We start from the raw sequence: 123,948 nt of genomic DNA on the forward strand, positions 1-123,948 counted from the left end.
TTTACGTGTGCCACAGAATATTACTTTAACTGTGTAAAGACATGTTACATTTGTTTAACAACATAAGAATGTGAGTTTAATTATGTAAAAATGTGTTGCAGCTCATTGACCTTGGCTTCCTAAGGCACCCAGTTAGCATAATAAAAAACTAAACAGACAGTAACTAGGAGAAGAGGAATAGGTGGGGCTATCAGGGAGTTGTAATAAATAGGAGGAAAAATCTAGCCTTGAGAAGGAGAAGAGAGAAGAAAATTAGGAACTCACCCAGGGCCAGCCCCAAGCTGTTGCCAGTCTGCCAGACATAGAGATGGAAAGAAAAAAAAAAAGTAAAAAGAACCGGGGTAAAACATAGACAAAAGAAACAGTTTAAGTTAAAAGAGCTAGGTGGAAATGAACCTAAGCTAGGATGAATATTCAAAACTAATAATAATAGTTCTGTGTCTTGATTTGGGAGCTGGTCAGTGGTCCTAAAAGAGAAAATCCTGGTACACTGGAGTAACAACTTGGATGAGGCCCAGTGTGGGAAAGTATGCTTAAGCAGATTCAGGCTGTGCTGCCACTGCCCAGCTGCTGTGACACATGACCTCACATACCCTCTGGCCTCACATACCATCTGACCTCAGAGTTTCAAGGATAGGATACCAATGGGAGACTCGAAAGGCAGCTTCCTTGAGTTCCTGACCAAGGAGATTCAAAGCATTTTATACTTTTTTGTAAGACAGCTCCTGGCAAGACTCAACACAGTGATAGGAGACCTATACTCTGACTGAGATATGGCAAATGTCAGAATGGTCAGTTATGACCTGGATTCTGTTCTCTCATCAGTCAAGTCAAGCATCTCCAAGATCAATTGTTCATGAGGTGGAAGGGCTGAGGATATATGCAAGTTACCTTAGCCCAAGCCCTTCTGTTACCTATGTCTGCTAGATCTGTGCCTTCATCTTGACTCTCTCCTGTGTCTGCTAAGCATCCCTTGTGACCTTATGGAGTTGGAGGAAGCAGACCAAACTTGACTCATGAATGACTTAGTTTGGTATTTGGGTACATGGTGGGATGGTGGCTGCTTGCAAGTCAGTTGGGTACTCTTCCTACTTGGCAGAACTTTCAGTGGTGCACTAATGTGAATGCTCTACCTTGTGTGGGAAGAGGAACAGCTCTAGTTTAAGTGTGTCTGGACTTGTAGACATTAGTAAACACATTTCCTATTAAATGTCTAAAAAGTTCAAAGTAATGGAAGTGTGCAGTAGAGAAATAGAAGTTGACATTTGGTAACACACATTTTGAGGGAATCAGTGGACAAGAGGGTTGAATGACCAGGTTGATCATTCAGGTTGAATGACCGGTACCAACCTTATCTATAATGACAAAGAGTCTGCAGTGTTGAAACCCCGGTACATGAAAGTTCCAGGAATGCAAAATCATTTGGCAGTATTTTCAGGGAAACAGCTAAGAATACAAAGCCATGATGGAGGAAGGTCATCTGTCTATATGTTACTTTCATTGGTTAATCAAGAAACTGCCTTGGCCCTTTGATAGGACAGAAAATTAGGTAGGCAGAGTAGACCGAACAGAATGCTGGGAAGAAGGGAAGTGAGGCAGACGCCATAGCTCTCCTCTCCGAGATGGATGCAGGTTAAGATCCTTTCTGGTAAGCCACCACTTCGTGGTGCTACACACATTAATAGAAATGGGTTAATCAAGATGTGAGAGTTAGCCAATAAGAGGCTACAGATAACGGGCCAGGCAGTGATTAAATGAATACAGTTTCCATGTAATTATTTCAGGTAAAGCTAGCCAGGAGCCGGGACACAGACCTCTGTTCCTTTAACAGAGTGGCGCCCAACGTGGGGCTAAATCCATTTGAAAACCTGAGAGGGCTTAAAAAAAAAGGAAAAGAGAGTTTAACACAGCTTTTTGCTGTTTGCTAGGATGAACTGTAGAGAAATTTTCCTGACTCAGCAGCCTCAGCAGGAAAAAACCTGTACCATTTTAAAACGCAGCTTCCTGGGTCCTGCCGCTGGTGCAAACTCCAGCTATGGAGCATTTCTGGGCCCGGATGTTTGTGTGCCCACTTGGGGTCGGGAGCAAAGTAGCTGAGACCATGCCCGTGACTTGGCTCTTACAACCTGAGCAAACAGTGGGATCAGGTCTACTAGAATGTTGCGGTTTTGAAATACCAGTTTCTGGGCTGTGCAGCCATCGCTATCTCTGTCTAGCTCCTAAGGGAGACAGAGCTTTTGAATGGAATATTTGGAGTAAAGTGCTACGATTTGTTTGATGGCAACTGGACTTGCTGTGTACCTAGAAGGGGGTCATTGCGTGCTGCAGCTCAGAGGCACAAGCACCTCTGCCATGCTAGAAGTGCAATGTGCAAGGCTCAGAGGCATGAGTAGCTCCGCCATGTTGGGCTGGGTGGGGCAAGCAGGCAGTATCTGTTTTTGATCTAGCAATGTCACAGCTTAGATTATTAAGTGCTTAGTGATTTAAAATGCAAAACAAAAATACTCCTGGATAGTAAAGAATTACAGATTCACAAGAGGAAAAATTCAGACATAAAAGACCTCTAAATGGGTCACAGTGTTAGATGAATGTATGTAGGCTTGGGAGAGAGAAGAAAAAGAATATAGAGAATTAAATTAATGTCTTAAAAAAGGGTAAAGTCTTTAAAGAGACAGAGTACAGATAGTTATAAATTAAAAGAAATAAATAAAAATAAGCCTTGTAAAAATGGAAAATTTACAGAGAGTCTGGATTACATACATTGTGTTTTCTTTAAAATTTTTGATTGTAAAGGAGCTAAATACAGAAAGACATTTCATTGTGTGGGCTGCTAAGTTGATCCAACACATATGTTCTAAAGGTATCTTGACTTCAGGATTTGGGTCTAAGAATATGATGCTTTGGAAAGGAGGTCATTCTTTTGTTTTCACAGAGGATGAGACCCTGTGGATTGCTTCTATCCCAATATGGTATGATAGACCACGCCCTCCTGAAAGGTTGCTGTGAACACCTTCAGAAAATTACTTCACTCGCCTGCCGACTGAGATGAATCTAGCACACTGGTTATACCATGAAAGACCTGAATAACAGCGCCCCCATTCAGCACGAAGCAGTTTGGAGAGAAATAACTGCTCCCATATTCCCAAATATTGCTTATAAGTGTTCTTTTACATTTAAATGGGGATATGATATAGGTATGAATAATTTGCATTGGTATAAATCTTGATTTATTGATACAAGTTTGGGGTCAATTTTGTTATATGTATATGTATTTCTGATCTTGATTAAGGTGTTGTGATTGTGTAGTTCATTTAAAAGTGTAATGTATAATTAGGAAATATAGGTTGTTAATGGATAATCATCAATAATAGTCAAGCTTGTAGTCATCTTAGTTGGATTTTCTGGATATATAGAGATATATTTTAGTTAGATAGGCATTCTTCATATCTTTCAAAGACTACAGAATGTGGCATTTTTAAATGTTTTAATAACTTAGGGCTTTTCATGACAATGAGACATGTCTGCTCCTGGCAACACCAAGCTATTTCAAGAGGAGGATGGGCATCGAAGAGGCTCCTTATGGAGTTTGATAACCATTTGGGCAAGAAACTGCTCTTGCCTGGACTGTTGCATAAACTGGAAACAGAGAACCCACAGGGAGAGGACTGCTGAACTTGCCTAAAGGTGAGATGGTCTTCCGGGGTTCCTAATTCATAAATTAGGAACCTAATTCATAAAGAGTCTATGAGACATTCTGCAGGACAGTGACTGAACTGCCTTTGAAATTTCCTGCTTCATGGAAATATCTGCTGGAAACTATGGGCCTGAAGGCCGAAGATGGATGCCCCAATGGTACAGAAGAACTTTGGGTGACTGTCCAGGCCGCGAGATGTCTCTGTCTTTTCTAGAGTTTGGAAGTTGCTTATTTCTTGTTTGCTTAGGTAATATTATATCCTTCTGGAGTCTTTGATGGAGTTGAAGAATGAATAGTTATAGTTTTCTTCAGTTATGATAAAGATAAAATAGATATAAATATTGTAACTGTAATTCTTACTTGATAACTGTTTTGTTATATGTAATTTTGCTAGGTTAAAGTTAAAGCCTTTCTTTTTTGTTTAAACAGAAAAAGGGGAAATGATGGAGGAAGGTCATCTGTCTATGTGTTACTTTCATTGGTTAATCAAGAAACTGCCTTGGCCCTTTGTTAGGACAGAAAATTAGGTAGGCAGAGTAGACCGAACAGAATGCTGGGAAGAAGGGAAGTGAGGCAGACGCCATAGCTCTCCTCTTCGAGATGGATGCAGGTTAAGATCCTTCCTGGTAAGCCACCACTTCGTGGTGCTATACACATTAATAGAAATGGATTAATCAAGATGTGAGAGTTAGCCAATAAAAGGCTACAGATAACGGGCCAGGCAGTGATTAAATGAATATAGTTTCCATGTAATTATTTCAGGTAAAGCTAGCCGGGAGCCGGGACACAGCCCTCCGTTCCTTTAACAAAGCCACTTACTCACTGTTTGCGACCAAACGGACCAAAGTTCAGTTTTAGACTATAGTAGAAAGTTTGTCAGGATAAAATTTGATCTCATAAGCCATTTAAAATCACATCTGTGCGTTTCTCTCTCTTGCATATGCCCCTGGGAAAGCACAAATGCCTGCCATGCAGGGAACCACAAGCAACAGGAGAGTGATTACACCTGTCTTCTGCTGCTAGCGCAACAGGCAGAACCCAAGGCAGAGAACTGAGGATGATGATCAATGAGCTGAGGAGGTGTTTCTTGTTGGAGGAGAGAGCCACTTGTTCTTCCTGGCTGCCTGGCTAGCTTAGCCCCAAAATAGTCACACAGAAACTATATTAATTAAATCACTGCTTGGCCCATTAGCTCTAACTTCTTATTGGCTAACTCCCACATCTTAGTTTAACCCATTTCTAGTAATCGGTATGTCACCACGAGGTTGTGGCCTACCAGCAAAGTTTCAGCACGCCTATCCTAGGCGGCTCCATGGTGTCCCTCTGACTCTGCCCTTCTTCCTCCCAGCATTCAGTCTAACTTTTCCTGCCTACCTAAGTTCTGCCTTGCTATAGGTCCAAAGCAGTTTCTTTATTCATTAATGGTGATTACACAGCACACAGAGGGGACTCCCACATCAGTTTCTGGGATTTTTTTCTTTGTTTTATTTTGTAATTTTTGAGATATGTTCTCACTACATAGTTCTGACTGTCTCAGAACTAACTATGTAGAGAAGGCTGGTATGAAACTCAGAAAGATTCACCTGCCTTTGCCACCCTAGAGCAGGGACTAAAGTCATGTGCCTCTACAACTCTTAAAACCAATGTAGACCATTGACATTGCCTTGGAAGCCTCTTAAATTTGAAGGTAAGATTCTTTCTGAAGACATTGCTCGCTTTGGATGCAGGACTTGGAGGAATCCTGATGGGCCTGACCTGGAAGCCATCCTTGAGGACCAGCTCCTTTACAGAGGGTGTAGGCTTACAAGGGCATTTGTCTTTGGACTCCATTCACTCGAACATATCTATGACTAGAACTGGGACGGCAACTGCCACAGCTCCTAGTGCCCTTCAAGTAGGTGATATCAGCGGTCATGTGAGGAAGAAATTTCCCACAATTCTCAGAATGGGCGTGTGAGATAACTGGGCCGATGGTACCAGAACACACAGTCTGGAAGCACAGATCTGTATAGGATACTTTCCAAGCCCCACTATATAATGATAGGTACTTTTGGCATCTGTGGCACCAATAACGGATGACTTGAAATTTTGGGATGAAAAGGATGTGTTCCCAACATCCATTAGGGATTGGTTACAGTGGTTTCTAAGGCTTGCAGAATAGAAAACTGCTTTTGTGTAGCCTAAGGACTCAGAAGGTACATATTCTAGGTACTAGGGAAAGAGATAATGGCACAAGGTTTTTGAAATTGGTATCTGTAGTCCAAAATTGTTAAGCTATGTGGATATTATGCAGGTCACTCAGAGGATGTGAAAGTAATGTCTGGGCTTGTGCCCGGATACACCTGTGAGGGGTAGAAGAGAGAGACAGACCTTCACTAGGTCAGCCACATTGAGCATAGGTGATTCTGGGGAATATGAGCTTGCTATCTGGGTGCCAGGGTTTAAGGACTTGAGAAGGGATGTCCTTAGGTTAGAGGAGAAATGCTTTGGTGCCATGAGGCCTTAGTCATTCTGGTCCTGAGGAATATGAAGGGGCTTCCTTCCCTCTGAGTCCAGGCATAAGCCTGGGTGGTCCTAGGCTTTTTGCACCAGCAGCTGTAGTCACAAAGTTGTGGGCAGAGAAAAATTTTGCTATGTGCCGTGGAATATTCCTTATGCTTTGTGACGATGTGTCACTGTGATTGGTTTAATAAAGAGCTAAATGACAAACAACTAGGCTGATAGAGGTTAGGTGGAATAACTGGGGACAGGAAGAAGAAAGGTGGAGTCTCCAGCTGGATACAGAGGGAGGAAGTCATGCAGGAGGAGAGGGAAAAGCCACAAGTCATGTGGCTATTTAAGTGGGTTAATTTAAGTAATAGGAATTAGTAGAATAAGCCTAAGTAATATGCTAAGCTTTCATAACTAATAATAAGTCTGTGTCGTTTTTGTGAGCTGTCAGTCCAAAGGAAAATCCACCTACTGCTAGATCTTGCTGTTCACATGAGAGCGCTTTGCTGTGGGGATGGGCAGAGGGTCAAATGCCTTCCTGGAGCTAGAGGGCTCAGATGGAATACAGAATTGCTCGAAACTGGGATTTTGTGAGTGTAGAATCCCAAGGTGGGAAGCTGGAAAAGGGACCTCTTGATCTTTCTGGATCAATGTAGGTATTTGCTAGAGCTGGGGTAAGGCAACTGAAGGCATTTCTGGTGACACATGGCTAAAGTGGGAGCTTTCTCAGCTCCTGATCAGAACCAGGAATGACACTAGGGTTTTGTCACTGTGCTTCATGATTCCAGGGTTTGTGATCAGGAAGAGAGCCTCCTTTAGACTAGGGGAAAGTGCAAGTGTTAACAAAGGCTGAAAGAATTTGGCTGCTTCCTGGAGTTGGGGAGAGGGGCTTGGTTTAGAGTCTTCCCAGTTCTTGAAGCACAGTCACATGAATTGGATTTTCCAACAGAGGCTTCAATAGCAAAGCTGTGGTTCAGAGAGGAGCTCCTTCCCATTTCTTCAGGTGACGTTATGGGCGAGGGAAATCCTTAGACTTGCAGCTTTGGCTACAGATGCAGGATGCTAGGCGGTTGTCTTGTGCCCAATAGGTTGTGCACCTTCTAAGTCTCCTGGCAAGGTTGTCAGTTTAACTGCCCTCTCTATGCCAAGAGGGCATAGAACAGGTAGTCTGAATTTTGGGTAAGCTGGATTTAAAGCTTGGGAGCTGCTGATTTCCACACTTGGGAGTGCTGCTCTGCAGCTGTAATGTGGAATGCTTATACTTGCTTCTCTTATGTCCGCAGCGTGTGCTTCCTTGCCCCAGCAAGAGAGTGGATGCTGAAGTTGTAAATGGCTTTCTTTTCTCTAGGCTGAGTTTCTAGACTCTCCAGTTCCGTGTACTGTTCAGCGCTTCTGTCATATCTCAGGAAATTTGGATTGTTATCCCCCCTTTTATTATAATACTGTTTTTTCCTTAATGTCCCAACTTCTTTCCGTGTTCAGAGTTGTTCAAAGAGATCTATTCAGCCTTTTGATTTCTTCCACATCTTTTCCACTTTTGGAGTTTTCTTCATCTTAGAGAGTTTCTAGACACTTTCACAATCCACAGTGTTTCATGCTGACTGGGAAGGGGCAACACAGGATCCTCACAGGAACCATGTGCAAGAGGGACAGCAAACATAAAGCCAAGGAATTTATGTTTTTGAGTCTCACATGTGACAGGATCACATGGTGGGATCCTGTCCATTGTCCATGGACCCTGAATTCCCCTTGGAACATTTACTTTTTATTTCCTTCTGATGTAATAGGGCCCTTTGAAGAGAACTGGGACACCTCTAAGACAAGACTGACTCCCTATCCCTAGTCATTTTATCCTGGTCTTCTCCCTGGTTCCTGCTTATGTGATAGTGCATCTCCCCTGTCCCCAGGAATGTTCTTTCTAATCAGTTGTCAAGATCATGGAGTTCAGCTATCCCATCGAAAACTGGATAGTTTTCAACTTTACTGTTCAAATATTGTCTCACTGTCTCTGAAGAAGAGAGAATCACATGTTAACTCCCACTCCTGTTAAGAGAATTTATTGGTAAAAAGGCACAGCATTTGTTCAGCAGACCAAAGTGTACTGATTATTAAATTTGTTTTTTAACTCAAAGTTCCTAGACTTTGTACTTTGAAGCTGCGTGTATAGACTCTTGGAGTGTAAGCTTCACAGTGCACTTGCACAACATGCATGGTTCTTTTCATCATCCTGGGGGTTTGCTTTTCTTGTTTGATCCTTCTTTCCTTATGAAACAAGTGCCATACAAAGAAAAGTTCTCACCTGGACCACTCACTTACCAATTGTTGGAAATATAGATACTAAACGAATACTAAGTATCCACTAGCAAGTGGTTATGAGACTATCACCAAGTGTTTGGGCAATTGTTTTTGGTGAGCAGATAAGACAACCCTAGAGTTATATAAAGTATAGTTTTGGATATTATGTCTTAAAGAGAAGTGTTCTTAGGCCACTGAAACTTGATGGTAAAATATAACAAAATGAAAGGACTGTGACTTCTAAGACGATTGTTGCAATGATCAAAAGCAGAAATTCTCTATACACCTTATAACATTTTATAGGGTATTAATTATTCTTGATAATATCTGATGGACATGAAACCTTTAGTAAAAACAATTATTGTTTAACATGTCATGACACTCATTTCTATGAAGCACCCATTGATGTGACGTCAAGGACAAAACAATATTCAGGATTTTATTTTTTAGCTCTTATTATATTTTCTGAATGAGTGAATCAGTATCTTCTCTTCTTCATTTATTTGCCCGACAGTCATTCTCTGTGTCCTAAAGGAATGACCAGGAAGCCCTGTTTTTCCTGGGACAGTCAATCAGTCGCCAGAGCTCTCCCGGCCCCTAGGAGCCTCTTTCCCTGATCTTTGAGCTCTGAGCTAACCCACAGCTACCAGTAAGCTTCCAAGTCTCCCCAGGCTTCAATTTCTGTTTTTTTTTTCATGCTGTTAGGATTGTCCACAGGTTATCTGAATGTGTTTACATTTCAATAGCAATGAATGACTGCTTGGTATCAGTGCTAATTTTAAGGGTGATTGGATTGTGTAAAGACAGTAGACTTATAAAAGATACACTTTGTAAGCATGTAAGAGTAAGCATGTACTGTGTCCGTCTTGCTGTGTTCTCAGTACTGCTAAGTCAGAGTCCTCAGTGTGAAGGACAACATGGAGGATGGGCAATGAGTGACAACTCTTAGTGTATAGGTGGTGTGACTGGGAGAAATAGCCCTTAATTAGGAGGAGAAACACACTGCAAGAACAGGAAGGGGAAATCTCATGCAAATACTAGTTTGGCAAGACTGGTTTTTTAATCCTTAGATTTCCTGTTAAAGTAAATAAAAGCATGTGTAAAAATATATAATGTAATTTGCTACAACTTAAGAGCAGGATAAAAATGCTAGTGATGGCAACTTACTAATGTTTTAATTATAATTACCATTTAAATGTAGTTTCTTAAAATTACTGGTTCTAAATGTTGATTTTTTTTATAATGAATGGATAAGTACTAAAATATCTCTTCAGAATGAATGAAAATATTTCCCTCTTTTACCACCATCCGTGTTTTGAGGTTCTAACTTTTTTTCCACCTCCTGTTCTATTTCCATCTATCAAAAGAGTATGCTCTTGTGTTTACTCTGTATTTTGGCATGAAGCTTACTGTGGTGCTGCATGGATATGAATGTAGGAGGAGGCCACTTCTTTGTCTCGGCCACCTAGAGCCAAAATAACCACACAGAAACTGTATTAATTAAAACACTGCTTGACCCATTAGCTCTAGCTTCTTATTGGCTAACTCTTATATCTTAATTTAATCCATTATATTAATCCATATATTGCCACGTGGCTGTGGCTTACCAGCTAAAACTTCAGCACATCTATCTCTGGCGGCAGCTCCATGACATCTCTCTCTATGCCTCCCTTCTCCTGCATTTACTCCAGTTTTCCCCGCCTACCTAAGTTCTGCCCTATCAAGAGGACAAGGCAATTTCTTTATTCATTAACCGATAAAAGCAACCTATAGACAGAAAGTCCTCCCACACTATATGAAACAGTGTAAGAAGCTCTGATTGACCTGGGAGAAGAGTTTGCTGGCACAGGGATTTGCTCTGTAATGAATAATCCAAGGCTTAGTTTTGGCTCCGGTTTGAGGAAATAGTCATTGATTTACAAGATGCAAAGAATGTGATAGGCCCAGAAATTGAGAAAGATCTAGAGAATCAAATCAAACACTAAAATAAGCCCAAAAACTCATTGAAAAACTAACAAAGATGCTTTTAATGTCTTAAAGAAAAAAAATTGGGTTACTGGTCTATTCTGGAACCGTTTGGCAGACTTTTGATATCCACCCAAGGCCTATCACTCTCTCAATGTTGTCCAGTTATGACTCTCTGTGTTAATTTCCATCTATTTCAAAAAGAAGCTTCACTGACAAGAGTTCAGAGATATACTGATCTGTAGATATAACAATATGTCATTGGGAGTAATTTTATCTCTATGTTAATTTAGCGTAATTATAGAAGGTTTTCCCTTAAGACCCAACCTTTCTAATTTCAGTTTCTTGGCCTCACTAATAGTGTCAGGTAGGGTTTCACTGCATGGAATCAGCCTTAAATCCACTGAAAATGTGACTGGTTACTCCCATAACATTTGTGTTACTTCAAAGCAAGTTGTTATTGTAGGTTTCAGGGTTTGTAGATGGGTGAGATTAATGATTACTTTTCTTTTTAAAGTTTCTTTTTTTTCTTTTATTCTTATCTTATACATTATATCCCGAATGCAGTCCTCTCCTCCTCAAAGTCCCCACATCCCAACATCCCTCTCCCCCAGATCCACTCCTCCTCCTTTCACTTTCAAATAAAAGCACAACTCTCCCAGGGATATCCACTGAACATGGCCTAACAAGTTACAAAAGGACTAGGCACAAACACTCATATAAAGGCTGAATGAGGCAATCCAGAATGAGGAAAAGGGTCCTAAATCCATGCAAAGCAGTCAGAGACACCCATTGTTGGGAGTCCCACAAGAATACCAAGCTACATAACTAAAAGGTATATGCTAGTAGTCCTGGGATGTACATAAAGCAATCTGAGAGAGCCATGGGGAACAAACCAGGAAGCAGCATTCCTCCATGGTCTCTGTTTTAGTTCCTGCTTCCAGGTTCCTGTCTTGGCTCCCTTCTCTAACTTCTTTAAGAGATGGAGTGTGACTTGAGAATTGTGAGATATGATAAACTATTTTCTTCCCAAGTTGTTTTTGGTCAGTTCTTTATCATAGCAGTAGAAAACAAACTAATTCAGTTATCTACTGTAAAGAGAAACTTCTCTGATGAGCCTTGACAGGCGTGTTAATCTATGGGTATAAAGACAAGAACTTAGGGAGAAGTTTATTATTACGTCCAGTTAGCAGCAATAACAAATTTTCACGTAGGGTTTATGACATTGTCACTCATAGGTTTTAAGTCAATTCAGAAGGTGGTTGGTACCCGTATAACATTTATACCAGTATTGTGCCAGTAGGCATCTCTTGCCAGGTACATTGTTAGTATAGCTTTCAGAATTTGTTAGTATAGAATTTGTGTGTAGAATTCACAGCTGTGTTGCCAGGGTTTTCTGTCCTGCATTGTTCCTGTAGTAAAGTCTCAAAGAAACCACACAGAAGTATACATTTGTTATAAACCGATTGGCCCACTAACTCAGGTTTCTCACTTCCTAATTCTTTTAACTTATATTAGTCCATAATTCTTGTCTGAGTTAGCCACGTGGCTTGGTACCTTCTTTGGCAAGGCATTCACATCTTGCTTCTTCTGTGGCTGGGTCAGGACTGCAGACTAGGATATCCTTCTTCCCAGAATTCTCTTGTTCTCCTTGACCCACCTCTACTTCCTGTCTGGTTGTCCCACCTATACTTTCTGCCTGGCTACTGACCAATCAGTGTTTTAATAAAATACAACTGACAGGGTACAAACAATTGTCCTATAGCACAGCTGGATAAAACTGTTGCTGATTTTTCTCTTCCAGTAGCTTGTTCTGTAGAACCTTCTCGAACTCTGAAAACTAGTCACTAAAGATGAAACATTTAGGTCAGTATCAGATTCATTTCTTCAATGTTTTATGACTCAATTGTTTGGTCATAATTCAATTCAACAATAGGGCTTACAGTCAAGTTCTTGAGGGTAAGCAAGAACAATGGAAATAGCCTGCAATGTGTGTGATCTATGGTCATGGGCTTATCTTTTAAAAACTGTTCACTGTTACAATGTACATTTCTACCTCTGTTTAAGATACTCATACATTGTTTACATTTTGAGGTCATTGTCCTCATTTGTTGTACAGTTGTTTATTGTATAATATTCTAATATGAAGTCTTAGTCTTTAAGTTATATGGGTATTAAGAATTATAGATCAATAGTCATCTATGTTTATCATATTTAAAGTTAAACTAATCAGGTTCTTTAAATACACAGAGATTATATTCTGCATAGATAGGTAATATTCAATCACTTCAAAGAGCTGTAGAATATGACATGTTAAATAACTTAGGGTTCTGTTGAAGTGAGACACGATTGCTCCTGGCAGCACCAATCTATTCCCAAGAGAATGTTGAGCACCAAAGACATCCAGTTGGAACTTGTTTTCTTTTTGGCAAACTGGCCTTTGGGCAAAGAAATGCCCATTCCTCAATCACTGACAGGATACATGGTATCTGAAAATGGATACACAGGACTGTCAAATCTTGCCAAGATGAGGTAAGATGTTTCTGAAAAATTTTCCTTCCTCTGAAAGTAATCTGTCAGTTATTCTAGGCCTTGACCAAAGTTGGTTGCTTCAGTGTTGCAAATGAGACTTTAGGTGATTGCCCAGGTAGACAGTCATCTCTGTCATTTGTTGTACATTTTGGAAGTTGCTTGACTGCACTTCCTGCTTAATATTATTTCCCTTCTCGGATCTTCGATGGGGTTGAAAACTAGATAGTTGTAGTTACTTTTTTCTCATGACTTGGCCAAGTTATTCATTATACAAGACTAGTTAGAATAGGATAATTATTAAATATATTTGCTCTTATTGTATATAATTTTGTATTAGGCTTAGAACTCTCTTATTTAAACAAAAGGAGGAGGTGCTGTAGGAATTCTTACAGCCACTGGCTATCCGCTCACTGTGGTGTGGCCTCTTATAATATATAAGCCAATGTAGAGCATGAGTCTGCTCTCTTTTTCCGGCTGCAGGATTCAGTTTCTGGTCTTCGTTCAAACAGAGGATTCTGATTTGTGAGCCTACCCCTAAATAAATAACCATCTATTTCTCAATTCTGAGCTAGTGTGGAATTTCTTTTAAGTGTCTTTCTTCATTCTTCAATTCCTTTCTTCAAAGACTTAAAGAATTTGTTGTGTAAATCTTTCACTTGGTTAAAGTTACTTCAAGGTATTTTATATTATTTGTGGTTATTGTGAGGGTGCTATTTCTTTGATTTCTTTATCAGCCTGTTTGTCATTTGTGTTTAAGAAGGTTACTTTTTAAAATTTAATCTTTTTTACATGAAATTCCTTTTTAAAATTTCTTGTTTTTTTTTAAAAAAAGGAAACAAACTACCTTTTTTAAAAAAAATTATTTTACATACCAACCCCAGCTCCCATTCCCTCTCCTCTTCCCATCCCCTCCACCTACCCATCCCACTCCCCATTCACTCCTCAGAGAGGGTAAGGCACATCATTCTGGGGAAGGTTCAAGGCACTCCCTACTATATGTGGGTTGAGCAAGGTATCCATCCAAAGAGAATAGGTTCCCAAAAAGCCAGTATATGCAGTAGGGATAAATTCTGGTGCCACTGTCAGTGGCCTTGCAGTCTGCCCAAACATATAACTGTCGCCTACATTCAGAGGGCCTAGTTTGGTTCTCTGCTGCTTCCTTCCCTATCTGACTGGAGTTGGTGAGTGTTGAAGGAGATCTGCTTGCTGGTTTCCAGCTGTTTATCCCTGGATAAATAATCCACAGAAACTATATTATTTAAATTACTGCTTGGTCCATTAGCTTTATCTTCTTATGGGCTAACTCTTATATATTAATTTAACCCATTTCGATTAATCTGTGAATTGCTACATGGCTGTGGCTTACCAGGCAAAGTTTCAACATCTGTCTCTGGTGAAGTTACACGGCTTCTCCCTGGCTCCACCTTCTTTCTCCCAGCATTTGGTTTAGTTTTCCCCACCTAGCTCTGCTTTACCCTATCATGGACTCAAGACATTTTCTTTATTAACCAATGACATTAACAGCATACAGAGGGGAATCCTACATTACCTCTCCTTTTCTGTTTAAATAAAAAGAAGGTTTTAACTTTAACATAGTAAAATTACACATAAAAATAGTTATCAAGCAAGAATTACAGTTAAAATATTTATATCTACCTTATATTTTATGATAACTAAGGAAAACTATAACAAACAACTATAAATTATTTAATTCTATCAAAGACTTCAGAAGGATATAATATTACCTAAGTAAAAAGGAAGTACCATTTTAAGCAACTTCCAAAACTCTAGAGTTGACAGAGACATCTCGTTGCCTGGACAGTCACCTGTAGTTGAACAAATGTCCTTGTTCACTTATGATTGAGCATCTTTTGGGTACATACCTGATTGATATTTCTGAGTCCTAAGGTTGGTTGATTTCTAATTTTCTGAAAAACTGCCATACTGATTTCCAGAGTGGTTGTACAAGTTTGCATTCCCACCAGCAATGGACGAGTGCTCCCCTCACTCTATACGTTTTATTATTCATTTTGCAATATTTATTTGAATATTTTTCATCAATGCTCATAAGGAATATTGGTCAGTTATTCTCTTCATTGGGTTATTTTACGGTTTGATCTTTACATTGAGTTTGATTACGAATTGTTATGAATTTGGCAATAGTCCTTCTATTTATAATTTGAAGAATAATTTGAGAAATATTGGTATTAACTCTTCTTTGAAAGTTTGCTGAATTCTGTTCTAAAATTGTCTGCCCCTGGTTTTTCTTTTTCTTTCTTTCTTCCTTCCTTCCTTCCTTCCTTCCTTCCTTCCTTCCTTCCTTCCTTCCTTTCTTCCTTCCTTCCTTTCTTTCTTTCTTTCTTTGAGACTTTTAGTGATAGCTTCTTTTTCAGTAGCAATCACCACTCCATTTTAATTGTTTATCTAATCTTACTTCAACTTTGTAGTCTATTCCTCTTGAGTGTGCTTGTTTTTTGTTTGTTCTGTTCTCAAGTTTTCAGATGTTCTGCTAAGTTGATATTAGAAGATCTTCCCATTTTATGTAAGCACTTAGTGTATGAATTGTCCTTTTAGCATCAGTTCCTTGTGTCCCACAAGTTTGGGTATGTTGTGCATTCATTTTCAGTGAAGTCTACAAAGTCCTTAATTTCGTTATTATTAATTTCTATCTATCTTGACTTATTTTCCATTCAGCAGAGAGTTGCTCAGTTTCTATAAATTTGTAAGCTTTCTGTTGTTTCTGTTATTGTTGATATCCAGCTTTAATCCATGGTGGTCTGACAGGATGCAGGGAATTATTTGAAATTTTTTTGTATCTATTTAGACTTGGTTTGTTTCTGAAAATGTTGCCAGTTTTGGAGAAAGTTCTGTGACTTGCTAAGAAGAAGGTAAGATGTTCTGTAAATGTTTGTTATGTCCATTTGATTTACAATGCCAGTTAATTCCAACATTTCTATGTTTAGTTTTTGCCTGGATGACTTGTCCACTGGTGAGAGAAGTGCATTGAAGTCTCCTACTATCAGTGTGTGAGGTTCAATATGTGACTTAAGCTACAGTAGTGTTTCTATCACAAAAGTAGGTTCCCTTGTGTTTGACACATATATTCTAAGAACTGAAAGATCATGAGGATAGATTCTTCCTTTTATGAGTATGGAGTATTCTTCCTATCTCTTGTGAATAATTTTGGTTCAAAGTATATTTTGTTAAATATAGAATGACTATGCCAACTTGCTTCTTAGATTCATTCATTTGGAATATCAATTCTAACTTTCTTTCCTGTTTACTCTTGATGTTCAGGTATGTTTTCTGGATGCAGCAGAAGGATGGATTCTGGATTTTTTTTTTCAAATCCATTTTGTTAATCTTTGTCCTTTTACTGGCAAACTCCAAATGGAGGTTCTTTGGTGCCCATCATCTTTTTCTTTCTATTTTTTTTTTCGGTAGATTGGTTCCTCCTTTTTTTTTTTGAGTACAAACATAGTAACACCTGTGACTTCTGTCCTGTCTGTTGGAAAGAAAGCTTACCCACCAAGAGAAGTTTGACCATAGTTGCTATGGTGACAAAGATTAGAAGACTGGCCAGTGCAAGGGTTGCTCTGGTGGGAATGACCCCAATTGGATCTGATTAAAACCAGATACACTGAATCTGAGAGAAGAGAAAGTGGGTAATAGCCTTGAACTCTTTGGTAAAGGAAAAGCGTTTCTGAACAGAACACATTATTATAGGTACTAAGATCAACAATTAATAAATGAGAACTTATGAATCTGAGAATCTTCTGCAACATGAAGGACACCATCATTTGGGCAAAGTAATAGTCTACAGAATGGGAAAGATTTTTAACAGCCACATGTCTGTTAGAGAGCTAATGTGCAATTTTAAGAAGAATTCAAGAAAGTAGATAATAAGATAACAATCCAGTTAAAAACAGGGTATGGATATAAACATGGAATTCTCAATAAAAAAACTGAGAAATAAAAAATATTCAACATCATTATCAATCAAGGAAATGCAAACCAAAACCACTTTGAGATTCATTCTTACATCTGTCAGAATGACCAAGATCAATAACACAAGTGACAGCTCATGCCGACAGAGATGTGGAGTAAGAAGAACACACTCCTTTATTACTGGTGGGAGTGTGAACATGTATAGTCACTGTCCCGCGCTACTGTCTCGCCAGCAAGAACAACGCGGGGCACGTAGGATCCTTCTGCAGAACAGCTTTCTAATGCATCTTGAGAGCGAGAGCATAAGCCGACATGGTGGAGACCCAGAGTGAGGCGAACCCAGCCCTTATATAGGAAACAGTCCCCGCCTCGGACGTGTCACTCTCAGATTGGTCAGCTGCCCATCATCCCAGATGACGCCTCGGGAGAGGCAGGGACTACAGCGTTGGAAATTTGCCAACACATGCGCGTTATCCTGTTCACCGCGCAGTGGAACCGGATGTCAGCGCCATCTTGGAATGGCGAATGTGGTTGCGGTCCTCTACATCTCCCCCTTTTTTTTTTACTTTTTTGCAGAAAGGCAATTCCCTCAGAAGGCAAAGATAGAGGTCGCACTTCCCAAAGTGGAAACATTATAATGGGCTTGCACGGAATCTGCCCCTAGGTTCATGACACCTGGAACTTATCCGGCCTGCCCTCTGCCATTTTTCTGCAAAAGGGAATATACGGCAGGAAACCCTTATGCAGGGCGACATATCTCTCAGAGAGGGCCATTCTCTGTGCGATGCTCTTTAGCTCGACAACCTTCAGGGCTAGCTAAGCCAAGCACTCCACCCTGTGCAATGGACAGAGGTGTCCTAGGGGTGCAGGAGCTGGTTGGCATAAACCTTACTGCTTCAGCATAGATAACCACATCAGTAGAGGTTTCCTGTTCCAGGGCAGCCAGCGCTTGTGCAATAACCACACTTTGTCCCTATGACTTTGGGATTTGAGTCAGCAGACCATCCAGAGGAGAAACACTGATCCACAGCATAGGGCTGTTCCAAACATTCCCGCCCCCACCCAATCTTAAAGTAGGAGATGAAGGACACAACCCAGGACTGGAATCCTCCTTCGGCTAAGCTTATAAATAGAAGGTAGGGGAGCCCCAGAGTCTTATTGGTTGTAAAATAAAAAAAACGAGGAAACACTGCCACTCTATGGCTGACTGGTGTCGGTTTCAGGAAGGCTGAGAGTATCTCCCATTGCTGCTCCTTCGTAACCGTTGTCATCCATCAGCAAAATGGTAGGAGGAACAGAAGCCAAATCTTCAGGCGAGTCCGCGTGTTGTGGGTCACCCCTCACCGTTCGGGTCAGTCTTTCTGGCACCCAGAATGGATTTTCCTGGTCCTGTGGGAACACACAAACAGCTCCCCTGGATCTCAATAGGATGGGATTCGGGCCTTTCCATTCATTAGAAAACACATCTTTCCATATAACCAAATCCTTGGGCCGCTGCGGATCCGAACTATGTCGTGTTGCAGCATTCTGGCCATTATCGTCCAGATTTAAAAAATTTATAGTGAACAGAGCCATGGCAATGGCTACTCTTGGTGTCGGGGGTAATTCCTTCAATATTCCCCCTTTTTGTTTAAGTAGATAAGATTTGAGTGTGTGATGTGCTCGCTCTACAATACCTTGCCCCTGGGGGTTATAAGGCAGGCCTGTAATGTGTGTGACTTGCATCTGTGCACAAAATTGTTTAAACTTTTGAGAAGTATAGGCAGGCCCATTATCCGTCTTTAAAGATGTGGGCTTGCCCCAAGCACTCCATGCCTCAAGACAATGTTGAATGACATAAGAGGTTTTTTCTCCTGTAAGTGGTGTGGCATGAATAACGCCAGAGCATGTGTCAATTGACACATGCACATACTGAAGTTTTCCAAAGGCAGTGATATGAGTCACATCCATCTGCCATATTTGCAAAGGCGCAATCCCTCTGGGGTTTACGCCAGTGTGTCTGACAGGGAGAAACTGGCAACAATTGTGACATTGGGTTACAATATCACGAGCCTCCTTTCTGGTAAGAGAAAAACGTTTATGCAGGGTTTCAGCTGTAACATGAAAATTATCATGAAAGGTTTTAGCGGTCTGTAACGGGGAGGCAAGAGCTACCGCAGCAAGCTGCGTAGCACGATCAGCCAGATCATTACCTAAACTCATGGGGCCCGGGAGCCCCGAATGTGCTCTTATGTGTGTGATAAAAAATGGAGCTCTCCTATTTAGTAAACAGTCCTGTATCCTCTGGAAAAGAGCTGCCACTGTACTAGTAGGTTTTATAATTCCAGCGATCTCTAATAATTTAACAGCATTAACCACATAGGCAGAATCAGAAACAATATTAAGAGGACAATGAAATTTTTGAAGAACCTCTAAAACCACCATATATTCCACCACCTGGGGTGAGGTGGCAGAAAAGTTCTTTGTATATATTTTAGAATCCACAACATAGGCTCCCACACCATTTTTGGAGCCATCTGTATACACCATCACCCCGTCTTTTAGCGGGGCAGAAGACGTAACTCGAGGAAACACAATGGGATGACATGCAGCAAACTGCAGCAGAGGGTGTTTGGGATAATGATTATCAATTTTTCCTGAAAAGGTGGTAACCAAAATTGCCCAATCGTCAGAGGTGGCGGCCAAAGTTTGTATCTGAAAGGAGGTATAGGGAACTATCATAACCGCTGGATGCTTACCAAAATGACTAACAGACATTTTAAGGCCTTTAAGGGCAATTTGAGCTATAGCAGCTGGATACCAATCAATACTTTTGTTAGGAGAAGCATGCGGATGGATCCACAGTAACGGTCCATCCTGCCATAACACAGCAGTGGGTAGCTTTCTTGTTTTAAACACACATAGAACAAATGGTTGAGTTTCATCAATATGGCACAGCTGTGCCTCCTTAATGGATTCCTCCACTAGTAATAAGGCTGCTTCTGCTGCCGGCGTCAAGGCCCGAGGGGAGGTAATATGAGTATCCCCTTCCAAGATATCAAACAATGGCTTCAAATCAGCAGAGGGGATTTTTAAAAACGGTCGCAGCCAATTAATATCTCCTAACAACTTTTGGAAATCATTTAATGTTCGCAAATCGTCCCTATAAATTTTTATTTTTTGTGGTAGAATCTTTTCAGGAAGAATAACAGAACCTAAGAATTGGCCAGTGTCTGTAATCTGGACCTTCTCAGCAGCTATTTGAAGACCCCATAGCTGTAAACTCTTAATGAACAATGGGTAGGCTTCCCTTAGGACCTGTGGATGGGCCCTTTGGGATGACCTCATGGCCCTACCGCTGGTTAATTCTGCCTCCTCCTCTGTATCTAGTTCTTCTACCTCTTCTCCTGAGCCAGAACTTTCATGCTCACTTTCATGGTCACTTTCAATTTGCAGAGCTTCAAGCTCCTGCAGAGGATATAAACTACTGTCCTTTCCTTTTTTCTTATTGTTGGTTCCAGAAATCTTTCGACCTTGTAAGTCAGTCCTCTCCCCCATTCTTATTTTCTTAAAACCACTGGAGGGTCCTTTTTCCTTATTTGAGACTGTGCGCGCACCTAACCTCTCACTGTACTCAGTTTCTGACATGCTATCCTGGACTTCCTCTGTTGCAGCAACCGCCTGGCAGGATTCATCTTTTAAGCAATCTTTGGCAAAAAATAAGAGGACTACTAAAAGAGGTAGCAAGGCCCCTACGAAACCTTCCCAATGCGGAAACAAGTCAAGCCCAAAACCGAAAAATCCAGGAAAAGCCATATCTCTCTGAGTATACAGACCTGCAGTTCTGAATCCTCCTTGTGTCCAAGGGGTCTCCGGCGGTGCGAGCAGTTGTCAGGGTCCCTCAGCGTCCCGAGGGATTCGGCACCAGATGTCCCGCGCTACTGTCTCGCCAGCAAGAACAACGCGGGGCACGTAGGATCCTTCTGCAGAACAGCTTTCTAATGCATCTTGAGAGCGAGAGCATAAGCCGACATGGCGGAGACCCAGAGTGAGGCGAACCCAGCCCTTATATAGGAAACAGTCCCCGCCTCGGACGTGTCACTCTCAGATTGGTCAGCTGCCCATCATCCCAGATGACGCCTCGGGAGAGGCAGGGACTACAGCGTTGGAAATTTGCCAACACATGCGCGTTATCCTGTTCACCGCGCAGTGGAACCAGATGTCAGCGCCATCTTGGAATGGCGAATGTGGTTGCGGTCCTCTACAGTCACTATGGAAATCAGTATGACTTTCCTCAAAAGATGGGACCTGATCTACCTCAAGATTCAGCTGTATGACTCTTAGGCATATAATCAAAGGATGACTCGTCCACCACAAAGTGACTTTGTTCAACCATGTTCATCACTGCTCTATTTATAATAATGTGAAATAGGAAACAACATAGATGTCTCTCAACAGAGGAATGGATAAAGATAATCTGGTAAATTTAAACAGTGGAGTATTACTCAGCCATTAAAAACGACATCATGAAATTTGTAGGCAATTGATGTAGTTAGAAAAAATCATCCTAAGTGCAGTCTCCCTGACCCAGAAAACAAATATGTTATGTATTCATTTATATGTGAATATTAGTTCTTAAGTCTATGATAATAAAGCTTTAATACATAGAACCATAGAAGGTAGGTAGAGAGCAAGGGACTAGAGGAATCCTATAGATCTTGCTAGAAAAGGAAAAATAGAATAAATGATTGTGGAATGTTGGTGGGTGCTGTAACAGGAGGATAAAGTGGACAGGAGGAGAGGATTGAGGAAGAGAGTATGGGGATAAACAGCTAAACTTGTAGGGTTTTTGAGAGGTAGTATGGAAACCTAATACAGTAGAAACTTCCTAAAACATATACATTTATGATGGCGATCTAAATGAAGTCACCAAATAGTGGAGGAGTCAGAGTTTCAATTGGTCATTTCTTGTCACCAAATGAAGTTTCTAGCGCTGGGAATGGGTTGTTGACCAAAGGAGTAGAGAGAGATAAATGCACAGAGATGTTGAAAAAGGTCAAATTCTGAAGTCTAGTTTTAGTTTCCACATAATTGCTAGTATTTTATACTAATTTATCCCTCAATATCTTTCTTTAATTCTGATACTTATTCAAAACTGATTTACTTCTTGTGAGTTAGGAATTTTACCATTTTTTTTTATCTGAGATGCCTCTAAGTTCCACTTAAAGTAGCATGCCCATATGCTTTCACTTGCTTTATTATGTAGGACTTCCAGGCTTACAACCAAAAATATCAATTTTGGAACATCAAATATTTCTCATAGAGGGAACAGTAAGGCTATTATCTTTGGTTACAACTCTCTATTTTTATATACTTTTAAGATGAAAATCTATAGTCATGACACATGCCACAGGTTGGAGTTCCTGATGGTGGTTATATACAAACACTTCTTTCTTCTTCAAATATGTGTCTCCCATTTTCTCCTAGAAAACTTCAAGCTTTTCCATGCCAAATAGGGAATGTGTATTAAGGAACAGGCTAATGTAATTGGCCTTTGGGACTGATGACTGTCTCAGGTATTATGCCAAGATCATTCCCTCCTGTAATGTCATTGGTTATCCTACCTCATTTGCAGGGACATGAGCATGATCAAACTCTTTTATGTTCTGGAACAAAACATTGAAGTCCTTTCTAGGCTAAGAACAGGGTATGTTTTGTTGGATTCACTATGAGGATTTTGAACATCTCAAGTTTGCCCTGCTGCCACTACCCTGTTGGATTGGTACCTCTTATTTTAGGAATGCTTTTCACCAGATGCTTAAGAAATTCCTAAGTGAGAAAGAACATGGTTTCACGCAGTCATGGACAAGAATACAGAAATAATTATTTAAAAAGTGTCATGAGACAAAGGGCAATGACCAAATCAGACACTGAACACACGAAACTAAGACAAACCAAACAAAAACCAGAATGTCTTCAAAGTTCCAAGGGCCAATGACACTGAAAACAAACAGAACACTCAAATACCACACAAAGCACACAAAGCAGCTACTTTAAAACAATCACGTGGAAAGTATAGCAAGCTTCCCAATCAATAGTATTCTGGAAAATCACGGTTCAAAAATACAACAACGATCAAATCTAAGGAGGAACCCCCTCCCAGAGGGGACTCACAAACTTCTTAACAAGAAGATAAGATTACATAGCTGGTAACAGGGGATCCTTTGTAATGGTGTCTGGTGCCAGAGCAGTTGAGTCCTTTGTGGAAGAATGGGCCATTCTTTTTGGGTCTCACATTGGTCATCAGAAAGGAGACAGCTCTTTACTCTTATTCTTCCAAGGAAGAAAAGATAAATTATTCCAACATCAAGTGTGAGTGACAGTGACCTGGGAAAAGACTTAAACTTATCAAAATAACAAGTCCCAGTGTGGTTCTAGTTCCACGAAAATTTTAAAGTAACAGACCAAAGAAATGCATAAATCAAGACATTTTTCAAGTGAATTGCTGAGTGCATTAAATAGATGAGCTGCAGAAAAATGGGGAAATCTTAACCTAAATAGGTTTCAGACACAGTCTGATGACATTCTTGACCCAATGAGTGGTAGAAGTTAGAGTATATGTTTTCCCATCAAAGGATTTACCTAATAGTCATAAAATATAGGTCTCATATAGAGAAAGGCAGAAAATGTCTATTAAAGGGGTTAAAGGAGTTCCAAGGTAATTTGGCTCTGATTTGCAGCATTGTTATATCCCCACACCATTGAAGTTCTAATCTGTTAATCAGCTTTTATAATTCAATAATTTTTGTAAGAGTTTTTATTCATATAGACAAGCTCTTAGAAGACAAATTTTGCATTCAGAACTTCATCTTTTCCCTTCCCCTAGGCTGAAGTTCCTTGTGATATTCAAATACTTTGCAGATCATAGTTTTGATAGTCTGATGGCCAAAGGGAAGGCAGCATACATCTTGTTTAGAATATCTTCACTCTTGCCCAGAAAGAAACAAATAGTATTTAACTTTATTTTTTTTAAAGCCATCTATAGTATTAGGTGGGGGAGGGAAGGATTGGGGGGAGAGAGTACGAGGAGATGTGACTGGAGTTGGGGGTCATTTGAGGGGTGATATGGAACCCTAGTAAGTAGAGAGTTTCTAAAATCTATGAGGTGATGAGGCTGGAGAGATGACTCAGTGGTTAAGAGCATTGCTTGCTCTTCCAAAGGTCCCGAGTTCAATTCCCGGCAACCACATGGTGGCTCACAACTATCTGTAATGAGGTCTGGTGCCCTCTTCTGGCCTGCAGACAGACAGACTATTGTATACTAAATAAATAAATATTAAAAAAATCTATGAGGAGACTATAGCAAGGACTCCTAGTAATAAAAGATATGGACCAGACATCTTCAAGGCAAAGCTTCAAGTGGTGGGATTGGAACATTAACCCGGCCTCACAATCTTCAACCTACAATCTGTCCTGCCTGCAAGATACCCTTGAGCAACGGTGGCTCAGAGTTTGTGTGAGTAGCCAACCAATAACTAGTTTAACTAAATACCCACACCAGTAGAAGGAATCCTTGTCTGACACTGCTTGAATGGTCAGGACATGGAAACTGGACAGCCCAGAGTCTTAGGAAAGAAAAAATACAACTGGCCAAAAAATAGTCAATGAAATGATTCTTTTTTTTTCTTTAATGAAATGATTCTTAATGACATTCATAGATTGGTGCCTAGCCCAGTAATCACCAGAGGGGCTTTCTCCAGCTAATAATTGGAGCAGATGTGTAGACCCACAGTCAAACATTAGGTGGAGTTTGGGGAAATCTGAGGGAAAATGGGAAGGAATATTGTAGGAGAAGAGAGGTCAAAAACACAGGGAGAACAAGAATTACAGAACCAACTAAGCAGGGCTCTTAGGGATTGAAGCATGATTGCTTTGCCCACTTGTAGGACCCTTTTCCTCCTGCTGGGTTGCTCTTTCCAGCCTTGATATGAGGGTTTGTGCCTAGTCTTATTGCATCTTGCTACTCCATACAAGGTTGCTATGCCTAGGAGGCCTGTTATTTTCTGACAGGAAAAGGAGGAGCAGTGAATCTGGGGGGCAAGTGGACTAGGAGGAGTGGAGGGAGGGGACACTGTGGTCAGAATGTATCACATGAGAATTGAATGAGTAGAAAGGAAAAAGAAAAAAACCTATCTATATGATACCTTAAAGAAGATACTGTGTTAAAATGAAATGGCAGACACAGAAAAGTGTTAGGAAATGGGTGGTTTGGTTTATATAGACCAAAGTGTACTAAAGAGAGAGGTCCCACCCCCTGTGCAAATACTGTGTATTTTTTGGAGCTGTATTTATAGACTCTTGGAGAGCAAACTTTCAGGGCATTTGTTCAACGTGAGTCAATGGCTTTCTTTGTCATTTTGGGAATCTGCCTGTCTTGTTTGATCTTTTTTTCCTTATGGAATCAGCACCACAGCAAAGGGAAGCTCCCACCTGGACCCACTCCTCTTCCATTTGTTGGAAATATTTTGCAGGTGGATGTTAAAAATATCAACAAATCTCTGAGCACGGTAAGTGTGATTAGTCTCCTTTCAGTGGTTTTTAATGAGTGAATTATACATCCTCAGCACAAATAAAATGTGATCCTAGACTCCATGGAGATGTTACCAGGGTTAAAGAAGAAAACCCTGACACTTGGGGTCCCAACTTAATAGTCTTAGCCACTTGTCTTAACAGAAGTTAACTGCATAGCAAGGAAAGATATTTTACTATTACTGTGGCCACTCTGAAAGAGAGAAAACCAGAGGCTTTCTTTTTCTTGAGGATTTTTACATGTTAAAAAGCAAAGACAAGACCTGAGGAGTTTGCAAAACACAGTCTTATTTGTCAGTGTTGAAGAATTTTCTGGTTCTTGAGGGTAGAGGACAATGCTCATTTCACTTTGTGTTCAGGAAGTTGCTAAATTGGCCACGGGCAATCTCCTGGTTTTCCTGAAGGAGTACTATAGTTCCCATAATATAACTGCCCCTTTGGGGGTATCTCCTTTATAGAGTGAGCTGCCTACAGAGCTCTGTTGTGTTTGGTGGTTTAGGATTATTATAGATGGCTTCAAAGGCACTATAGAGGCTCTAACAGAACCTGTGAGGGTCAAGAGACTTCAGTCACTCAAACACGGAAACAGAAGGATTAGCCACTTCATATAAACTCTTGAGTGCTTACCGAGCCTACACTCAGAGTCCAACAGGAAATGAACCACAATTTAAGGTCATGGAAACAGGTATGAGCTGAAGGCAGAGATGTTAAGGTTTATCTTGGTTTTATTTACTCATCAGGTACCTGAAAGCCCAAGTGAATAGTGAATGTGTGTGTGTGATGTGTATACATGTATCTGTGTGTGCATATGTGAGTTTGAATGTGGGCAATATGTACCATAGTGATCATGTGGCAGTCAGAGGACAATCTTGAGTATCTGTCCTGCTTGCCATGTTATTTGAGACAGTGCCTTTGCCAATCACTGCTGTGAATCTCAGGCTGGCTGGCTGTGAGCTTCTGGGGATTCTCCTGTCTGTCTCCCTTCTTGTGGGAGAGAATGAATTGCGTGTGTGTTTGACTGTGCCTGACTTTATGTGAGCACAGCAAGTCCTTTATATATGGACCCATCTCTCTAGGTAAAGAATAAAAAAAAATTAATGGAAAGTCAAGTCAGCTCCTAAATCTGTGTTCTACTGAGATCTAGAAGGAAATGGGATCCAGGAGTTGCTCTGTGATGCTGTCAGGAGCAGAACAGTCAGTGTTCATGTGCTGTCTGAGGTCCTCTTCAGTACAGCAATTATTCTCTGATGAGCTACAGTACAGATGGAACTGTGTTCAGTTACAAAAACCTATTGATTTATAAGTTCTCAAATTTACATTTGCCTAGAAAATACATTGATTTGAAATCGAGCACATAACTAAAAATCCAGGAATTCTGAGAGTTCCTACAATATTTTCTGGATAATGAATCATTGACTTCTCTATCATTGATCCACATGGCAGCCATTCTCTGAAACCTGAAGGAATGACCAGAAGCTATCTTTTGCCTGAGACAGAGTGCATGCTGCCCCACAGCTCCTTCTTCCTGGGCTGGGAGTTTTGAATTAACTCATAGCTTGGGACAAGTGTTAAAATCCCCCTGGGGTTTAATTTCTTTTTTTTATTTTTTTAAATTTTTTTTGAAAGTATTTTTATTAAATTATAAAAGTTTCCATTTCCGCCCCTCCTCCTACCACCCTCCCACTCCCCCCATGCCCTCTCCTTCTCCCTCTCCATCCCTAAGAGCAGTCAGGGTTTCCTGCCCTGTGGGAAGTTCAAGTTCCTTCCCCCTCCCTCCAGGTCCAAGAAGGTGAGTGTCCAGACAGACTGGATCCGCAAAATCCAGTAAATGCAGAGGAAACAAGTTCCAGTGTCATTGTCAATGGCTTTTCAGAAAGACTCCGGACCAGCCACATTCAGAGAATCTGGTTGGATCGCATCCACATTCAGTCCCAGTCCAACTGGCCTTGGTGAACTCTCATTAGATCAGTCCCCTTGTATCAGTGGGTGATCGCACTCCTCGCAGTCCTTATTTGCTTTTTCATTTTCTTCATCCTTCTGTTCCTCTTTTGGACCTTGGCGGGCTCAGTCCAGAGCTCCAATGTTGGTCTCCGTCTGTATCGCCATCCATCGTCGGATGAAGGTTTCCTCTGGTCTTGCCTTCTTTGCTCACGTTCTCTTTCCTTCTACTTCTCCTTTGGACCTAGGGAGTTAAGTCCAGTGTTCCGATGTGGGTCTCTGTCTCTATCTCCATCCATCGCCAGATGAAGGTTCTATGGTGATAAGCAAAATATTCATCAGTATGGTTATGGGCCAAGGCAGGTTCAGGCACCCTCTCTTCTGTCCAGAGAACAATCTGGGGATCTCTCCTTGGACCTGGGATCCTATTTATAATCAAGTCTCCTGTAAACCCTAAAATGACTCCCTTAGTTGAAATATATTCTTCCCTGATCCCATATCCATCCTTCCTCCCTCCCCCATTCCAGTCCACCTAGCTTTCCCCATTCCTCCCCTACTCCCTTCTTTCTAACCCTCTCCCCTTCCAACAACCCTCCCACCCCCCCCCCCCCATGCACCCGAGGTTACCTGGGACTCTTGTCTATTTCCAATCTCCAGGCAGATAGCTACATGATTTTCATCAGGTTCACCTTCTTATTTAGCTTCTCTAGGATCACGAATAATAGGCTCAAAGACCTTTAATTATGGTTAGAATCCACATATGAGTGAATACATACCATATTCCTCTTTTTGGGTCTGGCTTTCCTCACTCAGTAAGGCGTTTTCTATTTCCATCCATTTGCATGCAAAATTCAAGATGTCATTGCTTTTTACCGCTGAGTAAAACTCTAATGTATATATGTTCCACACCTTTATTAACCATTCTTCTATTGAGGGGCACCTAGGTTGTTTCCAGGTTCTGGCTATTACAAATAGTGCTGCTATGAACATAGTTGAACAAATGCTTTTTTAGTATGAAAGGGCATCTCTTGGGTATATTCCCAAGAGTGGAACTGCTGGGTCCTGAGGGAGGTTGACTCCCAGTTTCCTGAGAAACCGCCACACTGATTTCCACAGTGGCTGCACAAGTTTGCATTCCCACCAACAATGGATGAGTGTTCCCCTCATTCCACATCCTGTCCAGCATAGGCTATCATTGGTGTTTTTGAGTTTGGCTATTCTGACAGGTGTAAGATGATATCTCAAAGTTGTTTTGATTTGCATTTCCCTGATCGCTAAGGAGGTTGAGCATGACCTTAAGTGCCTTTTGGCCATTCGAAGTTCATCTGTTGTGAATTCTCTGTTCAGTTCAGTACCTCATTTTTTAATTGGGTTAATTAGAGTTTTAGTGTCTAGTTTCTTGAGTTCTTTGTATATTTTGGAGATCAGACCTTTGTCTGATGAGGGTTTTGTGAAGTTCTTCTCCCAGTCGGAAGGTAGCCTTTTTGTCTTACTGAAGGTGTCCTTTGCTTTACAGAAGCTTCTCAGTTTCAGTAGGTCCCATTTATTTATTGTTTCTCTTATTGTCTGCGCTACTGGGGTTCTGCTTAGGAACTGGTCTCCTGTGCCTATATCTTGTAGACTACTTCCCACTTTCTCTTCTATCAGGTTCAGGATGGTCGGATTAATGTTGATGTCTTTAATCCATTTGGACCTGAGTTTTGTGCATGGTGATAGATATGGATCTATTTTCATTCTTCTACAGGTTGACATTCAATTATGCCAGCACCATTTGTTGAAGATGCTCTCCTTCTTCCATTGTATACCTTTAGCTCCCTTGTCAAATATCAGGTGTTCATACGTTTGTAGGTTAATACCCGGGTCTTCTATTCGATTCCATAGGTCGACTTCTCTGTTGTTATGCCAATACCAAGCTGTTTTCAATACTGTTGCTCTGTAATAGAGTTTGAAGTCAGGGATGGTAATGCCTCCAGAAGTTCCTTTATTATATAAGATTGTTTTGGCTATCCTGGGTTTTTTGTTTTTCCATATAAACTTGATTATTGTTCTCTCAAGATCTGTGAAGAAGTTTGATGGGATTTTGATGGGAATTGCATTGAATCTATAGATTGCTTTTGGTAGAATTGCCATTTTTACTATGTTGATTCTCCCAATCCAAGAGCAGGGGAGGTCTTTCCATATTCTGGTATCCTCCTCAATTTCTTTCTTCAAAGACTTAAAGTTCTTGTCAAATAGGTCTTTCACTTCCTTGGTTAGAGTTACCCCAAGATATTTTATGCTATTTGTGGCTATCATGAAAGGTGATGTTTCTCTGATTTCCCTCTCTGCTTCTTTATCGTTTGTGTATAGGAGGGCAACCGATTTTTTGGAGTTGATCTTGTATCCTGCCACATTTCTAAAGGTGTTTATCAACTGTAGGAGTTCTTTGGTAGAGCTTTTGGGTTCGCTTATGTACACTATCATATCGTCTGCAAATAACGAACGTTTAACTTCATCCTTTCCAATTCGAATCTCCTTGATCCCCTTATGTTGTCTTATTACTATTGTTAGAACTTCAAGCACTATATTGAAGAGGTATGGAGAGAGTGGACAGCCTTGTTGTGTTCCTGATTTTAGTGGAATGGCTTTGAGTTTCTCTCCATTCAATTTGATGTTAGCTGTCGGCTTGTTATATATTGCTTTTTATTATATTTAGGTATGAACCTCGTATACCCAATCTCTCCAACACCTTTATCATAAAGGGGTGTTGAATTTTGTCAAATGCTTTTTCAGCATCCAATGAAATGATCATATGGTTTTTTTCTTTCAGTTTATTTATATGATGGATTACATTGATAGATTTGCGTATGTTGAACCAGCCCTGCATCTCTGGGATGAAGCCCACTTGATCATAATGGATAATTTTTCTAATGTATTCTTGGATTTGGTTTGCCAGTATTTTATTGAGTATTTTTGCGTCAATGTTCATGAGTGAGATTGGTCTGTAATTCTCTTTCTTGGTTGTGTCTTTGTGTGGTTTTGGTATCAGGGTAACTGTAGCTTCATAAAAAGAGTTTGGCAATGATTCTTCTGTTTCTATCTTGTGAAATACATTAAGGAGTATAGGTATTAGCTTTTCCTGGAAGTTCTGGTAGAATTCTGCATTGAAACCATCTGGTCCTGGCCTTTTTTTGGTAGGGAGATTTTTGATAACAGCTTCTAATTCTTCACGACTGACAGGTTATTTAGATTGTTCACCTGGTCTTGGTTCAACTTTGATATATGGTACTTATCTAAAAAAATGTCCATTTCTTTTACATTTTCCAACTTTGTGGCATATTAACTTTCATAGTAAGATCTAATGATTCTCTGAATTTCCTCTGTGTCTGTGGTTATGTCCCCCTTTTCATTTCTGATCTTATTAATTTGCATGTTCTCTCTCTGCCGTTTGATTAGTTTGGCTAGGGGTTTGTCAATCTTGTTGATTTTCTCCAAGAACCAGGTTTTTGATTCATTGATTCTTTGGATTGTTTTCTGTGTTTCTATTTTGTTGATTTCAGCCCTCAGTTTGATTATTTCCAGTCTTCTAGACCTCCTGGGTGAATCAGCTTCTTTTTTTTCTAGGGCTTTCAAGTGTGCTGTTAAGTCTCCAATGTGTGCTTTCTCTGTTTTCTTTAATTGGGCACTTAGTGCTATGAACTTTCCTCTTAGCACTGCTTTCATAGTGTCCCATAGGTTTGAGTATGTTGTGTCTTTATTTTCATTAAATTCAAGGAAGACGTTAATTTCTTTCTTTCTTTCTTCCTTGACCCAGGGGTGATTCAGTAGTTGACTGTTCAACTTCCATGAGTTTGTTGGTTTCCTGGGGGTAGCACTGTTGTTGAGTTCTAACTTTAATCCATGGTTGTCTGACAAGACACAGGTGGTTACTAATATTTTTTTGTATCTGTAGAAGTTTGCTTTGTTACCGAGTATGTGGTCAATTTTCGTGAAGGTTCCATGAGCTGCAGAGAAGAAGGTATATTCTTTCCTATTTGGGTGAAATGTTCTATAGATGTCTGTTAAGTCCATTTGATTTAATACCTCCAATAATTCTCTTGTTTCTCTGTTAGGTTTCTGTCTTATTGACCTGTCCGTTGGTAAGAGAGGAGTGTTGAAGTCTCCTACTGTTAGTGTCTGTGGTTTGATGACTGCCTTGAGTTCTAGAAGTGTTTCTTTTATATAAGTAGGAGGCTTTATATTAGGGGTATAGATATTCAGGATTGAGACTTCCTCCTGATGAATTGTTCCTGTTATGAGTATAAAATGTCTGTCTCCATCTCTTCTGATTGATTTTAGTTTGAAGTCAGTTTTGATGGATATTAGAATGCCCACACCTGCTTGTTTCTTAGGTCCGTTTGCTTGAAAAATCTTTCCCCAACCCTTTACTCTGAGTAGATGTCTGTCTTTGTGGTTGAGGTGTGTTTCTTGTAAACAGCAGAATGTTGGATCCTGTTTTCGTATCCAATCTCTTAGTCTGTGCCTTTTTATAGGTGAATTGAGTCCATTAATATTAAGTGATATTAATGACCAGTGGTTGTTGACTCCAGTTATTTATTTATTTTTTGTTTGTTTTTTTAATAGAGGTTTTATGTGTCCCTTCTTTGTGTTAAGCTTGTGAAGGGTCGCTATATGTCTGAGTTATTGTAGGCAGTGTTGGCAATGTTGGATTCCTTGGGTTGCAATTTTCCTTCTATTACTTTCTGTAAGGCTGGGTTTGTGGCTACGAATTGTTTAAATTTGTTCTTATCCTGGAATATTTTGTTTTCTCCATTGATAGTGAATGATAGCTTGGCTGGGTATAGTAGTCTGGGTTTGCATCCATGGTCTCTTAGTTTCTGCAGTACCTCTATCCAGGACCTTCTGGCTTTCATGGTTTCCACAGAGAAGTCCGGTGTAAGTCTGATATGTTTACCTTTATAAGTTACTTGACCTTTTTCCTTTTCAGCTCTTAATATTCTTTCTTTAATCTGTATGTTTTGTGTTTTGATTATTATATGGCGAGGGGATTTTTTTTTGATTGTCTATTCGATATTCTGTATGCTTCTTGAACCTTCATAGGAATATCATTCTCAATAAAATCCTGGCAAACCGAATCCAGGAACACATTAGAAAAATTATCCATTATGATCAAGTAGGCTTCATCCCAGAGATGCAGGGCTGGTTCAATATACGAAAGTTTTCTTCTATAATTTTGTTGGATATTTTTTTCTGGGCCTTTGATCTGCAGTTCTTCTCCTTCTTCAATCCCTATTATTCTTAGATTTCATTTTTTTTATTGTGTCCCAGATTTCTTGAATGTTTTGCGATGAGAATTTGTTGGATTTGCTGTTTCTTTGATCAGAGCATTTATTTTTTTCTATGGTATCTTCAGACTCTGAGATTCGTTCTTCCATCTCTTATATCCTATTGGTTATGCTTGATTCTGTAGTCTCCCTTCGTTTACCTAGATTTTCCATATCCAGTTTGTGTTTTCTTTATTGCCTCCATTTCAGTTTTCAATTCTTGAACTGTTTCCATTACCTGTTTGATTGATTTTTCTTGGTTTCCCAGTGCGTCATTCACGGATTTACTCATTTCTTCGAACTTTTTGTTATATTTCTCATCTATTTCTTTACTCATTTCTTCAATCTTTTTGTTGTATTTCTCATCCAGTTCTTTAAGGGAGTTATTCATATCCTGTTTAAGGGACTCTATTGCTTTCATAATGGCACTTTTTTCCACTTCTTCTGAATTAAGAGGTTCAGGTCCTTCTATGGTAGGGTCGTTGGGATCTGGTGATTTCATGTTGTTTTTTAGATTGTTGGAGGAGTTCTTGCCTTGGCGTCTGCCCATCTCTTCCTTCAAATGCTCTATATTGGATATTCTGGTATCAGGTCAGGTTCCCTTGTTGGGCAGGGACTTCACTGACAGAAGGTCTACCTTTCCTCAGGCAGTCTATTGAAACACAGGCACTCCCTCCTGCCGGTTTGCACTCACAGCCCAGGCCCAGCGTGGAAGGGAGCTGCTCTGGGGAGATCTTGTGACCCCAGGAGTAAGGGGGAAGAGAGGAAGGTGTGCCTGGATGAAGGCTGGGATGGGATTCGGGAGAGCTCTGCAGGGTGACCAGAAAGTCGAGGGGGGCGGGAAAGTCTGAATTCCTCCTAGCTGAAGCCCTCGGGCCAGGAGCAAACTCACCCCTCCTCCAATGGATGACTGCTAGAAGTTCACTGTCTCTTGCTGGCCAGGAATGTGGCTGAGCTGACACAGGGCCTGCCTGTGCTCAGGCAGGCTATCAAAGCACAGGAACTGCCCCTGCTGGGCTGAGCCCACAGCCCAGGCCCAGCGTGCAAGGGAGCAGCTCTGGGGAGATCTTGTGGCCCCAGGGGGAATGAGGGAAGAAAGGAAGGTGTACCTGGATGAAGACTGGGATGGGATTCGGGAGAGCTCCGCCTGGGGTTTAATTTCTATCTCTTTAATATGTAATGATTCTGCACAGGTTAGTTGACTGTGTTTACATTAAACAGTAATGAATGGCTGCCTGGCTTCAGGCACCATGCTCTGTGCATGCAGCTGATTGTAAGGGTGATTGGAATGTAGAAAGCCTTGTAGAAGGTGCAGTCTGGAGAGTAGGCATGTCTGTCCTGTTGTGTTTGCAGTTCTGCTAGAACTCTGAGACCTCAGCGTGAAGGATGACATGGAGAATGGATGACAGAAGGTAAGCATTAGTGTACAAGCGGGGTGAGTGGCACAGATGTTCCACACTCGGGAATGACACACATTGTTTATTGTAAGAATAGGCTGGAAGAGAAATCTAATGCAATGTAGATTTGACAGGAAAACATAAAGTAAAGTTTGAGCAAATATGTATCACAATCTGTGTTGTACAGAAGATGGCTAGTAACAGCAGTGTCAGTAGAGCCTAGTGATAATGGCTGTTAACTGTCATTTGTTATCAGACTATTGGGTCTAAAGTCAATGAACATGTGAATATTAAAATGTCTCTTTGATATGAATGAAAATATTTCCCTCACTGACCACCTATGTTCTGTTTCTAGCTAGCAAAAGAATACGGCTCTGTGTTCACCGTTTATCTGGGCATGAAACCCACGGTGGTGCTGTATGGATACGAACCATTGAAGGAAGCTCTGATTGACCGGGGAGATGAGTTTTCTGGCAAAATGCAATCGTCATTACTCAGTAAAGGCAGCCAAGGGTTAGGTATGGCTCTGTGTTGGGGCACATTCAAGTCTACACAAGTGTCAAGGAAGTTACATAGGAAACCGAGAAGCCAGAAGTATTTATAAGTTCATGAGTTATTTGTAAAAATTGAAAACAATTTAAATATAGCACAGGAAAATCATTTCCTTATGTCACATTTGTGACACCTCTGTTCTTTCTGATTTGTCATCTACCCACTGCTCTCCCCGTTCTTGTCTGTGTCACTGATTCCCTTTTCCTCCCCAATAGCCCATCTCTGCTTTCACATCTTAGCCTCTCTTTTTATCCCCTGCTCCTATATCTCTTCTTCCCCTCTCAAAGTCTTTGTTCTTTCATTTTACACACACACACACACACACACCCTCTAGATTCTCTATACCAGAAAACTTTTTTTTCGTAAGATTGGTTTTTATTTTATTGAAACAAATAATTTATAGTTCCATTCATTTCCTCATGTCTTAGCGTTTCTATGCTACAATATGACCAAAAGCAAGTTGCAGAGGAAAGGATTTGTTTGACTCACTTTTCCAACTTGCTATTCATTATTGAATGAAGTCAGGATAGAAACTCAAATAGGGCAGGATCCTAGAAGCTGGATGCAGACACTATAGCAGGGAATTGGGGATGGTGGTGCTGCTTACTGGCTCGTTTCTCATGGCTTGCTCAGCCTGCTTTCTTATAGAACCCAGAACCACCAGCCCAGGGTTGGCACCACCCACCATGGACTGGGCCCTCCTGCGTTGATTGCTAGTTGGGAAAATGCCTTACAGCTGGATCTCCTTGAGTCATCCCCTCAACTGAGTCTCTTCCTCTGATGACTCTAGCTTGTGTCAAGCTGACACACTAAACAACTGACTACACCCTGTAAATGTGTTTATTTTTTCTATGTTTGGTGATTATCATTCATTAGTAGATTTTAATGGCATTTGGTGTGACATTTCAGTAAACAGATATAGCACATACTGATGAATTTGGCTCATTTTTCTCACTGTTTCCTGCCCTCTTCTGACCCCTAGTGATAGTTAATAAAAGCTGTGTTATTTATAAGGGATCATTTGCCCATTTTCAAAACTGATTAACTTTACACACAATCTTGCCATGAAACTTTAAGCTTGAACTTGTGATTCTAATATATTTATTTTATATTGTAACGAGAAACATAACGGTAAAGATACTGATTCTGAGAAAGGGACAAAATATCTAGTCACCAAATATTTTGTCTCATGGCCTGAGTATAGATCTCATTGATTTCATGTTTCTGTAGTGTGAGGACCAGTATAGATATGAATATTTCCTGAGTTGTCTTTTATCTTTAAAAGGCATAAGAAATATTTGAATATAGTAAAAAGAATAACAACAATAAAAAACCTCCACAGCTGTACTCCTCTAAGAGAGCCTCAGGGAAATTCAGAGTTTGTGTACTGCCCTATATTGAAAATCTTTTCTTCCTTTTAAATTATTTTTGAGATTATAATAATATATTTACAACATTTCCCCCTCCAAATCCTCCCATATACTTCTCCTTGCTCTTTTTCAAATCCATTACCTTTTTTTCAGTAGCTGTTATTGTATAAATATAAATATATTACTAAATATAACCTGCTAAGTCATATGATGTTATTTATATGTATATTTTCAGGGTCAACCATTGGTATTGAATACTCAATACAGAAAAAAAGTCAATTCTTAGGGTTGTGGAGCCCAGTCCTGATGGATCATCCACAAAATATTTCTGCACCCAAGGTCTAGGGATCATTGTGGAGAGGGGACAGAAAGAATGGAGGACTATAGGATCAGGGAGTTTACTGTGAGAATATGTCTCTTAATAGTGTCAGAAGATATTTCCGTAAGTCTTACCAACATAGCTTCCCAAACATGAGGTGAAAAAGGATGTCACCAATAGACATGCCAAAGTGAATGGCGAGGGGGAACCTGTAAGGCCTCAACACTACATTCAGAACTTCATGCAACTGAGGAATGTTCAGAATGGAAGAAATTGTCTTCCCTTAGGATACTGTTTCCATCAATTGGAAATGCTTTTAAAACAAGTTCAGACGTTTTTCAGGTCACACTGAGAATCCATCTAAGCAAAATCCATCTGAGCAAAAATTAGTCTAAGTTGAAAATGTATTTACCATAGTTAGTTGTAGGAGGTTGCTTGTTCATTCCCAGCCACCCAGAACCAAAATAACCACACAAAAACTATATTATTTAAACCACTGTTTGGCCAATCACTTAAGCATATTGCTAGCTAGCTCTTATATCCATCTTTGATTAACCTATTTTTATTATTAATTTTACCACGAGTCTTGTGGCCTAACTGGTGAGGTTCCAGCTGAGAGATCACATATTTTTCTTTTGGCAACTCCATGGCATCTCCTTGACTCCACCTTCTTTCTCCCAGAATTCAGTTTAGTCTTCCACACCTAACTCAGTTGTGCCCTGCTATAGGCCTAGAACAGTTTCCTTATTAATCAATGGTAATCACAACATACAGAGGGGAATCCCACATCAATAGTTAACTAAAATACACCATGGCCTCACATGGCACATTATAGAATATGTGTTACTATTTTCCATGGTTGCGTGGCTGATTAGGAGGTATGGCCTGCTGCCCAACATTAGGAATGCATATTAGAATACAATTTAATAACCTAAGAAAGAGGACCATTCTATATTCACATTACAGTTTACACTGATCATGTAGCTATTTTCTATTAATTCAGAGGTTGAAACTGTTATTGGAAGCCAGCTGTATATCAGCTATTGATTTTGAGTCTGGTATAAAGCTGTCCAGTTTTCTGTTGGAGCACTGAGTGTTGGCAAAAGTGACGAGGGATCTTTGGCTCCCCTGTATTGTTGTCTAAAACTTCCTTGACAATTTTATTTTTATGGGCTTACCTTTGGCCTTGATCACATTTTGAACTAAAAGAATTTATGTTGAACTTCTAGATGCACAAATCACACAATACACCCAAGATTTTAAGCAAGCTCAAGAACTGCTATTATTTCCTGTGATGAATACTCTCCATTAGAATTCATGATGATTTTTCCCCTTCAGGCATCACTTTTAGCAATGGAGAGATATGGAAGCAAACGCGGCGTTTCTCCCTCATGGTCTTACGGTCTATGGGAATGGGAAAGAAAACTATTGAAGACCGAATACAGGAGGAAGTCTTTTATCTACTGGAAGCACTGAGAAAAACTAATGGTATGTATCTATTTCTAGAATTACTAGATGAGCACAATGAACTGTTATTATAAATAGGCTTTTTATAAATGTCATGGAGTCAAAAGTATAATTGAAGGTTACTCTGATCACATAAGGACAGTAAGAAATGATGTACTTATGCTGCCTGCCTTTCCAGGACCCAGGCTCACCAGCTTTTACCCAATTAACTTTCAGTATTATCCATGGTTCCTGGTTTCATGTGGTTCTGGGAGGAGAGAAAGTTACAGAAATCAGGTCAGATCAGATATTAAAGTAGCACTGAGAATTCAACTTATATTGGCAGGCTCTATCTAGCAACAGGACCACACTTACCTGCACTAGGAGAGTGAAGACATGACTAGTTGTGCACCTGGAAGGAAAAGAAGTAAGAAAGATGTTCAACAACTTTTTGAGAGATGTTACAGGGTGGCCAAATCATCTAGTGTGTCAGGAGCAATGATTCACATGGGAAAATATGAAATGATGGAGCTGCCTCAGTAGAAATCTCAGTGCATAAGTGGGTGTGCACATGAAGGTGATGGGCATGGGGGATGGAAAGTGTGGGCAGGAGACCAGGTAGAGGGGGATGGAATCAGGGTCACAAGATATATATGGTTTTAGAACTTCAGGATCTAAATGTTTTTAAGAACACCACTAATACTGGATGGTGATGAAGCATGTCTTTAATCCCAGCACTGGGGAGCCAAAGACAGGCAAACCTCTGTGAGTTTGAGGTTATCTGTTGGCTGCACTTTTCTGTGAATTCCCACACCTGATTCAGGTGCGTGCCCCTCGAACCAAGTCCACGAGAACGGATAAATATCCTAAGGGTTGAACAGACACACAGAGAGACAAGGCTCATTCACCAAAGGAGTAAATGGCCACTTTATTAAGCACAAGTTGGGCATATATACTTTGGGGCAGAAGGACACCAGCCCCCCACCAGGAACAGGGAAAGAAAAAGTCAGGCGGCAGAGCCCAAGGTCAGAGAGCAGCTGCTGCAGGAACCTTGCTTGCAGGTGGAATTACCATAACAGAAAAGGGCGAGTTCTCGCTAAGCTACACCCTCAGGCTGGTGCAACAAGCAGAGAAACCAGGAAGCAGAGGAAAAATGGCCCTGCATAGCGCCTCGAACAAAGGGGAAAAACCTAGGTACTAACAGTTATCCTAATCTGCAAAATATGTTTCAGAACAGCGAGGGCTACACATAAAAACCCTGGCTCAAAAAACCCCACATCATTAACACAATGTTACTTTATTTTCAGGTGAATTTCTATGTTTTAAAGCAATATTATATAGTTTTAAATGCCTATTTAGCACTTTGGGGAGTGCATATAATGCAATTATTACAGACAGTGTTTGTATAATCTGGTTGATCTGAGGACAAATATGTGGAAATTAAGTGAATGTGACAATGAAACTAATTTGGGTGATACTAAGCAATGTAACATGAGGGGGCCGACTTGTTGGGGTTTCTGTCCCACCCAGTACTCCACAGCCGGCAATTCCCAAAGAAAATAACACAGAGTCTACATTAGGTTATAAACTGATTGGCCCATTAGGTCAGGCTTCTTGTTAACTCTTATAACTTATATTAACCCATTATTCTCATCTATGTTAGCCATAATGGCTCCATACTTTTCTCAGCTGGGCAAGTTACATGCTGCCTCTTCAGTTGTCTATGCAGGAGTGGCTGAGGGACCTTCCTCCTCCGTAGCCTTATTCTATTCTCATTGCCCCACCTCTACTTCCTGTCTGGTTGACCCGCCTATACTGCCTGCCTGGCCAATCAGCGTTTTATTAAAATATGATTGACAGAATACAGACAATTCTCCCGCACCAAAGCAACATGTTATATACCAGTCATGTGCAGACATGAAAAAAAATACTGTTTGCATGGTGCATATTATTTTTGTGAGTTCATTTTCAAATGTAATGTGTTGAATATCTTCATGTGTTTAAATTTTGATGGATTCTAGAGTGTCTGAAGCTATATAATACAGGACCGTGCTGATTTAGATGCAATATTGTTTATTTAATTGCTCTATTTCTGGATAATGAATTTATTTCAGCCTTTGATGTTAGTAACATAAAATTTACAGTACCTGAGAGTCATTGCAGATCTTAAAGTTTTCTGCCAGCATCTTAGAATTATATGAGGTTCCTATTTAACGTATCAAAGCAGACCTGACTGCCAGGTTCTCCCAGCGTCCTTCAGCCTCTACCCATTGAATTGTGTGACTGGTGTATGCTTGCACTTACCCTAAATTTCTCCAGGTCAGGGGCTAGGATGCTCTTACCCTAGATGTCCTTCCCTATATAATTTATCCATTTTGATTACCTGGTTCCTGTTTTGCCTATCCCTTACTCTTCTGTCTCTCCCATTTCCCTTAATCCCCATCCTCACATGGCCTGTCTCAGGGTGTTCCCAGCCTTGGCATGTAGTGATAGAAGTGGCGGGCTGCAGCCCAGCTCCCAGCTAGCTTTACCCAAAATAATTACACAGAAACTGTATTCATTTTAAACACTGCTTGTCCCATTAGTTTCAGCCTCTTATTGGCTAACTCTCACATCTTGATTAACCCTTTTCTAATAATTTGTGTAGCACCACAAGGTGGTGGCTTACTGAGAAGGATCTTAACCTGCATCCATCTTGGAGAGGAGAGCTATAGCGTCTGCCTCACTGCCTTCTTCCTCCCAGCATTCTGTTCTGTCTTCCCTGCCTACCTATATTCTGACCTATCAGGCCAAGCAGTTTCTTTATTAATAAACCAATGAAAGCAACAGATAGAAGACTCTCCTATATCATTGGCAAGCAACCCAGCTTTCTTGGGTCCCCAGCAAAGAAACCCCAATGTCAGCAGGAAGTAGTCACAGAAAAAATTATATCATGCTTTATCATTTATTATCAACAAAGGTTGGGATGTTAAATTTCAAATCTGGGACAATGGCTAATGGAGGATCCTAGCTGAGATATCAAAGTAGACTGGCCACCAGGTTCTCTCATCCATCAGTCCCTTCCTCTTACAGGGTAAGGCTGGCATACCGTGGTCTCTACCTTAAACTTCTCCAGCCTGGAGGCTTCCCTTTCCTCAACTGCCTTTCCTTATATAAGCCACTCATTTTTTTTTAACCCTGTCCCTTTTTTGTCTACTTTTTACTCCTCTGAGTCTCTCTTCCTCCTTCCTCTCACATGGCCTGGTTCTTGTTCTCTCTGGACTCTTCCAATGTCCCAGACTTTGACTATGTTTTCCTTATTATCTACAATAAACCCTCTCCTCCACCATAAAAATTAATACGTTGAGGTTTGAATAAGTAAAACAGTGTATTGGGGTTATACATATATGAAGTGATTTTACATATATAATGATATATATATATATATAAAATACAATAAAATATGATAAAAATCTTGTCTGAAAAAGGTGTGAAAGACTGTAGAGATTTATACTTGATTGTGATTTTCTATCATCTTCTGACCCATATTTGTTCACTCTTGATTTCATTCCACTTCTCCACTGGACCTCATACTCTTAGTGATGTCATTTCTTCATTGCATAATAGAAAACCCTGGAAGTTTCCTTACAGGTTGCAGAAACCTGTCGTCTGTTATCTCTGTAACTGTTTTTTTCCCCCCAGACAGGGTTTCTCTGTATGTAGTCCTGTTTGTTCTAGAACTCACTGTGTAGGCCAGGATGACCTTGAACTCACTGAGATTTGCCTGCCTCTTGAGTGCTAGGATTAAAAGCGTGTGCCACCACTGCCTGGCAGTAACTTTTATCTTTAGACTCAATTGCTTGTTTCCCTCTTAGGTTGTAGGATGGTTGACACCACATAGAGGTACGGTGCAGGTGCCACAGACTTGACAGCACATAAATGGTTTTGTTAGTCACATAATAATACCTTCTGGAGATCCGGGTGATGCTCTAGTTGATTTATAAATGGCATGAAAGATCAGGGAAAGGCTGGTGTTTTGAATTTACATATTGATTAAGTGGTGTGTCTAGGATGAGGAGTTTCAATGTCAGCCAAGCCTGCCATGGGTTGAACTTCCTGCTTGTACTAAAGGTAGGCACACTGGGCGCTGTAGGTCAAGTGGGTCAAGTGTGGGTGCAAGAGGATGAGTAAGGAATGAACCTAAGATCTGGTAATGTGTCTATTGTTGTCAGAGGCTGCTTGTTAGTTTCTCAGCCACCCAGACCCAAAACAATCACACAAAAATATATTAATTAAAAACTGCTTGGCTAATCACTTAGTTTATTAATAGCTAGTTCTTATATCTTAAATTAACCCATCTCAAATGATCTGTGCATGATCCCGAGGTTGTGGCCTACTGGCAAGGTTCTGGTGGGCTCCCGTGGGCATCTTTCTCTTTCAGTGGTTACATGGCATCCCTCTGACTCTGTCTAATCTTCCTCCTCTATCTTCCTGGAGTTTCTACCTTGCCCTATTCTGTGCTGCAATATGCCCAAAGAAGCTTTTTTATTAACCAATGGTGTTCACAGCATACAGAGGGGCATCCCACATCATTCCACTTTTCTGACTAAATAAAAAGAAGGTTTTAATTTTAATGTAGTAAAATTACACAAAAATAGGTATCAAACAAGAATTATAGTACAATATTTTTATCTTTTTAAATCTTTTATCATAACTAAGAAAAACCATAATTAAAACTATCTAGTCTTCAAATCCATCAAAGTTTCCAGAAGGATAAAACATTACCTGAGTTAACAGGAAGTATATTGCAAGCAACTTCCACAACTCTAGAATTGATAGAGACATCCCCACTGCCTAGACAGTCCCTCAAAGTTCTTTTGTAACATTCGGGAACTCATCTTCAGCCTACTGGCCCATAGCATCCAGCAAACTTTTTGATGATGTAGGAAATTATAAATTATAAAGAAAGTTCAACCTATATTGGCAATTTGTCAGTCACAATCTTCTGTGTCCTTCAGAATGTCTGACAGACTCTTTCATGAAGCAGGAACCTTAAAGGACCATCTCACTTTAGGCAAGTTCTGTAGTCATTTTTCTGTGGGTGCAACATATCCAGTTCATACAGCATAACATCAAGCAGTACAGGCAAGGACAGTTTCTTGCCCAAATGGCTAACCAACTCCATAAGGAGCCTCTTCAATGCCCATCATCCTCTTGACATAAATTGGTGCTGCCAGGAACAGATGTGTCTCATTGTCATGAAAAGTCCTAAGTTCTTAAAACATTGTTTAATTGATTTTATTGAGATATACATTTTTCTCTGTTACCCTACCTTTCTCTTCCCTTCCATTCAACCCTCTCCCATAGTCCTGATGCTTCCAATTTACTCAGGAGATCTTGTCTTTTTCTACTTCACTTGTAGATTAGACTCACATATGTCTATCTTAGGGTTCTCATTGTTGTCTAGGTTCTCTGGGATTGTGATTTGGAGACTGGTTTTCTTTGCTTTATGTCTAAAAACCACTTATGAATGAGTAGATATGATATTTGGTTTTCTAGATATGGGTTATCTCTCTCAATATGATGTTTTCTAGAACAATCCATTTGTCTGTAAATTTCAAGACATCATTTTTTTTTCTGCTGTGCAGTACTCCATTGTGTAAATGTACCATATTTTCCTTATCCATTCTTTGGTCGAGGGGCATTTAGGTTGTTTCTAGGTTTTTGCTATGACAAACAATGCTTCTATGAACATAGTTGAGCACATGTCCTTGTGCTATGATTGAGCATCCTTTGGGTATATACCCAAAAGTGGTATTGCTGGGTCTTGAGGAAAGCTGTTTTCTAATTTTCTGAGAATTCGCCGTACTGCTATCCAAAGGGGCTGTACCAGCTTGCACTCTTATCAGCAATGTAGAAGTGTTCCCTTTACCCCACAACCTCTCCAGCATAAGTTGTCATTAGTGTTTTTGATCTTGGCCATTCTGACAGGTATAATATGGAATCTCAGAGTTGTTTGCATTTCTCTGATGACTAAAGATGTTGGGCATTTCCTTAAGTGTCTTTCATCCATTTTAGGTTCCTCTGTTGAGAGTTCTTTGTTTAGGTCTGTACTCCATTTTTTTGGATTATTTATTCTTCTGATGATCAATTTTGTGAGTTCTTTGTATATTTTGGAGATCAGTCCTCTGTCTGAGGAGGGGTTGGTAAAGATCTTTTCTCATCCTGCGGGCTGCCATTTTTGTCTTGTTGATGGTGTCCTTTGCTTTACAGAAGCTTTTCAGTTTCAGAAGGTCCCATTTATTAATCATTTCTCTCAGTGTTTGTGCTGTTGGGGTTATATGTAGGAAGTGGTCTATACCAATGCGTTCAAGAGTATTTCCCACTTTCTCTTCTATAAGGTTCTGTATGGCTGGCTTCATGTTGAGGTCTTTGATCCATTTGGGCTTGAGTTTTGTGCGTGATGATAGGTATAGATCTATTTTTATTCTTCTCCATGTTGATATCCAGTTATGCTAGCAACATTTGTTAAATATGCTTTTTTCCCCCCATTTTACATTTTTTGCTTCTTTTTCAAAAATCAGGTGTGGATTGACATCTGGGTCTTTGATTCGGTTTCATTGGTCCTCCTGTCTGTTTTTATTTTAATACCAGGCTGTTTTCAGTACTGTAGCTCTGTAGTAGAGTTTGAAGTCAGGGATTGTGATACCTCCAGAAGTTCCTTTATTATAAAGGACTGTTTTGGATATTTTTGCTTTTTTGCTTTTCTAGATGAAGTTCAATACTATTCTTTTGAAGTCTATGAAGAATTTTGTTGGGATTTTGGTGGGCATCACATTGAATCTGTAGATTGCTTTTGGTAAGATTGCCATTTTTACTATGTTAGTTCTACCTACCTGAGACCATGGAATATCTTTCCACTTTCTGGTGTCTTCTTCAATTTCTTTCTTCAAAGATTTAAAGTTCTTGTTATAAATGTCTTCCACTTGTTTGTTTAGAGTTACTCTGAGATATTTTATGCTATTTTTGACTATTGTGAAGGGTGATGTTTCTCTGATTTCTTTCTCAGCCCATTTATCATCTGTGTAAAGGAGGGCTACTGATTTTTTTGAGTTAATCTTGTATACTGCTACATTACTGAAAGTGTTTCTGAGTTTTAGAAGTTCCTACGTAGAATTTTTGGGGTTGCTCATGTAAACTACCATATCATCAGCAAATAGTGAGAGTTTGATTTCATCTTTTCTGATTTGTATTCCCTTGATCTCCTTTTGGTTTCTTATTGCTCTGCTCTAGCTAGGACCTCAAGAACTATATTGAATAAAAATGGAGAGAGTGGACAGCCTTGTCTTGTTCCTGATTTCAGTGAGACCACTATGAGTTTCTCTCCATGTAGTTTGATATTGTCTGTTGGCTTGCTGTATATTGCCTTTATTATGTTTAGGTATGTTCCTTGTATCCCTGTTCTCTAAAAGACCTTTATCATGAAGGGATGTTGTATTTTGTTGAAGGCTTTTTCAGCATCTAATGAGATGATCTTGTTATTTTTATTTTTCAGTTTGTTTATATGGTGGTTTACCTTGACAGATTTTTGTATGTTGAACCATCCCTGCATCTCTGGGTTGAAGCCAACTTGATCATGGTGGATGATGTTTCTGCTGTGTTCTTGAATTTGATTTGTCAGTATTTTATTTAGTATTTTGTATCCATTTTTATGAGTGAGATTGGTTTGTAATTCTCTTTCTTAGTAATGTCTTTATGTGGTTTGGGTATCAGGGTAATTGTAGCCTCATAAAAAGAGTTTGGCAATGTTCCTTCTGTTTCTGTTGTGTGGAACAATTTTAGGAATATTGGTATTAATTCTTCTTTGAAAATCTTGTAGAATTCTGAGCTGAAACAATCTGAACTTGGGCTTTTATTTTTTTTTTTTTTGGTTGGGAGATTTTGATGACTGTTTCTATTTCTTTAGTAGTTATAGGTCTGTTTAACTTGCTTTTCTGGTCTTCTTTTAATTTTGGTAAGTGGTATTTATCTAGAAAGTTGTCCATTTTGTTTAAGTTTTCAGATTTTGTGGAGTATAGGTTTTCAAAATATGACCTAATCACTCTCTAGATTTTCTCCATGTCTGTTTCTATATCCCCCTTCTCATTTCTGATTTTGTTAATTTGGATATTCTCTTTCTACTTCTTCATTAGTTGGATAAACGTTTGTCTATTTTGTTGATTTTCTCAAAAAACCAACTCTTCATCTCATTTATTTTTTGTATTGTTTATTTTATTTTTATTTTGTTGATTTTAGCTCTCAATTGGATTATTTCCTGCCATCTAGTTCTCCTGGGTGTTTTTTTTTTGTTCTAAAGTTTTCAAATGTTCTATTAATTCACTAGTATGAGATTTTTATAGTTTCTTTATGAAGGCATTTAGTGCTATGAAATTTCCTTTTAACACTGCTTTCATTGTGTCCCATAAATTTGGGTATGTTTTGAGGCCATTTTCATTGAAATTTAGGAAGTCTTTAATTTCTCCCTTTATTTCTTCCTTGACTCATTGATGTTTCCAGTGAGCATTGTTTAATTTCCTTGAGTTTGTGGGCTTTCCTAAATTAGTGTTGCTGTTGAATTCTAATTTTAAGCCATGGTGATTTGATAAGATACATAGGCTTATTCCATTTTTTTAATATCTGTTGAAGTTTGTTTTGTTACCAAGTATGTGGTCAATTTTTGAGAAGGTTCCATGAGGTGCTGAGAAGAAGGTATATTCTTTTCTGTTTAGATGGAATGTTCTATAGATATCTAATTAGTCCATTTGAGTCATAAAATCTGTTAATTCACTTATTTTCTTTCATTTTTTGTCATTTCACCTATTTTCTTTTAATTTTTTGTTTGACAGTCTGATCTAGTAGTAAGATTAGAGTGTTGAAGTCTCCCACTATTGGTGTGTGTGGTTTAATATGTGATTTAAGATTTAGAAGTGTTTCTTTTACGTATGAGGATGCCTTTGTATTTGTGGCATAGATGTTCTGTATTGAGATTTCCTCTTGATGGATTTTCTTTCTTACTTTTGATTGATTTTAGTTTGGAGTCTATTTTATTAGATATTAGGATAGCTACACCAGCTTGTTTCTTCGGTCCATTTGATTGGGATTTTTTTTCCCAACCCTATACTCTGAGGTGATGTCTGACTTTGAGGTTAATTTGTGTTTTTTGTATGCATCAGAAGGATGGATTCTGTTTCATATCCAATCCATTAGCCTGTGTCTTTTTTTAGGTGAATAAAGTCTGTTTATATTGGGAAATATTAATAATCAGTGATTTTTATCTCCTGTTAACTTAGTTTTTATTATTGATGATGTTAATTTGTGCGTTTTCCCCTTCTTTGGGATTTTCTTCTGTAAGATCATCAATTGTCTGTTGTTTTGTTGATGTAGCCAACTTCCTTAGGTTGGAATTTTCCTTCTAGTACTTCGTGAAGGGCTGGGTTTGTGGTTAGGTATTGGTTAAATCTATTTCTGACATAGAATATCATTTCTATTAATCTGTGTATTGCCATGTGGTTGTGACCTACTGGTACAGTTCCATACAGCATCCAGCGTCTGTCTCCTGCAGGAACTACATGATGTCTCTTTGACGCCACCTACTGTTTGGAATTCCTTCCTTGACCTATTCTGTTGTGTAATAGGCCCAAAGCAGATTTTTTTTTTAATTAATCAATGGTCTTCACAGCATACAGAGGGGTATTCCTCTAACCTCTTCCCACTTCTATCTAAATAAAAAGGAAGGTTTTAACTTTAACATCGCAATATTACATACAAAAAACAGTTATCAACCAATAATTAAAGTTACAATATTTATATCTTCTTTATCTTTTATCATAACTAAGGAAAACTATAATTATGACTATTCTTCAACTCCATAAAAAATTCCAAAATATTGCCTAAGTAAACAGGAAGTGCATTGTAAGCATCTTCCAAAACTCTAGAATTGACAGAGACATCTTGCTGCCTGGAAGTCACCCAAAGTTCTTCTGTATAGTTGCAGAATCCATTTATGACCTTAGTATCTGGCAGACTTTTCCATGAAGTAGGAAATTTGAATATCTCTTATGCCTTGTACTGGCAAAGTTAATCAATTGCTTTTTTGTGTCCTGCAAAATGTCTGGCAGTTTTCTCATGAAACAGGGACCCTGAAAGGCTATCTCACCTTCTAACTAACATGATTACAAGCTTGACTGTTATAGATGACTGTTTATTAACCTGTATTTCTTAAATGAGCTTCACAAACACAAAACATTAAGCAAAAGCAGAAATATATATAGAAAAATGGACCTTAAATTTGTATCAATAAACTAAGATCCATACCAATGCAAAGTATTCATCTCTATAACATATCCCTCTTTAAATGTAAACAAACATTTATAAACAATCATTTAGGAAATTTGGGCATAGTCCTCTCCAAACTGCTTCCTGCTTTTTGTTGGGTGAAGTAATTTTGGGGGTGATGGAAACCTTTCAGGGGACCATGGTCCATCAAACCACATTAGTCTGGAAGGAATCCATAGGTTCTCATTTTCTGTGGAAACAAAAACAGAGCCTCTTCTCCAAAGCAACATATCCTTTGATCCAAATTTTGAAGTCAAGATATTATATATATACATATATATGTACATGTATATATAAGTTGGCTTAGTTTAGCAGCACATACAATGAAATGTCTTTCTGTACTTAGCTCATTCATAGTCAAAAAACTTAAAGAAAATACAATAACATACATCATCCAGACTCTTTATGTATAGTCCATCTTTATGTGGCTTATTTTTCTTTACTTCTATAATCTATAACTGTCTGTACTCTGTCTCTTTAAAGACTTTATTTTTTATAACCATTTCTTTCCTTTTATAAAGGTCTATATTCTTTGTCTTCTCTCTACTAAGTCTATGTACATTTATTCAACACTATAATTCATTTAGAGATCTTTTTGGTCTGGATTTGTCATTATTGTGTACACATCTGAAATTATTTTTTAACTAGGAGTGCTTTTTTTCTTTTAAATGCTAAGTGGGCACGGCTAGGGCCAACTCCACAGTACTCCCTATTGGCTCTGCCCAGTCCAATATGGAGGAGGCATGTTCACTGCCTCTGAGATCCATGCACATTGCCCCAACTCCAGGGTCGCAGTGGGTCTGTGTCACCATTAAGCAATTTGTAGTATATTGCTAACAGACCCCATTTAAGTGCTTGACCTCCTGAAAGGGCCAGAGCTGTTCATGCAACTAGCATGTACCAGAAAGCAGCCAGTTTGGAAACCATACTTTTTTTTTTTTTTGGCTGCTACCACTGAATCAGAGAGACCTCTGTTAAATAAGGTGTGGCATCCCTGTTCACCAACAGCAAACAGAGTCTATCTGAAAACAAAAATGCAGTTACCAAGAAACTGTACTAAACTCTGTTCTTTTGCGTCTAGAATTCATTTTTAACCTCTCTCATGTTGGGCCAAAATTATCTCAGGGCCTGTACCTTGAGGTCTATAGGACAGAAAAATAGCCTGGCTTGAGTTCAGGACTTATACTTCGAAGTCTGTAGGACACAGAAAAGCCTGGCTCGAATTTGAGTGAGGATAAGACAGCAAAAATTAGATAGACACCCCTCCAGCCAGGGGGAGGGCTTGGCTGCCTCTTATTGGCTGAAGGTACCCCCCACATCACAGGATGTTATGTAACCTTTATAAGCAGATGCTCATAGTAATAAACTGAGTTCCTGTTTTGACTCGTCTCCGTATCACATCTGATTGTCCTGCATTGTGAGGCTGCAGAATGGGCGGATAGTGCACTCACCATTCCCTGGGGAATAAGGAAGCTCGGGAAGCCTAGCACTCTCAGATTTTATATGGATGTACCTAGCCCATGTTGGTACACCAATTTGTTGGTAGAGACTGCTCATTCATTTTCCGACTGTCTAGTCCTGAAATAACCACACAGAAACTGTATTATTTAAAGCATTGTTTGGCCTGTTAACTTATGAATATTTCTAGCTAGCTCTTATATCTTAAATTAACCAATTTTCATTAACCTGTGTATCATCATGTGGTTGTAGCCTACCATAAAGTTCTGTCCGGTGTCCAGCATCTATCTTCTGCAGCAGCTACATGGCGTATCTTTGACTCCACCCACTCTGTTCTCCTCTATCTGCTTGGAATTCCTGCCTTGCCCTATTCTGTGCTACAATAGGCCCAAAGCAGCTTCTTTATTAACCAATGGTATTCACAGCACACAGAAGGGAATCCCATACCAGTATAGTAGGTGTTTTAGTATATTTTCTAAACTACCCTGTATACTTTCAAACATGTGACTATACTTATGCTTTCTATCAACCTTACACAAGAAAAGCCCATTTGAATTATCTAAAGTGTGCTTTCTTAAATGTAGTGTACATTTTCTCTGTCTGTCGATCCCCTCCCCACCCCAAAAAATTACTGATGTCATTTAGTATGATTTTTCATGCTAGATTATGTGGGTTTTGTAATTTGGAAGTCCATCAGACTTAAAAATTCTTTTTTGAGAACTTGATTCATAAGTCCTAGTCTACATCGATTTCCACAGCCTTCCCCAAATAATGATATCTTCTTTTGTAATTATTGTTACATATATACATATACATATGTATATAAATACATCATGCATACATAACCTACTTAGTCTATTTAGCATTGCTTGTATATACTTGTGTCCAGAGCTGAATACTTGAGATTGCACAACCTCTGTGAGAATTTTTTCTTGAAGGAATGATCTCAGTAACCATTGATTGCTTGTAAATTGGGCCAACATAGGGACACATCAGATAACTGTAGCAGTTTCTATCTATTGAAAATGAAACTTCTGTGAATTATGATAAGGATAAACACTTATGCCATATTTAGAAATTAATTTAAAAACTACTTGAGATTTGTATTTTGGAGATAATTATAAATCGATATTTTCATTGCCTCTAATACAGAAGGCTCTCACTTGCTGTCTCAGCTTTCCCACAGATAGAAGGGGCTCTGTTTTTTTCTGCATCACAGATCTCAACCTATTGCCCTAAATTCTCTCCTTCCTGTCAATCCCCACTTAGTGCACGTCCATCTTCCTTAGGAAATTGAGGAGCCATCATTCTCATGGAACTGCCTGCGGCATTGTGAACGCAGATGAGCTGCAAATATAAGCTGTATATAAGGTTTACCAAGATTGTGAATATCTCATTCATGAATTTAAAACATTTTACACCTGTGAGCTGTTTTGAATGCTTGGGATTTAATAAAACATACTATAACTATTTTTAGAAGAAAAGAAATTGATTTTAAAAATGAAGTTACTAAGATTTATATGTGCACTGTGAGGAACTGTTCACACATAGATGTAAATTGCCCCCATTTAGAAATATTTTTTAAATGATCTCAGTTCCTGCTTTTTCCTCTTTAGAATGAAGACTTTAGGTGCCTGGTGAAAAGAAGAGACTATTTGTAAACTGCAAATTAGATGAAGTACATCTGATAGATTGTTTGGGGGACAGAGAATAAAGTGTCTTTCAGGCTTACAGAGGTCACAGTGATGATTCCTCTCGAGGTCGCTCACATGCCCTTCTGGTTTTATTTCAAAGTTCTAGGTCTGTCTGAGGATTGCATATTAACTTCTAACTCCCTTTGTTCTAGGATCCCCCTGTGACCCCAGCTACCTTCTGGCCTGTGTTCCCTGCAATGTGATCTCTGCTGTCATTTTCCAGCGTCGTTTTGACTACAACGATGAGATATTCCAAGAGTTCATGGAACATTTTTATAGAACTCTTAAAATTTTAGCCTCGCCTTGGGTTCAGGTGAGATCCAGTTGTATTTATATGTGAAAATGTTATGTGACCCAAATCTAAACCACCATCTAAAAGCTAACACTCCAGTTATTAGCTTTGTGTGTCTGTTATCAGGTTTATTGGAGAACTGTTATTCTGAGGAGATGTGGGTAGTTTTCAACTTCAAAAAGAGGCCATATGTGTGAATTTGGGAAAATTAAAGGACTTTTACAGGTGTAGAGTGCAATAAGAAGACAGCTCTGACTTTTGCACTCTGTTTTCTTGTTGTATTGATTTCTTGGAGAATCTTTTCTTCTCTTCATTGAGTCTTTTCTTCCATTCCTCCCTCTTTCTTTCTTTCTTTCTTTCTTTCTTTCTTTCTTTCCTTCATTCCTTCCTTTTTTCCTTCCTTCCTTCCTTCCTTCCTTCCTTCCTTCCTTCCTTCCTTTCCATTATATAACTCAGGCTAACATTATAGATCCCAAGTAACATGTTAATGCATCCTGACAATTACTAAGAGTGTGGAGCAAACAATTTATCCTGAATTTTATTTCATGGGAAAACATTTTTTGGAGGCTCTTTATCAGTAAGAGATCATTTTTATGAGCTCTCACCTTAGAATATTTAATAATTTAACTGAGAGTTTCCAGAAAGTAACTTAAAGAGCAGAGTCAGATCCTCAGTAATGATGAACAGATAGACCATACCTAATGATATAGACCAAAATTATGAATTTTTCTCTTTTATTTTATCTACTATGGTAATTAGGCATTCATTTAGGCATTAATTAGATGATCCAGAGAAATGAGTCTCCATATAACAAATGACTAATACTGCTGAAAATTTAAACAGCATTGGCTTAGAACTTTATGCCCTAATTCCAGTTGTTTTTATACTAGAAGTTGAGCTTGTCTTACATTTTGCTCCCATGAAGGGACCATAGATATTGAGTTATCCTATTAGGGAAAAACATTAAAAAATACTTCCCATGAAGGGATCTTTAATATTGAGTTATTCCCCTAGAAGGAAAAATATTAAAAATATAATAAACAATAATCAAGCAAGAAAAAAAAATTCTAAGCTCTGGGCTGGCTGTGTTGACTCAAACTGCAGCAGTAGAGCCTCTCCTACCATTCTTTGGAATTCAGGTGTTGCTGATCTGCACTGGTGGGCCCTTGCCTGGTAGAGCTGATAGGCAGAGTTCAGCCAGGGAGCTCTGAGTTCCAGTTGGTGTTAATTACTTCCAATCTTTTAGAATAATTCTGTTCTCAGTAGCCCAGTTATTTAAAATCTGTCTCACACAGGGTGAATGAATTTAATATGCTACCAATAGTTTTTTAAACTGGTTTAGATCTGTCATCTCTGTAGGATTCCAAATAATAACTACTTCATTTTTTTTTTCGGGAAGAGCCTTTTTTCTTCCTCAAATTTTCGTCTCTTTGTATTTGCCTTTGTATTTGCATACCTTGAATAAACATTTCCCCTTCTTCTATTGGGAAAATCATCTTTCTTGATTAAACACTTCCTCCTTTTCCCCCAAGAAGAGTCTTTTCCTCAATTTATTCTTTGTCTCAAGAGCCATTCTATTTGTATCTGTAATATTTGCAAATGTGTAGTAAATGGTTCTCCTTTTAATAACTGTACATATTGCCACACTTGAGATGGGGGAATTACCTATATCCCTGCCAAATCCTGGAGTCCCACTTATCTGAGCATAGGGTACCTCCAGTCCTGAGTGTTCAGATGGCTCTTTGCTTCCTGTCCCACAAGGTTGGGTGCCATATGTATGTGTTCTGTATGACTTGTGTAGGTCAAAGAAAGAGACTTACTCCAAATTGTAATTCAGCTTTGCTAGCAGCAGGGGAATTAGCTTCTCATGAACTGAAGGCCTAGCAACTTCACGTAGCCTCTTTATTGTTACATAAAGGCACTTTTAGCGCGCCAATTTCCCCACTCTAAAACTGCTTATCTGGTCTAGGAGTTGTCTGAATGAACCATTGCCTAAGAAATTACCAGTCGTACAAGACTTCCTGGTTTTCCAGGCATGTCTGGAGACTAAGCTATGTTAAGGCTCTGAAATTCCTTCAGGAAGAGCAACTCAGATAACCACTGACTATTTAAAAAAATGTTATTTCAAAGCCTAGGTTCTATCACTCTGGAATTTATGCGAGATACAAAGGATCACTATAACTCTCATTTATAATAAGATAGTAGTTGAATATAGAATGTCCCTATGTCATACTTTTCCCCCCAAATAAAAAATAAAGATGTAACAGATTTTAAACAGCTAACCACCAGTTATACTTTATATTTTTTGCATAAATATATAAATATTTATATATAATATACATATTCACATAATTTGAAAATTAGACATTCATTTTAGCATTAATTAGGTGATCAAGAGAAGAAAACCTCCTCCATTCAGTAAATAACTAATCTGAGATTATAATCATATCATTTTCCCTTTCCCTTTGTCCTCTCCAGCTCCTCCCATGTACCTGTTCTCTCTTGCTCTCATTCAAATGCAATGTGTCTTTTTCTTTAGGAACATGCACCCCCCCACACCAGTATGTAATTATAGACCTCTGATTTATTTAGTGTTGCTTGTATAGATATGATTTCAGACTAATCACTTGGTGTTAGGAGACATTCCCAGAGACAACGTATTCTCCCTCTCCCAGCAGTCCTGATTCATCCCTAAGTGGAACCTCACGAGATTTCCCCCTTCCACTTTCTCATGTCTATTGGAGTTGCAGTTTTCAGGTGACTTGAGAAACATGTGAAGGATAAACTGTGAAAAGACTGCTTATATTCAGCTATCACGGATATGTGGTCTCATAATTTTACGAGCCGTTGTGCATCTCAGTGTTCTCAGTAGAACAGAGGGGATATTGGGATTAGCTTACAAATCCCATTGGTGATCTGCTATAGTGACATTTTATTTGTGTTTCAATAAATTAAGCTTGCCTGAAGATCAGAGAGCAAAGCTAAGCCACTAAAGGCCAGGCAGTGGTGGCACACATCCTTAATCCCATGTCTCAGGAGACAGAGACAGACAGATCTCTGTGAGTTTAAGACCACCCCGGGCTGCACAAGATCAATCCAGAAACTGATATAGGTGGTCACACTATTAATACCAGTGTATGGGAATCACACACTTTTAATCCCAGCACTAGGGAGGTGGGAGGACAGAAGAATATAAAGGGGAAGAGACAGGAACTCACTGGAGAGTGGAGTATTAGGATTCATGGAGATATTATCTCAGCCTGAAGATTTAATAGGTTAAAATCTGAAGATTTAATAGGGTTAAAAATGCCTCTCTTGTTGTTGACTGCTTTGCTTTCCTGATCTTCATCTTGAACCCCTATATCTGTCTCTGTGATTTTGCTACTCATGCTACATTTGCTGTCGGGAAGTGAATGTAATCCGACGTTGCTGCATAAGTAATGCACATGACCACTCTGACCATTTGATCCATGCTCTACCTGCTCCTCCAAATGCCAGGCATATCGGAACACAGGAAGCAGTGGATGCCACCTTTATAAAGAGTTGGAAATATAACTGTGACGTGGAAGGTGTGTTGTTTACACTAATGTAAGTTTGTTTCTCTTTCAGCTGTGCAGTGCCTACCCTGTTTTATACTGTCTCCCAGGAAGCCATAAAAAATTCCTTAAACATTTGACTGAACAGAAAGAGTTTATTTTGAAGGAAATAAAAAGGCATCAAGAGTCTTTGAACTTCAGTAGCCCTCAAGACTTTATTGACCATTTTCTGATTAGAATGGAAAAGGTACAAGGGATGCTGACTTGCTACATCATATTTGTAAAAATTCTGACTCAGTTTTCTTTTTCTTGGTAAAAGCGGGATGTTCAAACCAATTTTTCTTCCAGTGATATATTCATTGCTTGTTGAATCAATTTCTTAAGGTAACTCATTTAGAATATATTGGGATCATTAAGATTCTCAGTTATTTAGAATTAGGAAGTCTACCTTTGACATGTTCTAGGTTTGTTCCTTACTCTGAGGCAAATGAAAACACATACACACCCATTCAAGAGTGATGAGAACATGCCATTATATGTAAACAAACCTTCATGAGCAGCAGGTGTGAAGACTTAGGGAACACAGGACTTTTCTTTAGAGAGACTTTAGAAAACCTTTGCAGTGGAGCTCGGCTTTGAGGAAGCTCCAGGTTAGAGTGCTAGGAGGATAGGCTAGAGGATAGTAACTGTAGTCTTCAGCTAAATATCTTTGAGAAGATGACACTGATTTGAATTATGATGGTAGGTGTAAGCACTGAATTGGTTAAAAATAGTAGTGGAGATTGCATATGTATAGTATCAGAGACTTTAAATGTAATAAAGTTTCACTGGGACTAGAACTGATAGTATCAGTAACTGACTTGAGACACACTTTCCTTGGGCAGAATTAAACAAGCCCCTCAGGGTACAAAAGAGACTGTACAATAAGTGAAGGGAAAGAATTCTCTACTCTATATTTTCTCTGCATCAGTTTCTTTATTCTTCTGCCCTCCTCCAAAGTTTCCAGTTTATATACATATATAGACACAATCAGCAATTCTCTGGCAATAGCAAGGATGCCAGGCTTGCATTTCTTGAGGCCATGAAAACAGATAAGGGCTAGCAATGTGGTACCTGTATCTTACTTATTGACTCAGGGGTGCATGACTGATAAAATGCTGGGCATATCTGAGAAAGGTCAATGAAGGAAGCACTTATGATTTCATTTTTTTCCCAAGCCAAGGTTTCTCTGTGTATCTCTGGCAGTCTTGGAACTCACTCTGTATATCAGGTTAGCCTCAAATTCACAGAGATCCTCCTGCCTCTGCTTCCCTGAGTGCTTGAATTAAAGGCATGTGCCACTATTACCCAGCTGGTGTTATGAATATGAAGAGGGAAGAAGGAATATTTATGTGTAATTACATTTGTGTGGCTAGTTAAGCTAGAAGTTTATGCTTCAATAAATTTAGAGAAAGGGAAGAAAATGTGGCAGTGCTGCGCACTTTCTTGGCACTTTCATTTCCAAGGTGGGTGGGAGCACAACAGGTGATAACCATGGTAACCAGGTGTAGACTGTGGGAGGAAGGAGGGTGGCCTTTGGTTCACATTAGTATTTTCATCACATGATGGCTGATTAAAGAGGGCCTCTCAGTCCTAGAGATTACATCTACAGTGGCTAAATAAAAGGAAAAAAATTTATGGTTATGTCATGTAAAATCCAGAGGCCGATGCTTCCAGCCTTTGGCTAAGTGGCACAGATGCTTGTTCCAACAGATGCTGGAGTGAGAAGGGATTATTTTCTCTGGGGCTGGTAATTGATCCATAGCTTTTCCCTGTATCTTTAGGAGCAAAGACACAAACAGTTAATTTCCTAGACTAAGATCTATTTTTTTCAAAGTTTATTAAATTATGAAAGTTTCCATTTCCGCCCCTCCTCCCAACACCCTCCCACTCCCTCCCACCCCTCCTCCTCCCTCTCCATCCCTAAGAGCAGTCAGGGATTCCAGCCCTGTGGGAAGTTCAAGTTCCTCCCCCCTCCTTCCAGGTCCTGGAAGGTGAGTATCCGAACAGACTGGATCCCAAAAATCCAGTATATGCAGAGGAAACAAGTCCCAGTGTCATTGTCAGTGCTTTTCAGAAAGGCTCCGGGCCAGCCACATTCAGAGAATCCGGCCACATTCAGAAAATCTGGTTGGATCACGTGCTCGTTCAGTCCCAGTCCAACTGGCCTTGGTGAACTCTCATTAGATCAGTCCCCTTGTATCAGTGGGTGATCGCACCCCTCGCGGTCCTGAGTTTTTTTCATGTTCTTCCTCCTTCTGCCCCTCATTTGGACCATGGGGGGCTCAGTCCGGTGCTCCAATGTGGGTCTCTGTCTGTATCGTCATCCATCGTCAGATGAAGGATCTAAGGTGATAAGCAAAATCTTCATCAGTATGGTTATAGGCCAAGGCCGGTTCAGGCACCCTCTCCTCTGTCTAGAGAACAGTCTGGGGATCTCTCCTTGGACCTGGGATCCCATTTATAATCAAGTCTCCTGTAAACCCTAAAATGACTCCCTTAGTTGAAATATAGTCTTCCCTGATCTCATATCCATCCTTCCTCCCTCCCCCATCCCAGTCTACCGAGCTTTCCCCATTCCTCCCCTACTCCCTTCTCTCTAACCCTCTCCCCTTCCAACAACCCTCCCACCCCCCCATGCACCCGAGGTTACCTGGGACTCTTGTCTATTTCCAATCTCCAGGCAGATAGCTACACGATTTTCAACAGGTTCACCTTCTTATTTAGCTTCTCTAGGATCACGAATAATAGGCTCAAAGACCTTTAATTATGGTTAGAATCCACATATGAGTGAATACATACCATATTCCTCTTTTTGGGTCTGGCTTACCTCACTCAGTAAAGCGTTTTCTATTTCCATCCATTTGCATGCAAAATTCAAGATGTCATTGTTTTTTACTGCTGAGTAGAACTCTAATGTGTATATGTTCCACACCTTTATTAACCTTTCTTCTATTGAGGGGCACCTAGGTTGTTTCCAGGTTCTGGCTATTACAAATAGTGCTGCTATGAACATAGTTGAACAAACGCTTTTGTAGTATGTTAGGGCATCTCTTGGGTATATTCCCAAGAGTGGAATTGCTGGGTCCTGAGGGAGGTTGACTCCCAGTTTCCTGAGAAACCGCCACACTGATTTCCACAGTGGCTGCACAAGTTTGCATTCCCACCAACAATGGATGAGTGTTCCCCTCATTCCACATCCTCTCCAGCATAGGCTATCATTGGTGTTTTTGAGTTTGGCTATTCTGACAGGTGTATGATGATATCTCAAAGTTGTTTTGATTTGCATTTCCCTGATCGCTAAGGAGGTTGAGCATGACCTTAAGTGCCTTTTGGCCATTCGAAGTTCATCTGTTGTGAATTCTCTGTTCAGTTCAGTACCCCATTTTTTAATTGGGTTAATTAGAGTTTTAGTGTCTAGTTTCTTGAGTTCTTTGTATATTTTGGAGATCAGACCTTTGTCTGATGAGGGGTTTGTGAAGTTCTTCTCCCAGTCGGAAGATAGCTTTTTGGTCTTACTGACAGTGTCCTTTGCTTTACAGAAGCTTCTCAGTTTCAGTAGGTCCCATTTATTCATTGTTTCTCTTATTGTCTGCGCTCCTGGGGTTCTGCTTAGGAACTGGTCTCCTGTCCCTATATCTTGTAGACTACTTCCCACTTTCTCTTCTATCAGGTTCAAAGTGGTCGGATTAATGTTGATGTCTTTAATCCATTTGGACCTGAGTTTTGTGCATGGTGATAGATATGGATCTATTTTCATTCTTCTACAGGTTGATATCCAGTTATGCCAGCACCATTTGTTAAAGATGCTTTCCTTCTTCCATTGTATACCTTTAGCTTCCTTGTCAAATATCAGGTGTTCATACGTTTGTGGGTTAATGCCCGGGTCTTCTATTCGATTCCATAGGTCGACTTCTCTGTTGTTATGTCAATACCAAGCTGTTTTCAATACTGTAGCTCTCTAATAGAGTTTGAAGTCAGGGATGGTAATGCCTCCAGAAGTTCCTTTATTGTATAAGATTGTTTTGGCTATCCTGGGTTTTTTGTTTTTCCATATAAACTTGATTATTGTTCTCTCAAGGTCTGTGAAGAAGTTTGATGGGATTTTGATGGGAATTGCATTGAATCTATAGATTGCTTTTGGTAGAATTGCCATTTTTACTATGTTGATTCTCCCAATCCAAGAGCAGGGGAGGTCTTTCCATTTTCTGGTATCCTCCTCAATTTCTTTCTTCAAGGACTTAAAGTTCTTGTCAAATAGGTCTTTCACTTCCTTGGTTAGAGTTACCCCAAGATATTTTATGTTATTTGTGGCTATCATGAAAGGTGATGTTTCTCTGATTTCCCTCTCTGCTTCTTTGTCCTTTGTGTATAGGAGGGCAACCGATTTTTTGGAGTTGATCTTGTATCCTGCCACATTACTAAAGGTGTTTATCAATTGTAGAAGTTCTTTGGTAGAGTTTTTGGGGTCGCTTATGTACACTATCATATCGTCTGCAAATAACGAAAGTTTAACTTCATCCTTTCCAATTCGAATCCCCTTGATCCCCTTATGTTGTTTTATTGCTATTGCTAGAACTTCGAGCACTATATTGAAGAGGTATGGAGAGAGTGCACAGCCTTGTTGTGTTCCTGATTTTAGTGGAATGGCTTTGAGTTTCTCTCCCTTCAATTTGATGTTAGCTGTCAGCTTACTATATTATATTTAGGTATGATCCTCGTATACCCAATCTCTCCAACACCTTTATCATAAAGGGGTGTTGAATTTTGTCAAATGCTTTTTCAGCATCCAATGAAATGATCATATGGTTTTTTCCTTTCAGATTATTTATATGATGGATTACATTGATAGATATGCGTATGTTGAACCAGCCCTGCATCTCTGGGATGAAGCCCACTTGATCATAATGGATAATTTTTCTAATGTATTCTTGGATTCGGTTTGCCAGTATTTTATTGAGATTGAGTACTTTAGCTTTACTTCATTAGTTCTTCTTTAGTTCATGAGTGAGATTGGCCTGTAATTCTCTTTCATGGTTGTGTCTTTGTGTGGTTTTGGTATCAGGGTAACTGTAGCTTCATAAAAAGAGTTTGGCAATGATTCTTCTGTTTCTATCTTGTGAAATACCTATACATTAAGGAGTATAGGTATTAGCTCTTCCTGGAAGTTCTGGTAGAATTCTGCATTGAAACCATCTGGTCCTTGGCTTTTTTTGGTGGGGAGGTTTTTGATAACAGCCTCTAATTCTTCGCGGCTAACAGGTCTATTTAGATTGTTCACTTGGTCTTGATTTAACTTTGGTAAATGGTATTTATCTAAAAACCAATCCATTTCTTGTACATTTCCCAACTTTGTGGCATATAAACTCTTGTAGTAAGATCTAATGATTCTCTGAATTTCCTCTATGTCTGTTGTTATGTCCTCCTTTTCATTTCTGATCTTATTAATTTGAGTGTTCTCTCTCTGCCGTTTGATTAGTTTGGCTAGGGGTTTGTCAATCTTGTTGATTTTCTCCAAGAACCAACTTTTTGTTTCGTTGATTTTTTGAATTGTTTTCTGTTTCTATTTTGTTGATTTCAGCCCTCAGTTTGATTATTTCCAATCTTCTACTCCTCCTGGGAGAGTCTGCTTCTTTTTTTTTCCAGAGCTTTTAGGTGTGCTGTTAAGTCTCCAATATATGCTTTCTCCGTTTTCTTTAATTGGGCACTTAGTGCTATGAACTTTCCTCTAAGAACTGCTTTCATTGTGTCCCATAGGTTTGAGTATGTTGTGTCTTTATTTTCATTAAATTCAAGGAAGACTTTAATTTCTTTCTTTATTTCTTCCTTGACCCAAGGATGATTCAGTAGTTGACTGTTCAACTTCCACGTGTTTGTAGGCTTTCTAGTATTCGAATTGTTATTGAATTCTAACTTTATTCCGTGGTGATCTGACAAGACACAGGTGATTATTAATACTTTTTTGTATGTGTAAGTTTGCTTTGTTACCGAGTATGTGGTCAATTTTCGAGAAGGTTCCATGAGTTGCAGAGAAGAAGGTATATTCTTTCCTTTTTGGGTAGAATGTTCTATAGACATCTGTTAAGTCCATTTGATTCATTACCTCTAGCAATTCTCTTATTTCTCTGTTGAGTTTTTGTTTGATTGATCTGTCCATTGGTGAGAGAGGTGTGTTGAAGTCTCCTACTATTAATGTGTGTGGTTTGATGACTGCCTTGAGTTCTAAAAGTTTTTCTTTTACATAAGTGGGTGCTTTTATATTAGGGGCGTAGATGTTCAGGATTGAGACTTCCTCCTTATTAATTGTTCCTGTTATGAGTATGAAATGTCCATCTCCATCTCTTCTGATTGATTTTAGTTTGAAGTCAATTTTGTTGGATATTAGAATGGCCACACTAGCTTGTTTCTTAGGTCCGTTTGCTTGGAAAACCTTTTCCCACCCCTTTACTCTGAGTAGATGTCTATCTTTGTGGTTGAGGTGTGTTTCTTGTAAACAGCAGAATGTTGGATCCTGTTTTCTTATCCAGTCTCTAAGTCTGTGCCTTTTTATAGGTGAGTTGAGTCCATTAATATTAAGTGATATTAATGACCAGTGGTTGTTGATTCCATTTATTATTTTTGTGTGTGTGTGTGTAGTAGAGTTTGTGTGTTTCTCTTCTTTGAGTTGTGGTTGTGAAGGGTCGCTAGTTGTCTGGGTTATTGTAGGCAGTGATGGCAATGTTGGATTCCTTGGGTTGCGATTTTCCTTCTATTACTTTCTGTAAGGCTGGATTTGTGGCTACGATTTGTTTAAATTTATTTTTATCCTGGAATATTTTTTTTCTCCGTTGATAGTGAATGATAGCTTGGCTGGGTATAGTAATCTGGGTTTGCATCCATGGTCTCTTAGTTTCTGCAGTATCTCTATCCAGGATCTTCTGGCTTTCATGGTTTCCATAGAGAAGTCCGGTGTAAGTCTGATAGGTTTACCTTTATAAGTCACTTGACCTTTTTCCTTTACAGCTCTTAATATTCTTTCTTTAATCTGAATGTTTTGTGTTTTGATTATTATATGGCGAGGGGACTTTTTTTTTTTTATCCAGTCTATTCGGCGTTCTGTATGCTTCTTGAACCTTCATAGGAATATCGTTCTTTAGATTGGGAAAGTTTTCTTCTATAATTTTGTTGAATATATTTTCTGGGCCTTCGATCTGCAGTTCTCCTTCTTCAATCCCTATTATTCTTAGATTTGGTTTTTTTTATTGTGTCCCAGATTTCCTAAATGTTTTGTGAATAGAATTTGTTGGATTTGCCATTTTCTTTGACCAGAGCATTTATTTTCTCTATGGTATCTTCAGAATCTGAGATTCGTTCTTCTATCTCTTGTATTCTCTTGGTTATGCTTGATTCTGTAGTCTCCGTTCATTTACCTAGGTTTTCCATATCCAGCCGGTTCTCGTTTTGTGTTTTCTTCATTGCCTCCATTTCAGTTTTCAATTCTTGCACTGTTTCCTTTACTTGTTTTATCGTTTTTTCTTGGTTTCTCAGGGTATCATTCATGGATTTACTTATTTCCTCAAACTTTTTGTTATATTTCTCATCCATTTCTATGCTCATTTCTTCAAACTTTTTGTTATACTTCTCATTCAATTCTTTAAGGGAGTTATTCATATCCTTAGACTAAGATCTTGTATTAATAAAACTGAGGTAAAGGTAAATGCAGCCTCTTAATAGCTTGGTAGGATAGACTAGGGGCCACTTGGTTTCACTCTCCTAAGTCAACTGTTAGAGAACTCAGGGTGTGCAAATGACCTGTATCCTCCTTCTCAGTGCCTGTTCTTTGAGCTTCATCTAATTACAAGGCTTCTTCCTCTCTTGGTTGGATGTCCTGCCATAAAAGATAATTGTGGGAAGCTAATTTCTAAGTTTATAACAGGGAATGGGTATAGAGTTAACTGTGAAAACAAAGGTTTCTAGACTGTGTGAATACTGTTACACCAGGACCCCATGGTATGAATTAATGTCATCCAGTATAGCCATACACGAGGGAGTTATGCCCAATAACTGATTAACACATTGCTGTTTTTTTTTCCTTGGGACATGTCCCAATATGTAAAAGGGAATGCTATGACTTCACAGGGGTTTTACAGAAATGATAGTGACTATTCAAAAGTCAAATATTCCCAGTGCCTTTCAATTTAGGTGTCCTCCATTGAAATGTGTGGTCCTTGTGGGTCAGCCTAGTGATTTTCTCAGTTGTATTCTCACTGTTTAATCCCATGGACCACAGCACACACTATATTTGAAAAAAGCCACTGCAGAAGTGATTTTTTTTCCTGTGGGTGAGAAGTGAGGAACAAGAAAAATTTGTATCTTCAATTATGTTTTAACATTGTGAAGGAATTCTAAGGGTCACTTTATTTCTTCATCTTTAGGTAGAACACTTTTTATTGTCTAGTTTACTTACAAAATGCTGTTTTCATAATGAATTATTTTATTACCTGTAAGCCTTTAAAGCACACAAACATACAAACAAGCAAAAACTAATTCCTGTAACTTATAATTGTTAGGAAAAAGAGAATAAAAAGTCAGAATTTACCATGGAAAACCTGGTCATCACCATATTGGATCTTTTTGGTGCGGGCACAGAGACAACAAGTTCCACAATGAAATATGGGCTTTTACTCCTGCTGAAGCACCCAGAGGTCACAGGTATGATCATGGATGGGCAGATGAATGTCCAGGTAGAAATGGGCAGATAGCACTAGCAACTGTCTCACTATTTCCTAGAATGGACACTGTATTAGCAACATTTGCATAATTAGTGCATTTACCTCCCACTGAATGAATTTAATTCAACTAGGCCATAATAAATAATAAAATAAAATATTTAAGCTACAGCAGGTAATGGGAGGGTAGTGACCACTATTCTCCCTGCTATGATTCAGAATCCTTGATTTGGGTTGGAACAAATACACAGCAGCTTCCTTAGCATTCAATAGAACTAGCCTCTCCTCACAATTTCCCTACATCATAACAAATAGTTATTTTCCCAAAAATACATATCATTTAAACTTTTCTTAGAATATATTAATTATAGAAAATGATGTGTTTCATTACATTTGTAATTATTTGATTATATCCCACTGATTTTTCTCTTTCTCCACTTCTCTTCAGTAATCCCATTCCTTTTCCCAACTAGTCTTGGGTTTACTTTCATGCCTGACTGTTTCCTTTTTCAATAAACCAATTAGGTTTATTAACCCGATCATTGGTGAGATGTTATTTACTAGATTATCAACAATTGACCAATGGCTACATTACTCAAGAGAATCTTTCTTTATATTCCAGGAAATATCACCTCCCCATAGACCCTCAGGAAGGTTTTAGGTCTTGCGAACCTTTCCCCTCTGAAGGTGGGAAGGTTGACGGGACCACTCTTGTATAGACGTTTTGTGGGTTATCATAGCTGTTGACAGTTCAAGAATGAAATGGCCATGTGTCATAGAGTTTCTATTGCTGTGAAAAGACATCATGACCACTGCAACTCTCATAAAGGAAAGCATTTAACTGGGGCTGGCTTATAGTTCTGCAGATTAGTTCATTATCATCATTGTGGAAAATATGGTGGCATACAGGCAGACATGGTACTGGAGAGGTTTCTGAGATCTACATCTGGATGTCAGGCAACAGCACTGAAATAAGGATCCACTGAGCCTGGCTTGAGTTTCTGAGTCTTCCAAGTCCACCCACTGTGGCAAACGTTCCCCAATAAGACCATACCTACTTCAACAAGGCTACACCTCCAGTAATGACACTCCTTATGAGTCTGTGAGAGCCATTTTCATACAAATCATTGTACCATACTTTATAAAATGTTTACAAGTTACTTGTGCTTCATTTTTCAGAACTCTTTTCAGAACTATAGCCTATGTTTTGATTTTATTATCAGCTTTATGTTTAGAGTTTCATGTTTATTGTGTATTCTAGATATCGATCTTGCATCAGATGTGTAGGTGAAAGGGATTTTCTCTTTTTTTCCCTTTTTCTTTTTTTTATTGATTTTTATTGAGCTCTACATTTTTCTCTGCTCCCCTCCCTGCCTCTCCCCTCCTCCCTTCAGCCCTCCCCCAAAGTCCCCATGCTCTCAATTTACTCAGGAGATCTTGTCTTTTTCTATTTCCCATGTAGATTAGATCTATGTAAGTCTCTCTTGGTGTCCTCATTGTTGTCTAAGTTCTCTGGGGTTGTGGTTTGTAGGCTGGTTTTCTTTGCTTTATGTTTAAAAGTCACCTATGAGTGAGAACATGTGATAATTGTCTTTCTGTGTTTGCGTTACCTCACTCAAAATAATGTTTTCTAGCTCCATCCATTTTCCTGCAAATTTCAAGATGTCGTTATTTTTTTCTGATGTGTAGTACTCCATTGTGTAAATGTACTACATTTTCCTTATCCATTCTTCGGTCAAGGGGCTTTTAGGTTGTTTCCAGGTTCTGGCTATGACAAACAATGCTTCAATGAACATAGTTGAGCACATATCTTTGTGGCACGATCAAGCATCCTTTGGATATATACCCAAAAGTGGTATTGCTGGGTTTTGAGGAAGGTTGTTTCCTAATTTTCTGAGAAATTGCCACACTGACATCTAAAGGGGTTGTATCAGCTTGCATTCCCACCGGCAATGCAGAAATGTTTCCTTTTCCCTACAACCTCTCTAGCATAAATAGTCATCAGTGTTTTGGTCTTGGGCATTCTTACAGGTGTAAGATGGAATCTCAGAATTGTTTTGATTTGCATTTCTCTGATGACTAAGAATACTGAATATTTTCTTAAGTGTCTTTCAGCCATTTTAGATTTCTCTGTTGAGAGTTCTCTGTTAGGGTCCATTCTTCATTTTTTTTATTGGATTATGTATTCTTTTCATTACCAATTTCTTGAGTTCTTTGTATATTTTGGAGATCAGATCTACCCGGATATTAATTCACACACCTTCGAACACTTGATATTTGTCAAAAAAGTAAAAAATATCAAATGGAAAAAAGAAGGCATATTTAACAAATGGTGCTGGCATAACTGAATATCAACATGTAGAAGAAGAAAATAGACCCTTATCTTTCACCATGCACAAAACTCAATTCCAAATGGATCAAAGACCTCAACATAAAGCCAGTCACACTGAAACTTACAGAAGAGAAAGTGGGAAGTACACTTGAACTCATTGGCACAGGAGACTACTTCCTAAATACAACCCCAGAAGCACAGACACTGAGAGACACAATTAATAAATGGGACCTCCTGAAACTGAAAAGCTTCTGTGCTGTGGGAGTTCCTTCAGCTCCTTCAGCCAATCGCCGCTGAGTTACCAGCCCATTGGGGCGTGGTCTCTCTCCCTTTAAAAAAAGCAGCGGCTGTCCTCCACTCTGTCTTTGTCTTCCGGCTCCGTTTCCGGCCCCTGGACTCCTTTCCTGTTCGCGTGGAGGGGCTGTTGTCTGGGACGGTAATCTGTAAGTTTTTTCCCCTTTGAATAAATAACCATTCTATTAATCATAATTCCAAACTGGTGTGGGATTGTCTGTGACTTACGCCTTCATCTGGCGCCCAACGTGGCAGTTTTTGTTTCCAACGCCAATTTTACTGTTTTCTTTATTAATACAATGGATTATGTCATGCAAGGTTTATATGACTATGGGAATATATTAATTTACTTGTTACTAGGTTTCAGTTTTCTTTTCAATATTTTATCATTAAGAAAGATACGATTTTTACGGACTAATATTGAACAACTAGTTGAAAGGATTAAAATTATTGAAAATCAGGGGTTATCTGAACAAGTGGATACTATGATAGACAAAATTGACTCCATGTCCAAGGGTACTAGGAAGTTACCTGAAAGGGTACAGGCTGTTGAATTTGACATTCAGACGTTACCACAAAGTTTTGATAAGGTAACAGATAGAATGAACCTCCAGAATGGGAACCAAAAAACTGATACCTTAGTGAAATTACTAGAAACACGGGTAGGTCAGGAGATTCAGGATTTAAGGGATACAATGATAAAAAGATTAGAAATGATTGAAGAAACTATTGGAGCTGGTGAACAGAGTAAGAAGGCACAAGGACAGGATACAATGCCACCACCAGCTGTTAGAACTGGCTTACCCAGGGTCCTAACAACATACCCTGTAATTTATTCTGACAAAGGGTTAACTTCCAAAGGCTCAAAGGGAGTTAAAGAAGCTAGATGGACACCAATAGCAATGAATGATTTAAAAGAAATTAAGCAAGCTGTCGTTAATTTTGGCTTGCACTCTGCATTTGTTAAGGAAATGATAAGGACTTGGGCTTCTAATGTCAGAGCTACCCCCCATGATTTCTCTCAGCTAGTGTCTGCAGTTTTAGATGATGGGCCTTCCTTGATGTTTGGAATTTATTTCAGAGAAGAATCCAAACATATGGAACAGCAAGGAAGAGCAAAAGGTGTGGAGGTTTCCCAAGATCAAATTCTTGGTGTAGGAGCATATGCTGATCCACAGGTCCAAGCTCTTTATGATGAAGAAGTGCTGTCCTTATGTCACAAAGCAGCCTTGAATGCTTTGAATAGAATACAAGATCCAGCAAAAAGGGTCGAATCATATACCAGGGTTAGGCAGGGACAGAGAGAACCCTTTACTGACTTTGTGCAAAGATTAATTAAGGCTCTGGACATAGGGGTAACAGACCCAGAAGCTAGACGAATACTTCTTGAATCTCTAGCTTTTGAAAATGCAAATACTGAATGTAAAAAGATAATTGGGCCTTTAAGATCTAGATCAGCACCAATGGAAGAATGGATACAGCATACAATGAATGTTGAGATGTTTAGCTATAATGATGAATCCTGGGTAGGAGAAGCGATTTCCAAAGCTATGAGGAGACATCAAACTACCAGGTGTTTTAATTGTGGTAAATTAGGACATCTGAAAAGGGATTGCAGGCAAAGAAATCCTAGGAATAATATCTCCTCTGGGAATGACAAAAGTAGGAGATCTCAGCCTTCAGGTATATGCAGGAGATGCGGTAAAGGCCGACATTGGTCCAACGAATGCAGGTCAACAACAGACAGACAAGGCAACCCGATACCATCGGGAAACTCCTTGAGGGGCCTCTCGCAGGCCCCCAAGCCAAAAGTGGCCCAGTCATTCCCAGTTACAGTCGAAAATGTGTCTCACCAAGAAAATTAAAAACTCCAATGTCTGCCGTAAAAAGTAATACTGGTCTAAATGATGAATTACATGTGGAGAATGAGTCAAAAAATTCAGGAGGACAGAGTAAACGTATATTTTGGCAAACGTATATTAACGATCAAAGACCAAAGCTAAGAGTCTGTATAAATGGCATTTTTATTGAAGGCTTATTAGACACAGGTGCGGATGTAAGTATAATTACTCCAGAATCCTGGCATCCGAATTGGCCTCTTCATGAGGTAGATGTTTAGTTCCTGGGAATTGGAACCCTATCTCGTGTAAAACAAAGCACAAGATGGGTGGAATGCATAGGGCCTGAAGGGCAAATAGGAAGATTAAGGCCATATATAGCAAATATTGCAATAAATTTATGGGGCCGTGACCTGCTACAGCAATGGAATACCCAGATTAACATTCCTGTAGTTCCAGGAACTCACAATTCTGGGAAGAATATAATGAGGTATTATGGAAAAAGGTCACCAGCCATTCAGGCTGTACAAGAACACACAGCCAATAGCAAACCTTTAGAGGTACCAACAGCCCTACCTTTAAAATGGCTAACTGAGAAGCCAATATGGATCAAGCAGTGGCCTCTAGCTGAAGATAAGTTACAGGCTTTGGAACAGCTGGTACAAGAGCAACTAGATGCTAACCATATTGAAGAATCAACCAGCCCTTGGAATTCTCCTGTGTTTGTTGTAAAAAAGAAATCTGGTAAATGGAGAATGGTGACAGATCTAAGAGCTGTCAACAAGGTAATTCAGCCTATGGGTCCGCTACAATCTGGAATTCCTTTGCCTTCTCTATTACCAAGAGGATGGCCTCTTATAGTTATTGATTTGAAAGATTGTTTTTTCACTATACCTTTGCAAAAAATGGATAGAGAAAAATTTGCCTTCACAGTGCCTACTTATAATAATTCTCAGCCTACTAGGAGATATCAATGGACTGTCCTCCCACAGGGGATGCTCAATAGTCCCACATTGTGTCAATATTTTGTTAATAAGCCACTGGAAATAATTCGTAAGCAATTTCCCAAGTCCATAATTTATCATTACATGGATGACATTTTATTATCTGATTCAAATAAAGATATTTTGGAAAGTATGTTTGAAGAAGTAAAGAAAGTCTTGCCTAGGTGGGGATTACAAATTGCCCCTGAAAAGATTCAAAGAGGAGATTCTATTAATTACCTAGGCTACAGAATAGGGTTAGAAAAAATTCGAACACAAAAGGCACAAATTAGGAGAGACTGGTTACGGACTCTTAATGACTTCCAAAGATTGTTAGGAGATATTTCCAGTCTACGACCAACTGTTGGGATAACACCTGATCTAATAGTTCATTTAAACAAAACCTTAGATGGTGATAAGGATTTGAATAGTCCCAGAAAATTGACAGTTGAAGCAGAAAAGGAACTGACAATGATTGAGGAAAAATTACAGGAGGCACATGTGGATAGGGTCAACCCGAATCTTAGTTCCATCCTAGTCATACTGCCTTCCAGAATTTCTCCTACAGGGATTTTAATGCAGAGGGAAGATATTATTTTAGAGTGGATATTTATACCTCATAAACCAAGTAAAAAATTAAAAACTTATGTAGAAAAGGTTTCAGAATTAATTATAAAAGGTAAACTGAGACTTCGTCAACTAGCAGGTATAGACCCAGCAGAAATTATAGTGCCTTTTACTACTGAGGAAATAAGAAAGTTATGGGAAGATAATGAACCATGGCAAAGAGCTTGTGCTAATTTTTTGGGAGAAATTAGCAGCAACTATCCCAAAAGTGATAGACTTAACCTCATAAAAAGAACTTCTTGGATTCTTCCTAGAATTGTACGTGATGCTCCAATAACTGGAGCTCGGACATTTTATACTGATGCAAATAAATCAGGGAAAGCAGGTTATAAATCGGAAGAATTGAGTAAGGTGGAACAAAGCCCTTATAATTCTGTCCAGAAGGCAGAATTATATGCCATTCTTATGGTGCTAAGGGATTTTAAAGAACCTCTTAATATAGTTACAGATTCACAATATGCAGAAAGAGTTATCTTGCATATTGAAACCGCTGAATTCATACCAGATGACACAGAGTTGACTTCATTGTTTATCGAGGTACAGGACATAATTAGGAATAGGCTTTGTCCAATGTACATAACACACATCCGGTCCCATACCGGTCTGCCTGGGCCTCTAGCACAAGGTAACGCTGAAATTGACCAATTATTGATTGGAAGCGTTCTGCAGGCCTCAGAATTTCATAAAAAACATCATGTCAATAGTAAAGGCTTAAAGAAAGAGTTTTCCATTACATGGCAACAAGCTAAGGACATTATAAAGAGATGTCCTACTTGTTCTTTCTATAATCAAACACCGTTGCCTGCAGGGAGTAACCCAAAGGGTACTCAAAGGAATGAAATCTGGCAGATGGATGTGTTCCACTTTATGGAATTTGGTAAATTAAAATATGTACACCACACCATAGACACGTATTCAGGTTTTCAATGGGCAACTGCCCTGAGCTCAGAAAAGGCTGATTCGGTAATCACACATTTATTGGAAGTTATGGCCATCATGGGTATACCTGCACAAATAAAGACAGACAATGGTCCAGCATATGTATCTAAGAAAATGAAACGCTTCTTTGCTTATTATAATATAAAACACATTACAGGTATACCAAATAATCCTACAGGTCAGGCAGTTATAGAAAGATCAAATCGTACTATAAAGGATATGCTAAACAAACAGAAAGGGACGAAAGATACCCCCAGAAATAGATTGCATAATGCTTTATTAACCTTGAATTTTCTTAATGCTAATGAGAAAGGAACAACAGCAGCAGAGAGGCATTGGATAATGGAAAAAACTTCTGAACTAAACCAACCTGTTTATTTCAAAGACGTGCTGACCTCTCAATGGAAGCCAGGAGATGTGCTACGTTGGGGAAGGGGTTTTGCTCTTGTTTCCACAGGAGAAGAAAAATTGTGGATACCATCAAAATTAATAAAGGTTCGATTTGAAGAGGAGAAACCTCTTGGAAAGGAGAAATGACAGCATCTACAATGATGATAACCATACAGGTGGTAAGAAAAGCATATAGAATGGGGGCAGGGTTCTGTTCTTATCTCCACAGGAAAACACTGATCTTTGAAAAGTTCAAGGGATCCTGGATATTTGAATACTGACAGATGGAAAATAACGGCCCAATAGGGACTATCAAGAAAACTGAATAGGTTCTGTAAGTACCATACTAAATCATATTTCTAAATTTATAGAGCTGGTTTTAGAGTTGGACTCTGGCTCAGTCCCTCTCTAATTCCAAGCCTGTTGTTTAAAGAAAAACCCAGAGTTTCTGGAGTTTCTGTCTCATGTCAAGAGCCATGATATGGGACAGAAAGAAATATGAGTTTAGAAAACATCTTTACTTTTCTTCATATCTATCATACCTTCATTAAATATATCTATCATGTCTCTCATTGAATATAGGTATTCATGTATATGTCTATATAATTAATGTTTAAGTTTTCCACAATGAACAATGAGTTTTTCCTACAGTGACATTTGAAGTTTCCAGGAAGAAGATGGGGCCCCATAACAACAACTCCACCTGGTTGATATGACGTCATGATACTGATAGCGCTACTGCAAGACCTGTTTTGGGTACCAGCTGCACAAGACGGTTCCAACTTGCTGAAATGGTGCACATCTTGTACAACATTCTGGCAAGACCTCCACAAAATACTCAGAGACTATTTGCAATTTTAAAAGACATTGATCTTGAAATTTAACCATCATTTTACTTTCACAGGATCCCCCAGAAAGAACGTCGCCCCCATGACAGCTGGAAGTAATTCTAGAGAACGACGTCCCCTCTCCCAATAAAGTTTGTCCTTGGGTTTAGGGACATCATTTAGGGGTTGGTTATAATTAGTATACGGTTGAGGGTTGGGGGAGGAATTTTATAAGCACAGGAATCTTAAAAAAAAAAAGAGGGATAATTGGATTATGGGATAAATAGATTTGTACTTGTGAGTTATTGCTTTTAGACAAACATATTGGTATTGATTCTTATATATTGATACAAAGTTAAATTATGTTGACTATTTTATGCATGCATGCTTCATGCTTCTACCTCTGTTTAAAACATTTTTATGTATTTGTATATATATATTGTATTGATATATGTATATTTACCATATTGCATTGTACACTTCTACCTCTGATTAAGATACTTATATATTGTTTATGTATTGATATATATATATTTACCATATTGTAATGTATACTTGCACATTGTTTATATTTGGAGGTCACATTGTCCTCATTTATTGCACAGTTGTTTATTATCTCAGTCTTTAAGTTAGATAGATATTGAGAATTATATAGATCAACAGTCATCTAAGTTTGTCATTTATAATTAGACTAATCAGGTTCTTTAGATATATAGAGATTATATTCAGTATAGATAGATAATCTTCAACCTCTTCAAAGAGCTGTAGAAAATGGCCTTTAATCTAATTCAGAGTTCTATGGTAGGGAGACACAATCACTCCTGGCAACACTGATCTATGCCCGAGAGAATGTTGAGCACCAAAGACACTCCACCTGGAGCCTTTCTTCTTGGCAGAACTGGCCTTTGGGTAAAGAAATGCTCATACCTCAACTACTGACAGAGTTACAGAATATCCGTAAATGGATAAAACAAGACTGTCATATCCTGCCAAGACAGGGTAAGATAGTTTTGAAGTTTCTTGCCTTTGAAAATGGTATGTCAGTTATATCAGGCCTTAGCCAAAGTTGGTTGCTTCAACGCTGCAAATGTGACTTTGGGTGTTTGTCCAGGTAGCCAGTTGTCTCTGCGATTTGTTATATGTTCTGGAAGTTGTTTGATTGCACTTCCTAATTACTCAGATAACATTATTTCCCTTCTCAGATCTTCGATGGGATTGAAGATTATATAAATGTAGTTACTTTCCTTTCATGACTTGGCCAAGTTATTTGTTATACAAGACTTAAGCTAGTTAGAATAGGATATTTGTATTTATTGTATATAATTTCGTAGGTTTGTACTTATTGTATATAATTGCGTAGTAGGCTTAGAACTCTCTTACTTAAACAAAAGGGGGAGATGCTGTGGGAGTTCCTTCAGCTCCTTCAGCCAATCGCCACTGAGTTACCAGCCCATTGGGGCGTGGTCTCTCTCCCTTTAAAAAAAGCAGTGGCTGTCCTCCACTCTGTCTTTGTCTTCCGGCTCCGTTTCCGGCCCCTGGACTCCTTTCCTGTTCGCGTGGAGGGGCTGTTGTCTGGGACGGTAATCTGTAAGTTTTTTCCCCTTTGAATACATAACCATTCTATTAATCATAATTCCAAACTGGTGTGGGATTGTCTGTGACTTACGCCTTCACTTCTGTAAAGCAAAGGATACTGTCAACAAGACAAAATGACAGCCTACAGAATGGGAAAAGATCTTCACTAATCTCACATCAGACAGAAAATTTTCTCTTATCCTGTCAACTTCCTCTTCATTTGATTGACCACTTCCTTTGCTATAAAGATATTTTTTGGTTTTATGATGTTCTTATCAATTGCTGACTTTATTCCATTAGCAACCAGAGTCTTACTTACTAAGTTATTTGTTCCCTCACTGTAGCCTTACCCAAGCCTCTTTTCTTCCCTCATGCTCATGTGTTCTTTTTACCTATATTCCATTTTCTTCCTCTCCTAATAATATCCCTGTTTTGTTTTCACATGTTACAACTTATTTACGTGCATACACATAGACACAATAGGTTAGGATCCCCCTGTGAGGGAGAACATGCAGTTTCTCGTTCCTGAGTTTAGTCTATCTCAATATTATATTCTCCTTATGCATTTATTTTACTATAATTTTATGTTGTCATTTTTTACAGCTGAAAACTCTTCCATTCTGTATATGGACACATTTTCACCATCCATTTATTGGTTGATGGGCATCTAGGCTGGCTCCATCTTTTTGCTATCAATAAACAAGGATGTATAAATGTGTATGTGGTAACATATGGGGTTCTTGGGTATATGTTCAGGAGTATTCATGTGATACATCTCTCTTTAGCTTATTGAGGAACTGTCATAATATTTTCCATAGTGGCTGTACTAATTTGCACTCCCATCAGCAACACCAAGGGTCCCTTTCCCCACACTCACAGCTGCATCCGTTGTCCGATTCCTTAATGATAGCCATTCTGACTGGGGTAAGATGTTTCCTCAGAGCAATTTTAATTTTAATTTTCCTGGTAACTATGAATGTTGATCAACTAAACAAATACTTTTTGCCGGTTGTGTTTCTTCTCATGAGAACTTTATATTTTTCATTTCATCTGTCCTCTTGGTGATTGACAGAATTTTGTGTGTGTGTTTAATATTTACAGTTCTTTATAATTTCTGAATTTCTGAGTATTGATCTGAAAGTCAGCTAGCTTTGAGTTTTTCCTATTCTATGAATTCTGTGTATACTCTCCTGTTAATTTTTTAAATATTTTTTATGTTATGAAGAATGTTTTGATTTCATTTGGTCCCATCTGTTAATTCTTGAGGCCAATGCCCTGCTCTCAGAACTCTGTTCGTAGAGTTCTTTCCTATACCTATTTCTTTAAGTTTATCTTTGATGTTTTCCCTTGAAGTTTCAAAATTTCAGGCTTTAATTAAAGGCTTTGATCTACATTGAATTGATTTTTGCATAGTGTGAAAGATATGAATGTAATTTCATTCTTCTGTATATAGGTATCCTGTTTAACCAACATTTATTGGAAAGACTGTCTTATTTTCCCCATAGCATGTTTTTGCGTATTTTTGTGTGTGTGAGTGTATGTGAGTGTGTGTGTGTGTGTATGAGGCTAATGTGAATGTGTTTATTTTGCTAATTTCTCAGTATGTTTGTTACTGTTATATGGGAAAGATATTGATTTTATACTTTAACTTTATATTCTGATGCTTTACTGAAAATGTTTATAGTATTTAAGCATTTTATATTATATACACCAGTGTCTCATACTTAGAATCTTGTTATTTGTGTATTAGGTTTTCTATTCTTGTAAAAATGGTGGAATTTGTTTTCCTCAACTCCCAACTTCCTACTACAACTTGAAAATGATCAAGAATTATATAAAAGATAATTATTTTCCGTTTTATAAAACTATTATTTCTGCCCTGGAAGCTAAAATTCAGGAAGAAATTGCACGTGTGATTGGCAGACATCGGAGCCCCAGCATGCAGGACAGGAACCACATGCCCTACACAGATGCTGTGTTGCATGAGATCCAGAGATACATCGATTTTGTTCCCATTCCCTTGCCTCGTAAAACAACACAGGATGTGGAATTCAGAGGATACCACATTCCCAAGGTGAGATATATTTCATCTGTGTTTTTCACCATGCATCTTTCCCTGTCAACAATTAAGTAATGTGATTACAGAAAATCTGACCTTCCACAAAAATGCCAGAATCATACACCAGTCATCTCAGCCTCCTCACGATTTTCTCTTTTGTTTGTTGATATGGGTTTCTAACATGATTGGGTTCTCACAAGCTTTTCAGTCCATTGATATGTTCTGCTTCCTGTCAGTTAAGTCAATCTGCTGTCCACATTATTGCTTTTCAATGGGTTTTACTATTCTTGTCATAATTCTATATTCTCTCCTCCCTCCATGCTTTCCGTTTGACTTACTTAGAAGAAACCCAGTCAAACAATGTTTTTACTTTTGCTTGTTTTAGTGGAACTTGTCTATGTAGTTCAGTAAATTGGTATCATACCAAGCACATTGGTATTGTTTTTATATACATAATTTTTTGAGACTTCATTTTATTCTGTACTTAAAAATAACCTCTTGAGCACTGGCATTTGCAGGGTTAAGCCACCATTTTCTACTTAGCTTTAAACAGCACTGAGTGTTTTCTTTACCAATAAATTCATTTTATTTCCATTAATTCACAAATTAGAAATATCATATAGCTCGTTTAAGAAATCCATTCAAACATATGTCCTGTCCTCACACTTGCTTGGCAATTACCTTCTCCACTGTGCCATCTCCCTGATCTCTATATTTTAAATATTATTGGTTATTGATTATTATTAGTTAGTATTAAGTTTTCTAAAGATAAGGACATAATTTCCCTCTATCTGGGATTGATTTTTATTAGCTAGAAGTATCAGTGTATGTTTTGAATAACTCATTACAGCTTTTAATGTTTGGCCCAAATATGCTTAGTTCATGAAGTCTCCAAATACATTATTGATCTCATCTTCAAAATTTAGGGCTCTCCTACTCTGGCCTTTTTGTTTCTGGATTGTTTTTCCCAGTTCCACTCTTAGCACATGTGTGTGTGTGTGTATATTTAGAATGTGGACAGTCGTGTGCAATGTCTCACCCGATTCCCCTTTTACATATCTCTAAGTTCACTAATGCCTTTAATTTCTGTCTTCTCATGTTTTCAATTTTATCTAGGAAATTTTCAAACATGCTCATCCTAATTCTAGAATTTATGTCTTTATAGTTTCTATTTACAGTATTTGATACTTTGTAATACTTGGGTATACTAATGACAGTTCCTTTCCGTTGGAAATGTAGTGCCTCCTATATTCTTTTACAATTATTCTTTCTAGTTCTGAAATATAATCATAACAGCTGTATTTCAAAGTTTTGTATGACCACTCTAAATTTAGGCAATCATACTGATATGTATGTAGTACGAGGCTGCTTGTTTGTTCCCAACTGCTCAGCCCTGAAATAATTGCACAGAAATCATATTATTTGAAATACTGTTTGGACAATAGCTTAAGTGTATTTCTGGCTAACTAATATCTTAAATTAACCCATCTCCATTAGTCTGTGTATCACAAGGTTATGGCTTACTGGATAAAGTTCAGACGTCTGTCTCAGGCGAGGGTTCCATGGTTTCTCCTGACTCTGTCTTCTTTCTCCCAGCATTCAGTATAGTTTCCACCACCTAGTTCTAATCTGCCCTATCAACAGGCCAAGGCAGTTTCTTTTTTCATTAACCAATAAAAGCAACACATATACAAAAGGACCTCCCACACCACTGATAGTTTTTCACTTGCTATGACTTGCATTTCTCTTTTTCCATGCTTAAAAATGGGATGTTCTTAATACTTGCTTGGCTTATGTAAAATTAAAAGCTGTTGAAGAAAATGTCGATGAGATTTTGAAAAAATGACTCTCATTTCATTCTAGAGTCAATGACATGAATTTAATTTTTTAAAATTAGAATCAATTCTTTTCTTATAATGTATTTTAATTATGTTTTACCCTCCCTTAACGCCTAACAGATATCTCCACCTCCCTACTCACCTAAATGTATACCCTTTCTTTTACTCTCTCATTTGATAACAAACTCATAAGATAAAACAAAAGTGAAACAAAACAGAACAACTAGAAAAATCCAAACAGTAATAACAAAAATAAACAAACCAGAATATAACAAAACAGAAAAAAGTGCCAAAGAAAAAGCACTTGAATGACATGGATTTGGAGAGACACACACATTCACTTACATAGAAATTACTTAAAAACAAAATTAGAAACCATAGTATATAAGCCAAAGACCTGAAAGTAGAAAAAAAAAAGAAAATTCCCAGAGAAAGTGTCAAGAAATAACAACAGAAATCTTCTATAAACATTTGACGTCTTTTTGTATTGGGCATCTACTGCTTGACACTGGTCCTGCCTGAAGTGTGGTTTGTTTCCCTACTGAGACTATTGGAGAAAACTGATTTTTCCTAAGTTGGTTTTTGTTGATTTGAGATAGTTTCTAGGTTAGGGAATGGGGCTTATGTCTATTTAGCTTCTCAGTGCTGAGAATTCATTTGTCTTAGACCTGTTAAGGTACTGTCCATGCTCCTGTGGTCTCTGTGACTTCATATAACATGCCAGCCCTGTTGTGTCTAGAAGGCCTTGTTTCCTTCGTGTCCTCCATCACTGCTGACTTTTACAATCTTTATAACCCCTCTTTCACCATGTTGAGATGAAATTTCAATGGCGTTGCCCTGTGGGATGACACTATTGAATGTGTATCAAGACCGACACACTCCAGGGAGCTTCTTTAATTCTGTAAGATCCTGGCATCAGAGCACAAAGTCGTGATGGTGACTGAGATCAACGCACAGAGATCCTGAATGAGAATTATAGGATATAAAACCCATTAGATCTGGTTTTGATGTGTTTACATGGAACAGATGACATTTCTTTCTTTCTTCTTCCTCTCCCTCTTTTTTTTTTTTTTGCTTCAATCTGGTCATCCACAAAACAAAGAGATAAAATGAGAGACATATTTATTTTTTTCAGGTTTCATGACCTCCTTCATAAATGGTTTTTATTCACTTTCCTTCAGGGCACAAGTGTCATGACATGTCTGACTTCTGTCCTACATGATGACAAAGAATTTCCCCACCCGGAGAAGTTTGACCCTGGTCACTTTCTGGATGAGAGAGGCAACTTCAAGAAGAGTGACTACTTCATGGCTTTCTCAGCAGGCAAGCGAGCTTTGTTTCTCTGTGTGTGAGAATGTGAGAAGAGGTGTGCATGGAGGCTCCTGTGGGGGGCATGAAGAGCCATCTGCATGAGGCCAGAGGCAGCAACCCCAAGATGAAGGCTACTTCTCATTGGATTAGAGGCTTCATCCATTGTTCCTACTTTCTGACGGAAGCTGAGCTTCCCAAGAGCTCTTTCTGAAAGAAATCCTATTCTTCTGAGGCATTTCTCTCTGCCCAGAGGAGTCAGGCTACTGTGAACCCATGGAACACTTTACATGTAGCAACTGAGTGCTCAGATCCAGGGTCACAGTGTGTGGTGTGTGAAAGAAACAAAGAGGATAAATGAAGAGGAAAAGACAGTACCCTGTGAAAACCAGTGCTTTTCTCAAGTCCTCCAGGGAGAGTAATTTTAAAGGACACCAGGCTGGAGGTCAGACTGCAGAAGTTGCTCACAGGAAGTACCATTTAAGTGCCTTCCTTCAATTTGAAAGGGTCTAAAAAAAAGAAAAATTGATTCACTCTAAGGTATGGTTAAAATGGTGATTAAAGTGATTAAAAAGGAAGAGACTGTTCCCTTGGGAACAGAGGAAGTGACAAATTCCTCAAGTCTGACACAAGCAGGTAGACTGCAATGGACTAGGAACCAGATGGGACTGGAACCTGTCTTGCTGAGACAGAATTTCCTCCATTGGAAATTCATGTTTCAGGAGAGTCAGTGCTATTACATAGAGACATTGTCTCAGAAAAAAAGAATAATTAAAATAGTCATGGGTTTGAGAGAGGGTGGGGTATAGCACAGAAAAATTTCAAGTGGGGAGAGGGAGAGTTAAAAATGATATTATTATTAATATACAAAAAATAAGAATGTAAAATACCCCCCCAACGGTTGAAAAGAAATTTGTCCTGAGGAATGGAAGAACAGGAAGGAAATCAGGACAGTACAAAAATAGCCAGTTGTCAGGTAATTAATCTGGGTTAATTAGTCATTCATTAATAGCTATTCTATGTGTGTTAACTCAGAATTAAGTGACTTAGCAGTTGCAATGTCTTATTTTTTTTTTTAGGAAGAAGAGCTTGTATTGGAGAAGGTCTGGCCCGCATGGAGATGTTTTTAATCCTGACTAGTATTTTACAGCATTTTACTTTAAAACCTCTCATCAGTCCAGAGGACATCGACACCACCCCAGTTCAAACGGGCTTATTGTCTTTGCCTCCGTCTTATGAACTCTCTTTCATTCCAATCTGAAGTGGGTGGTCTTCCCCATAGATAACCTGAGACCCTGCCTTTACTTGTCATCAAACAGGGGTTTTTGTGTCTTATGTACCTGCATCATGAACTATCCTAAAATTTCCTCAAGTCTTTATGGACCAGTTCCAATTTCCACATATGACAAAAGTCTCACTATTTCAACACTAATAAAAATTTTGCTGTAGTGTGTGTCAGATCATTAGTTACATGTTCATTTGAGAATATTCCAGATGGAAAGTTCATTATCCAGTCATGCCTTGTTTTAGTAAGAGTTAGTAAGCAGACTTATTCTGGGATTTTCAAGAAAACTAATCAACAATGGAACTGAACCATCTTTCATTCCTGTGTCATTATCTAGGAGAATATCTCTTGACAGTGTGTCATGTATACATTTTGTCTTTTCCCATAAATTTTAAAAGTATGATTATTTGTATATATATTCATAAGTGACATACATGTTTATGTGTACAAATGCACAGGTAGATGCGTGTGTTCAGGGAGATAACAATGGAAGATCATGTCTACCAAGGGGAATAACATGAGGAAAAACTTGAATTTTCCAGTTTCCAAGGATACCCTTTCCATATCTTCTTCCAGAGCTACCTCTACACAGTCCACATATTATACCATATCACCTCATCTACACTAACAGAAATATCTGCATATGTGGATTTATAGTTAGCTATGATTTGAAAGTGATATTTATATAACAACATATCATAGACCTTTTTATAAACACTTAAACAGAACTTATAATTCTTACTATTTGACTGTTACATAACTTTCAAACTTATTTCATATTTAAATACATATGCCTTTTTAATGATTTTTAGATCAGCTTTGAAATATTACCTTCTTACGTTACTATATCCACACATTTTTAATGACCTCATACTGTTTCTCTAAGTGGCTTGCTAGCTGTGCAATGGCCACTCATCAGTATATATAAACTGTTACATGTACATGTACACACATCCTCCTCCTCATAATCCCTATATACCTTCACCCCCACACCATTGCTTTTGCATATTTATCAATGATAAATGCTATAAATCCTTGGAAAGACAAAGAAAACAGTGTAATTGGGAAACTCTTTTAGGGAAGCCTAATTTTTATCTAAATTGAGTCATGAAATGACTAATAATTTGAAATCAGGAGCTGAGAAGCTGAAAAGATTATTGTAAAATGTCATTTTGGAGTGTTAAGACAGAAATAATGTTTATCAATGTGGTAGTTTGAATGTAATTAGCCCCCATAATCTCATGGGGATTAGGAGTTATGGCTTTGTAGTTGTATGGCCCTATAGAAGGACGTGTGTCACTGCTCGGATGGGCTTTGAAGTTTCTTATGCTCAGGATACTACCTAGTGTCAGTTGTCATCCTGTTGTCTACAAGATGTAAGATTCTTACATCTTTTCCCATGTAATATACATGGGAAATAGAAAAAGAGAAGATCTCCTGAGTAAATTCAGAGTATGGGGACCTTGTGAGAGGGTTGAAGGGGAAGGCAGAGGTAGGGAGGAGAGCAGAGAAAAATGTAGAGGTCAATAAAAAAAGTGTTTTTTGGTGTCCATCAACCTTTTGATGTTGCCAGGAGCAGATATGTCTCACTGTCAAGAAAAGTCTAAAACATTTTATTGTCATATTTGTAGGTCTTTGAACTATTTGAAGATTACTTATTCATCTGAAATATATTTCTGCATATCTAGAAAACGTAACTAGCAACTAATAAGATTGACCATTTTAAACGACTGTAATATGAATAATAAAAATCCAGAGTCAGATATCAGGGTTCACCTTAAAACCATAAAAACAAAGCAGCCAATACACTAGAGAATTTTTACCTCTACAAAGACTGATTAATCACAGACTAAGCAGACTAAACAAACTAAGCAGCCAGAGCTTTTTTCTTTTTCCATTTTTATATTTCTTCTAGTGCTCGGATTAAAGCTGTATAATCCCCTAGCACTGTAATTAAAGTTAGGAGACACCACCACCTGTATTTACTTCCGCATTGGTCGTGTGTAGCCCAGGGTGGGATTGAATTCACAGAAATTCATTTTCTTCTGTCTCCCAAATCCTGGGATTAAAGGTGTGTACCACCACTACCTGACTTCTAGTGACTAAGATTTGCACTTTAGATTTTTAGGCAAGCTTTATTTATTAAAACATAAATAAAATATTACTATATTTCTTCTTTTTTGTCTAAAATAAAAAAAGGCTATAAGCCAGGAAATGGACAAGCAGCCTCCCTACTACAAATTGGCTCTCTAATGTGGGTAACTACATCCACATAAAAACCCAAGGAAGCTTTAAAAAGGAGTTCTAGACACAAAAGAACAGAGTTAAGCATGGCTTTTGGCAGCCACAAATCTTTTTCTAGATGGGCTTGCAGTGAGCAGGGGTGCTGTGACTACTTTAAGAGAAGTGCAATAAAAACTGGGCAGCTTCCAGGTTCACCAGCACAAATGGCTCTAACTCCTTCTACGGAGGTTCAGCTATGGAGCATTTAAATAGGTCTGTGAACAGCATGTTACAAACTGCTTAATGCCTCAACATAGACTCGCTGCATCCTTGGAACTGGGCTGCTGTGTGCAGCTCTCAGAGGCATTAAACATGCTTTCTCCATGTTGGACTGGGGGGGAGCCAACAGGCAGGGCCTTGCCTGTTGGCCCTAGCCATGCTTACTTAGCAAAAAAAAAAAAAAAAAAAAAAAAAAGATGCTGCTTCTGGTCAGGATACACAATAAAGACAGATTCAGATAAAAAAAAAGGCCTCTAAATGGGTCACAGTGTTGGTTAAATGTATGTAGGCTCGGGAGAGAGAGAAAAAAGAGTATAGTTATAAAAAGTTTAAATGGCTTTTAAGAATAAAAAAGTCTTTAAAGAGACAGAGTATAGACAGCCATAGATGAAAAGGAGTAAGTAAAAAAATAAGAAGCCATATAAAGATAGGAAATATACAGATGTTGCATGGAGGCTGTTTGTTCTTCCCAGCTGCCTGGCTTAGAGCCAAAATAATCACACAGAAACTATATTAATTGAATCACTGCTTGGTCCATTACCTCTAGCGTCTTATTGGTTAACTCTTACACATTAATTTAACCCTTTTCTATTAATCTGTGTATCACCATGAGGTTTTGGCCTACCAGCAAAGTTTCAGCTTGACTGTCTCTGGAGGCTCCATGGCTTCTTTCTCTGACTCCTCCCTTCTTCCTCCCAGCTTTCATTTTAGTTTTCCCTGCCTACCTAAGTTCTGCCCTATCAACAGGCCAAGGAAGTTTCTTTATTCATTAACCAATAAAAGCAACACATAGACAGAAGGACCTCCCATATCACACAGAGAGTCTGATTACGTGTATTATTGTGTTTTCTTTAAATTTTTTGACTGCGAAGGAGCTAAGTACAGAGAGACATTTCAATGTATGGGTTGCTAACCTAAATTAACCTATATATTGTAAACGTATCTTGATTCCAATATTTGGATGTAAGGATTTGTTGCTTTGGAAAAGAGGTTCTGTTTTTGTTTCCACAGAAGATAAGAATCTGTGGATTAATTCCAGACTAATGTGGTTTGATGTACCAAAACCCCCAAAAGGTCGTCATGAACACCCCTCCCTCCCAAACACTTCTTCCAATAAACAGCAGAAAGTAGTTTGGAGAGAACTATGCCCAAATTCCCAAATATGGTTTATAAATGTTTGTTTAAATTTAAAGTGGAATATACTATAGATAATTGCATTGTTATGGATCTTAGTTTATTAACACAAATTTAAGGTCAATTTTGTTATATGTATATTTCTGCTCTTGATTAAGGTATTGTGTTTGTGCAGCTCATTTAAAAATGTAATGTTTAATTAAGAAATATAGTTTAATTGATAATCATTTATAATTGTTAAACTTGTAGTCATGTTAGTTAGGTTTTCTAGATGTACACAGATGTATTTCAGATGAATAGGCATTCTTCAAACCTTTCAAAGACTATAGAATATAGCATTTAAAATGTTTCTAGAGCTTAGGACTTTTCATGACAATGAGACACGTCTGCTCCTGACAGTACCAAGCCACTTTAAGAGGAAGAAGGCAGAGTCAGAGAGAAGCTATGGAGCTGCCACAGGAGACAGATCTGCCAGAACTTTGCTGGTAGGCCATGACTTCATGGTGATGCACAGATGAACAGAGATGGGTTAAATTAAGATGTAAGAGTTAGCAAATAGAAGCTAGGGATAATGGGCCAAGCAGTGATTTAAATAATATATTTTCCGTGTGATTATTTCTGGGGTCTGGAAGGCTGGGAAATGAACAAGCAGCCTCCCTACTACAAGAAAAAGTATATATAGAAGTACAATAACTATATACAATGTGTACAGGCAGTAAGTACATCAACAATGTCTAGTTCACTTGCATTTGACAAATTCAGAGAAAGTATACTATATCTAACCTATCTAGATGAGCCTAAAGACTTGTAATTAATTTACTTTCTATTATAACTTGTTTTCTGCATCTGGTAAACAAGGAAAACTATAACTATATAGTCTTCAACTCCCAAAGAGACTCAAGAAGTAAATAATATTAACTGAGTAAGCAGGATGTTCAAGTAAGTATTTTCCAAAAATGTGAGTAATGACTGAAACAACTGACTTTCTAGACAGTCATCTAAATTTCCTCTGCAATGTTGGAGCATCTATCTTCAGTCTACAGGGCTAGGATATTCAACAGAATTTTCTGTGAAGCAGGATATTTTGAAAAGTTGTTCCTCTTTGTCTGGCAATGTTTGACGGTCACTTTCTTTTGTGTCCTGCTTGTTCAATTAGGACAGCCTAGTGTCACCAGTTGAGGCAAGATTATTTCCTTGCCCCATGGTTTGCTTTTTTTTTTTACAAAGAAAGTAAATTCCATATAAAGTTCCTTCAATGCCCATTATCTTCTCTGAAGTAGATTGGTGTTGCCAGGAACAGACATGTCTCATTGTCATAAAAAAGAAGAACCTATGTTATTAAAATGTCTTAAATGCTATATTCTGTAGATGTCTGAAGTGTTTGAAGATTACCTGTCTATCTAAAGTATATCTTTGTTAGACTTTGAAAACATCCCTAATGTGACAGAAATTTGATTATATGAGATGATTAAATACTAACCTGTATTTCCTTATTATCCTAAACAGTTGGTAATAGTAATTTTCAGGACTAGAATTTTGCTTTACATTGTTAATTGAGTTGAATTGGTACAATACCTTGAACAAGAGTAGGAATGTATATACAGTATGTTCTAACATAATTAATCTCAAATTTGTGACATTACACAAAATTTGTATACAATATATAATAGTCCAATCCAATGTAAAACATTTAAAATTAATAGTTCTTTTAAAAAGTTGATTCAATAGCTACATTTTATCCTATCATATTTATATCCTCTTTTTTCAAAAAAAGATCCTTGAATCTAATTTTGTTTTACTTTTCTTCTTGATCATTATCCATAACAACTTGTAACCAACACTCTAAACAAAGACAAACACCCATGATCCAATTTTTAGGAATGTGGGTGTAGTTTTCTAGGCTATTTCCTGGTGATTGGGGGTGCTGGTAATTTTTTAGGAACCAAAAGAAAATTTAGAATTATGGTCAAGTCCTGGCTGAAGTATTCTGCGAGGCTGGATCATCTCAGCCAGCAGTCTTGAGGCTGTTCTAGATGTAGAACTCTGATGAAACTGCAACAGAGATGCTCTGAAATATTGGATCATCTGTGTCATCCATTCCCATTGGACCTATTTCAGGGGGTCTTTCTTGATCAAACTTTACTTTTCTTAACTCAGAATGAATTCACAAGTCCACATTTTTAGTGAGAACAAAAGCAAAAACCTTTTCTCTTATGTAACATATCTTTTGACTTAAATTTTGAAGTCAAGGCATTTTTAAAATATATAGGTTGGATTATTCTAGCAGTATTTGTAATACAAGTCTTTTAGTAACTGTTGTTCCTTCATCAGCAGTCAAACAATTCAAAGACAACACAATAACATATAGTATCCAGGTTCTCTGTATATTTTCTATCTTTACATCACTTTTTTTTTAAAAAAACTATTATTTCTTTTTTGTATACCTTTTGCTGTCCTGGAACTCACTCTGGATACCAGGCTGACCTTGAACTCACAGAGTTTCACCCAAGTGCTAGGATTAAAGGCACAAGCCACCACACCCAACTACTCTATTCTCGCTTTCTTTTTAAAATGACTTTCTCTATCCTTTTTCTTTTCTCTCCTGTAGTGGAATATAACTTGTATTTCAATAGATAAAGCTTGCCTGAAGATCAGAGAATAAAACAACTACACTGATCAGTCTTACAGACCAGGCAGTGGTAACACACACCTTTAATCTCAGTAGCTACACTAGTTGCCACAGAAACTGAGTGGTGCAAGCCTTTAATCCCATTGGTGCCCTAGAGAGGATTATAGGATGGGAGGAGATAGTTCTCAGGCTCTGTCTCATTCTGAGATTTCTGGCAGCAGGATTGTCATGTTTGGACTGTAGTCAAGGAAAGAGCCAGTGGCTGGCTGCTTTGCTTTTCAAGTCTTCAAGTTGAACCCCAGTTTCTCCCTCTGAGATTTTATTAATTGTGTTTCACTTTCTCAAACCTACGTATACTTTTAAACATACTGTTTATTATGTATACAATATTCTGTCTGTGTATATGCCTGAAGGCCAGAAGAGGGCACCAGATCTCATTACAGATGGTTGTGAGCCACCATGTGGTTGCTGGGAATTGAACTCGGGACTTTTGGAAGAGCAGGCAATGCTCTTAACCACTGAGTCATCTCTCTAGCCCCTCTGACTCTGTCTTTACTGTACAACTCTAACTTTTTCTGATCACACGAGTCTTAATCTGCTAGGCATTATGGATAGGATTAAAGTTGTGGCTTTGGCAGCTGTCTCCACCCCCCATTTCTTAGCTTTTTGTGAGTCTCACTTCATGATTGAAGTACTGGAAGGAGTCATATTTATTGTCACAATTCTGTGGACTTTCTAGGTTCATGCCACCACCAAGAAGCCTAAGGCTGGCTACTCATAAACACCATTGAAGAGTTTAGTGGTTGAGCCTGTTAAAATTACTGTGAGGTTTTTGCCACTAATCCTAAGTCAGGAAGGCTCTCTTAAATGAGCTGTGTCTTTTCTTGCTGCCAGCAAGCAGAGTCTACCAGAGAAAAGATGGTTGCCAAACATCTGTGCTTGACTCTCTTCTTGTCTGTCTAGAATGATTTTTTAAAAAAAGCTTTTTCAGGCTTTATGTAGAAATTCATGCCAAATGTGTGGACACCAAATGTAGCATAATTAATAAAACCCAGAGATAGAAATTGGGGTTCAACCCATAATCAGAAAAGCAAAAGATCAGGCCACTGGCCCTTACCTCTACCCCAGTCCAAAATGGTAATCCTGCCACCAGGAATCTCAGAATGAGACTGTGAGAGCTGTCTCCTCCCATTTTATATTCCTTTCTAGTGCTGGGATCAAAGGTACCAGTACTACCCAGATTCTATGACAAACCAGTGTGGCTACTGGAATTAAAAGTCACCACTGCCTGGTCTGTAAAGGTGATCAATATAGCTTTTTTTCAATGTAGCTGTTTTTACTTTCTGAACTTCAGGCAATCATTATTTATTAAAATACAAATGAAATATCCTACAAGGTGCCTGAATTTGCTATCTTCTTTAATCAGATTGATGACCACCATATTTGCCATCAGAGAATTTTCACCTAGTGACTGATGGAAACAAATTCAGCGATCCATAGTCAAGTATTGGGCTAAGCTCCAGAAATCTTGTTGAAGAGAGGGAGGAGGGACTGTATAAGCCATGGGGGGTGGTGGTCAAGGTCATCATAAACAACTAATTATGGGCTCATGAGAGATAATAGAATCTGGACTGACAACTAGGAGGCCTGAATGGACCAACCTAGACCCTTTACATATGTGTGACAGTTGTATAACTTGGTCTATTTGTGGGACTCCTAGCAGTGAGATTAGGACATGTCTCTAACACTTGAACTGGCTTTTCAGGACTATTTTTCACACTGGATTTCCTTGCTCAGCCTTAATACAACTGGAGGATCTTAATCCTACCTCAATTTATGCCATGATTTGCCATGATTTGTTGCACCAGTGGGAGGCCTGCCCCTTTCTGAACAGGAACAGAGAAGGAGTGGATGTGTGTCAGGGAGAACTGGGGAGAAGAAACTCAGAGGGAGGGAAAGAGAGAAGATGGTGGAGGAGAAACTGCCATTGGGATGAAAAATAAATAAAAAAGTTTGATTAATAAAAAAAGAAAAAAATCACTATCAATGAGCAAGGACTATAAATTTGTTATTGCTTTTGTCTTTATGAGTAGCTTCAATATGTGAAGTCATTTAGGTTTGTGCTTCCACAGTGACTGACAATGATGAGCACCTTATAAGGGTTGTCATAGGAATCTCTTCCTCCAGAAACATGGGTTCATGATTTTTTTTCCCACTTTTTCTAATATTTGTTTTTTGTTTTATTATAGATTGGTTCTCTTTATACCTGAATGTTAAAGTCTTATCATATAAAAGTACTTATTGTAATTCTGGAGAGTGTAATTAAAAATTTCTTTTTTGTTTTTTGACATATGGTCTTTCTATGTAGCTTGTCTGGCCTGGAACTTCCCATATAGACCTTGCTGGCCTCCAACTTACAGAGATACCCTGCCTTTGTCTCTGGAGTGATGAGATTAAGGTTTGAGGTACCACATCAAGTGAAATAGTGATTTAATTTTTGTAAAGTCCAATTTTCTTTATTGTTGTTATTAAGCCTAAGAAAGTTCTTGACAAATATAAGGTCACTAAGAACTAGTATAGAAGTAATGCCTTCTTCTAATGCTTTATAGTTTTTAGTCTTATATTTAACCTCTTGTTTCAATAAATTTATCTTCATACAAAAAATAGGAAAACAGTCTCTTGATGTGTGTTTGAGTGTCCCTGATCCAATGGTAAAGAACTATGCTCACTAGAGGGTGGTGGTCAACCTGTGGGTAATAATCTCCCTGGGTTGCAAACTAGATGTTAACAGTAGAAAAATCACAATTATGAATTAGCTACAAAATAATTTTATTATTTCAGTTACCACAGATGAGGAACTCTGTTAAATGGTCACAGCTTTAGGAAGATTGACAACCACTGTAACTGATTATCTTGGGGTGTCTGTGGAGACAACTATTCATTGGATTTTTGCATTATTTCTGGAGCTTGATTGAATTCTGTCCCACTGGTCTATAATTGTATGTGTAGGTCAACTCTATGATATATAAAATATGTATTATGTATATCATATGTACATATTGTACTGCTTAAATTTTTTGTCAATTTGACTCAAACTGAGTTATCTGGGAATAGGGAATCTCAGTTGAGGAATTCTGTCTATCTGATGGCTGGTAGGCAAGTCTGTGGGGCATTTTCTCAATTAATAATTGTTATGAGTGTACCCAGGTAGTACCATGCCCCAACAGGTGAGTCTGGTGTGTATAAGAAAACAATCTGAGCAAGCCATTGGGAGCAAGTTAGCAAGCAGCATTCCTACATGGCTTCCACTTCTGTTCCTGCCTTAATGGGATGCCTTGCATCTCTGCACATAGACTCTTTTCCCTTCCTCAACAATGTCATTAGATTTTGTTATTAGGGATCCACTCTAATGATCTTAATCACTTCCAAAAGGTTCATTTCTATGTTTCTACCCTCTTACCCTCTTAGTGCAAACTTTAGAGAAAGAAAGGCCTGCATGAGTCTAGGGAACAAACAGCAGTTTTCCATTCTTGGTTCTTACCGGCTCCTGAAACTTATGTCCTTTTCACAGAGGAAAAAAATCCATTAAGTAGTCCCAAAGTCTTAACTCATCCCAGCATTGGTTCATGAGGCTCATCAGAGAAAATTGTAAACTTCTTCGAGTAGAGAGCATGAAGTATCAAAACAAGTTATGATACAGAACATGTAGAATGGGTTTTTCTGAAGTTCTTCTTTGGAGTTATGGGCCAGAACACTGTAAGAAAGTACATCATTTCAGCCAACCAAGTTGGAACCACCTTGAGCAGCTGGTGCCCCAGTCTTACAGGACTGCTATCAGGATCATGATGTTATATCAACCAGGTGGAGGTTGTTGTTGTGGGGCCCCATCTTCTTACTGGACACTTCAAAGTTTACTACAGGAAAATCTATTGGTCAATGTGGAAAAAGTAAACATTATTCATATAGACAAATATTCAATGAAAGATAAAATAAAAAATAGGTATGGAGAAAAGTAAAATTTTTTTCCTAAATTCTTTCTTCAGTTCCATACCATTTGGCTCCTGACATGAGACAGAAACCCTGAAATTTCCTTTTAACAATATGCTTGAATTTAAAGAATAATAGCCATTGTCCAACTCCAAAGCCAGATTTGATTTTTAAGTGATTTTGTAACTATATAAGTTTTGTCCACCTTACTTGATTCTTCTGATTTGTAACCTGATTTATTTGCATCAGTATAAAATGTATGGGTTCAGTTATTGGTACGTCATGCACAATTTGGGGAAGAATTCAAGTAGTTGTCTTTATAAGGTTAATTCTATCAGTTTTGGGATAATTGTTATAATTTCTTCCAAAAAATTAGCACAAGCCTTTGCCATGGTTCATTGTCTTTCCATAATTTTTAAATTTCATTAGTAGCAAAAGGCACTATAATCTCTGCTTGGTCTGTACCTGCTAATTGATGAAGTCCCAATTTTCTTTTATAATTAATTCAGAGACTTTTCTCACATAATCTTTTATTTTTTTACAAGGTTTATGTGGTAGAAAGATCAATTCTACTATAATACATTCCCTCTACATTAAAATTTGTATAAATAAACCAAGATCTATACCAATGCAAATTATTCATATCTATATCATATTTCCCTTTAAATGTAAAGAAACATTTATAAACAATATTTGGGAATATGGCTGTAGTTTTTCTCCAAACTTCTTCATGCTGTTTATTGGGTAAAGTAACTTTCTGTGGGGTGTTCAAGGTGACCTTTCAGGAGGTCTTGTTCCATTAAGCCATATTAATCTGGGAGGATCCCACTGGTTCTCATCTTCTGTGAAAACAAAAGAAGCTCTTTTACAAAGCAACATATCCTTAGACCCCAATTCTGAAGTCAAGGTACCTTTATAATATACATGATGGTTTAGCTTAGCAGCCCATACAATGAAATGTCTCTCTGTACTGAACTCCTTCACAGTCAAAAAATTCAAAGATAGCACAATAATATACATAATCCAGACTTTCTTTGAATTTTCCATTTTTACATGGCTTATTTTTCTTTACTCCTTTTAATCTATGACTATATGTACTGTCTCTTTAAAGACTTTACATTTTAAAAAAGCATTAATTTTATTTTAAGACTCTATACTTTTTTTCTTCTCTCTTCCAAGCCTATGTACATTTATCCAACACTATGACTCATCTGGATTTGTCTTTATTGCATATTTGTGATTTTTTTTATTGTCCGGGAGTGCTTTTTAAAATGCTAAGTGCTTCTTAAAACTTAAACTATGCCATTACTATGTTAAATATGGTACTTTTTGCTTGCCCATCTAGTCTAATACTTGTGTTGAACCATTAGTATGATATAAACAGTACCACCTACTTGCTCCACCCAGTCCAGCATGGCAGAGCTGTTTGATGCCTCTGAGAGCCATGCCCACAGCCCCATTCATAGGCACACAGCCAGTCCATGCTGTCATTAAGCAAGCTGCAGCAATCTCCTCACAAATCCCACTCAAATTCTCTGTAGCCTGACCTCTGGCCTGAGAAAGTCAGAGTTTATAGTGACTGTCTGGCCGAGAAAGCTGGCATTTCAAAACAGCATGGCTTTTTCTTCTATGGCTGAATCAGGAAAACCTCTGTTAAAGGAGCTGTGACACACCACCAGCAAATAGCAAGAAGCTGTGTTAAACTCTGTATTTTATGTCTAGAATTCTTTTCCAATTCTCAAGCCACACTCAATCGCTGAGAAAAGTCAGAGCATTCACTCAAGACAGGAACCTGGTGTGAGCCCAGACAGTCAGCCCTGAAAACATAAGGCCCAGGAAATATTTTTTATTTCTTCATCTTGTTTTCTTTTAAAAAAAAATAATTGGGTCTTTGGCAATTTTATGTCATACATCCTGATTCCACTTCTTTCCCAGCCCTTTTCTGCCTCCTTTCTACCCTTGTAGGCTCCCTCACACAAAGAAAATAAAAAAGTAGAAATAAAAAAGAAATAATGCTTATCTTCTCCATCATTCCCACCTCTCCAAAACTTATTTGTTCATATTAGTGGGACTGAGAGCTGTGCTGTATCATGTAGTATATCCTTTGGCCCACATGTTATTGATTGGAAGCGTGTTGCAGGTCTCTGAATTTCATAAAAACATCATGTCAATAGCAAAGGTTTAAAGAAAGAGTTTTCTATTACACGGCATCAAGCTCAGGAGATTATAAAGAGGTGTCCTACTTGCTCTTTCTATGCTGGTTCTTTCTCTGTCCAGCCAGAGTTGGTGAGCTCCCATTAGCTCTGGTAAGCGTTTTCTGTGGGTTGTTCCCATCATGGTCTTGACATTTTTGCTCATATTCTCACTCCTCCCACTCTTCACCTGGACTTTGGAAACTCAGCTCAGTGCTCTACTGTGTGTCTCTGCCTCTGTTTCTATCAGTTTCTAGATGAAGGTACTATTTTTGACATTTAGAATAGTCCTAAATTTGATTACAGGGCAAGGCCAGTTTGGGCACCCTTTCCACTATTGCTTAGGATCTTAGCTGTAGTCATCCTTGTGTATTCCTGAGAATTTTTCTAGTACTAGGTTTCTTGTTAGCTGCATAATATTTTCCTCAATTAAGATATCTCTTTCCTTGCCCTCTATCTCTGTCCTTTCCCCATCTCAACTATCCCATTCCCTCAAATTCTCCTCTCCCCCTCTTTTCTCCCCTCCTGTTATCCTTCCACTGTTCTTTTTTCCCCACTCCATCTCCCCATTTTGTTTGGAGTTCTTGTCTATTTTCACTTTCCAGGAAAATCTCCATTTTTTTCTCTTAGGGTTCACCTTATTACTTAGCTTCTCTAGGATGGTAGACTATAGGCTTCTTATTCTTTGCTTTACAGCTAGTATCCTCTCATGAGTGAGTAAATATGATGTTCATCTTTCTGGGTCTGGGTTATCTCACTCAGAATGTCTTTTTTTCTAGTTGCATCCATTTGCATGCAAATTTCAAGGTGTCATTATTGTTTTAACCACTGAGTAGTACTCCATTTTATAAATGTACCACATTTTCTTCATCCATTCTTTGACTGAGGGGATTCTGGGATGTTTCCAGGTTCTGGCTATTACAAATAATGCTGCTATTTCTTAAAGACCATGTATTTAACAACTGCCTCACATGTACTGAATGTATACCATCAGAAAATGTATCTTTCTTAATATCTTTAAAATTTTCATATACCTAGGTTCTCATTTACAGGTTTTATCCTTCTGAATAATTAACATTTCCTTGCTTTTCACCCATAGTAACAGGATAGATCACAGGTAAAGCCATGACTTCAGGCAAGTTATTTATAATGCTGAAAGGTATTGTTGAGATTAAGTCCTCTCTAATCGCTTTCATCAGTGCCTTAACACTCTTTTGGGGATGAAGGTCAGTATGCATTTATTCCAAAAAACATGAAATCTGCTAGATGGCTTTCTGATTGCCTAGTTAAGCAAATTGTTAAAATACAAAACAACGAAAATAGTGATCTAACAGATTCCAGGGATTAAATGTCTCCCTGAGAACAAATATTTTTAAGTTTCAGATAAAGAAAATGAAGAAATGGACAATACAAGAAACATTGCTGTCTCTAATGTCTTTGGCTGAAGGAGGAGTTGGCCACCAGCAAATGCCCAAGACCTTCTACAAGCTTTATCTGGTCCTTTTTGTGAATGCTATGGAGGCATTAGCAACGTGCCTGCTGCCTCCTTCCCTTGTTAGCATCCTTGCTTGGCTTATTAATTTTCCTTTCACTAGGATCTTTTCTTTTAAGTTGATGACATTTATAAACCAAAAAGTGAATGAGACAACTAAAATGTAAGTTGTACAGGTCCATTATCATAAACTAGACATGGCAGACTTTGAAGAGTAGGTTAATGTTTAGCTGGTGAACTCATACACACATGAGGAACCAGATAATTGTCTTCAAACTTGGTGCGCTGGGCTGGCTAGCCAGAGATGGGTAACAGAAAGATGTATACCTATATTAAACATGTAACCTAAGACAGGATCAGAACCAAATGATGTTATGCCTTCCTATGATAGGTTAGGACAGGACTACAGGAGTTCCCCCCAACCTAAGACAGGCACAGCCTCCTCAAATGACTTTTGGCATATTAAAACTAATAAAAATAAAGAGAGGAACCTGTGGGAGACTTATTGCTCCCTGGATAAGTTTTTCCGAGTCTCTTGTGCTTGACTTCTCCTGCTGTTCTGTTGCATTTGGCTTTTCCTGCTGTTCTGATCTGTCAAATACTAACTCTACAAGGAGTTATTGCCCCATTATTCCTGTGTTCTGAGCATTCTGGCTCTTCTGCATGTTGTAGATAGGGATTTTCCACCTGACCATTAGGCCATGGTTAGGTTGCCTAGTTATCCATTTACACTAGAAGAACTTCCTTATTTCCCTTACCCTATATTTACCTTGCTTATTCCCTTGAATAAATGAGACTTGATCAGAATCCCGTCTTGTCTCCATCTCTTGTGTCTCTCATTTTTTTCAGTTCTCACTCCCTTCCCCCACAGGGTAAGGTAAGTCTTGCTGACTTACCCATGGGCAGCGACAATCTTCCACAAGTTCCAAAGTTGCTTGCTGTTTCCCTTACATGAACCTCAGCAGATCTCCCATGCTCATAGATTGGTAGAAATCTTAGTTAGTGTTTACTATTACTGTAAAGAGACACATCCTGATTTCCTGATCATTTTTATCTGTGGATTATTGAGAAGACAGGCCCCCCTTATTTATATTGTCCAATTGTTATTAATAATATTAGACTATACAGACTTTTGATGAATAAAATGAACACAAAGAGATGCTACTCAAGTTCATCTCAAGTTCATGCTACTTAAGTTCCCCTGAAGAGTTATCTTGGAATTCAGCTTAAGAAAACAGCTGTATTACCCCTATACTATCAACTGATATAAATCTTCAAGGTAGCTTTAGATCAGAACAGGTACCTTGTTAGTGGTTTCTAAAATAAACTATTTACATAAAAAATAATTTTAGTTATAAGGACATACAACAAACATCTGTTCTGTTGAACCAAGGTAGCAAGTGTGAAGCAACTTAATTGCTGTGCCAGGTCTTGCTGACAACATATGGTAATGATTAATGCTTTCCATGAATTCCTAACCTCAGTTTTATGACTTTTGTTCAGGTACACCATGGGAAAAGATTCTACAACTGTCCAGGGCTACAAAATTAATCTGACTTCATAGCCCCGAGAGAGAGTTACAAGTTTTCTCTTTTATGATCAATGGCTACACATATAGCAGATGGTAATTAATATTCAGGTGTCAACTTACTAGAAACAAACTCTCTGATGGAGAAATCTCATTTAACTAAGGTCATAAGAATACCAGAGCCAGGAATATCTTTTGCTTCTGACTGTAACTTCAGGTGTGCTATTGCATTCTTTCCCCAGAAGCTATGGGGAATCCCCCACTGCCTGTATACCATCTGCTATATTAAGTGATAATGGGCTGTGGCATTCATGCTAATGTATTTTTTGAGTCTCTGCTTAGTCAAATTAGAATAAAGATGGAGACATATTTATAGAAGGAGCCTATGCTTGAGAAATTTCATTAACACTCAAATAGTGCCATTCTTTTGATATTCAATTCTCTTTGATATCTGTTTTCACCTATTCAGGTCTGCATACTTTAGTCACTTTATAATAAGATTTTAACATTCATAACTGAAGAACTGCCAGTCTCTAGAACTCTTGGCTATTCAGGCCATAAAACAATAAAAACAGAAAAATAAAGGAACAAAACACCCATCCAATGAAGATAAATTTAGTAATAAACACCCAGACCTATAATCCCCAAGTTCAGATTCATAAATGCCAGTGTAAGCATTTTTTAAATAACTGAAAGGGGAATATGGCACCACCAGAACACAGTGATTCTATGACAAGACCTGAACATTCCAATGCAGATGAAGCACAAGAAATAGATCTTAAAAAGTACCTTTATAAAGATGATAGAGGCTCTAAAAAAGGAAATAAAAATTTACTTAAAGAAATTGAGAAAAAACAAATAAAAAATGGAAGAAATAAATAAATCCCTTAAAGAAAGCCAAGAAAAAAAACCAATCAAACAGGTTAAGGAAATAGTTCAAGACTTGAAAATTGATTTTAAAGCAATAAAGAAAAGACAAACCATGAGAATTATTCTGGAAATGAAAAATCTGGGTAAGTGAAATGAACTAGAGAGGCAACATCAGCAAAAGAACACAAGAGATGAAAAAGCGATTCTCAGGCACTGAAGATAAGATAGAATAAATAGATTCATTAGTCAAAGAAAATGTTAATATTAACAAGTCTCCTACCTTTCTCCAAAGAGATCTGTCTTAAATAGGATTTCCCTCATTGTGATAAAACACCATGGCCAAAGAGTAGTTTGGGGAAGAGTTTATTTCACTTCCACATCCATGTCACAGTCCATAATGAAGGGCAGTCAGGGCAGGAATAATGAGGCAGGAGCTGATGTAGATGTCATGGAGGAATGCTGTTTACAGACTTGCTTGCTGTCTTATTGTTACCAAGACTTGTAGTCAGGATTGGCTCCACCCATGTGGAGTCCTCCGATCTTAGTCAAAAATTAATAAAGAAAATGCAGTGAAGACTTGCCATGAGGCATAGTCCATCTCAATTGTGATTCTCTCTTCTCGTATAATTCTAGCTTGTGTTGAGTTGACAGCAATAGCACTAGCCAGCACAGGATCCTTAGCCATTATCTCAGATGACTGTATGGTTGAGGCAGGAGGACACACAAAGATATTCATGAAGACTGTTGGTTGGATACAGGTTGATGGTTGTTGATACTCATCAAACTAAAACATTAACATGACTTCTGTATTATAGCAAAGGAATAGAGAGCCAGCCATTATTTTTCTGACCCCTGAACATATTTGACATTAACATACTCAGTGACTGACACAGAATCTACTCAGTTCCTTGACCAATGAGACAAGCACGATGTTTGTTATTAAGCAAATTTTAAACTTTTTATCTTCCATTGGCCAAGAAAATGTACCCTCCACAAAGCTCATTCCCCTCAAATAAAGAAATGTCCTCCAAAATCCTTAAGGATCACAGTACCAAAATAAATGAAGCCTTGAATCTCAATGAAGAGGGTGGGATAGAAATGGCATAATTATTGTCACTCTTAGAAAATTTAAGGTTATGTAGGTAATAGTCTTCAATAATATGTCTATTTATTTCACAGTGTTTGGGTTAAACTTAGGACTTTGTTATTGCTAGGCAAGAACTCTTACACTAATCTCTACTCCCAGTCAAAAATCTTCATTTAATTCACTAATCTGATACATGTGATTATCCAAGACAGGTCCTGGAGAATGACAGTGAACTCCTGAGAATTCCATCAAGAGCTTGCAGCAATTGTGGCTTCTATACATAATGCTGTGTTCCTGTAGACAGTTGACCGAGATAACTTCATACACATAGTATGTGAGTACTTTGTTTGAGAAATCAAGAGGATCCCTAAATGGGAAAATGATCCCTTTAATAATTGCATCTTATCACAGGGAAGGCCTCTTTGGGCTATGGACATGTAATATTCCCACCTAGGAACACTGTCAATATTCACATACTGGGGTTGTGTAGATTATTTTAGGCAAAGATGTGTTACATTTGTGTATGCTGCAGAATATTACTTTAACTATGTAAAGGTGTGTTACTTTCATTTATACTGCATTTGTTTAATGATGCAAGGATGTGTATTCAATTATACGAAGATGTGCTGCATCTGTGTCACCTTGACTTCCTAAGGCACCCAAGCGGTCTAATAGAAAGCTAAACAGCCAATAGTTAGGCAATAGGGATAAGTGGGGCTTCCAAGGAGGGAGAATAAATAGGTGGAGATATCTAGGCTTGAGAAGAGAAAACAAGAGAAGAGAAGACAAGAGAAGAGAAGGAGAAGAGTAGGAGAAGAGAGAAGATTATGAGGAACATGCCTTGGGCCAGAATCCAGGCAGACACCATCCTGCTAGACTTAGGGACAGAAAAAAAAGTAAAAAGAGCAGAGGCACAATGTAGATAAAGAGAAACAGGTTAACTTAAAAGAGCTAGCAAAAATGTACCTGAGTCTGGATGAGCATTCAACACAAATAATAATTCTCTGTGTCATGATTTGGGAGCTAGTTGGTGACCCTAAAACAGAAAAGCCGGGTACACTGGGGTGATACAAAGACTACCAACTTGAGTGAGACCCAATGTGGGAAAGTATGTTCAAACAGGTTCAGGCAGTGCTGCAACTGTCTAGCTGTGTCTGCCATATGACTTACCATACCCTCTGACCGCACATAACCCTCAGACCTCAGACATTAAGGATAGGATAGCAATGGGAGAATCCAAAGGCAGCTTCCTTGGGTTCCTGAACAAAGAAATTCAAAGAATTTTGTACTTTTTGTAAGACAGCTCCTGGCATGCCTCTACATGGTGTCTGGGGACGAAGACTCAGGCTGAGATACAACAAATGTCAGAATGGTCAATTATGACCTAGATTCTGTTACCTCATCAGTTAATCCAGGTATCTGCAAGATCAATTTTTCATGAGATAGAAAGGCTGAAGATATATTCAAGCTGCCTTAGCCTGATCCCTTCTGCCATCTATTCCTACTGGACTCATGCCTACTCCTTGACTCCTTTCTGTGTCTGCTAAGCATTTCTTGTGACCTTATGGCGGTGGAGAAGCAGAACAAACTTGACTCATGGATAAGTTAGTTTGGCATTTGGGTACATGGTGTAATGGTGGCTGTTTGCAACTCAGTTTTGTTTGCCCTGTAAGTACAAATCCTACTAAGCAGAGCCTAGTATAATGTGAATACTCTACTTTGTCTGGGAAGATAAACAGTTCAAGTTTAAACCTGGACTTGTAGACATTGTTAAATACATTGTCTATTAAACATCTAAAATGTTCAAAATAATAAAAGAAGTGTGGGATAGAAGAATAGGAGCAGACATTTGGTAACACTCATTTCTGAGGGAATCAACGCACAATGGGATTTGAATGACCAGGTTGACCAAATGAACCCAGTGCCAGCCTTATCTGTAATGACAAAGAATCTGCAGTGTTGAAATCCTGGTAGATAAAAGTTCTAGGAATTCAAAATCATGGAAATCACAATGTTGGAAGGTTTAAATCTCGTGATCCTAGAGAAGCTAAATAAGAAGATGAACCTGATGAAGATTATTTAGCTATCCACCAGGAGGTAGGAAATAGACAAGAGTCCCAGGTAACCTCGGGTGCATGGGGGGGAGGGAGGGTCGATGGAAGGGGAGAAGGTTAGAGAGAAGGGAGTAGGGGAAGAAAGGGGAAAGCTTGGTGGCCTGGGATGGGGGGGGGAGGGAGGAAGGATGAATATGGGATCAGGGAAGATTATATTTCAACTAAGGGACCCATTTTAGGGTTTACAGGAGACTTGATTATATATGGGATCCCAGGTCCAAGGAGAGATCCCCCAGATTGCTCTCTGGACAGAGGAGTGGGTGCCTGAATCGGCCGTGGCCCATGTCCATACTGATGTATATTTTGCTTATCACCATAGATCCTGCATCTGACGAAGGACGGCGATACAGTCGGTGACCCATATTGCAGCACCGGACTGAGCCCCCCGAGGTCCAAATGAGAAGCAGAAGGAGGAAGAACATGAAAAACGAAATCAGTACTGCGAGGGATGCTATCACCCACTGATACAAGGGAACGGATCTGATGAGAGTTTACCAAGGCCAGTTGGACTGGGACTGAAAGAGGACGTGATCTAACCAGACTCTCCGAATTTGGCCGGATTCTCTGACTGTGGCTGACCCGAAGTCTTTCTGAAAAGCCATTGACTATGACACTGGGACCTGTTTCCTCTACATATAATGGATTTTGGGGATCCAGTCTGTTTGGACACTCACCTTCCTGGACCTGGAGGGAGGGGGAAGGAACTGGAACTTCCCACAGGGCAGGAAACCCTGACTGCCCTGTGGGACGAAGAGGGAGGAGGAGGGGGAGTAGGGGGAGTGGGAGGGTGTTGGGAGGGGGGGTGGAAATGGAAACTTTTATAATTTAATAAAATTTACTAAAAAAAAAAAATAAATCTCAAATGTTGAAATTCTGAAAGTCCACATCGGCCAACTGGAATTTGTAGGTGTATCAAAGGTTATCTGAAAGGGATAGAAAGCTGAGTTTTGAAGACTAGATTAGACATGCTGAGGTTCACAAAACTTCTGATTCAGGGTGTTGGAGAGATGGCTCAGTTGCTATGAGCATTTGATATACTTCTAGAGGTCCTGGGTTCAGTCCCTCACACCCATATGGCAGCTAAGAACAGTCTGTAAGTCCAGTTCTAAAGCATCTGCTGCTCAATTTGGCCTTCACTGGCACTGCATTAATATGGTTCAGAGGTACAGATGCAGGAACAACACATACACATGGAAAATATGTCTTTAAAATAAAGTAATAGTAGGGGAAGGAGAAGGAAAATATGAGGATGATGATGATGAAGTAGAAGACCAAAACAGTTTAGTTTCAAAATGTGTCATTTGCTTTTGTATTACTACCAGCTAATGAAATTCAAAAAACTTCCAATAAGTTAATTGTGTGTTTGTATGAAGGCACCGGCAGGGTTACTGATTGCTTTAGAATCCATTACGGGACAGACACAGCAGGATGATCAAGTACATGAAGGTGTTGCTGTGATATTGATAACTGGAATAATAGTGAGCTGGAGATGCTTTAAATACCAGAAGAACGTATGTGCAATAATCCGAAGGAATGGAAAGGTTAGCTGGATTGTTGGAGGCACCTATACTGGTGAGGTGACACATATGGCTAATACAAGGAAAAGCTAATGGCAAATAGGTGAAACCAGAAAGTGTACTGTTCACCATGAGCAGTCAATGAAAGCAAGAGTGAATCATTAGGGAAGTGGTGTAGGAAGTCATTCTGTACATGTGTTGCTTTTACTGGCTAGTGAATAAAGTAGCTATTTGGGCCTATGACAGGGCAGAATAGAGTAAGAAGAAAAACTAAACTGAATGCTGGGAGAAAGAAGGCAGAGTCAGAGAGAAGCCATGTAGCTGCCACAGAAGACAGATGCCAGAACTTTGTCTGGTAAACCATAGCCACCATAATCTGGTAATACACAGATTATGGCATTATGGGTTAATTTAGGATATAAGAGCTAGCTAGCAATATACTTAAGCTATTGTCCAGGAAGTGTTTTAAATAATATAGTTTCAGCAAATGAGGTCCAGTGTGGGAAACTATGCCTCAGTATGTTTCAGGCTGTGTTGCAACTACCCAGCTGCTTTTTGCCACATGACTTGTCATGCACTCCGACCTCACCTACTCTTTGATCTCAAAATTTTGAGGATAGGATACCAATGATGAATCAGAAGGCAGATTCCTTGCATTCTTGACCAAGATGATTCAAAGAATTTTATACTTTTGTAAGACAACTCTTGGCATGCCTCTACACTGTGACTTGGGACATAGGTTCTCAGTGAGAAACAACAAATGTCAGAATGGTCGATTATGAGCTGGATTCTGTTATCTCATCAGTTAAGCTAGGCACCAGCAAGATCAATTATTCATGAGGTGGAAAGGCTAAAGATACATGAAGCCTGCCATAGCCTAAGCCCGTCTGCCGCCTACTCCTACTGGACCCATGCCCACTCCTTGACACTTTCCTGTGTCTGCTAAGCATCTATTGTGACTTTATGGAGATGGAGAGCAGACCAAACTTGACTCCTGGATGAGTTACTTTGGTATTTGGGAGCATGGTGTAACAGTGGCTGCTTGAATCTCAATTGGGTTGACACTGTAAAGACATATCTTTCCACTTTACAGAGCTTCCAGTGATGTACAATGTGAATGCTCTACCTTGTGTGGGAAGAGGAACAGTTCAAGTTTAATTGTGACTGGACTTGCAGACACTGGCAAATACATTGCCTATTAAATATCTAAAAAGTTCAAAGGAATAAATGAAGTGTGGGGTAGAGAAACATGAGTAGACATTTGGTAACACTCTTTTGTGAGGAAATCAATGGACAATGTCATTGAATAATGAGGCTGAAAAACCTTATCTGTAACCACAAACAATTTGCAGTGTTGAAATCCTGGTAGATAAAAGTTCCAGGAATTCAAAATCATGGAAATTACAATGTTGGAAGGTTTAAATCTTAAATGTTGAAATTTTGAAAGTCTGCATCTCCCAACTAGAATTTATATGTGGATCAAAGGCTATCTGAAAGAGATGGGTAGCTGAGTTTCAAAGAATAGATTAGCAATGCTACAGAATGCAAAACTTCAGTTTCAAGGGGCATGAGAGATGACTCAGTGGCTAAGAACATTTGATGTACTTGCAGAGGACCTTGGTTTAGTTCCTGGAACCCTTATGGTGTCTAATAACAACATGAAAGTTCAGGTCCAGAAGACCCGAAGCCAACTTTTGCCTTCTTTGGCACTGTATTAATATGGTTCAGAGACATGTGGGCAGGCAAAACACTTACATATCAAAAACTATGTCTTTAAAATGAAGTAATGGTAGAAGTAGAAAAAGAATAAGAAGACCCAAACAGTTTAGTTTCAAAATGTGTCTGTGTCCTTAGCTTTTACATTTCTACCAGCTAATGAAATTCAAAAAGCTTCTAATAAGTTAAATGTGTGTTTCTGTGAAGAAGCCAGCAGGGTTACTGATTGCTTTCAAAGTAATTATGGATGGACATTGCATGATAAGCAAGCATGTGAAGGTGTTGCTGTGAAATCACCAGTATTGTGTTTGTGTCATCTCTACTGAACATGTAGACGAAGGGCATTCAGAATGTGTTGCAGGAGGGCTGCTTGTTTGTCCTGGCTGCCCAGAACCAAAATAACCACATAGAAACTATATTATTTAAATCTCAGCTTGGCCTATTAGCTCTAACTTCTTATTGGTCAACTTTCACATCTTAATTTAACCCATTATTTTATATTTTACCACAAGGCTCGTGGCCTACTGGCAATATTCTGGCATCTGTCTCTGACAGGGCTATGTGGTTTCTCCCTGACTCCTCCTTCTTTCTCCCAGCATTCAGTTTAGTTTCCCCTGCCTACCTAAGTTCTGCCCTATCAATAGGCCAAGGCAGTTTCTTTATTCACCAATGGTATTCTCAGCATACTGAGGGAAATCCCACATCAAAAATGGGTTCCCACGTGTCCCAAACTCCTTTTCGTTTTGTTGTACATTTTAACAGCATTTTTTTTGCTGTTTTTCATACCATGAAGTCAATCTTCATAACATTTCCATTACTAGGGCCACAAATTGTATGGATTCCAATTATTTACTTTTTATTATTTTTAATGATTTTGCCAATTTGACCCACCAAAAATGTGTTATTACTGCGGAATAGATCTGGAATACATAAAACATCAGAGTGTAAATGTATATACTTATAAAAGACTGTTCCCTCTGTTTTGCCAACTTCTTATATCAAGCAGCTTCAGAGTCAATGATACTTGGGAACCTGGCTGCTCACTATCTCTAGTTGGAGCACTAATGATCCAGCCAGCATTTGTCTTGACAAGGACCAAGATTCATACAATGCACTGATTGCTATTTTGTTTTCCAAATCATCTTTTCACCTTAGTTTATGCTTGTTTTATTTATACCTAAGTAAATGATTACATGGGCTCAGATTTTAAATGTAAACCTAACTATTCCAACAGTCTATAGAAGCAATTTCCCATCCAGACAGGAAATTCTTATTCTCTTTCCTTTCAATAGTATAATACAAGGATTGAGCCAAATTATGATCAGATTTTAAAATGTAGGCAAATTCGTGGCTTTGGAGTAGCAATGTGACAACATTCCCTGAAATGGTATTTGTTTCCTATTACAGCAGAGCTTGGGGTTCAATGGACATGGCTTCGGAGAAACCACATTTTCTTTGTCTTTCACTGAAGCCAGGAAATAAGACTTCTTCCCTGTGGTTTTACCCATGTTTGTATTTTGGGTATAAAGTTTTATTTTCTTTCTTTTCACTGCAAAAATGAAATGAAAAATAACTTACTTTTAGTTGTTTTCATCACTTATCTAACTTAGTTTTCTATTGGTGCAACAAGGACACATCTTTTTTTTAGAATTAACTTAGAAAATTAAAATTTATATTTCATTTATATTTATTTTTGATAATCAATATAATATTTCAAATATCACATTTTCTTATCCTTTGGTCTATTTTTATTACTTAAAATTTTCAGAAAATAAAAGTGTTTTATGACTTAAAATACCCATATAGCATAACATGTTTTTATTTATCTATTCATTCATTTTTTGTGATATTTCAAAACAGTGTTTTTCTGTGTAGCCCTGATTGTCCTGGGAATCAGAACTCACTTCATGGAGTAAGCTGGCTTTAAACTCAGAGGTTTGCAGCATCTGATACCCTAATTCCCTAGTGCTGGAATTAATGGTGTGTGCCAACATTCTTTCTCTTTCTTCCTTCCTTCCTTCCTTCCTTCCTTCCTTCCTTCCTTCCTTCCTTCCTTCCTTCCTTTCTTACATTTATACTTAATGCAATTCTGCTAACGTAGACATGGGTCTTAAGATATAGTTTTCCTTTTTTCTTTATTTCTACAATAAACCTTTTCTATAATTTGATGTGACTATATAGTTTTATTATATCAAATAATTTCTCATTCCAACATCAGAAACACTGAAATATATCTCCATGATATGAGTATAAATTGTTAGTTATTTGATATCTAAGAGCAATTTTTTGCCAGAAAGATAAAGCAAATATCTAATATACATATTTAGAAATAGCCATAGTGAACCAGGAGACAAAAGTTACAACTAAATTGTGGCAATTTACTGGATTCTGGGCTTAGATTTCTCCATATTTTCTTTTCTTTGAGAATCTTCAGACTATGGCATAATACTTTAAGTCAACTTTTTGGACCCCATTTTTGTGCAGTATAAATAATTTGCATCTTCCAGTGTATTTCCAAGTATTTATTTGTTCATACATTCAGGAAATCAACTAAGAATACAAAGCCATAGTATTTATTGTTTTTAAATAATAGACCAAAGTTCATTGTTAGTTTGTAGAGCAGAAAGTTGTCAGGACAAAGTTTGATTCTAAAAGCAATTTAAGGTCATATTTGTCCATTTCTCTGTCTTGCATATTCCTCTGGAAAAGCACAAATGCCTACAGTGCAGGGAACCCTAAGCAGCAGGATTGCGATTACAGCCCTTGCTTCTACTTTCAGCACTGCAGGCAATAAACTGAGGATAAGGAGTAGTGAGGTCATGTGGGGATGCTGGGGTCTTTTTCTTTGGTTTTGCTTTGTGTTTTTGCAACAGGTTCTCACTATGTAATTCTGACTTCCCTGGGACTAACGATGTAGAGCAGGTTGACCTCAAACTCAGAATGATCTGTCCTTTTCTTCTGCCCATGTGCTGGGATTAAAGTATTGTGTCACTGAAACGCTCAAAACCAACACAGAATGTTGCCATTGCCTTGGATGAGTCCTAAAACTTAAAGGTAAGACCCTTTCTGAGAGCTCCACTCACTTTGGACACAGGACTAGGAGGAATCATGGTTTATCTGACCTGGAAGCCTCATCCTTGAGAACCAGCTCCTTTACAAAGGTTATATGTTCAAGGGCGTTTGTCTTCAGATTCGATTCATTTGAACAAGTCTAGAACTAGCACAGTAACAGGATCTGTCACAGTTGCTATTACCCTTCAGGTAATAATAGGTGATGCCAATGATCATGTCACCAGCAGCCATGACTCCTGTCTCATAGAGTGTGAGGGAGAAATCCTTCAGGGTTCTCAGGATGGGTATGTAAAATAACTTGGCTTTAGATACTAGCAGACACAGTGTGGAACCACAGTTTGATATACTTTCCAAGTCAGGCATATGTGGCATCAATATCTGACAACTTGAAATTTGGGGGTTAAAAGAATACATTTCCTACATTCAATAGGGATTGATTGCAGTTAGTTCTAAGGCTTGCAGAATAGACAATTGCTTTGTGGAGTTAAAGAACTCCGAAGGTACATATTCCAGGTGCCACAGAAAGATGCAAGTGGCACCAGAATTTTGAAATTGGTTTCTGTAGTCCAAAGATGTAAGCTATGGGGATATTGTGCAGATAATTCAGGGGATGTGCAAGTAATGTCTGGGAATGTGCACAGATACACCTCTGAAGAGTAGGAACGCAGCGAAAGACCCTCTCCAGTTCAGACACACTGAGCCTAAATGATTCTGAGTTTTGTGAGCTTGCTATTTGGGATCAAAGGTTTAAGAACTTGAGAAAGGATGTCCTTAGGTTAGATGAGGAATGCTTTGGTGATATGAGGCCCGAGTTATTCTGAGCTTGGGGAATATAAAGGTACTTTTTTTGATCCCAGGGAGAACCCTGAGTTGTCTTAGGCATTTTGTGCCAGTATCTGTAGTCACAGAGTTGTGGGCAGGAATTCACAGGTGATGAAGAGAGAGAGAGAGAGGGGACTGTAGATGGTATTCTGTTGCACTATTAGGGGTGACCCCGATAGTTGGGTCAGGCCCATCTGGTCTGAAGATAAGTATTTAGAATAAAGTTAGGAATTATACTGGTTAAGCAATGTGGCAGTACATTCCTAAGATTTATGATCTCTCTAGCCATGGGTGGTTGGTTAGGTTTTCAGTAATGGAAAAGGATTTCCTTTTTGTTGAGAGGGCCTTTAGCTTAGTTAGACCACTATTGGTTATTGTGAAGACACGAATTCCTTTAGTGCAACTTTAGCATTAATTATATCTTGCCGTATTGGTCATAGCTGTGGTTCATGGGCTTTATAGCTAGGTAGAACTATTGATTGCCTTCTTCTTCAGCAGCTTGCATATCATCATCAGGTACTAAAAGCTAACCTTACAGCAGAAGCTTTCTGGACTGACCTAGCCTGTAACCTCTGTGTCCTGTGTCTAAGTTCATGGTATTGTTAGAAAAAGGAGCTTTCAACTTCTTAGAGGCAACCAGGGGCATCTGTATACATGTTTTAGAAGTCTCTTGAACCCCACTAACCAAAAATCAAAGGAAGTTTTTTAAATTTATCCAAAGGAAGTTTTTTATACCCAGCACTGAAACTTTTTCTAGATAACCCATCATTATCAGGGAGGCATTTTCATTAACAGGGTCACAGCTTAATTTACTCTATCTATCTATCTATCTATCTATCTATCTATCTATCTATCTATCATCATCATCTATCTGTCTCTCTGTTTTCTGTCTGTCTTTTTATCTATGTATTTATCTATCTAATACCATCACCTATTATTAAATCTATCAATCAATCTATTTATCATTTATCATCTTATATTTATATATGTATCTATATGTATACACACATCCATGTAGTATATGTAATTAGATAAGCATAGCATAATATGATTTCTATGGTTATTGCAAACATTTTTAGTGTTCTTATCTCTCCTGTCTCCTGTTCATTTTGTTTGATCCTTCCTTGTCCCTTCATAATAAAGACATCCCTATTTTTTTCTATCTATCATTTCATAGTGCCTCTGTCCTGCCAGTCCCTTCTCTAGATATCTTTCCTCAATTCTATGATCACATTTTCTTTTTCTGATACCTGTATTTACTCCAGTTTATATACTCACATCTGAAGATTTGGAGCTAGGAATCACACATAAAAGACATATGGAGTATTTGTCTTTCTGGGTCTGGATTTCCTCTCTCAATGTTTAGCATTTTTTGAGTTTTATATTTTCTGGAAATAAGGATCTATTTCTGAGTAATTTTTTGTTACCTAGTACTTAATCTTACAAATTTTGTGAGTTTTTTTTCAAGCCTGGAATTATCCCCCATTAACAAGTAATCCAGAGGTTTTATAGAGAGCATATAGAGAATACGTGGCTCTACTTTCAATTAAAATATTAACTAATTTGAAAGAACAGTGTCCTAGACTGGACTTTACAAGGCTTAAGCCCCATTAGGATTGGCTATTAGCTTTTTCTGTTACATGGTCCCCCAAAAATTCTTTTTGTATCTCAGTCTGAAGCATTAATCTAATTATTGTCTATCAATAAATTTTCAGGAGTCAGATATTAGGGTGAGAGTTTCAAAGATCAGAGAAGCCACTATTCCTTCCTACCTGCTCTACTCTTTTCTCCAGAGAGCCAGATTCCTTTCTTATTTGTCTTACATCCTCTCCTATCTGTCCCAGTCTTCCAAAACCTCTGTGCTCATTTTTGGTTTGCTAGTGGCTAACTCCACCACTATCTTTCCTCACTCCTATGAGTGAGGAAAAGCTTTATTTATCAGAATGTGATCAAAATATCATACAACACAGTCTCTTTACTTACAAATAAGAGTTATGTGATGAATGTCTAATATGTTTGTCAAGTACTGTTAGCAATTTACCCCTCTTGCTTTCAGGGAAAAACACAACAATGTCTCTGACTTCTTTCCTGCATGGTGGAAAAAGAGGTTCCCTACCCAGAGAAGTTTCACCCTGGTCACTTTCTATATGAAAGAGGCTACTTCAAGAAAAGTGACTACTTCGTGACTTTCTGGCAGGCAAGCTTTGTTCTCATGTGTGTTAGGTGAGAAGGTGAGGAGGGGTGTGCATGGAGGTTCCTGTGGGGGGCATGAAGAGCCATCTACATGAGGCCAGAGGCAGCATTCCTAAGGTGAAGGCTGCTTCTCATTGAATTAGAGACTCCACTCACTAATTCTTCAGATAAGAGAAAATAAATCTGCTGAGATGTGAATAGATGAATCATATACTGCTGGATATAATTGCAATAGGTCTCTCTCTCTCTCTCTCTCTCTCTCTCTCTCTCTCTCTCTCTCTCTGTGTGTGTGTGTGTGTGTGTATGTGTGTGTTTCTTTGCATAGATGCTACCAGTGAACCTCCACATAACAGTTTTAATGTTATGCATAGAGATTTCTTTCTGCTATAGCATGCTGTATAGAAGTTTGTGCTGAAGTTAAGAAAAATTTCAGGTTTCTGTATAGTGGTCACTGTAGTTTAGCTAGTCATTCAGTAATATATTTATTAATACCATGTTTATTTATGTGTGTTAACATAGAAACATAATTAAGTGAATAATCAGTTTCTATGCTAGAGGCCATGTGAGTATACAGCAGGTGACAACTAGTTTTCAACAGGTCAACCGACTAGATGAGTGAATCTTTGATGGGGAGTCCCACTTAGCAAAGACCACGGGATCACTGACTGTGAATGACTGTTTGTCTCTATAATCTTTCTCATGGCCACTAAACCCAGTTCTGGGTGTATTATTTCCACTGCTGGTGTGTTTATCTCATAAAAATAATCCATCTTCCAGGCACTCATAGCTGTGAATGGTCAGGAAGATGATTTCTGCTTAAAATGCACAATTTTTATGAATGGAAAAAATACTGGGATATTTTTCTTTACTCATACTGACATAAGAAAATAACAGTGGTCTCAGTAACTAAGGCAGCTAGTTTTTTTTGGGGGGGGGTTCAAGACAGGGTTTTGTTGTAGTTTTTTGTCCTGGAACTAGCCTTTATAGACAAGATAGCTAGTTTTAGACTTCAGTGCAAATTCACAGCAAACTGGTTGCCCATAGAGACAAACATGGGAGGTCAATTTTCTAGGAGTTTATTTCTGATTCAAGGTCAGATCATGAAGCAACTTTAGTGGATATAACTTTCTCATCTATGTACTCCTGAGCTTCCAGTTTCAGACAACTAACTGTTTATTGTTTAAGTCCTGAATTTCAATATCACTTTTGATTTGAGGGCCTTGACCACTCTAAGCTACATGATTGCATTGCTCACTGACTCTTCAGCATGACCTCTCTTTCCTGAGAGAAACTGTTTGATCACTTTGACTCTGTTACTTCTTATTCTTTTCAAGAAGAGCTGCATGTCCTTGAAAGATGTGGTTTGTATTTGTCCAAAAGGTTGTGAGAAGAAACAGGAAAGATGTATGAGGAAATATGAGAGAAATGTGAGAGAAGTGTGTATGTATGTGAATTCTTAGGAAGATATTGCTAAATGTGAAGAAAGTGAAGTGCAAGGAATGATGAGACAGATAAGACAGATGTGGCTGTGTACAGAAGTGTGAATGTATGTAGCTGTGTGGAGATTGTGTAAAGAATATAACCATGTGAAAATAGATGTAACTGGATACAGAGATGTGTAGCTGTGTATAAGGTAAATGCACCTTAGGACAGAGATATAACATGTGAAAAGAGATGTAAATACACACACACACACACACACACACACACACACACACACAGAGAGAGAAATACCATGCTATGACTCAATGAACTTAACAGATATCTATAGAACATTTTACCCAACACAACACAATGCACCTTATTCTCAGAATCTTGTGTAACCTTCTCAATTGGTCACGTACTCAGTAACAAGACAAACCTCAATAGATACAAAAAAATTTGGAAGAACCTCCTGCATCTCATCAGATCATCATAGTTTAAAGCTAGAATTCAACAATACTAATTGCAGAAAACTGACAAACTAACAGAAGTTGAATAGTTGTCATTTAAGTCACCCCTGTGTCAAGGAAGAAATAAAGAAAGAAATTAAAGACTTCCTAGAATTCAATGAAAATGAATGCATAGCATACCCAAACCTATGGGACACTATGAATGCAGTGCTAAGAGGAAAGGTAATAGCACTAAGTGCCCACATACAGAAACTGGGAAAATCTCAGTCTAGTGACTTAACAGCACAGCTGAAGGCTCTATAACATAAACAAACAAATTCACCCTGGAGGAATAGATGACAGAAAATAATCAAATTGAAGGCTGAAATTAATAAAATAGAAACAAAGAAAACAATACACACAATCAATGAAACAAAGAGCTGTGTTTTTTGTTGTTGAAAATCAACAAAAATAGACAAATCCTTATCCAAACTAACAAAAAGGCAGAGACCAAATATTCAAATTAACAAAATCAGAAATGAAAGAGGGCATAGCAAAAGACACTGAGGAAATACCAAGAACAATCAGGTCATACTTCTATAAGAATATAAGAATAGAAACCTGTATTCTATGAACATTGATGGAAAAATACTCAATAAAATACTGGCAAGCCAAATCCAAGAATACATTAAAAAAACCATCCATCATGATCAGGTTGGCCTTATCCTACAGATGTAGGGATGGATGCATATATGAAAAATGTCAATGTAATGTACCATATAAATAAACTGAAAGAAAAAATCCACATGATCATCTCATTAGAAACTGAAAAAATCTTCCACAATATCTAACACCCCTTCATGACAAAAAAAACTTGGAGATATCAGGGATACAAGGAACATACCTAAATACAATAAAAGCAATTCACAAAAGGTCAACAACCAACATCAAATTAAATGAAGAGAAACTCAAAGTGATTCCACTAAAATCAGCAACAAGGCTGTCCAGACTCTTCATATCTGTTCAATATGGTACTCAAGGTTCTAGCTAGAAAAACAAGGCAACAAAAGACAATCAAGGGGATACAAATTGGAAAGGAAGAAGTATCCTTGAACACATGAGCACAAAAGACCACTTCCTACATATAACATCAGTAACACAGATTATAAAAGTACCAATAAAAATGGGACCTCCTGATACTGAGAAGCTTCTGTAAGGCAAAGGACACAGTCAATAAAACAAAAATAGTATCCAGCAGAATGGGAAAATGTCTTCACCAACCCCATATCAAACATCTCTGAGGATAGACCTTCAAAATATAAAAAATCAAGAAACTAGACATCAAAATATAAAATAATTCAACCAAAAATGGGGAACAGTTCTAAACAGAGAATTCTGAACAGAAGAATCTCAAATTGCCTAAAGATACTTAAGGAATTGTTCAACATTCTTAGCCATAAGGGAAATGCAAATCAAAATGACTCTGAGATATCATCTTATACAAGTAAGAATGGTTAAGATCAAAAGCACAGATGGAAGCTTATGCTGGAGAGAATGTGGAGTAAGAGTAAAACAGCCATTGCTGGTATGAGTCCAAACTTGTACAGCTGCCTTGAAAAATCAATATGGGGAGACAGAGGCAGGTGAATCTCTGTGAGTTTGAGGCCAGTCTGGTCTACAAGAGCTAGTTCTAGAACAGGCTCCAAAGCCACAGAGAAACCTTGTCTCAGAAAACAAAAACAAAACAAGAATAAAGAAAGAAAGAAAGAAAAAAAAAAGAAAGAAAATCAGTATGGCAGTTTCTCAGACAACTGGAAATCAATTTACCTCAAGACTCAGCAAACCACTCATAGGCATATGTTAAAAGGATGCACACTCATACCACAAGAACATTTGCTCAACTCTGTTCATAGCAGTGTTATTCATAATAGGCAGACCTGAAAACAACCTAAATGCCCTTCAACCCAAGAATGGTGACAAAAATGTGGTACATTAACCCAATAGAGTACTACTCAACAGTAAAAGCAATAACATCTTGAAATTTGCAGGAAAGTGGATCTACCTAGAAAAAACTAAATCAATTGAGGTAACCAAGGCCCAGAAATACAAATATGGCATAAGTGGATATTAGAAGTAAAATAAAGGATAACCAGCCTATAGTCCATGACCCCAGAGAAGATAGATAACAAGGAGTTCTCTAATAGAGACATACATGGATCCTGCTGGATTCTGCTGGAAAGGGGAAATAGGCAAGAACTCCTGAGAAAATTGATAGTGTTTGTGGGAGGAGAAGGGAGAGTGGAAGGAGATGGGGAAAAAGGGGGAGAAGAACATGAGAGAACAAGATGGCCAAGATGATTGAAGGACAGAAAGGGAGAGCATGGAAAGAGATATCTTGATTGAGAGAGTCATTATGGGGCTAGCAAGTAACTTTTCTCCTGATCATTAGTCATAACTATAATGATTGTTCTGTCTCTTTAAGAGACGAGCCATGACCACTCTCTTCCCCATCTGCTGAGGCAGGCAGGTCTTCCGTCCTGCTTGCAGCCTTAGTCTCTCTCTTTTCTGGCTCCCTCTCAGAGAGGCAGCTTCCATCTCTCGCCCCCCACCTCTCTGTTCTTCTCCCCTTCTCCCTTCCCTTCCATAACCACTAAATAAATATCAAAACTCACTCCACATTGCGTGCCTATCCATCTGTCTGTCACCTGCCGCTGCCATATGGCTTGCTGCCCAGGACCAACTGTCTTTGGAGATCTGTGGCGTGGTCTCATGTGCTATCCCTGCCTTGGACTAGCTGCTCTTGAGACCCTTGCCCATTGCCTGCTGCCACATGGTCCATTGCCTGCCACCACCAGGGATCCTGCAGAATTTTTAATTTTTCTATTACATTGGTGCTGTGACTCAGGGTTGGGATCCTGAACCAGGTTATTTTTTTTTTCCACAACCACATGTTCCATATGCCTGAGTGAGATTTCTACAGCATGATTTCTATTCACACCATTGACTTTGATTGGTGAGCTTCTCCCATTTTGCTATGGTTGCTTCCCTTAGCTAAAATTGTGTTGGACTGACCCAGGGTCAGTCTGCCCACACTAGCACTGCACACTCTGTGTGGTGCATTCAACTGGGAGTCCATGGTCCCTCAGATTCTTCTTTCTCTTTTTTTCCATTTCTTTTCTTTTCTTTATTTTCCCTTGCTATAAAAGGCCTCTCAGAGCAGCCTCTGGCCTCTCTGGCTTGTGAGTCACCCTGACCAGATCCAGCCAGGTCTTACCTTCCCACTTGTGGCCTGGGAACTCCCACGGGTCTCACTGTCTGCCTTGTGGTATTGCCGTTTTTGTGGGTTTTCATGATTTTGACCTTGGGTAGCAAGCCATCCATGTCTGTCCCCCTTGGGGTGGATGCCTTTTAGAGCCCTAAAACCACAGGCCATAATACCCTACTTCTTCAGCTCACTCTTCTGGTGTCCCACCAACTTTACTTTTATGGGAGCTTTCTGTCTACTATCAGTGGGAGCTTTCCAACTACTGTTAGTGCACAGGCAAATGGACCCTGCCATGGTTACTGCTGCCAACAAGATCAGTCAGATCCACAAGGCGCCTTTTTTCAGTTCCAGCTTTTTGCCTCCTCTGCGGCTTGTGGCATAGTGGCTCAGCTACAGGGCAGATCATGACTCTAGGTCTCTTTTATTAAGTTTAAAATCCCTGCAGCTCAAAAAATTGTGGCTTTTCCATACAAGTGACTTCACCGCCATCTTAGCTGAGTGACTTTTTCATACATATGACCGCTACCAGTTTGACTGAGGTCAGGTGACTTTGTCACCATCTTGGCTGAGAGCCAGGTCAGGTGACCAAGTTCCACCATCTTTACTGAGGTATTCCCTGCCTGGTTCACCAGTGTTAATTCTGCTGCATGGGTGACCTTACCATCATCTTGACTGAGAGACAGGTCAGGTGACCAAGTTCTCTGATCTTTACTGAAGTATACCCTGCCTTGTCCCCCGGTTTACTTATGTTTTTGTCTCTAAATTCCTCTTGTTGACTCTGTTACAAGTGTGTTTTGTGCAGTGGCATGCCTTTGGTAGGGCCCACCAAGAGTATCCACTTTGCCCAATTCCTATTCACTCTGTGTGTGTGTGTGTTCATACATGTAACTTAAATGCACCTATACTTAATGTTATAATTGTTCATTGTATCTCATTTCGGACTACAATACAATAAGTCTCATGTTTTAAACTAGTATGTACTTTTAAGTCTCTTACAAAATATATTTAATGCATTAAGATGTTCTATACAATTGTCAGCTCTGCCATTAACCTTCTATTGTAAGAAGTTTTTTCTTCTTTCTGTTTTTGTTTTTACAAGAACCAGTAAAGTCAAGTTCAGACCCAGCTCTCCAGGCATTCTATACTGTAGTTTTACCTGATAGACAGCCCTCAACTGCTCAGAGAGCTGGGGAATATGGCATTTAAATATTTAATCATTAAAAACTTTTCATAACAAAAAGAGACAGGTTAACTCCTAGCAGCAGCAATCTATTTCCTCCAAAGAAGACAGAAGACAAATTGGCACAGAACAACATCCATCAGCAATTCGCTTCAATTGCCAAGCACTGACTGGGGGCCAAATGTTGCATTTCCTTTACTCTTCCCATCTGCTCAATAGCAACATTGCACCACTGCTTGTGGGGCAAATGAGGGCAGGGCTATCCTTTGGCCTCTTTGATTTCCAGAATAGCCCAGAGGCTCCAGAGGGTATGCTGCCAGCAATGGGGGCAAGAATATAATATTTACAAGTTCTGTATATCTCTGCCTTTGTTTTTGCTCCACTTCAGCTCCTCTAGCTATCAAAATATATTCAAGCAACTGTGTGAATAGTCAAATACTATTTATTTGTCTCATATTTACAAATATTTACAGTTTTACTTCTGATGTTTTGGCCCACCTTTCTCGTTCCTTTTTTATTATCTACTATTTGTTTATGAGCACTCATCATCCCCCTCTCCATCTGTTATACAATTTTCTTGTGGGGTCTCTTGCATGTTCATAGGTTTGTGGATTAATATCCTGGTCTTCTATTCAATTCCATTGGTCAACGTCTATGTTTTTATGCCAATACCAATCTGTTTTTACTACTGTAGCTCTGTAATAGGGTTTGATGTCAGGGATGGTAAAGGAATCCATAAGTTCCTTTATTGTATAGGATTGTTTTGGCTATCCTGGGTTTTTTTGTTTTTCCATATAAAGTTGATTATTGTTCTCTTAAGGTTTGTGAAAAATTTTGTTGGGATTTTGATGGGGATTGCATTGAATCTATAGATTGACTTTGGTAGAATTGCCATTTTTACTATGTTGACCCTCCCAATCCAAGAGCATTGGAGATCCTTCCATTTTCTGGTATCCTCTTCAATTTCTTTCTTCAAAGACTTAAATTTCTTGTCAAATAGATCTTTCACTTCCTTGGTTAGTGTTACCCTAATATATTTTATATTATTTGTGGCTTGTGAAAGGTGATGTTTCTATGATTTCCCCCTCAGCTTCTTTATCATTTGCGTAGAGGAGGGCTACTATTTTTTTTTTGAGTTGATTTAGTATCCTGCCACACCATTGAAGGTATTTATCAGAAATTCTCTGGTCGAGTTTTTCTGGTCACTTATGTACACTATCATATCATGTGCAAATAATGAAAGTTTGACTTCTTACTTTCCTTGATCTCCTTTTGTTGTCTTATTGCTATTGGGAAAAGTTCAAGAACTATATTGAAGAGATACTGAGAGAGTGAGCAACCTTGTCTTGCTCCTGATTTTAGTGGAATTGCTTTGAGTTTCTCTTCATTTAATTTGATGTTGTCAATTAGCTTGCTGTATATTGCTTTTATTATATTTAGGTATGTTCCTTGTATCCCTGATCTCACCAAGACCTTTATTATGAAGGTGTGTTGAATTTTGTCAAATGTTTTTTTAGCATCTAATGAAATGATCATATGTTTTTTTTCTTTCAGTTTATTTATATGATGGATTACATTGATAGATGTTTGTATGTTTAACCAGCCCTGCATCTCTGGGATAAAGCTGACTTGATCATTATGGATGCCCACTTGAGATTAAATAAAATGGAGAAATTGAATACCTATATTTGTCATGCCACTATTCAAAACTGTCATATTATGGAATCAGCCTCAGCGCCAAATTAAAAAATAAAATGTTTTGATTGTGCATGTGTGCATGTGTGTTTGTAAATATATATAAACAAATGCCATCTCATTCAGTCACAAAGAAGAAAATTACATCATGTTCAATGAATAATCCATATTGATAGACAAACTTTCACATGGTTTTTGTCTAATTTACAAAAGGAAGCACCTGGTAGTAAAACTGGTGATGGAGAAGAATCTGTCGCTTAGCAGAAGAAAAGAAAGAATGTCAAAAATACAAAGTTATCTGTCCACTCATTTAAAATCACATATTTTTTCATTACTATGAATTTTTATTTAATGAGTAGACTCTCTAATATCTCTCACAATTAACTCCAAATTTGTATCAGTCTATCTCAATATGTGAAACCATATATTATTCAGGTGTACTACCTCAAAGGGCTAAAAAATATCATCAAGCACTCACATTACAGTGTTGGTCATGAAATTTGAGAATAAAGTCTATAATATAAACAAAGCATAATATATAAAGCAGCTTCAATGTACTATGAACAATAAAATTTTAAGTTAATTGATGACTCCCATCAAATGGTCCAAAATACGCAGAAAACATAATAGCTTGAATCCAATTCCACTCTATGGAAATAAGTTGTAAATGTGATTTCTATATAAATAAGAGTTTTTAAATAGGCATATCATGTAAACTATTGAGAGATCTCTGATATTCCAGACAGTTGGTTTTGTTATCTACTTCTGTATCTTTTACTTTTGCGTTATTTATATTGTCTGTATTCACAATTCATGGTCCTCTTTACCACAAAATATCTTTTATACTAGGATCTCTCTATTTATATTAAGTCTAAATATATTAAGTATATTTATATACTCTGACTTATGCAACAAAAAATATAAAAAAAAATCAGGGTGATAAAGGGGGATCAAGGGAAGATGAACATTATCAAAATATGTTACATTCTACTATAAAAAGGTAAATATGAAGCTTTTAAATTATAAATTGCTTAAATTTTTAAATAATAAAAATTTTAAATAATATATTATAAAATAAATATCAATTACCCTTACATTTTAGCCTGCTGAATTTTTATTTTGCAATAGTAGTATACAATGACTGCTGACACCTCAAACAGTAGAGTGTTGTAGGTGAATGTGAATAAAGAAGTTCCATATCAGCTCAGAACTGAATATAATAAAGGATTCTTTATTTAAGGGGGACTCACAGATCATGGTCCTCTGCACAAATGGGGAAAAGGAACTGCATCCAGCAGCCAGGCTAGAAAGGAGAGAGAATAGGCACATTTTTGGTAACCAATGCCACGCCTAACCTGGTCCAATATTTCTCAAAACAAGGTCAGTGGGTATTTCTCAAAAAAAAAATCTTCATTTCCTTGTCAAAATCAACTCAGCAATCTGTTCAAATGATAGTTTACAATAACAGGCATTTAAAATATTCCTGGATTATGTCAAGACAAAATGGAAGCAAGGACACACAAACCAACACAAATCAAGGTCAGGACTGAGAGAGTACTTGAAAATTTTCAAATCATAAAATTAAATAATTGAAGCTAATAACACCAGGTTCACAAGAACAACCCATTCCTTCACTAATTTATCAGAATGAGTTTACAGGGATCGAACACCAAATCGACAGGGAGTCACTAGAATTCAACTAACTATGCCAATTTCTTCTTGATGGCTAGAAGCCCAAGCTGTTATTGAGTATTTGGGTCCATAAACTGCTGCCTTAATTTCTACTTTAAGAATGGGGATAGGGCTGGGTGAAAAGGTGTCTCAGCACTTGTTGCACTTACAGAGAACCCAGTTTAAATTTTCTGGCATTCACATGCTAGCTCCTAACCATTCATAACTACTATTCCTGAGAATACATTGCATTCTTTTGACATACAAGGTCACCAGATATGTGGGGGGATACAAAATACTTGCAGGCAAAACAGTCTTACACATAAAAATTAAAATAAATAAATCTAAAATTAGGGATCAGAATCAGGTGAGAAAACAGGTATAAATTTGTAAAACTGAACATGGCCTAAAACTTGAGAATGATGAGAGATCCAAGTACCTGATTTTTGATTGTTTGTTTTTTATAGTGTGTACTGCTTTGGATATCTTGCTATTAAAATACCAAGTGTCAAAATTCGTTTTTAAAAGCTCTATTTTTTCTCATAGTGAAAATACAAAGGAAGAATATACAAAATAATAAATAACATATGGTGACTATATGTAATATATAAAAATGTATTACATATAAAATTAAATAAAGTACATTATTTCCCATACAAGAACAATAAACATTCTCATTCTTATTCTTATGCTTATGCTTAGTTTTATTTCATGATTTTGTTTGTTCATTTATTGATTGATATTTAGTGTGTGTGTGTGTGTGTGTGTGTGTGTGTGTGTGTGTGAGCACACATGTTATGGCATATGTATGGCGATCAGGGTACAGGGAAGATGTACAAAGATTTAGTGACCCTTCTCACCAGGTATATCAGCTGGGTTCTTTATTATACAGTTAGGGCTTAGATGAAGGATCAGAGTTATCATATGTCAGTCATCTGCAGTTAAAGAGTAGGTCTCGTCTCTGACCTATCACATGCTATGTGGAGTGGTCTACCAAGTTGTACATCTCTTTCCATGAAAAAAGTTTCTCTTCTGGATGTCCCATGTTTTAGGCTTTCTCTTCTCCCAGCGAAAGAGTCTTGGGGGAATTCAGTTCATTGATGTCTCTTGTCATGATAATCTCATATGTAGTACAAGGGACACAAGTGTCTCTGGGATATCTTCATCTCTACCAGGCCAGTTATAAGTCCCTTCTTTCTGTTTCAGCGTCTCAGTCTTGATACAGTAATCTACCTTTTTAGCATCTAGTAAGCCAGCTCAAGCATCAGGTATAAATCCTGATCCCACCAACAGGGACCCCACAAACATACCAAGCCTCACAACCATTTCTCATGTGCAGAGGTCCTAGTTCAGTCCTGTGCAGGCTCTCCAAGTGCCATCAAGAGTCCATGAGATTCCACGAGTTTACATAAGCAATCTCTGGGAGTTTCCCTGTCATGATCTTGACCTGTATTCCTCATATAATTCTTCCCATCTCTCTTCAACTAGACTTTTAAAGCTCAGTCAACTGCTTGGTTGTGGATTTCTGCACCTGCTTCCATCAATAACTGGATGGAGGTTTGATGACAGTTAGTATGGTAGTCACCAATATACTTAGTGACCAATATAATCAGTTCAGGCACCCTCTCCACTATTGCTATGAGTCTTTGCTAGGGTTATCCTTGAGGATTCCTGGGAATTATCCTAGTACTATATTTCTTCTTAGCCCCATAATGGCTCTCTCTATCAAGGCATCTCTTTCATTGCTCTTCTTCTCTGTCCTTTCTCCAAACAAGATATGTTTATCTTGTTTCCTCATGTTCCCAGCTTCCATTCCCTCCACCAGTTTGCCCAGGAAATCTCATCTACTTTTTCTTCCTAGAACAGCCATGTGTCTCTTTTTGGGTCCTCCTTGTTACCTAACTTCTCTGGGACTGTGGATTGTATCTAATATCCAGTTGAGAGAACGATGTAGATGCAGAGGCTGATCCAGCTGTCGATGTCCTGTCATTCTTCCAAGGGTGATGGGGACCAACCACAAGGCATGCTCCAGCTCCGAAAACACAAGAGAGCATGCACAACCTTTCTCCTCCATTTTATCCAGTCTCATCTCCATAGGAAACCATGCCCATGGCAAGTCATCCCATAAGTCATTGACCAAGCATATCAAGCTCCATTCTCCCCCCCTTTTTTTTTTGCTAAAAAAGAGGGTTATTAACCCTCTTGTAACATAAATTATATATGGTAAGAATTATCAATTATTTTCCAGAAGAAAGATAAAGTAATAACATGAGCAAAATAAAACTACTACCAACAAAACAACAAGAAGCAAGAAACACATCCTAAATGTTCAGACCATAGGTCATACTCCAATAGCTGTCCTATCTTGAAAATCCAAGTCATACACCTAATATGTCCTTAGCTAAGTTACAAGAGCATTGCAACTATAACTATCTAGTCTTCAATACCATCAAAGACCTGAAAAGGAAAGTAATATTACCTGACTAAGCAGGAAATCCAAGCAAGTGACTTTCAAAAATGCCAGAAATGCCAGAAACAGCTGGCTGCCTGAATAGACAACCAATGTTTCTCTGTAGCATTTGGGCATCCACTTTAGGCTATAGGCCTAGACTATTATCATTATTGTATTCTGTATCACCAGTGTTTTCACAAACTTTTCCACTGGAGAAAATAAGAACACACTAGAGGGACAGATATATAACCTGTGACTCACAGTTATTGAGATAGGAGAATCTACAATGGACCTTTGGAGGTTGTTTTCTTAAGGATGCTGAATGCACTCACATCTGATGTGGGAGAATGGTCTGTATTCTGTCAATTATATTTTAAATAAACACTGATTGGCCAGTGGCCAGGCAGGAAATATAGGCAGGACAACCTGACAGAAAGTAGAGGTGGGTCAATGAGAACAGGAGAATTCTGGGAAGGTGGAAGCCCATTCCTCAGCAGTCCTGACCCAAACACAGAAGCAGCAAGATGAGACTGCCAGGCTGAATAAGGTTGAGCCACATGGTTAACACAGATAAGAATAATGGGATAATAATGGGATATATAAGTTATAAGAGTTAATAAGAAGCCTGAGCTAATGGGCCAATTAGTTTATAACTAATGTAGACATCTGTGTGATTTCTTTGGTGCTTAGTGATTGCGGGAACCTGGCAGGGCAGAAAACCTCAGTCAAGACATATATTACTATTCTTAGTCTTATGGGCTGGGTCAGGGTGAGTCTCTACTATTTTGGCTTCTCTACCATTTGGTTTCTCTGTTGGGGTAAATACAAAATTTCTGAGTTTTATCATTACCTAATACAATTCAGGTCAATCTAGCTCTGTTGAATTCTGTTATTATAGTCACAATCTCGTGATTTTAAATTGAGATTCAATTGTTTTCTAAGATTAGACTTAAAATTGCTTCTCATGGTTCTTAAAGCTTCTTTGTTCTGTCTATATGTCTATCCCTCTAGAATGAGTGCTAAAGCTTTTAACCCAGAATCATTTTTTTTTTATCACCCAAAACCTTCAGAATGAGTCAAAAGAATAAGTTTATTGCCTTTTTTATGATGTGTATTCAGTACAGATTACACATAGTGGTAATGATAACATCTAAAATTTTTATCTCTTTTTGTAAACTTACAAAAATTCTTGCAAGTTTCAGGGAATCAACTTCAATCCACCTCTCACAGGTCAAATGGACTCCAGATAAGTATTCTTGACAACCAGCAGCCTAACTTTCCACACCTTATTGTCTATGTTTGAGAGTAGAATCTCTACCTCTTCCTCTGGTTTTGGGATTATCCTTCCTTAAGTACTAAAATCCTGGGGTTAGAATTTTCAAATACACATCTAAGATAAAAAAATTCCCTTAACTTCACATTCTGTCACTCCTATGTATCTGTTTCAGCATATTTTGAATTAATTAAAGGCTACAAACATCTCAAATGCTGCCTGCTCTTTCCCAGGCACAGATGGTCCCACAGAACCTGCGCAGTGAGAGAAAAAAAACCCTGCTCTTTCTGGCCTTGGTGAGCATTCTAGCTTCCTTGGATTCCCAAAGATATTGATGCCTCAAGATAACATAAAACAGTCTAAAGAGCAAGGAATCACCACTCCTACTTGACCAGTTACTGTCAATGTCTAGTGTGTTGGGGGTCCCTGGGTAAGGGTCTCGTGCAAATCAGGACACAGGGGTATCAATATCTTTGAGTATGAACAACTGCATAAAAAGCATTTCTTCAACTCTGGAACCCCCCCCCCAACATCATGATCATGAGAAACTCTTACATCACCTTGCGAGAAGCAATATCTCAATAAATAACAGTAATAAAAACAAAAAGAAGTACACAGAAACAAGGTAAAAAGTATACAGAAGCAAAAACACTTCCTTAATCTATATCTGGTAGAGCAAGAAGAACTGAGCTCAAATGCCACTTCCATATCCAGGGTACAGATTATGAGAGAACGTTTGAGAAATGGGTAGAGAAAGTTTGCTTTCATCTATGCTTGGCTTGCCAAGCAAGTGTTTTCCAACTTTGTCTCTTCTGTCCCAGCGGGGAGCCTGCACTCTAAGCCAGTCCTGTGTCTCCACAGGTCATCCCTTCCTATTTACTTTCCTTTTATAATAAAAAAGAAATGAATGTGTTTCAACCAAGAGCTACCCACATTCCAGAACCACGTGCTCTACCATCACTCACTAGACCTCCAATTATTGTCAGAACTAAAGGCCAGTGTGACATGTCATTACCAAAGTCCAATGATACACAAAATAACTAAAGGCCAAAGGGACCCAAAATAACTATAGGCCAAATTTATAAGATTCCACCATCACTAGTGTTGTGTATTTTCCTCTGTGTGTGCTCCTTATCACCCTCTAAATTATACGTTATCACAGCCTGCTCTCTTTCCATCACTTTTTTTCCTCTCTCTTTCTGTCTTTCCCTCTCTCTCTAGCCTTTGGTTTCTTTACCTGTTCTGAGGCAGGCACTTTCCCCAATAAATGTCTTTCTTATGTCTATTGCATGATGTGATTTTATGGTGTTCGTTAGTTCTACAATTGACAGAATACCCTTTATATAAGAATTCCTTATACATATATGGTAATATATTTACAAACATATTCCTAATAACAAATACAATTGCCATAGTCTATATACTGGTTCTTGTATGTATGTTTTCAAGTAACATTGTACATTTTTAAGATGAATTTAAAAATTTTGGGCATGT

General features: G+C 38.5%; 1 protein-coding gene and 2 long non-coding RNA genes across 5 annotated transcripts; 2 read left to right on the forward strand and 1 right to left on the reverse strand.

Moving 5' to 3' along the window:
- Positions 1-25,260: 25,260 nt before the first annotated feature.
- On the forward strand, positions 25,261-80,365 carry LOC148121313 (cytochrome P450 2C70). 3 transcript variants are annotated; one of them, XM_087907909.1, is made up of 9 exons: positions 25,261-25,470; positions 34,486-34,648; positions 37,710-37,859; positions 51,475-51,635; positions 55,224-55,397; positions 63,739-63,880; positions 75,589-75,776; positions 78,781-78,922; positions 79,987-80,365. In XM_087907909.1, exons 1-9 carry the CDS (start codon positions 25,303-25,305, stop codon positions 80,166-80,168), a joined length of 1,470 nt encoding a protein of 489 aa, XP_087764035.1. In that variant the 5' UTR covers positions 25,261-25,302; the 3' UTR covers positions 80,169-80,365. The 3 variants fall into 3 exon arrangements, with proteins under 3 accessions (XP_087764035.1, XP_087764036.1, XP_087764037.1); XM_087907911.1 differs by lacking the exon at positions 25,261-25,470 and adding an exon at positions 34,127-34,145; XM_087907910.1 differs by lacking the exon at positions 55,224-55,397.
- Positions 80,366-92,663: 12,298 nt separating this feature from the next.
- On the forward strand, positions 92,664-117,094 carry LOC148121314 (uncharacterized). Its single transcript, XR_015738246.1, has 3 exons — positions 92,664-92,750; positions 97,822-97,947; positions 116,918-117,094. It is a non-coding gene; the product is annotated as an uncharacterized LOC148121314 (long non-coding RNA).
- Positions 96,874-98,966, reverse strand: LOC148121315 (uncharacterized). Its single transcript, XR_015738245.1, has 2 exons — positions 98,784-98,966; positions 96,874-97,330 (listed from the first exon to the last, which is right to left on the reverse strand). It is a non-coding gene; the product is annotated as an uncharacterized LOC148121315 (long non-coding RNA).
- Positions 117,095-123,948: the final 6,854 nt, after the last annotated feature.

This window comes from Myodes glareolus, chromosome 7 (genome assembly GCF_982192425.1).
Source record: "Myodes glareolus chromosome 7, mMyoGla1.1, whole genome shotgun sequence".
NCBI classification, from domain to species: domain Eukaryota; kingdom Metazoa; phylum Chordata; class Mammalia; order Rodentia; family Cricetidae; genus Myodes; species Myodes glareolus.

Excerpts from the sequence above, each read along its gene's own strand:
- LOC148121313 (XM_087907909.1), top strand. The coding sequence starts at position 25,303 with ATGGCTTTCTTTGTCATTTTGGGAATCTGCCTGTCTTGTTTGATCTTT. Across the intron at positions 75,777-78,780 it reads GAGGATACCACATTCCCAAG|GGCACAAGTGTCATGACATG; the intron begins GTGAGATATATT and ends ACTTTCCTTCAG. Across the intron at positions 78,923-79,986 it reads CTTCATGGCTTTCTCAGCAG|GAAGAAGAGCTTGTATTGGA; the intron begins GCAAGCGAGCTT and ends TTTTTTTTTTAG.